The sequence below is a fragment of the Malaclemys terrapin genome, chromosome 4 (genome assembly GCF_027887155.1).
Source record: "Malaclemys terrapin pileata isolate rMalTer1 chromosome 4, rMalTer1.hap1, whole genome shotgun sequence".
In the NCBI taxonomy this organism is placed as follows: Eukaryota; Metazoa; Chordata; order Testudines; family Emydidae; genus Malaclemys; species Malaclemys terrapin.
The window spans coordinates 152,995,477-153,139,655 of record NC_071508.1 but is presented as its reverse complement, the minus strand read 5'-3'; positions in this window follow the sequence as shown (position 1 = coordinate 153,139,655).

The following is a 144,179-nucleotide window of genomic DNA, read 5'->3' as shown; positions in this document are numbered from 1 at the left end:
CCTTCTCTAACATGAGCAGGAAACCGGGGGTAGAGGGAGGAGCAGGGTAGGTTCGGAAAGGCGCTCCGGTCTACAAGGAAGGCTGCAGAGTTCTCCAAAGTTCTCTCCATGTGAGTGATGAGTCATGTCCCTCAAGCTTGAAAGAAGACTGTCCAGGAAACCCCATGCAATGAACATCGTGGAGCTCCTTGGCTCCGCTGTCCATGTCCTATGGGCCCTTCCCTGGAACACAATGTCCCATACTTAGATTCATGAGATGGTGAGATTGGAGGACATTGTTTGTTTTTTTATTTTTGGGGGTAGCTAGGGGAGGGTTAATTGTCTTTTTCACAGGCCTGCTTGGTTCTATGAGCTGCTTCCACATCTGTGCATTTTCACAAAGATGTTCCGGATGTTCCTTGCATTCCTTTTTACACTTTTCAATTCCAGTCTGGAGTATTTCCCCTTGCAGTACTGTTCACACAATTCAGCTGGAACCAGTGGAAAAGAAGAGTTGCTGTCATGGAAGTGCTAAAACTTATGAACATTCTTGCCAGGAGGCATATGACATGGAGGCCAGAAAGCAATCTTCTTTCTGAATATATATATATATATATACACACACACACACACATGAGTATGGACTTTTTTATGATCAAGTCACATAAATATGCAGAGGTAACCCAGGGCATGTTTTTTCGTGGAGAAAAATGTGCTTTGAATGATATTCTTGCTGATAACATTCTGGAACAGCAATAATTGGAACAGTAGCCAGGTGAAATATGTAAAACCTTATATGTGCTGCAGCAAAGGAAAAAACTCAAGTTAAAAAAAAATACTTGCCTGAAAATGGAACGCTTCCAAAGTCTGGCTTTGTTTGCAGTGGGTGGTAAAAGCACTGAGGGGTCTTCTCATTTATTTTTTTTAATGAGTACATTCTAGCTATTTCTGCGGCACTTACGACAGGGAACTGTTTTTGTGCAGCCTGTAAAATATAAGCTAGTCCAGGGGAATAAAGTCTCTACTCTCATTGCACCTACACAGTTTCTGTGCTGCTGAGTTTGGAGAAAGGTCCGTTAAATCATACCAGAAATCCCCTTTGAGGTACTGCCTGGAAATCATCTCTACCTCTGATAGAATATGCAGTTTGTTGTATGGAAAGCAAAGGTGTACACAATGAATGCAAAAGTAACACAACAAGACAGAAAACAACCATCAGTACTATAAAAGTGTCCTGTTTATTAGCTCATTACACAGTATATCATAGCTTTGGTTAAAATTTCTTCACTTTTGTTATATTATGGAATACCAGCCCTCTTTCTGTCACTGTGCAAATGAATCCAGAGTACTAGGACATACACTCTAAGGAGCAATTCTGCAAAAATATAAGAGGAGGTTGTGGTTTTGGTTTGGTTTTGGTTTTTATCGAGCACAGTTCTTATTTAGCTTTCATTTCTAAAATGCACAGTGCTTCTTTGCATTCTAGTAGCGCCTGGGGATCTCAAGTCTGTCAGAGAGCCATTGTTCTCAATTTCAGCTGTTATGCAGAAAAGATTAAAACAATTTCCATACATTGTAATGTGACACTTCCCAAGTTAGGGACCATGATATGATTTTTTTTCTTGGAGAATACCAACACCATAAAGAAGTTTCTCATGGTTCCAACCTAAATTAAATTAAATTAAATTAAATTAATGGAGATATCCCATCTCCTAGAACTGGAAGGGACCTTGAAAGGTCATCGAGTCCAGCCCCCTGCCTTCACTAGCAGGACCAAGTACTGATTTTGCCTAGAAGTACTTGCATTCAAAACAAGCACACCTGAATGTTTGAGGGGCAGGGCCGGCTCCAGCTTTTTTGCCGCCCCAAGGGCGAAGAGGGGAAAAAAAAAAGATAAAGCTGATCAGCGGCACTTCGGCGGCAGCTCAAGCGCGTCGCTTCGTTCTTCGGCGGCAATTCGGCGGCAGGTCCTTTGCTCCCTCTCTTCCTCTTCGGCACCACTTCGGCGGCAGCTCAAAGAGGAAGAGAGGGACTGAGCGACCCGCCGCTGAATTGCCAATGACAACCCGGACGTGCTGCCCCTTTCCATTGGCTGCCCCAAGCACCTGCTTCCTTCGCTGGTGCCTGGAGCTGGCCCTGTTGAGGGGGAACCTAGCTGTTAGGGGGCTTTCCCTTCACCTTCTCCCCTGGTTCTTGTCACGCAGACAGAGAGCAGAAGACCCAAAGTCCCAAGTGCCAGCAATGCAATGTTTACTGGGGTTAATTTCCAGCAAACGTGCGTCCCATAACTCTGATGCTGGAGAGCCTTGTTCCCCAGTGTCCTGTCCACCCCCCGGACTGGCAGGCACAATTATCCCTGCAATACAGGCCCTCAGTCCCACCCCTTGCAACTTATGGTCATGTTCTGTTTTTTTTTGGGGGGGTGAGTCTTCATCTCACCTCTTTTGTACCCCATGGGAGGGGTAAGGAGTGAGGTTGTGCTCCGGACAGGGGCAGGCATTTCTCTGGCCTTTTAGTGTTTAATACCTTCCTCCCCTAATCCCCCCTCACCCCTCCTGACCGGTTGCTTGACCTTGCCTTGAGATAGGAGCTGAGGCAGTCTTCAAGTGTGCGCTCATATGTTATACTTCCACAATGCCCAGTAACACTTTAGCTGCTCTTATCTGTTCCCATTATACTAACAAACCCATATGGCCAGGCAGAAGCAACACACCCAGTGTCTTTGTCCTTTGTTCACACATATTAGTTAAGAATATAAGTGTATGAAGAATCAAATGGGCAAACAAGACCTAAAATTCTATCTCGGGCAAAAATACAGGCCTGAATCCTACATTATTACTAGCACTCCTAACACTAGCAACAAGGATTTCTGTAATCTCTTCCTGCCAGAAGAATGGCTATTTCCAACTGATTTGATTTTGGTTATAGTTTTCTGTATTGCTTCCCCTTATTGTCTTGCATCCCAAAAGTCACCGGGGAGTTGGATATTGGAAATCTGAGATTTGTTTGCAAAGCCATTGTCCCACCATGTACATAACGGGAAAAATTAGAAATCAGACTCTTCTGAATGCTGTCCTCTCTCAGTTTACCAGCATCGCAGCTCTGCTCCTCCTGTATCTGGCTGCTCAGTGGCCATGTAAACCATGCTACACATTAACTTCAAAACTTGGTTCAAATGTTATTTTTTCTTTCATTATTGTTCTCACTCCATCACAGGTTTTTTTAGATCCCTTCGCTGGGTGAAAATACAAGTTTTATTTGATAGTCTAACGGGCCACAAAATTGCAGCCTCCAATGGCTCACCTGAAAAAATTGGGTGACAGCAGCAGGAGTTAGGGCAATAATTATCGGGAAGAGATCCTCACACCCTCGTGAATCCAGGAGCATCCAGGCTACTGTATCCTTACGTTGTCACTGGAGGAGTCTTGGGAGGTGCCCCAGCAGCTGTGAATTCAGACAACAGAGCCATCTCCACATGAACACTGTTTACGGAGAGATGATAATAAGGAAAGATCTATTATAAGGTCCATTTTCAGCTCGTGTGCCCACATTTTGTAAGAGGTGAGAGGAAGGGTGGCCCAGCGCCAGGAAACTGGCCTGAAACTTGGGTGACCTCAGTTCAAATCCCTGCCCGATATCCAGCTTCCTATGTGACACTTAAGCTCAGATTCTGAAAGGTCTGTGGGCCTAACTCCCATTGACTACTGCCAATGTATATATGACTACTGGTAATATCACTGCAACTTGAGACCATTGCTCCTTGTTCTGTCATCTGCCACCACCGAGAACAGCCAAGCTCCATCCTCTTTGGAACCCCCCTTCAGGTAGTTGAAGGCTGCTATCAAATCCCCCCTCACTCTTCTGCAAATTAAATAACCTCAGTTCCCTCAGCCTCTCCTCATAAGTCATGTGCGCCAGCCCCCTAATCATTTTCATTGCCCTCCACTGGACTCTCTCCAATTTGTCCACATCTTTTCTGTCATGGGGGGCCCAAAACTGGACACAATACTCCAGGTGTGGCCTCACCAATGCCGAATAGAGGGGAATAATCACTTCCCTTGATCTGCTGGCAATGCTCCTACTAATACAGCCCAGTATGCTGTTGGCCTTCTTGGCAACAAGGGCACACTGTTGACTCATATCCAGCTTCTCGTCCACTGTAACCCCTAAGTCCTTTTCTACAGAACTGCTGCCTAGCCACTCGGTCCCTAGTCTGTAGCAGTGCATGGGATTCTTCCATCCTAAGTGCAGGACTCTGCACTTGTCCTTGTTGAACCTCATCAGATTTCTTTTGGCCCAATCCTCCAATTTGTCTAGGTCCCTCTGTATCCTATTCCTACCCTCTAGTGTATCTACCTCTCCCCCCCAGCTTAGTGTCATCTGCAAACTTGCTGAGGGTGCAGTCCTTCCCATCATGCAGATCATTAGTAAAGATGTTGAAGAAAACTGGCTCCAGGACTGACCCCAGGACTGATATACCACTTGATACCTGCTGCCAACTAGACATCGAACCGTTGATCACTATCCGTTGAGCCCGACGATCCAACCAGCTTTCTATCCACCTTATAGTCAATTCATCCAGCCCATACTTCTTTAACTTGGTGGCAAGAATACTGAGGAAGACCTAGTTCAGTCTGGGCTGACCGCAGATGAGGAAAGATGCACGTTGCCAGCTCCAGCCGAGGAGCAGTTGGGATTCCAGACCACGGGAGTAGGAGACATCGAGGCCCAGCCAGGCACCCAAGTACCTGTGGATGCCCCAGGGAGATTGCAATCATCTCTCGCAGAGCCCAGAGACTATGAAGACACTCTGACTTCAACTGCAGGAGTTATGGTCGGAATTAGCCCAGGGAGGGACTAGAGAGTGTCCCAGCAGCAATCGGTGCATTGCAGGCAGATTCCCCACCGACTTAGTGGTGAACCCATTCTCCACTACCCGGCCCCTGGGCTGGGACCCAGTGGAGCAGGGAGGGCCCAGGTTCTCCTTCCTGGCTGCCCCCCCACCCTCCTGCTGACTCTGGCCCTTGGGCTGCACTTCCTTACAGCCAAGGGAAGTCCCATTGGCGCCGACCATTGGACCATGCAGAGGGCAGCCATATAGACACTCTGACTCCACCCCCATGGCGACGGGTGAACTTGCCCCAAGACAATTTACAAGAGAAAAGGACCTAACACGAATTATAGAGCACTTTAAAACTGAAAGTGAATGATTATTTAAAAACAAACTTAATCCAAACCTATCCATGTCCCTCTTAAAAGAGAAGATATGAGAGATATCGCTTAGTCTTTTATTTCACTGAACAACCCATCGTGGTCTTGGTTAGTTTTGTTGCTCAGCTCTGAGATGGGTAGGCCGGTCACTTTTCTTGCCTTTGACAAACAGACAGACTTGGAAGGGAGACAGACAACGAAAGCGAGGGAAATGTGGCATTTGTTGATGTTCTCAGGATTCTGGGCAGTAGGTCTGTCATAGACAGGTGCTCTCTGTTGGCAGTTTGACCACTTCACAGTCTGGGATGTCATCTAGCTGGCATGGTCCCTCTTCTTTAACCGGTCTCTTTCAGGATGGGCAGACTGGATAGAGCTGGATGGGCCGTCTCCTCTCTTTGTGCCGTCTGGCACAGTTGACCTTATGATCAGATGAAAAGCCAAGAAAGAAAGAGAAAGAGAAAGACAGGACAGGAGAAAATAGTGGGGCAGAAGGGAACAGAGAAGGGAAGGGGAAACAAGCAGGATCTCCCATGTCTCTTTCTGGAGACTTCATTGGCGAGGTGGCAATGACCAGATATCCTCGCTGAGGTCCGGGCTTCACAATGATTGATGACTCTCAGGATCTAGGGGCAAAAGACAAAGTCCCTGCAGCAGCAGCAGAGACCTGATGGCATCTCCCCTCCACCAGGAACCCCTCATTCAGCCCACTTATCCTTGTCCTCAGAGTGGCCCCCTCTCTTTTGTACCTTTTCCCATTCATATTTCTTGTTACAGGTTATTGTGATGTCTTATGAACTTTCATTCACTTTTAGGGTAAATGTGGAGGCCCAGTTATCACAACAGCCAGGTTTTTGGCCTGGCTGAGAAGAGACCACATAGACTCAGTTTTGTGCAGTGTAAGGCAAGTTACTGGCATTAATAATCATTGCAGACAGCTCTGTCAGTTGCAAAGTTTTTCGGACTTGGCTTTATCTCTATCTTGATCATAGAACATCAGTGTTTTCTCTCTCTCTCACGCCTCTCTGGCCCAGGCAGAACATAGGGCCTTCACCACTGCCTTCCATCTTTGCAAGTCTCCTGCTGCAGTCTTAGCTTCTTCCCGTGTCATTATGATAACGTTCAATTCTGCTTCTATTGTGACTTTCCATGTTACCTTTGCTCTATCTCATCACCTCTTGCCCTGCGGGTCCCAGTCCAATATCTGTCTTGTTATGTTATTCAGACCTTTCCTCCATGTATGTCCTAACCATCCCCACTTTTGTTCCATAATTTCCTGTCCTATCAGTTTTTGTTTTGTCCTTCTCCAGAGATCTTCATTTCTGATTTTTTTTCTGGCCATCTGATATTGAGGATTTGTCTCAGGCAGCTGTTTATGAAAACTTGGAGTTTAGCTATTAGGGTCTGTAGGGAGCCAGGGTGGCTTCCCTCCGAACCTGAGGGTAAAGGGCCGCTCTCTCAGCCTGAGTGGGCGGGGCCAGCCCAAGCTCGCTCCACCCCCCGGAAGGGGAGGGGTGGAACAGGAAGTATAAAGGGCGGGGCCCTTAGCTCAGTTGGGGCAGCACCAGGGATGGAGGCAGACACAGACCGCGGGCTGCTCCCTTCAGACCCTGCTGCCACACCAGGAGAGGCCCTGGACCCGTGGAAACCTCACCTGGAGGATGGACTGGGGCTGCCAGGACTGCCTGCTGCCAAGTACCCAGAGGAACTGGAGGAGCCGGAGGGGGAGCGGGAACTGCCAGCAGCCGAGTACCCAGAGGAGCTGGAGGAGCCTGAGCCTGAGGGGGAGCCGGAGCTGCCAGCAGCGGACTACCCCGACGCACTCACGGGACCAGAGGGATTCGGGCGAGCAATCGGGTAGGAAGTAGCTCAGGGACAGAGATGCACAGTGGTGAGTCTATGTAGCGGGATGACCCCGCTGACCCAGTGGTGGGACCCTCGTTCTGCCACTGTCAGGGCCCTGGGCTGGAGCGCAGTGGTGTAGGGTGGGCCTGCGCTCCCCTACCCGGCAGAGCCACGCCGGGACCTTAGCCGGCGCTCCCCTGCCTGAGGGGCGCGCTACTGACCTTTGCCGGCGCTCCCCTGCCTGAGGGGCGCGCTACTGACCTTTGCCGGCGCTCCCCTGCCTGAGGGGCGCGCTACTGACCTTTGCCGGCGCTCCCCTGCCTGAGGGGCGCGCCACTGACCTTAGCCGGCGCTCCCCTGCCTGAGGGGCGCGCCACTGACCTTAGCCGGCGCTCCCCTGCCTGAGGGGCGCGCCACTGACCTTAGCCGGCTCTCCCCTGCCTGAGGGGCGCGCCACTGACCTTAGCCGGCGCTCCCCTGCCTGAGGGGCGCGCCACTGACCTTAGCCGGCGCTCCCCTGCCTGAGGGGCGCGCCACTGACCTTTGCCGGCGCTCCCCTGCCTGAGGGGCGCGCTACTGACCTTAGCCGGCGCTCCCCTGCCTGAGGGGCGCGCTACTGACCTTTGCCGGCGCTCCCCTGCCTGAGGGGCGCGCTACTGACCTTAGCCAGCGCTCCCCTGCCTGAGGGGCGCGCTACTGACCTTAGCCGGCGCTCCCCTGCCTGAGGGGCGCGCTACGGACCTTTGCCGGCGCTCCCCTGCCTGAGGGGCGTGCCACTGACCTTAGCCGGCGCTCCCCTGCCTGAGGGGCGCGCCATTGACCTTTGCCGGCGCTCCCCTGCCTGAGGGGCGCGCTACCGACCTTTGCCGGCGCTCCCCTGCCTGAGGGGCGCGCCATTGACCTTTGCCGGCGCTCCCCTGCCTGAGGGGCGCGCCATTGACCTTAGCCGGCGCTCCCCTGCCTGAGGGGCGCGCCACTGACCTTTGCCGGCGCTCCCCTGCCTGAGGGGCGCGCCACTGACCTTTGCCGGCGCTCCCCTGCCTGAGGGGCGCGCCACTGACCTTTGCCGGCGCTCCCCTGCCTGAGGGGCGCGCCACTGACCTTTGCCGGCGCTCCCCTGCCTGAGGGGCGCGCCACTGACCTTTGCCGGCGCTCCCCTGCCTGAGGGGCGCGCTACTGACCTTTGCCGGCGCTCCCCTGCCTGAGGGGCGTGCCATTGACCTTTGCCGGCGCTCCCCTGCCTGAGGGGCACGCTACAGACTCTGGCTGGCGGCCGCCCCGCCGCTAATTCCCCGCTGACGGAGGCGTGACCCAGGCCGGCCAGTGACCTCGTAGCTCCCCACCGCCCCCTAGCGGGTAGGTGGGCCAACACCGATCACAGGGTCATATTAAGTTTTAAGCTCCATATAATAAGCCTGACTTTTCAATAGTGTTAAATATTTGAAGTTTAGTTTAGAGGGCAAGATTTCTGTTTCTCCAGGTCATTTTAGAGTTACAAAGGCACATCTGGCTTTTACTATTCTGGCTTTAATGTCTTCAGCTGTTCCATCTGTTGTACTTACAATGCTGCCAAGATATGTAAAATATTGGACTTCTTCTAAGTCAGTCCCAGAAAGCATTAGTGGTGTTTCTTGTTGTATGTTGATTCTCATGGTTTTAGTTTTCTCACAGCTGATTAATAGCAGTTACCATTTTACATTAATTTTACAGACTTCCAGAAAGGCTTTGAGACAGTGGAAAGAACAGTTTTATGGAAATTGCTATGCTACTCTGGAATCCCTTAGAAATTTGTGAACATCATTTAGAGCATCTATGAAAATATAACGTGCTAAGAAATACAGAACAATGAACTGCCTTAGCCATTTCAGGTTACTATGGCCATCAAAGAAGGATGTCTATGTCACCCATGACCTTTTTACTGGGAGTAAGACAAGGATGTACAAGGGACTTTCATACAGAAGTTAGGGGACTTTGACTTCGCAGATGACATCAACTTGCTATTCCATAACAACAGAGACATTCAAGCCAAAACAAAGGGTCCCCGGACCTTTGCTCAATACTCGCACAGCTCCCCTTTTATTCTCACATGCCAGTATTTCCTCTGGCCTACCCAGGCCCATTTACTCCATTTAAGGGGAGTACTAAGACTAAGCATTTGTAAAATTCTCCGCCCTGACTGCCTGCTGTTAGCAAAGCTTCTGCCTTTATCAGTGTTGATCCAGTTCAGAAATTTCACCCATTGCCTTGTTCATAGAAATGACACAGTCAGACTGGTGTCCAGGTTCCACTGGAATTCTGGTGCCTCACTCCCTTATGCTCCTTTGACCAAGCCAGCCCTACCATCCAGTGCCTACAGTGCACGCCTTCCCAAACTCTGCTTTGAAACTACCCACAGCTCTTCCATCTCCTGCATTTTTCCATTTGACTCACACGCTCACCTTAGCTTCTATGATGTGCAAGATTCACAAAATCAGAAACCAGGCATCGCGTTCATGGGAATACGTTTTATGTTTCATGCCTTAAATTCCATCCCAGCTCAGCAGTGTTTCCTTTAAAAAAGGATGAACATAATATGCTCAGACCTCTTTGGAGGAATTAACAAGCTCAACTGATTTTTTTTTCAGGGGAGGGTTATTTCTTTCTAATGGCTTCCTGTCCTTTCTGCCTAGTGAAATAGAAATATACAACCCCATTCCTTGTAATCTATTAACTGAGTTATCAAGGTTCCCTCCCCACTCTGAACTCTGGGGTACAGATGTGGGGACACGCATGAAAGACCCCATAAGCTTATTTCTACCAGCTTAGGTTAAAAACTCCCCAAGGCACAAATCCTTTCCTTGTACCTTAGATTAGGTAATGCTGCCACCACCAAGTGATTTAAACAAACATTTAGGGAGGGCCACGTGGAGCCCTACCTTCCCCAAATATCACCCCAAAACCCTACACACCTTTTCCTGGGGAGGCTTGAGAATATATTCTCACCAATTGGTACAGGTGAACACAGATCCAAACCCTTGGATCTTAAACCAATGAAAAAATCAATCAGGTTCTTAAAAGAGGGATTTTAATTACAGAAAAGGTAAAAGAATTACCTCTGTAAAATCAGGATGGTAAGTACTTTACACAATAACAAAAGACTCAAGAATGCAGAGGATCTCCCCTCTAAGCAAAACCTTAACGTTACAAAACCAGGCATAAACCTCCCTCTTACACAAAGGAAAACACAAGCCAAAACAAAAGTAAACTAACACATTTCCTTGCTAAATACTTACTAACTTTATAGGAGTTGGATTGCTTGCTTCCTTGATCTGACTCCGGCAAGCACACAGAACAGACAGAACAAAGCCTCCCCCACCCCAGATTTAAAAGTATCTTGTCCTCTTATTGGTCCTTTTGGTCAGGTACCATCTGGGTTACCTGAGCTTCTTAACCCTTTACAGGTAAGAGGATTGTGTGCCTCTGGCTAGGATGAACTCCATAGGACTGTATACAGAAAGGTGGTCACCCTTCCCTTTATATTCATGACATGAGTAAAATCTATTTCAGTTTCCAGGCACATCTGTAAGTTTGAAAAACTATGAAATTCCCTGACAAGGTTTTACATTAAATCTGGGTTATCACTTACCTTGCACTCGGTGCAAAAACACAACGGGAGGGGAATTTTGTTTGCATGTTGCTGGGCAGCTCAGGAACCTGGAGCCCCCAAACCGCCTGATAGTGTGACAGAGACTCCACTGGGGAACGAGGGGGTGGGGAAGAAGGGGGATTCTCATCCCACTCCAGCTCACTGGTTGAAGTTCAATCTGAGAAACACGGAATGTCTCACTTGGTTTAATGTATGCAAATGAGGCATAGCACAAAGCAGGAGCACACACATATGCACACGCCCAGGTACGAAAACACAAGCACAGCCCTCTCCCATTGCTGCCATCCTGCAGAGAGCAGTTTCACTGCAATGTCAAGACACAACTCCTCAGCTGGTGATCCTGCTGACTCTTTCTTTATCATTAAGAAAATATTTAAAGTGGGGAGTACCTGGTAAACACAATGTTCATCCTTCTGTCCCCTCCTCCTCCCTTTTCCTTATTCACCTCTTGCAATTTGTCCACAACTCTAGATCATGAGTTCTCTGAACAATACCTAGGACAATGATTTGAGTCCTAGTTGCTAACAGAGTAAATATTGACAGTATAAAGAAGAACAGGAGTACTTGTGGCACCTTAGAGACTAACAAATTTATTAGAGCATAAGCTTTCGTGGACTACAGCCCACTTCTTCGGATGCATATGCATATGGTGGGCTGTAGTCCACGAAAGCTTATGCTCTAATAAATTTGTTAGTCTCTAAGGTGCCACAAGTACTCCTGTTCTTCTTTTTGCGGATACAGACTAACACGGCTGCTACTCTGAAAAATTGACAGTACAGTGATGCCTCAAAGAGTCTGTTCCTCATAGGGCTATAACCTGCATGACACAAAGTGACATCGTTTGCTTGAAGCAATAGAAACAGATGGTTTGGGGGAAAACAGGAGGAACTGGCACTTCTCGGCCTCCCACATTCGCAACCTTTGGGGTCACTGTGTCAGTGTTCGATAGAAAGTTGTGTCGTCTTCTCTTTTCACAGTTCCTTTAGCACCAAGTCCCTTTGATTTTCTTCCCTTTATGGAATATTAAGGTCTGTGTCTGTTTCACAGGAACCTTAGTCTTATTTCAAATTTACATCCAGTTCAAAATCACTGAGGGAAAGAGAAAAGGAAGATTTATAGGAGAAGCAGTTTGTGAGAGTTTAGCAAGACACCTGGCAGCGTTATTTCAAAGGACTGATGACCAGCTAATAGTTCTTCCCCTGTAGCAGAACCAGCCTTCTCTCTTACTCTCCTTCTGACTAGACGCTTGAGCTGGATTCCATGAGTTTTCTCATTCCAGCCCCTTGACATCAGAGTCACTGAGAATATAGTTTGTATTTAATATATTTCCCCCCCTGAAACTGGGATGAAAGTACAAACGACCCCCTAAGTCTCACTTTTCAAACAGATTTTGGTTCTAAAGAAGGTTCAGAACGTAGGAATTTTGTCCTATATAGTTTGTGTAACCAAATCCCTCAGTCTGCGAAGCCATCCTCCCAGTTATCAATCTACTCTGCCTAGCTTTTTGTACCAGAACCCAGTGCTGAGTCACCTGCGCATTTCCTAGGAAGCTTTTGCACCCAGAGAGTCATTAAAAACTATTGAGACTCAAGAAGAAAGATGCAATTATATTGTATGGTCTATGTTATGATATGCTCCCTAGTAAGGGATTATCAGTTTATTCTAATACACGCCTGCATTGGTATCAGAATTGTCACATTCTTCTCAACTCGGGCTTATCTATGCCATAAATGGATTTTACATTTAGTCACTCTCTAGCATGTGGTGGAGAGGGCAACAGTGGTGTGTCATGACATTTTTAGTAAGCATACGACGACTTTTTTGCATGCAAGATGTGACCTGCAAAATGGCATCCTCCATGCGGCATGACCTTGCACGCACAGTGCGTGTGAGATCACGCGGTGTGGAGGATGCCATTTTGTTCTACGCGTGTGTTCAGGGGCCAGACAGCATCTTCCCGCGGATCCAGTCGGACAACACCCAGCTGGTTGGGCATGCAATGCACGCATTGCATAGATAGATGGCACACCACTGGGGGCACAGACTTATTTCCAATTAAGTTAATGAGGCAAGATCGTCACACTGTTGAACTTGCTGTTCTCGATAGGCTTAGTTTGTCTGCTATGTTCCAGTCTAAGAAATAAATCTTGCTGTGTGAGTTGCCATATGCTCAGAATTTCAGTAGAGGTGAGCACAGAAACACCAGCTGCTGCTTTCTCTAAATGATGATATCATGTACAGAGACATATACATAACTGTCTGGTACACTGCTATTATTGGGGCGGCATATCACATGGAAACCTGCTCTGGAGAAGAAATGAAGGTTCTTTTTAACTGAGAAACAGGTGATGACTGATTATTTTGGTCTTTTACTGTTGTTTATTGTCAGAAACCTCCAAGGACAATCCTGGCCAGAACTGACATCTTGGTTTAGAATGCTAAACCGGTCCATGCCAGAGGGCTGATCACTGAGCTTTGACCTATCTACTCTCTGACCTTTAGAAAAAATAATAAATAGGTAGATCGATTCCTGTGGTATTTTTGATTAAAGCCATTTCATGGCTCATAAACTCTGTGTTTATGACTCTGTTAAATATCACTTTGGAGATGCATTGAACAATAAAATAATACAAACTGGGTATAGAATTTACATCCAATTGTTTGGGTAACAACAATACCCTGTACTGACTCCTTACCACATCTGTATTTGTACAGGGAGGGTGAATTTATAAGGCACTGCTAATGCCAAAGCTAGGTAATAAGCCTAGGCAGGAGGCGAACCCAATTCCTTCGAGCATGCACTTTTGTAGCTTAACTTCATCTCAAACAAGCCAGTTTGCACCAAACACTGTCTTTGAAAGAGTGGTGCCAAAGGAGCCTTTGCCAAGGCTATTAATACATTACCTTGAAATGTTTTAAAACCCAGACAAAATTCTTAATTAGTCCAACAATTAGTTGTAGATGTAAGAAATATCAGCACTGGCGTGTGAAATGTCAACTGTAAGGAGCTTTGTGCATTCCTGTTTACTCACCTAACACCTGGCCTATTATTTTAAAAAGTTGTTACATCACTGATTACGAGAAAATCCTAGCAGAGTAGTAATTTATGTCTTCCAGAAAAATTCTTCAGTGTGCTTTTTATTTTTTCTTTCATTGTGTCAGTCTTTAATACAAATATTTTTTTTCCTTGTGAGAACTAGAAAAGTACTAACAAACAATATCCTCTCCCTCTCCTCCTTGTCCCACTAACCCACCAATCAGTATCATGTGTGTAATGCAGAGAATGGAACTTGAGAGCTGATCTACAAGTGACGGGTTAGGTCCTAGAGAGAGGGATCTGTTGGTATCCTGTTTTACAGAATGGTGAATGAATTGCACATACAGAAGGCTTTTGAGTATTCCTTAGAATCCATGGCACTTCCTGGGGGATCCCTGTAGGATTTACGGTTCTGTAGAAGGAAGAGGGACGGTCCCCGGAGGTATTTTATGTTTTACTGGATGACTCCAAGTAAATATTGAAAAACATGAGTTAATTATCCCTGAGCTGGTTAGGCAGAATACTGTCTGCTGCTCCTTGGACTGGGTGGAGTATTTTAGGACGTTATCTTCCAGAAGTGTGGCGATAACATGCTTGATTTTCTTAAAGGCAAGTCCTGCTTTTAATATCTTGGTACCCAGCTGCGTTTCTGCTCCTTTGAGGCAATAATTATTCTCCTCTGTCATCGGCCTAGAATGGGGCTTCTCTCCTGAACGTCTCTGCACAAGGACACAACTCCTTATTTCCGAACTGCTGGATTAATGGTTTGATCCTGTGAAGTGTAACCGTGGCAGCAATGGAGAGTCATTCAGAGATCAGGCACAACGAGACAGCTGCAGAACCAGCCCTGCTACCACCGTACTCTGCCAAATGGAACAAACAGCACCATTTCCCTGCAGTTACTTAGCAGGGGTTGCTGACTCATATTTTACAACACAGTCTCCTGCAATTCCTTTGCGGAAACAGGAAAGTGATCATGTCCGCATGGCGTACATACAGATATAAGTGCAAGGACTCAGACTTCAGTATCACAGCCACACTCTCCGATGGGGATCGGCCATCCAGTAGAATCAGATTTTCATGCCTGTTGGCATTTCAGTGAGGAAAAGATTTAAACTAGAGATTTCGAGGAGCTAACTCATCATGTCTAGTATCTCATTCCTATTATCTTACCCAGAAAGTAATTGGCTTTTAAAACCATCACTTTTCTGTGGTGGGATGACAGATGTACAGGACAGGACGTGCACAGGATAGACATGTTCCCTTCATTGGCATGATGCAAATTATTTAAAACTTCACGTTCACACTGCTGCAAATACGTCTGAGCAGAGCTTGCCAGCAGTAAATGTGCTCTGTGCAAGGGCCTGCCCCGTGACGCTCAGTGAGTGTACACGACAACCGTTCATTGACGCAAACTGGGATCTCCCAAATAGTGGTGCACATGCTACTCAGAGTGAGGATTAAAGTATAATGCGGAGCCTAACTTAGTGCACACTTGATGCTCTTCACACAGCTCTGCTAATCTCAGAACTGGGCCTACCTTCTCTCAGGAGGGAACTGTGTTAGGATCCACGTCCTGCACTCCTGAGACAACATCCCATGGACTTCTCTGGGAGCATTGCCTGCACGAGGACGGATAAAGTGGGCTCTGTAGGGCTGTTTTGTGATAATGACCAGTTGAAAATGTCCCAGAACACTGCACTGACCCAAGCCACAGTTGAAGCCGGCACTCGATTCTGAAATGCTACTGCCCTAGGCTTGGTCTACACTACAGACTTACATCAGTGTAACAACACTGCTCAGGGGGGTGGAAAACCCATGCCCCAGAGTGACACAATTCTACCAAGCTACCCCCTGGGGTAGACAGCGTTCTGTCGATGGGAGGGCTTCTCCTGTCAACATAGCTTCGCCCTCTCGGGGAGGTGGAGTCCATACGCCAATGGGACACGCCCTCCTGCCGGCATAGGTAGGTTCTTCACAAAGTGCTGCAGTGGTGCTGTACGTGTAGACAAGGCTCATCCCCACTCAAGCTGAGTCCATGCTGAGCTGTGGAGAATCAGGTAGCATTACACTGTTTGCTGCCTCACGCTTTAAACTAATACAAGGTGGCAAGAATAGACAGATGCTGAATTCAGAGATGGCACACACGTGCGCGTGCACACACACACACACACACTTACGAAGAGGTGAAAATGTTGATGCCACATTGTGCAAGCCCAGAAATTCACTGTGCACCAGCATCTTTCCGCTTTGTCAACAAAGGGAAGGCATTATGGGTGCATGGGATAGTCGTCATCATTGTCATCACCATGGTAAAGGCCTGCTCCGCCCCCCAGGGAATTCCCTTCCCCCCATCCTTGGCATAGACAGCCTGCACAATCCTCACACGATCCCCCACGCAGGGCATGCAGGGGCAGGGTCGGGGAGGAGGGGGTGTGGCCAGGACGGTCATCTGGCCTGGCTATTCGTGGCTGCAGCAGCAGCCCATGGGGCCAGGTCGCAAGCTAGGGGAGTCTCAGAATGGGGGAGTGCAAGGTGGCACAAAGCACCTGACCCAAGGATGGTTTGGCCTGGAGTCCTTGGCTGGCTGTTCTGCAATGGCTCCGGGAACTGGGGCGTGATGTGGGGGAGAGCAGAAAGGCCCCAGATGGCTGAGCTACATGGGGGATACTGCAGCAGGGGAAGGTGAAGCCAATATCCAAAAAGGCAAATGCGATCCTGGGATGCATAAGCAGGGGAATCTCGAGTCAGAGCAGAGAGGTGATTTTACTTTTGTATTTGGCACTGGTGCAACCACTGCTGGAATCCTGTGTCCAGTTCTGGTGTCCACAATTCAAGACAATGGGGGGGAGGGATAGCTCAGTGGTTTGAGCATTGGCCTGCTAAACCCAGGGTTGTGAGTTCAATCCTTGAGGGGGCCACTTGGGGATGTGGGGCAAAATCAGTACTTGGTCCTGCTAGTGAAGGCAGGGGGCTGGACTCAATGACCTTTCAAGGTCCCTTCCAGTTCTAGGAGATGGGATATCTCCATTATAAATTTTTTTAAAAAAGAAGGATGTTGGTAGATCAGAGAAGGGTCAGAACCCCCCCCCCCCAAGAATAAATGGATGTCTGGAAAATTTATCTTACAGTGAGAGGCTTAAGAAACTCACACTTTAGTCAAGAGAAGATTAAGTGGTGACTTGATTACAGGCTACAAGCACCTAAATGGGGGAGTGATATCTAGGAAGACATGGCACTTTAATCTAGCAGAGAAAGGCATAACAAGATCCAGTGTCTGAAACTAGACAAATCCAGTCTAGTGATAAGGCAGAAAATTTTAACAGTGAGGTTAATTAACCATTGGAACCATTGGGGTGTGGTAGATTTTCTGTCTCTTGCAATTTTTAAATGACAACAGAATGTTTGTGTAAAACTTCTGCTCTAATTCAAAGAGGAATTAATTCAGGGAAGTCCTATTGCTGTGGAATGAGGGGGATCAGATCCGATTATTACAAAGGTCTCTTCTGGCCTTAGAATGTATGAATCTATGAATAACTAAAGCACCCCCTTACAATATTGTGCATGTGTGTGTGTGTGTGGGGGGGGTACATACACAGGGCAGACATATACACACATAATTTGTTTTTAAATAAAGCTAGAAAGTAACTGAAAATTTAGAAATAGAACTTGGCAAAGGATAAAAGAAAAGTCTAGAAAGAAGCATAGGAAAAACTGAAAGGAAAAAAAAAGGTATGAACGTATCCCTCAGAAATCGGCATTAGACTATCCTATTGCATCATTTTATAATTCTTATCCTCATCCTGCCTTCTCCTCCACCTCCAACTGCCTTTCACCCACTAGTTGGGTCTTGTCTCACACTAGCTGGTGAGTGAACAGGATGTTGGGAACCATTACGAAAGGGATAGGCAATAAGACAGTAAATATCATAACGCCATTCTATAAATCCATGGTACAAACACAGCTTGATTGCTATGTGCAGTTCTGGTTGCCCCAGCTCAAAAAAGATATATTTAGAAGTGGAAAACTTACACAGAAAGGAACAAAAATGATTAGCTTCCATACAAGGAGAGATGAAAGAGTTTGGGACTAAGGGGGGATATGACAGAGATCTATAAAATCATGAATGATATGGGGAAATCGAATAAGGAAGTGTTATTTACTCCTTCACATATCACAAGAGCCAAAGATCACACAATGAAATTAATAGGCAGCAGGTTTAAAACAAACAAAAGGAAATACTGCTTCACACAACACACAGTCAATCTGTGGAACTCCTTGCCAGGGGACGTTGTGACAGCCAAAACTATAACTGGATTAAAAAAAGAATGAGATAAGTTCATGGAGGATAGGTTTATCAATGGCTATTGGCCCAGATGGCCAGGGATGCAACCCCATGCTCTGGGTGTTCCTAAACTTCTGACTGCTAGAAGCTGGGACTGGATAACAGGATGGATCACTCAGTGATTCTCTGTTCTGTTCATTCCCTCTGAAGCACCTGGCATTACTGTCAGAAGACAGGATGCTGGGCTAGATGGACCATGGGTCTGACCCAGTGTGGCCATTCTTATGTTCTTACATTCACACGAGCTCTTTGGGGCCTGGGCTGATTTGTTTGAAATGTTGCATAAACATTTCATGCATAATATTTATATAAGCCTGATCCTTCCTGAGCCTCTAGGTTCTAGTAGAATGTGAATAATAGATTATTATTATGTAAGTGCTGTGTAGACCTTGCCCTCCCATGTCTATGGGTGGTGGTGGGTAAGATGTTTGGTGAGTGTAATGTCTAAACTCACTGGATATATTTGTTTTCACTCTCACACAACCACCCAAAACAGTCTTTATTTGGTTGGAAAACTAGGAAACAATGGCTCTGGTTTCTATCTAAGCTGACATAATTTATTTTTTAAATGAATGGCCCCTCTCTGACACAGCAGGGCATGTAAAGCAGAACAAACAGCTATACAAACTAGCCACAGGCTGACATGTTCTCCAGCAATAGGGTGCTTAGAATTATCTTACTACATCTAGAGCCTAGGGCAGTAGTTTAATGTTCATCTAGTGGAAAGGCAGTGAGATTGCGTTCTGTGTATAGCTTCAATATGGTCACCTGTGAGAGCTGGCACAGCTTTGCTGGCATTGTGTAGCTCTGAGCAAGACGGGCAGAAGTCAGACAACATGGATTACGGCACAGGCCTGGAAAACTGGCTGTTCTCTGATGACTGAGGGGCACATTGCAGCTGGCTTCTGTGGATGTAATGCCACCGCCATTGTTGGTACTTTCACCTCCATATTAACGATAAAGCTCAGCAGAATTCCAAACAACAGTCAAGAGCATTGAATTTGTACGGCTAGCCTTCATTTCCCAAAGACGACTCCTGGAAACGATTGCCCCAAAGACAGTCACTGTATACGCTTGTGGATGTTTCTATGGGTCTCATTAACTAGGGGATAAAGAATTAGGCATATACTAAAGTATTCGGCTTTTTTTTTTAGAAAAAGGAGGGTTATAAAAATGCACAATAAAATGAACTATGTTAGAGGAAATATTTTGCCCTGTGGGTGGCCTGTGTCTGTGTTGGACACAGACCGAGCTAGAAGCAATTTACTATTACTGCTGGAAAACATCTTGGCTAATTTTTGAAAAGTTTTAGCTAAAACTGAGCTGAAGCAGATCCTGCTGCTAAGAGAGCGCTCATTGGCATTCAGTATCTGTCTGCTCCGTGCCGGACACCTGGAAAGGCTGGCTGTGAGCCTCAGTGCACAGCCCCTTTGATGAATTCATATCAGAATAATATTGGTTAGATCAGGCCTTCCTATTCCTGTGGCTGCAGATGTGAAGCGGTTTCTGTCGTTCCCAAATAAGCTAGCAAGCAATAGAAAGATTAACTGATTTGTTGTTTGTTTTTTAGAGTTTCATTTCTCCTAATGAAGTGATTACATGGAACTAGCCTCTGAGCCGAGTTTACCAGAATTTAGGAATTAGTTCTGTTATTGTGATGCCTAACTGAAGTGTTCTCCTTAGTGAATACATTTTCAGCGAAATTCCAGTGCTGCAATTCGTCATGAGATGCTGTCAGTGTTGGGTTGTCTTGTACATAAGCATTTCAATAAAGGGTACCCCAGGGCCGTGGCTTGCAGGATGTAGCATGCATTTAAAATTGATACACAGAAATGTCTTGAATTGGTTTTAAAATGCCTAAACAGAATTATGAGGACCACAGCACAACACATTTGTTTCCAGATAAGAGCATATGTAAAAGCAGTGCAGGTAGGCTGTCAATGTCAGGTTTCGGGCCTGTGTTAACTGCTTGGAGCAATGGGCTGGAACACATCAGGTGATGATAAACTTTAGTTAGCCCCAAAATAAATAGTCATTGCTGAGAGGAGAACTAATTGTGTCCCACAGGAAGTGAAAATAGAACTGCTTTAATACTAGCGCATATTACCTTTGCAATCAGGAGAAGCGGGAGGAGGGCTAGCTCAGTGGTTTGAGCATTGGCCTGTTAAACCCGGTGCTGTGAGTTCAATCCTTGAGAGAGACATTTAGGGAAGTGGGGTGTTAAAAAATGAACAAACAAAAACCTGTCTGGGGATTGGTCCTGCTTTGAGCAGGGGGTGGGACTAGATACCTCCTGAGGTCCCTTCCAACCCTGAGATTCTATGAAAGAGCATTTCTATTACCCACTGCTCAGTGTGTTACGTACTCCTCCCTGGGCCCATGAACCGAGGGTGGGAGTGTGTTTCACAGGCTGCTTCTTCAGCTCAAGCTGTGTCCAGCTTTCAGCTCTGGAGGGCCCCAGTTCTATATCGGGTGTCAGCCAAAATGCAGCTGTCGTGTTTAGTTTAAAAAATGGTTTTATTTGTCCAAATTCTGGGCCATTTCTCTTTCAGGTCAGATCCTGGGGCACTCTAGAGCAGAATGTGATGCCCTCCCCACCCCCTCTGATCCCAGGGCTAGCTCAGGGTTGGTGAAGCCAAGCTAGGTCTCAGGGCTGGTCTAGCTTGCACCAGGCGCACTCAGCATGCCCCTCGAATGCGCCACATCCTGGAGCGAGCACGGGGAGAGCGGGTGACCCAGAGCTGGCTATATGCTGCCCAAGCATTCTCTGCAGCTGGCCGCTAAGCCAGGACGCACCCCTCTGCCCTACGGGAGCAGCAGCTAGGGGCAGAGCCAGAACGGGGACTGATTCCAATGAGACCCTTGTCTCAGGAAGGTAAGGCAGCATGATTGGATTTGGCCCTTTGTCAGTAACGCTGATGGTATCCGTCTCCGTTAGATAACAGTTAAAGCCCCATTAATGAGCATGGCATGCTCTGACAGGCTTAAGAGCACCCCAAATGGTCCACAGGGCATAGAAGTGCAGCATGCTAGCCCATCTGGCATGGACTTGTATCCGGTACACACCAGGGAGAAATAACCAGGGGCATCCCAGGGAACTCTTACACCATCTGGGCATCTCCCTTCCCCTTCTCACATGCAGGGGCAGGGAAGAAAGATAAAGAATGAACGTGCAGAGCTGGTGCATGCTGCACAACTCTCACAGTCAGCAGAGACATTGCCATGGCAGGTAATGAACAGAAAAGAGCAATGTGAAATAAAAGAGAAAAAGTAAAAGCTTCTAAGGAGAACTCAGATCTCCTCTGGGGGTACTCAAGAAAAAACACCCAAGAAATTGTTCACTTAATTAAAGATGCCCCTCCCATGAAATATATCAGTCTCTACTAAAAAGTCAACCTTGGCTAAGGCAATAGCACGTCAGAGATGCAGTAGGATTTCCCTCTACCTACCGTAGGAAATATCTCTGGCATCTCAGACTCTGCTGAGTGAAAACGATTGATACAGGAATCCCTTTTGAATTATAATCACTGTATGAAAATGAGTCTTTTCAAGAGTCAAGTTAGTTGATTGGGCGGTCGGTTCTCTGTGGCTGCGTAGGGGATATTATTCCTGTGTATATACAAACGGGGAACGGCCTGGGTATAACATCTGCACTAGGCAATCCAGTAGTCAACTAAAATAGAGCAGATCCAAGGGGACTGTGAATCCTTACAAAATAAAAAAAGAGAGCGTGTCAGTGACACAGAAAATGACTCTGGCAGATTATTTCTACAGGGATGCTTGTTTAGAAGACAAAATAGCTTGCTCCCAGTAGTGTCATGTGTTAGACTGCTGGTCTGTCATGCTCAGAATCTATCCTCTGTAATTCATTGCTCCTACTGGAAAATCTAGCATGAGATAGGTCAACTCTATTTCATCTTAGGCAATTTCCTTATCACTGAATGAAGAAAAGACAATTCCGCAGAAAATATGCATGCAGGAATGATTGTGTCATCGTTTTTTTCACTTTATATTGCTCTGTAGTATGTGTCCGTGCCGTTTATTCTCACAAATCCACTTAACCTGAAAGTAAGCACATTTTACGTGGAAATTTTGCAAATATTTCACAGAACTCTAGCTATGAGCCAACCTTAAAATCATGAACGCTGAGTCCCGCGATTGTTAGAATAAATGAATCCAGAAAATCACAAATTATTCCACTGAAATTAGTCCAGATATTAAATTGGAATTTTAGATTTTGATATGATTCAATCCAGAATTCCAGATGCGGACGATGGGTCTAGATAGCCGTGCTACGTATGGGTTCCGTGCACAACCCCCTACTGATGCTGGTGAGTTATTCCTCGTAAATAATCCCATTGACTTCTGAAAGCTACTCATGCAAGTAACTACTCAGTACCGTTTATAAACCACATCCGTATTTCTCTCTTTTGGAATATGCATTGCAAATATAAATAAAATGAAAGAAATGTCCTTAGCAGTTATTACTTAGCTAATCTAAATGAATGGATACCAGTCTGAAATATCCAGGATGAATTTTGACCACATGGAAGTCAACAGAAAAATCCCCATCAAATCTGCATGCCCTACAAGTGCATCTGCCTAACGTGCTTTTAGGGCAGAGAACGACCAGGTGGAGCGTCCAGGACAGAGTCAGGACCATTGGCAAGATTCAGAGATTCCAAGGCCAGCAGGACCCTGGCGCTCACCTGCTGTACGGCACAGGCCATGATACGAAGAGTGAGCGGGGCTGCTGGAGGACCCGTCTGTCTCTGCCATGGCCTTGGCTAAGGATTATTAGTTGCTCTTATGAGCCGTCGCTCTTGCGACCGTGACCCAGGCGCAGGCCAATGCTCTGGGCACCCGAGTACTGAAAGGCCAACGCCTTGGCTGTCGCTGCTGCTCTGGCTTTGCGATTGTGCAAACGCCTTCTCCACTGAGCTCTGCCTGCGCTAGCTGGCTTTGCACCCCCCTCCTCCCTCATGCTGGGTGTTTATCACCCTTCCAGTTCGTGGGCTTGGAGAGTTGTATTGATAACAACTGACCTCCCCAAAGATGCCGTGGCTCAGTGGCCAAAAGGCAGCCTGTGGGTTGGAACGAGCTCTGGAGAGGCAAGACGGGGTCAGCAGCCTCACCCGCTGTGTCTCCCAGCGCCTGAGGCGCACGAAGGGAACAATTCTGGGACGGTGCCCAGCTCTTGCTGTTCAGCTTGCGGTTTTGTGAGAACGAAAGCTTGAGAGAAGTGAGATTTGAGCAGAACTAACCGCTGCGGCTAAAGGCCGAGGAGGAGCAACACTGCAGGGGTGAGAGATAGCCTAAAAGGAGACGGTGAATGTTTCCTGCGTGAAATGACACCCTAAACATCACCCCTGTCAGAAGTAACCATGCTTCCCTCAAAGCAAATCGCAGCCTGCCCTAGCCAGGCAGAGGGGCTGTTCTGTGCAGCAACCGACAGAGGCTGGAAACACAGCAATCTTTGTGGTGTCAGCTCGGTAGGATTTCAGGTTACTAAGACAGACTCTTAGTAGCAGAGCTGTCTTTTTGCAATGCCCACCAGCATGAACGCAGCTTCACTGACCTTGCTGGATTGGCATGTTCTTGGGGAGAATCTGAAACACCCCTTTACAGGGAGCTCCAGTCCTGCAGCTGCCTATGTCTGTGAAGTGCCATTACTTGTTTTACTCTTGCCCCAACGACTCTCTGATTGTATAGAGACAGTGGAACAGCTTCACAAGAGAGATTTCAAGATCCCCTCCTCCCACCACAGAAGGCTAAAAGAATTGGGTTTCTTTGGTTTGGAAAAGAGAAGACTGAGAGGGGACATGAGAGCAGTTTTCAGGTATATCTAAAAGAGTGTCATAAGGAGGAGGGAGAAAACTTGTTCACCTTAGCCTCTAAGGATAGAACAAGAAGGAATGGGCTTAAACTGCAGCAAGGGAGGTCTAGGTTGGACATTAGGAAAAAGTTCCTAACTGTCAGGGTGGTTAAACACTGGAATAAGTTACCTAGGGAGGGGTGGAATCTCCATCTCTGGAGATATATAAGAGTCTCTCTATATATCAGATAGATAAATGTCTATCAGGGATGGTCCTACCCTGAATGCAGGGGCACTCAATGACCTTACAAGGTCCCTTCCAGCCCTAGAATCTAGGGATCCCATCCCTTGTGGTTAGGGCAGGATTGTTTGGAGCATGCTGCTCCGTAACAGGCAGAGGGGAGAATTGAACCAGGCTCTCTCACAGGCAGGATGGGGGCGCTAACCCCTGAGCTAAAGCTCCATGGGGTACGACCTCCTCTTCCAGCTGCTTTGGGGGGTTTAGATGAGCTCAGAGCAGGCGCTGGAGGAAGCCAGGTGAGGCTGCTGCTGGGCGGTACCAGGACTGAGCCGGCTCAGCACATGCCAGTCACTGAAATGTAGGCACCTCGGGGACTTGAACGGTGGAAACGTAGGTGCCAAGGGACTTCAGGCACCTCCAGGGTGAGGCAGCCGCTGAGCGGGGGCTTTGGGGGGCCAGCAATGCCTGAATGCTGGGTGTAAAAGCACCTAACTGCCACGTTAGGCAAAGTCCCTCTTGCGCATCCTGCTGTGTGAACTCCTGAGCCCGTCCGTGAGGCCAAAAGCCTCTGAGAGCTAGTCAGTACCACTCTGCTGGGCCTTGGAGTCAGACAAGGTCAACAGGAGCCGTGGTCGGAGCGCAGCTCCGACACCTGTAGCTCTAAGCTCCAGACTGGGGCTCAGGAGAGGTGTGGTCAGGTCCCAGCTCTACCACAGCTCTCCAGTGCGCCTCTGGAAGTCACTCCATGTCTCTGTGCTTTAGGTCCCCATCTGCGAATGGACAGCACAGTACTTCCTTTCTCCCTCTAGGCTGCAAGCTTTGCAGGTGAGGGAACAACTCTTCCTCGGTGCATCTGTACAGCTCCTGGCACGATAGGGCCGAGAGGTTGTTGGGAGCCTTGGTTAGTATTGCTATAATATAAAAAATCATAACTCTCATCCTGCCTCTGCCTGTGGCCCGTTCTTTGATCTCCTCATGCCCCCCATGCAAAACTATGAATACTGATACTGCCCCCGTTTCTGCAAAATGATTGGAGAGCTTTATATGATGAATTACATAAACAGTAGCCAGTGTTGTTATGCATTATTAAATCTAATGCAAATTATTATTGGCTTTAGTTATGCTAAGAAGCAAATAAAAACCCATCTTAAATCCCCCCCAGAAGCTGCAGGTGTGTCAGAAGTGGCCGGTTGCTGTACAGTGTGTCCTGTGACAGATTCCTGAGTTTAACAGAGATGGAGGAGGGAGTTCACATTAGCCCTGAGCTTCCTGGCTCCATGGATATGAAATCAGAGCCTCCATATAGATGAGCAGCATGCTGTGGCTGTGAAATCGTCAGTGCAACAGGCAACAATGGCTGAGATGGGTACGTTCAGGAGTGTTATGGGTAGATCTATTTCAGCAGGGAGCTTTCCACTGAAATGCATGTGTTGGTCTATGAATGAGCTGCTTACACAACAAGATTTATGGTACTTGAATTAAAACACTTGCATTATTACATTGTGTTAATTATTTCAGGCTTGGGTCCATTAAACAATCATATATTTAACTGAGGTTGTCACCAAAATGCTGCAGTCATTTGATATCTTGCACGTCCTAAAAATAACAAGATTGCCATTTAAATATATGCGATTTCCAGCAATGAATTGCAGCACATTAAACTTGGCACTACTATAGAAAACCATCCACACTAAAACAAGCCAACCTAGTTTGCAAAGCTTTGGGTCTGAGTATGAATGACAATGTATCACCCGATGGCTCATGCAAAGCAGTCTTCTGAGGAAGTTTGCATGCATGAAATGGATCCATGAGTGCTGCAGGACTGAGTCCTGGCAAGTGAGTAATTCTTTTCACTCCTGCACGGCCTTTCATCAGAAGGTTGCACTGAGCCAGTACTATGGCCATTTTATAAGTGGGTAAACTGAGGTTAAATGACTTGCTCCAAGTCACCCAGTGAGTTACTAATGGCTCCAGTTCACTTCTGCCGGATGTCCTTGCCCAGAGAGCCTCATGACAAACGATGCTCAATGGAATAATTGTTTTCATTACAGACATGGCCAGGCTCAGACTGCCTGCTAATCACTCACATTAAGTGCCCAGGCACTAAGGAGCAGCACTACCTCCACGACAGTAGTGAGGGCTGGTTGGAAAATACAGTTCAGACGTCTTTAGTCAGCAAGGTGGGGCTGTGCCATGAGATCTCTTTATATCCCAGTCCCGGGGGTGGGCCCCAAGGAGCAGGAGAGAAGCTTTTCTGCACGACCTGGGGGCAGTGGAGGGATAGCGCCTCTCTCACCGTGTGATTGGCATGTTATCCTCCTCCTTCTGCCCCAGGTACCCAGGATGGGCAGTCGCCTGGTGTGAATGGGCAGCCCCAAGGCTCGGGCCAGCCTGTGCTGGTCTCACAAATCCTGTGCTAAAGAGTCACACACAGGGAGGAGAGATCTTTAAACGCACCAAACAACACAGCCCCATAAATCAACTCCTCCTGGGGCTCCCCTCGCCATGCAAAGCCCCACAAGGGACTGTCTCAGCAGAGAAAGCAGCCTGTGCCAACAATGCTGCCGAGGGCAAGGTCTGTTTGTCTCTGAGTGACAGGAGAGAGGCTTTAATGGTTGGCAGGTGAGCCCACAGGTGAGCTGAGCCCACCTCTCACTCCACCCAGTTACACCCACGCATGCCTCCTATAAAGTGGGCCCAGCTGTGCTCCCCCTTCCTCTAGCTATCACAGCTCTGCAGGTGAGAAAGGCCCCTTCTCATGCATTACTCTGATGCTCCCACATAACAGCCACCAAAGAGTCTCACCAGCGGGTCCTGCCTGGAGCCTGCTTCTGGGGGCTGAGCTAGACTTCCCTGGCAGGTCCCCGGGCCTAGGCCAGTGGCAGAGCCTGCTTCTCCCCTGAGCATTAGAGAGAAGAGCAGGCCGGGGCCTGAGAGGGAGCTGAGGCCTGGGAAAGTAGATGTGGCGGCGGGGGGGAATGTAGCTGAGCCGTGTCGTACGTGTTTTCCTCAGGGAAAATGTAAAATCATCACTGACACAGTTTGCAGATGATACTGTGACTTTGTGGGCTTCACCCAGGCCAGTCCCAGGTTCAGTCACCATCTGTTTGTAACCCTGGGGGTCTCGGGGCTGGGCAGCTTTTGATCCAGAGCTCTGAGCCCAGCCGCCTCACCCTGGCTTTGCCCAGCCTGGCTACCCCTGGCAGGCTGACCTCAGTACCCTTCCAGCCCTGAATTTGCCCCAAATCGTCCTCCCGCAGGGAGCAGTCCCTCTTGTATAGCAGGTGCTAGGTTAGCTGTCTTTTGAGAGACGCTCATGCTCTCACGTGCCAGCTTTCTAGACATGTTCTGTGAAGAAATTCTTCCTTTTGTTTGTTTTAAACATGCTGCCCATTAATGTCCTGGGGTGACCCCTGAGTCTTGTGTTATGTGAAGGGGTAAATACCACTTCCCTATTCACTTTCTCCACACCATTAATGATTGTAAAGACCTCTCTCCAATCCCCCCGTAGTCGTCTCTTTTCTAAACTGAACAATCCCAGTCTTTTTAATCTCTCCTCATACAGAAGCTGTTCCAGACCCCGCATCATTTTTGTTGCCCTTCCCTGTACTTTTTCCAGTTCTAACAAATCCTTTTGAGAGGGAGCAACCAGACATGCCCCCGCTATTCAGAGTATGGGCGTATCATGGATTTATATAGTGGCATTATGATATTTTCCATCTTTCTATCCTTCTCCTTATGGTTCCTAATAATATACCATTATGGTTTTTGACGGCTGCTGCACGTTGAGCAGATGTTTTCAGAAAACGATCCATGACGACTCCAAGATCTTTCTTGAGAGGTACCAGCTCATGTGGACCCCGTCATTTTGTACGCGTAGTTGGGATTGGGTTTTCCAGGGTGAATCACTTTGCACTTATCCAGATTGAATTTCCTCTGCTTTTTTTGCAGTCCAGCCACCAAGTTTTGCTTTGTAGCTCTTCTCAGTCAGCTTTGGACTTGAGCACCTGGAGTCATTTAGTATTGTGTGCAGACTTGACTACCTCATCGTTTGCCCCCTTTCCCAGACCATTTAGAAATATGTTGCACAGCACTGATCACCTCTCTCCATTGTGAGAACTGACCATTTATTCGTACCCTTTGTTTCCTGTCTTTTAACCAGTTACTCATCCATGAGAGAACCTTCCCTCTCATCATACAGCGGGAATTCATTATTTCCCATCTAACATGAGCACACACATTTTACAATTAAATGAATAACCAGCATGTTAGTAGCTTTCATACGATACCTTACACAATACCTTTGGGATAAATACTATGACAACAGAGTGTTGGGTGCAGTGAGTTGGTTGGGTCTGATGAGAGACAGTGTATTCTGTGCCAATGGGCATTAAAGGCTCTTAGGATCAAAGACAGAACAACTGGGGGAGTAGTAAATGCAGAAGAGGGACAGGTCACCGATTCAGAGCAATCTGGCTGAGGGGGGGGGTCCTGGTGGATAATCAGCTGAACACGAGCTCCCAGTGTGACGCTGTGGCCAAAAGGGCGAATGTGATCCTGAGATGCATAATCAGGGGAAGCTCGAGTAGGAGCAGAGGGATTATTTTACCTCTGGATTTGGCACCGGGGCGACCCCGGCTGTGTCCAGTTCTGGTGCCCACCATTTGAGAAAGATGTTGATAAACAGGGCTCAGAGAAGAGCCACTAGAATGATGAAATGATTGGAGAAGCTGCTTTATAGTGATAGACTCAAGGAGCAAAATCTCTTGAGCTTAACAAAGAGAAGGAGAAGGGGTGACAAGTACGGTCTGTAAGCATCTACGTGGGGAATAAATATTGAAGAATGGGCTCTGCAGTCCTGCACAGCTGGGTATACAGGGTTTATTTTTCTCTCTTTCAGACCCACTCCATGCTGCAATTTTTGTCTCTTCCCCGACTCATTTCCCACCCCACGCTGGGGTCTCCCTCTTCTTCCCCTTCCTCCCCCGTCCATCCCTGAGTCCGGCCAGCTGCGAAAGGGGGTCTTAAAACAACATTTCATTTTTAATATAAGGGGAAATATTTTGATGGGCGGTTGTTTAATTCATTGATTTGTCATGGAGCCGCTAACCCCTGGACCACAGGGCGTTTTTGAGTGACATTTATGCAATGCGCACATACGGCATCCAGGATACGTGGGTTCATGCAATGCATTTCTTCCACAGACACCCAGGACAGGGGTGTTTGCTGAAGTTCTGCGTAGGGCCATGCACCCTCCCCCACATGCGGGGAGGGGGTGAGAAATGAGGGGGAGAAGACACATTTTCTCTCTGAAAGGGCCAGAATTCTAGCTCTAGGCGTCTGCAGGCCGCAGCTCCGGCATCTGCAGCCCTGGGGGAGGATGTCCTGCTGGCAGCAGCCAGGGGTACACGCACGGTGTGTGTGGAAGTGTGCAAACGCTTTGGATGCTCAGTCAATACCACACGCCTGCCTCCGGCATCTCACCATGCTGCGCCGGTCCTCGTGTATCTCAGACTCGTTCCTTTCATGCTAAAGAGACCTCCCGCCCCTCCATCATCCTGGCTGGAGCTGAACACTTCCTCCTGCCAGCAGGAATCACCCTGCATCTCCAGGCAGGATTCCAGCCGCTGAGCTCAGGGGAGCTCAGCAGATGGGTCCTGCACTCCTAGGGCTGCTGGAAACAAACCACTTAGCCTCGCCAGTGTGCTGCTGAAAGAAGACGAAGGGTTGTGGCAGTGCCAGGCACCCGTGAGCCATTCTCTGGCTGCGGGGGGCCACTGCTGGCTAAGCGAGAGCCTGGCATGCAGGGGGCCAGCTGCCGGGGTAGCCGTATCTCAGCAGGAAATGGGCTGAGGCTGCCCCCACCACACTGAGCTCAATGAACTTCGACTGGCCAGGAGAAGGGGAGAAAGAAGGGTGGGACAAAAGAAAGATTAGCCCCATTTCACAGGTGGGGAACTCAGGGCTAAAGGGATTCAGGGGCTGATCCATCTCCCACTGAAATCAGCTTTTCTCCCAGTCTGAAATTGGGGCATAGGAGAGCTTGCTGAATGCTGAGCACCATGACGTTCTTGTAGTCTGATCTCTTGCATAACCCAGGACATCTAGGTTTACCCAGTAATTCCTGTAGGGGAGAGTTATTCTGTCCTGTTTCACATGTGAACACCCTGCAGTCCAATCACTAGTGGTGGTTTTAAAAAGTCATCTCTTCTCGATTTAAGGCCCACACGTGATACTGGTCTGCTCCAGAGGATTCATTGATCCTGTTCTAAGTGTTTTAGTCTCTTTTCAACTGAATTCTCAAAATCTTTGCCCACAGCCATGAAGAATTTTCCCCAGGAATGGGTGAAACCCAAGTCCTTTTTCAAAGGACGCCTCCTCCTTTGAAGGGGGAAACCCACCAGTGTAGGAGGGGACAGGAAGGGGCTCTTTGGTTCAGTGGTTGAATAGTCTCAATTTAGCAGAATATTCTATAGATGAAAAATTAATGGACTGTCCTGCATCTTACCCAACGAGTACAGGAGAGCCACAGCTCCGACTGAGAAAGCCGGGCTGCCTGGTTTGACAGTGAGGGTAGCTGGAATCAAGGGTGGTGGAGCATCATGTCTCTGAGAAGCCTTAGGAGTAAAACACTTGCCTAATTTGAAACTTTTCTCCAACTGCTTGAGAGTGAAACTAGTGACCAAACCAAGTGAGCAATAACAATCATGTCTGTGCAGAGTCAACTTCTGGAGAGACTCTGGGAAATCACCTTGGCAGCCCCAAGCTGTGACATCATATTGCATTTAAAAAAAAATTGCACAGAAATAATCATTAACATAATGTGAAATAAAAAGACATTCTGCTAGCAGCACTTCTAAGCCCAGGAGAATGATCTGGATGTGACCAAACCAAGGACCTCACAATTTAGGAACTTTTTTGACCTGGAAATTGCTGAAATTAACCAGCTAAAATGCACCTCTCTATTCAGCAGACCTGTTCTCTTTGGGTAGTCGGACTCAAGTCTAGCTGCATGGCAGAAATCAGTCTCACTACCTTTTACTCTTGCTAGCACAGCAGAACCAGTACAGCTAAGGGTGCGTGAACTTTATTCTAATCCTTATGCATCTTCAGTAGAGTTGTTTCCTATTGCATGTCCAATCAATTACATCCTTACAAAGGATTTGAAGGCATTTAGTTTGTACAGGTATCACTGAGGGCATGGTCTGAAGACAATGAGACTGCAGAGGTGGAAGTGAAGAATTACTTTAGTAGGTGAAGCTTTTATTGTTGGTGCTGATGCATGAGAAGAAAAGAACTCTGCTTGAATGTCAGACCCCAGGCTAAGTTTGCAGGGCTGTCAGCTAGAAAAAATAAACATCCTTTTATGGCCCTGTAATGTAGCAAAAAAAAAGGCATAACAAGATCCAGTGGCTGGAAGGGGAAGCTAGACAAATTCAGACTAGACAAAAGGCACATATTTGTAACATAGAGGGTAATTAACCATTGGAAAAACTTCCCTAGGGATACAATGGATTCTCTATCACTAAAGTCTTTAAATCAAGCCTGGATTTCTTTCTAAAATATGTGCTGCAGCCCAACCAGATGTCATGAGCATGATGCAGGAATTATGGGGTGAGGTTCTGGGACCTGAGCGAGACAGGAGCTCAGACTGGATGATCAGAATGGTCCCTTCTGGCCTTAGAATCGACTGATTGTCTCAGGGATCGCTGACAGGCAATCAACAAGGACACTGATCATGACTTTTTTTATCTCCTCAGTTGCACGGTGTAACAGCGATACAAGACCCAAGTCAGAGAACTGTCGAAACATTTTTACCCCTAAGGGAATTCTGCGCCACTGCGCATGTGCAAAATGTCTGTCTCCCACAGATTTCTTTGCTTCCCCATAGAAAAAGGACTTTCTGACGGGGAAGCAAAGGGAAGCCAGAAGAGCGGTCATGCGACTCTCCCCAGCAGTATGTTCCGGGGGCCCAGGGCAGCCCGCAGTGATGTAAATCACTGTGGGGCACAAGGCAGGACTGGGGAAGTCCCAACTGGTGGCTCCTACCCTGCGACAGGCTCAGCTGCTAGTCCAGGCTGGGATGGGGAGGACGGGACTTCCTCTTCCCCTGCATGGCAGCCGGGGCTGGGTCAGACCCATCCCCAGGTTTCTCCCCTGGCTGCAGGAAGGTCTGCAAACTCCTTCCACCCCAACCTCCTGCACCCATCGCTCCTCAGCTGCAGGGGGAGGGATCCCTGTAAAGGGAACTGCTCCCCCATCTGCCCAACTGCCGTGCCTCCAGACCCCCTCATGCCCAGACCCTCCCGCCCAAAACAGGAAAGATGCCTTTCCACTGAGGTTTGCCACAGTTTCCATCTGTGTACCATATGCTTCGACAGCTCTCGTTCATTGTCACTATCTCCCCTGTTACAGTCAAATGAATGCAAGTGCCCCCCCTCCATTGGATCTGACTTGGGCCAGGATCCTGAAACCACTTACACATATTTTTAATTTTGGTCACCTGACCTGTCCCACAGAAGCCAGTGGAGATGTTCCCATTTACACAGGCAAGAATCTGGATCGAAATGAGTGCGGCAGCCTTCAAAGCAAACTGTGCATAGTCGTTTTTGTATTAATAAATAGCCTGAGTGCCTAAAGTCAATTATTCAAGTCTAAGTACTGGTGACATGATAGCAGGATTTTTGGAAGCCTTCTCAATCCATCACTGACTCACTCAGCCTCTGACCGCCCAGTGATCTACAACACGCTCTCTATCCCTCCCCCCCACCCACGAGGACCTCCCATCATTCCTTCCAGGGTGACTTTCTTGAGCTTATTACCGTCGGTCCGCATACTGTGAGCAGAGTACACACTAGCTTCAAAAGGTTAATAAATGATTGCTAGACGTCAATAAATGATTAATTGATCCGTATAGAATCCAAAAAGTCAGTGGGTTGCTTGTAACCCTAATGTAAAGTGTAGCCCAGTGTGTGCTGCTATTTTCTCTAAAGCAAGTGGAGTAACACTGCCTCTCCCTTGTCGGTTCAGATTAGGCGCTCTTTGGTGCAGGAACTGTCTTTTACCAAGTCAGTGCCTAGCACAATGGAGTCCTGGTTGTAGCCACAATATAACCAACAGTTCACCATCTTTCAAGTCAGCAATATGATACTTGAATCGCAACCCCCCGAGAATCAGTCACTACTAGGAGCTAACTCAATATATGGGTTAGTTAGTTTTTCAGAGGCAAAGCCCCACGGCAGTCAATGCTCTCCAAATAGTACATTCAAGAGATCTTTAATTTTTCACAGGGTTTTTGCCTAGTACTAACCTTATTGTCAGGAAAGTTATTGCAGTGCAGCTGGGTTGCTGAAGAAGTAAAAGGTGAAATACTAAATATTCCAAATAATTAAAACAGCTCTGTTTATTAATAATTAATTACAGGGTTTTCCACCAGTGTGAGAGGATAATATCACAGTCGGCTGTGCTTGTAATACTGCATTGGAAACTGAAAACTGAGCTAATTCTTGGTGGCTCAATACTTCTGCTGGAGTATTCAGCTGTAACTGGGTTTTAACCTGGGAAGGGAGGAAAAAACTGGCCCATGCAGTTCATATTAGCCTTTAAACAGCAGAATTATTTTGGAGTCATGAGCGATTTGATTGCTGTAGCTCACCGACAGCAGGAAAGGATGCACTTGACCACCTCTGCTCTGAGTCAGTTTTACAGCCCTCCCGGGGAATTGTAGGAGAGGATTTCAGGGAGCACTACGTAGGAAAATAAATCTACATTGTTTTTTGTTTTTTTTTTTTAATTTCTCTCCTGTAAGTTCAGCAGCCAGAAGTATGTTTGCTTTCATCTAGTCTATTCTGTGATTATATGTGACATGGCAGATTGTTGGACAAGGGTATCCCCACAACCACACTTCAGCTGTAACTTTGCTGATATGAAGCAAGGCTCTATCAGCAGAGATGTGTGATAGAACCCTTGACCTGAATCGCTTGGTATTTCAGGAAGTTCTGGTTGGATCTGAATGCAAGGATCAAAACCTGACAATCCAGCTTTGGTTCCATGTCAGATGTAAAAGCAGCAGGGGTTTATATTTTCCAAGTCAGATTCAGATTCGGGCAAGCTGTCGTGGGAATAGAAGCAGCGATGAAAGTTGTGATCAGGGACGGAGGACCCATAGTTGGATCATGGAACCAGGTATCAGGCAATGTGCTTTGCATTCCCAGATGGGGGAACCTGGGCAAATCATTTAACCTCCGTGTCCCTTCGCCTGCTACCTCCGCTTTGCTGCCTCACTTCATGTCTCTGCAGCACCATTTTCCCCTCTAAGATGAAGGTGACAGAACTGACCTACATAATCAGCTGCCCTTGCACTATTTCCGTTATCTGAGGCCAAAATCTTCCGAGAACCACTCCTACTCCCAGAATCTGGGCACAGAGGAACCCCAAACCGTAGCCTAGCCCTACTGTTGAGTCTTTGCGCTCTGCACAGCATTATGAGCATGGTGTAACCACACTGACACGGATTTCAGATAACTGTGTTTATTAACTATGCACAAAGACACAAGACCCAGCTACCTAAGAGCACCGCTGTTCCGGTAAGGTTCTGATGGCTTCTGCAAGAGAAGACAGGGAGACTCACAAGAGGACTCCCAAACTATTTAAAGGGATATTACCCAACTCCTAAACATGACACGCTCCTCGCCCATTGGCATGAAAAGCCAAACCAAAAATGTTACAAGTGCATTGCTATTGCAGCTACTGTCATTAATACACAACAGGCTACAAATTCAGTCTGATTGGCAGTTAATGACTTCTCTCTCTGGATAACATCTTGTGGGCATCACAATAGCATACAGAACAGTGCCTGCACTTTTGGGTGTATCTGTATCAACATCTCCCTGCTCTGTAGTGCCAGAGTCACTTGTAGCAGCAGCAGTCTATGAGGTTCCCTGGTGCTATCCAAAGTCACGATCTAGCATTGTATTGTAGGCGAGCTGTTTCCCACGGGTGTCACTGGTATAGAACGCCTTGCCGAACTTGTGCTCAGAAGCTGGTGTCTGTGGATTCTCCAGGACGTGCTCACTGCTAGCTCTCTCCAGTCGGACAGCAGGACCTGTCTGTGATGCAATCACTCCAAATGTCCATAAATTATCTCTGGCATCTCTTACTGATTCTTTTGCCTCTCATGTGAAAACTGCACAGTTGGGTGTGACTATTTGTGGTTCTTTGATCCCACTGTTTCCTTTGAACATCCTTGTGTGGATCAGGCTTTACCAAATCCTGGAGAGACCTTAAATTATGTCCTATAAACAACATCACTGATATCTGATTTGTGGCAAAATGGGCAGCCTTCCTATAGGCCAACGGTTCTCAAACTGGGGGTCGGGACCCCCCAGGGGATCGTGAGGTTATTACATGGGGGGTCGTGAGCTGTCAGCCTCCACCCCAAACCCCGCTTGCCTCAAGCATTTATAATGGTGTTAAATATATTAAAAAGTGTGTTTAATTTATTGGGGGGTCACCCTCAGAGGCTTGCTGTGTGAAAGGGGTCACCAGTAAAAAAGTTTGAGACCGACTGCTATAGGCCAATCAAAAATCTGCAATCTTGTGTTGGAAAGTTCCTTGTCTCTGGTGTCATAGCATGGATCATTTGCTTGAGTGTCTGAATAAGTCTTTCCACTAATTCATTGTGTCAAGATGGTAAGGCGCTGATGTGACATGTCTGAAACCTTTTCTTTTGACAAATAGTTAGAACTCTTTGAATGTGAATTGAGTTCCACTCTAATTTACAGCCTGGTCAGGAACTTCAGCCCTTGCAAACAATAGCATTCACACTCCCACCATTCGCATGGGAGGGCTGAATTCACACAGGATATTTCAGGCCATTCAGAATGAGAATCTACTGCAGGGGCTGGCAACCTTTCAGAAGTGGTTTTCATTTAGTCACTCTCATTTAAGGTTTCGCGTGCCAGTAATACATTTTAACCTTTTTAGAAGGTCTCTTTCTATAAGTCTATAATATGTAACTAAACTATTGTTGTATGTAAAGTAAATAAGGTTTTTAAAATGTTTAAGAAGCTTCATTTAAAATTAAATTAAAATGCAGAGCCCCCTGGACTGGTGGCCAGGACCCTGGCAGTGTGAGTGCCACTGAAAATCAGCTCGCGTGCCGCCTTCGGCACCCGGGCCATACGTTGCCTACCCCGATCTACTGCAATCAAAAACATGCCCCACAAGTGGTCCAGTGTGGAATGATCTGTGTGGAATCACTGCCACTCCCACAGATACAACAGAGCATGTTTAGGCACCTTTTGCATTTGCTGAGCCATTATTTGCCATTTCTTCCATTTGTGTGTTAATCCCAGCACCCACACATAGCCCGTGGCCAGGACTTGCACGTTTTACAATTCCCAAATGGCCTCATGTAATTCTTGGCGTATGCGGGACCTAAGCTTATAGGAATAACCACTCTGCCACTCATTAGACAGCCTGGAGACATGCTGGACTGTTCCTTTTGAGCAAAGAAAGCTGGGCACAATTGCTTGCGTGCATGAGTTCATCCACGTATCACATCAGACATTTTAGCCAGCACTAGGTCATTGTTAGCTGTGCATTATACCATGATGTTTGGCATCCACCAGGGTTTAATTTGTGCCATATATAATATATGGACTGTCTCTTGGTCCATTTCAGTATCCGTACCTGCTTCTTCCAAAGGCAGGAGTGACAACTGAATATTGTAACCGTGAGAACTTGCCCCTCTCTGTAATCATGCTACAGGCATTGCTGGGACTCCTTCCTTTGGGTTAAAAACTGAAGCTAGAGGTTGATGATCTGGAACCACAGTAAATAATTTCCAAGACAGAGACTGTGAAATGTTTTTACTCCCCAGACTAAACTCAGAGCTTCTCCATCTATTTAAGCATAGTTACATTCTGCAAAGATAAGAGAACTAAAGCAAAGGCCTCAAAGAGTGTGCCCTTGTTGCCAAGAAGGCTAACGGCATTTTGGGCTGTATAAGTAGGGGCATTGCCAGCAGATCGAGGGATGTGATCATTCCCCTCTATTCGACATTGGTGAGGCCTCATCTGGAGTACTGTGTCCAGTTTTGTGCCCCACACTAGAAGCAGGATGTGGAAAAATTGGAAAGAGTCCAGCGGAGGGCAATGGAAATGATCAGGGGGCTGGAGCACATGACTTATGAGGAGAGGTTGAGGGAACTGGGATTATTTAGTCTGCAGAAGAGAAAAATGAGGGGGGATTTGATAGCAGCCTTCAGCTACCTGAAGGGGGGTTCCAAAGAGGATGGAGCTCGGCTGTTCTCAGTGGTGGCAGATGACAGAACAAGGAGCAATGGTCTCAAGTTGCAGTGGGGGAGGTCTAGGTTGGATGTTAGGAAACACTTTTTCACTAGGAGGGTGGTGAAACACTGGAATGGAATACTTATCCGCATGCAATACTGAGTTAATGGAAACCTTGAAATCACCACTGATATGGACAGCTCCGTTCTTTTTCATCACTGGCATTATATGTGTGCTCCATTCGCTCCAGTTAACCTTGAATATAATTCCAGAGTCCTGTAAGTGCTGAAGTTCTGCTTCCATGCTTGACTGTATTGCAAAATGTACTGGACAAGTTCTGAAACATTAGGTATTGCTCCCTTTTCAAGAGGAGTTTTGTTTTCATATGTTTTCAAGTTCTGATGCTGTTCTGAAAGACATCAGTTGCTGTGTCCAAAAGTTCAGCTAGTTCTTGTTTGGGTCCAGAGTTCATATCTTTTTAAAGCTTGCAGGCACTTTTATGCTTTGCCAGTCCAACTAAATCTCTCTTAGCTATTCTCTACCAAATAATGCGTGATCCCCACGCCCCTGGCTTCACTACACAGAGGTTTTACATATGCTGTTCAGTTATGTTACCTTCATCATAATAATGCCCAGGGGAGTTAGGATTTTCTTTGAAGATAATTTTAGAAAAAAAAAGGTTTTCTGCAACTTCATTTTACATGGTCTCTGATAATCCTGCTATGAAAGTAAAGAAACAGCAGATCCTGTATGAAGTTCTGTTTTATGTCTTAGACCTTCCATTTCTAAAGGAATTCTACTAATGCATTGTCTTCTAAATTAAACAGTTTTAGTGATGCTACCATATTGTCATTTGCAAACTGATGAATCTGCAGTTCTCTGATATTGCCCTTGTAAGGTGGAAGTTGTGCCTTTTGCACCGATGTGCATATTTTCTGTATGTGCTTCCCAATTTCTTGCAGTTTGCATAGGGTTTGTCCTTGAACCAACAATCTTTGCATTGTGAAAGCACAGTCGTAGAGTACTGTCCATGTTATGCTTCCTGCTCCACCCCCCAGTTTTTGTTGTGGATTCCATAGTGCTGTTGCATCTCCCTGTCATCTCTAGTAGCTGTCTCCACTGAAACGGCAATTTCTAGGTGCATGTTTTAGGGTCAAACCAGCCTCAGTCAATCTTTTTTGGATTGCTTAATTTTGCATGCCAGACACTGACAGGTTCCTTAATGCACAATTTAAACTGTCTCCAAACTGGCAATGATCTGTTAACTTCCTGAATCCAGTCTCATATGCAGGAACTGTTTCACTTTTCTTTCATTCCTCTGTAAAAGCAGAAATGCTGAGCGATCCCAGTGGCTTCCGGGCAAGGTGGTTTTGTAGCATTTCCACAATCTCAGTAAATGGTTTTATCGGCTGCTTTAACAGGCGCTGTTAGGCCTCACTGCAAGTTATATGTTATAAGGCCCATTCCACTCGGTACAGCTCCCGCCTATTTCTCCTCCCTGATATCAAGAGTTATTATATGCGCACGCCGTCTCTTGATGTAGGTAGCCCAGTCCTCTACTGAGCTAGCAAAACAATCCAGTTCCCCTAAACAGCCAGACTTTGTAACCCGGAGTCCCAGTTTTGGTTTCACTTTCCCTAGCCCTTCCTAGTCATCTTGTATTCCCTTGTGTTCCTGGGTTCGCGTCCCAGCCCCATTGCTGGTGGCTGAGGGCTTGCTCTCCACATGACGGTAAGAATAGGGGGAAACCCCACAGACACAGCTGCATTTACAATATGCATGTTTATGAACTATGTACAAACATACGTAGGGTTACCATTCGTCCGGATTTCCCCGGACATGTCCTCCTTTTTGTGCTAAAAATAGCGTCCGGGGGGGATTTGTAAAGCACTCACAATGTCTGGGATTTCCCCCCTCCCCCGGCAGAGCAGAGCGAGCGGCTGGGAGGGCTGCAGGAAAGTCCCGGGCTGGACTCCGGAGCAGCTGGAGAGGAGCCGGATCCGCCCTGCAGTCTGAGCAAGTGTCTCAGCACAAAGTGCAGCCCTCCCCTTTTGCAACTGGGAGCGGTTTCTGCCATGCAGCGTAGCAAAACGGGAGCGAGAGCACTTTGTGCTGATACAGGGGCAGCTCTCCCCTGCAGCCCGGTCCAGCAGCACTGTGCGGGGGCAGGGACCGGGTTGTGTGTTGCGCTGGGGAGCGCAGCCACGTGTCCGGCTCGGCTCGCACAGAGCCCAACACCCTGTTCTGAGCGGTGGGGTAAGGGGGCCAGGGGGCAGGAGAAGGGGCAGGGAGGTTCTGGAGGGGGCAGTCAAGAAACGGGGGGGGGCTTTTTGGGGGGAGTGGAGAAAGTTTTGGGCAGTCAGGGTACAGGTAGGGGGTAGGGTCCTGGGGGGCAGTTGGGGGGGGTCTCAGGAGGGGGCAGTTAGGGGACAAGGAGCGGGGGGGTGTTTGGGAGTTCTGGGGGGGGGCTGTCTGGGGGTTGGGGGTGTAAGGTTTTGGGCAGTCAGGGTACAGGTGGGGGGGGGTCTCAGGAGGGGGCAGTTAGGGGACAAGAAACAGGGAGGCTTAGGTAGGGGGTGAGGTTCTGGAGGGCAGTTAGGAGCAGGGGTCCCAGGAGGGGGCAGTCAGGGGACAGGGAACAGGGGGGGTCGGGAGTTCGGGGCGGGCTTTCTGGGGGAGGGTGGATAAGGTTTTGGGCAGTCAGGGTACAGGTAGGGGGTAGGGTCCTGGGGGGCAGTTGGGGGGGGTCTTAGGAAGGGGCAGTTAGGGGATAAGGAACAGGGAGTCTTAGGTATGTTAGAATAAAGGCCAAATACTTGCCTATTATCCCAGCTGTTTTTCCCATATATAAAGGTATAGCAAGACAATCAATCAAAGAGGCCCAACAGCAAGGAGGCCCAGCAGATGTATCCCATTGCCTTTCCAGGGTCCAGGGGTAGGGGTAATCAATCAAGGGGACCCAACAGATGTATCCTATATACCCCTAGAAAGGAATTTAAAAATTCCTTAGGTCAGCAGAAAGTATGCACGTTAAGTCATTTGTTACTGGGTATAAAAAGGCTTGCTCTACGCTTGTAAGGTGTGCTCCTCCCTCTGGCATGAGTCGAGGGGGACACCCGCTCAGCTGACTGATCAATAAAGAACTTGAAGCCGTCTTCTCGACTCCCGTGCCTCCTTGGGGTAATTGGGCAGCTCCAGGGGGAAACGAGCCCATTTGGCTAACAGGTAGGGGGTGGGGTTCTGGAGGGCAGTTAGGAGCAGGGGTCCCAGGAGGGGGCAGTCAGGGGACAAGGAGCGGGGGGTAGGGGGCTGAGAGTTCTGGGGGGGCTGTCAGGGGGCAGGGGTGGGGAGAGGGATCGGAGCAGTCAGGGGACAAGGAGCAGAGGGGTTTAGATGGGTTGGGAGTTCTCGGGGGGGCTGTCAGGGGGCAGGAGTGGGGAGAGGGATCGGAGCAGTCAGGGGACAGGGAGCAGAGGGGTTTAGATGGGTTGGGAGTTCTCGGGGGGGCTGTCAGGGGGCAGGAGTGGGGAGAGGGATTGGAGCAGTCAGGGGACAGGGAGCAGAGGGGTTTAGATGGGTTGGGAGTTCTGGGGGGGGCTGTCAGGGGGTGGGGAGTGGTTGGATGGGGCGTGGGAGTCCCAGGGGTCTCTCTGGGGGTGGGGGTGTGGATAAGGGTTGGGGCAGTCAGGGGACAAGAGGCAGGGAGGCTTAGATAGGGAGTGGAGTCCTGGGGGGCAGTTAGGGGCAGGGGTCCCAGGAGGGGGCAGTCAGGGGACAAGGAACGGGGGGAGGGTTGGGGGTTCTGGGGGGGCGGGAAGTGGGAGGGGCAGGGGCGGGGCTAGGGCGGGGCTCCTCCCGTCCTCTTTTTTGCTTGCTGAAATATGGTAACCCTATACAAGGGCCAGCACCTGCTGCTCTGGCAAGGTTCTCATGGCTTTTGCAGTAGAAAGAGGAGAGGGAGACCCACTAGAGGGCTCCCAAACTATGTAAGGGATACTACCCAATTCCTATAAAATACACCCACTCGACTCCAAGCACTGCCACTTGGCCCCCTATTACTAATCATTTTAACTCAAGATCCTTAGAGGGTTAGCAGTTACCAGCCAGCAATCGGATCTGCTGCATTACTTCATCTCCCATCTCACCGTCTTTCAGAGAAGCCCCAAGGGCACACAAGGAATGTGATGCTGTGAGCAGACACCACAGCTCCAGCTTCCACAAAGAAGGAACTGAGACCGGAGGGGAGGGGGAGATAGATTACTATGGACCTAGAAACAGAGTCACATAGACTGCACAATAGCGAGTGTACCAAAACAGCACATGCACATTCTCATAACTATGCCTTCAAATGTGACTCATTTCTGACTGTGCCTGTGATTCTGCAGGGTTGCGGTTGCCTTTCCTAAGGGATAGTGCAGGTTTTATCACCTGTGTACTTGCCAGATAAGTCACTCTGGGCTCCTTCTCTGTGTATTAGGCAGCTTTTGTACTGATGCAGAATAACAAATCTGAGTGAGTAACATTTTGGGCTTGTTCCAACCAGACACTCCCAGGAGGACAGATTTGCCATTAGCTGCTGTAGTTAAATCTGATTGTGAGAATCTCACTGTCTCTGTTGTGAGATACAAACGCTACTGCAGGTAGTCTGGCAGGGGTAACCTTGAGAGGAGGCTGTGTGCATTGTGCAGGATAGCATGTCTTCCTGCTTCTTTAAGACATTTTGGTTTTGGTTTGAGAGCCCCTCACTTCCATGTCAGCTCAACATTGAGTCTGTCCCCAATCATCCTCTGGTTTTTCTTTTCCTCTAGCTTTGAAGTTAATCAACTACTCTCTCTGGAGTGTAAAGGCATCTTCTACCTGGAATCACTATCTATATTAATCACAGTTCAAGGAACCCAACCAGTTCTGACTTTGCATGTTTGAGAAGTAAATATATTTCTTCATTTCAGATGCTGTTACAGTAAGTCTCAAGTTTATCAGGGTTCCTTGTATTCATTTTATTGCTTGAATAGAAAAAAACCCCTCTCATATCTTTGTGGCTGTGGTTTGGCAAAACATGAAGTCTTCATTTTCTGACAGTATTACACTTTAAACCTTCATGACCCAAATTCCAAGAAAATACCTCTGGCAATATTTTAATATTGATAGAGAAAACAGTGATTCCTGAATATCATACTGTTTAATTCATGAGCCAACAATTTCGGTGTAATGCAGGGAGAAGTTTAAAAGAGAATCAGTGGTAACTGAGTGTTCATTATGCAGGCATAGCACAAATTAATAATCTTATAAAGGATACAACCCTCCATGTATTGACACTTTAAAACATCCGTCCAGAACAGCGTAGAATCAAATGAAGTAAAAATCTTAAATGAACCAAACAGTACTATATTCCATGCTCTAGTAATAAGAATACAGCAGTAGGGGTACGTTGCCGACCACCTGACCAGAATGGTGCTAGTGACTGTGAAATGCTCAGGGAGATCAGAGAGGCAATTAAAATAAAAAACTCAATAATAATGGGGGATTTCAAATCTCCCCATATTGACTGGGGACATGTCCCCTCAGGACGGGGTGCAGAGAAAAAGTTGCTTGACACCTTAAATGACTGCTTCTTGGAGCAGCTAGTCCTGAACCCAAAAGAGGAGAGGTGATTCTTGATTTAGTCCTAAGTGGAGCACAGGATCTGGTCCAAGAGGTGAATAGAGCTGGACCGCGTGGTAACAGTGACCATAATATAATTAAATTTAACATTCCTGTGGCAGGGAAAACACCACAGCAGCCCAACACTGTAGCAGTTAATTTCAGAAAGGGAAACTACACAAAAACGAGGAGCTTAGTGAAACAGAAATTAAAAGGTCCAGCGCCAAAAGTGAAATCTCTGCAAGCTGCATGGAAACATTTTAAAGACACCATAATAGAGGCTCAACTTAAACATATCCCCCAAATTAAAAAACATAGTAAGAGAACCAAAACAAAGCCACCGTGGCTAAACAACAAAATAAGAGAAGCAGTGAGAGGCAAAAAGGCATCCTTTAAAAAGTGGAAGTTAAATCCTAGTGATGAAAATAGAAAGGAGCATAAACTCTGGCAAATGAAGTGTAAAAATATAATTAGGAAGGCAAAAAAATTTGAAGAACAGCTAGCCAAAGACTTAAAAAGTGGTAGCAATTTTTTTTAAGTACATCAGAAGCAGGAAGCCTGCGAAACAACCAGGGGCCACTGGACAATAGAGATGCTAAAGGAGCACTCAAGGATGATAAGGCCATTGTGGAGAAACTAAATGAATTATTTGCATTGGTCTTCATGGCTGAGGATGTGAGGGAGATTCTCAATCCTGAGCCATTCTTTTTAGGTGACAGATCTGAGGAACTGTCCCAGATTGAGGTGTCATTAGAGGAGGTTTTGGAAGAAATTGATCAATTAAACAGCAATAAGTCACCAGGACCAGATGGTATTCACCCAAGAGTTCTGAAGGAACTCAAATGTGAAATTGCAGGACTACTAACTGAAGTCTGTAACCTATCATTTAAATCAGCTTTTGTACCAGATGACTGGAGGATAGCTAATGTGATGCCAATTTTTAAAAAGGGCTCCAGAGGAGACCCCGACAATTACAGGCCGGTACGCCTGACCTCAGTACTGGGCAACTGGGTTGAAACTATAGTAAAGAACAAAATGGTCAGACACAGAGATGAACATAATTTGCTGGGGAAGAGTCAACATGGTTTTTTGTAAAGGGAAATCATGCCACACCAATCTACTAGAATTCTTTGAGAGTAGTCAACATGCATGCGGACAAGGGCGATCCAGTGGATATAGTGTACTTAGATTTTCAGAAATCCTTTGACAAGGTCCCTCACCAAAGGCTCTTAAGCAAAGTAAGCTGTCATGGGATAAGAGGGAAGGTCCTCTCATGGATCGGTAACTGGTTAAAAGTTAGGAAACAAAGGCTAGTAATAAATGGTCAGTTTTCAGAGTGGAAAGAGGTAAATAGTGGTATCCTCCAGGGGTCTATACTGGGCCCAGTCCTATTCAACATATTCATACATAATCTGGAAAAAGGGGTAAACAGTGAGGTGGCAAAATTTGCAGATGAGACAAAATTATTCAAGATAGTGAAGTCCCAGGCAGATTGTGAAGAGCTACAAAAAGGTCTCAGAAAACTGGGTGACTGGGCAACAAAATGGCAGATGAAATTCAATGTTGATAAATGCAAAGTAATGCACATTGGAAAATATAATCCCAAATATACATATAAAATGATGGGGTCTAAATTAGCTGTTACCACTCAGGAAAGAGATCTTGGAGTCATTGTGGATAGTTCTCTGAAATCATCCACTCAGTGTGCAGCAACAGTCAAAAAAGTGAACAGAATGTTGGGAATCATTAAGAAAGGGATAGATAATGAGACAGAAAATATCATATTGCCTCTATATAAATCCACGGTATGCCCATAGATATGGTCACCCCATCTCAAAAAAAGATCTATTGGAATTGGAAAAGTTTCAGAAAACGACAACAAAATGATTAGGGGGTCTGGAACAGCTGCCATATGAGGAGAGATTAATAAGACTGGGACTTTTCATCTTGGAAAAGAGATGACTAAGGGGGGATATGGAACTGCTTGCTTGACAAGTTTTCTTTAAGGGACATGTCATTCTATTACTAATGTATAAATAATGGGGGAAAGCTTGAGATGGGGGGACTCTTCGGGACTGGTCTCTCCCTCTGGATGCCTCGTGTGTTCCCCACTGGCAGACGGGCTGCCACTGTGACACTCGAGAGCTGCACTCAGCTTTGGTAATTATCGAGGGTTGGGGGTGTTTTACTAAACTTTTTGCGGACATGTGTAAGTGTTTGAGACTAAGTAAAGTTTAGCTTTAAGTGAAAGCACTCTTGTGTTGTCCTGTTTGTGTCAGCCATCTATCGGTCGGACGGACGGCCGTGTCTCCCCTGATTTATTTCCTGACACCTCCTCGCACAGAGTAAAAGTTACCAAGAGCTTTGGGTTGAAAGAACGCCGGGTAATACTGTGTGCTTACCGTTCGTTAAGAGCTGATGCAAAGAGGAAGCCATTTGCAACGCACAACAGCAACAAGTTCTATTGGTCCTAGAGCCCCCAGGAACTATGCTGAATATTCTTGGGCAGCATCTACTGACACCATCCTAATTAACTATTGACATCAGTACAGGTACGGCATCCCTGTAGCACGTTCCCCTCCTATCCGGCCAGAGCTAGTCCCTGTCCCTCTTCATGACAGTTCTAGATCCATTCCATTTCGCCCCCACTCCTCTTTGCAGGGCAGAAGGTCCCTAGCAGACATGGCTGACCAGGTTGGGGAAGGAGGGATGGAGGAAGATACACACTGAAATGTAGACGTTGCTCTGAATAGCAGCAATTGAATGATTTTGCAGCGGGCCCTGGATAAGCGCTGTCTGGCCACGATTATAAACGACTAGGTAATAGGCTACATCACAAATGTGCTCTCCATGCTAGGCAGAGCGAGAGAAGTGCCACTAGAGTTTCTGAGATGCAGCAGCGTATCAGTACCACAGACTGATGGGCGGCAAACCTCAGTGGCAGAGCTGGGTGAAAGGACAGGCTGAAGTGAAAGGTGAGCACGGCCTCTCCCCAAAGAGACAAACGGTTCAGTTTTGACTTTGCCAGGCTGCCGATGATTAACTTTTAATTTTTTTAGCAACATGACAATCCATTTAATAAAGCAAGTAAGAAAGTTTAAAACCTCACTCTGCTGTGAGGCTACCAGAGCTGACTGCTTTGAAATCAAAGCTTGTGTTCTGTGATAGACGGCAGCATTTGAGTCAGTGATCCAGGGGGCCAGTGTATTACAGTGCAGGAGATTCAGGATTAAATGTTATGTAATCCTGCAGTACTGGACCTTTTCCATTGGACGCTGGAATGCTCAGTCACATTGACGTGAAAGACAAAATAAGGGGGTCAATTCTTTGGGGCAGGGAGGGACTGTCCTTTACTATGCGTTTGCACAGCTCCCAGTGGAAAAGGAAAATGGATCAGGTGGGGGCTCCGATGTGCTACTACAATATACATGATAAATAATGTGTCATATTAGAACACAACTGATGGTTCCTCATTTGCTTGTTTGTTTCTTTCTTTTCTTTTTTTCTGTGAAACTAAACAAGCTAAAATAATCAGATAGAGCAATTCACTGGTGATAGTTAGAAGAATTTTTAAGGGCCCTGTTCAGGAAAGCACTTAACTAACTACATGCTTAGGTCTGACTTCAGTAGGACTTAAATACATGCTTAAAGTTAAACATTTGCTTAAGTGATTTCTTAAATAGGGATGTTTTCCTGAACTGGGGCCAAGTCATTGACACTGCTCAGCCTTGGTGGTTGAGGCATTGTTCTGGCTCAATTGTTCACTGCAAATAACTTATCTAATGGACTGCATCCTTTCTTATCTGCTAACTAACACATTCTTCATGCTCACAACCTGGTATTTACAATAATTCAACACATAGTTTGTGCAAACAAAATTTTTCCAATGTGTTCTTGAACGTTGCTATCTTTGTAATATGATTGGTTATCTAAGGGCAGGTCTTCAATACAGGGGGGCTTGATTTAAGATACGCAAATTCAGCTACGTGAATAGCGTAGCTGAATTCGACCTATCGGAGCCAACTTACCCCGCTGTGAGTACGGCGGCAAAATTGACCTCCGCGGCTCCCCGTCGATGGTGCTTACTCCCACCTCCGCTGGTGGAGTAAGAGCGTCGATTTGGGGATCGATTGTCGTGTCCCAACGAGACGCGATAATTCGATCCCAGAGAGATCGATTTCTACCCGCCGATTCAGGCGGGTAGTATAGACCTAGACTAAGTCATGGTTTTTTTCTGTTCTTTGATTGGGAACCAAAAGCTCCATAAACAATCCCCTTTTTTGTTCATGTATTGTTAAGCATTTGCAACTTTTGGAATCTCTTGCACAAATAATAAAAGAGGTTTTCAAAATGGCCAAGACTTCTTTCTGTGGGAGTACTCTTGAAAATATTCACATTAGTATTTGCAACATTTTTGCTTTCTACAAAATTTTTTGCAAATATAAACGCTGTCACCAAATATTTGCAAATAAGTGAATGCAAGGCTTCACAATGCCAGCAAAACCAATCAGTGGGATTTAAATGCAAGGATATTCATGAATAGTCTGCTTCATTCAGCAAATGGAAGTTGATTCATTAAGTCTTGTAATCATCATTATAAAGATGTGTGTTTATCCATACAGGTACTATGGGTGGGAACCAATTGCAGACTGTATGTGTAGCCGTGAGATGCAAATTCTGCTCCAAAATATACAGCGCTATCTGCAGTGAGCTGCTCTACCAGCATCCAGATCTATTTAGATTTCATATGTTTCAGTGGAAACCAGTGCCACAGACATCAAAGCATTTCAAACTGTTATGGAAAGTGTCTACAAAATCTGTTACCTACAGGCGATTTCAAACTGTTAATCATGTCATCTGCAATACACACAACTCAAACGTTTTATTGATTTATGCTAGCATTAGTCCAGGTCCTCTCCTGGCTGGGCACACAGCTGTCCAACATCCTTGTAACAGTCAGAAATAATGTCAGCACACATCTTTTACTGCATCAGGAGTAGCAAATTCCCTGGATCCTGATCCGAAGGAAGGGAAGTGCAGTCATAATCCAAATGGGTTTGTCTCTGGTTTTCAGCTCTAGCCAAGTACAAAGAGTATCTGATGTACAGCATTGGCATTGGAAGCCCGGCCTAGTAATGACTGAAGGAAGCTGAAAAAGAGTTACTCTAAGATTACTCATTAATATGATGTTTTAAGACGTTAAGGCATAATGCATCTGAAATACAGAATGCACCAGAATCCCCTCCCTCCTGTAATGCTAAGACTTTAAAACCAGGCCTAGCTAACATCATACAAAGATAACAATGCGCCTCAGCTATGCTCCTTCCGACAAAGCCTACAGCTTGTCATCGGGACCATGGATACTACCAGCCACAGATAACGCTCAAATAAACGGTACCTCTTTATCCTGTGATTAGCTGGGTGTGTGTGTGTGTGGGGGGTTATTGCCATTCAGTATCACGGGCGAGGAGTCTGTGCTCACAGCAATAGGACCCTGTTAGAGTTCAGGTCCCTCTATGGAGCCGTCCTAGCCAATGACATCCTCCCTCAAGCCCACTCCCCAGTAAGGGACGGCTTTACCTGGCAGGGCCCGGCTATGGCATCATGCTCATATCAGTAACCAGCATGGGGACGTATCCCCACTACCACAGGCTGGGCTTCGCAGTCCTGGCAGCTACTTTATAGCGGGGACAGGGAACGGACGCTTGTGTGGAGAGCTCTGTGCTTCTGTTCAACACTCAGAGACCTAGTGCAGAAAGGAGAAGACCTGCAGCTGCTCCAAAAAGCTTCAGTGGCCAGGTGAGGATCTTAAGCACTAAAGGCAGCTAAGTCCACTACTGGCTCTGTGTGTGATGGGTTCCCCTGCGATGCCCCTTGGAACTGGGGTACCACTGAGCTCACCTGACCCACCAGCCTGGGCTCCCTTTACACTGTACTGCTGGCACAGGCCCTCAAGCCCCCTCCAGCACACACAGGTCGGGACACACCCAGCTGCAGCTACACCCGGATTCTGAGATCAGCTCTGCATGGGAAGGTTCAAGTGCACCCTCCCCCAGAGGATAAACCCAAAATTGTACCATCTTACACTGCACAGAGAACTATACAGGGAAAACTCATGCAATTCACCCCCTCCCTCAGCATGGAAAGGGATATGCACAGCTTTCTGCCCCATGTTATAATTTCTAAACATACTGGTTTTAGACAAAACAAAACAAGTTTATTAACTACAAAAGATAGATGTTAAGTGATTATAAGGGATAGCAAACAGATCTAAGCAGATTACCCAGCAAATAAAACAAAAAATGCAAACTAAGCTTAAGATACTAAAGAAACTGGTTACAAGGAGTAAACACTCACCCTAAAAGTTGTTTTAGGCAGATTGCAGAGATTCTTGAAGGCCAGTTGCTCTGACCTGCAGCTTAAACCTTCAGATATTTCATTCACAGGCTAGACACCCTTCCAGCCTCGGCTCAGGCCTTCCCCCTCATTCAGTCTTTGTTTCTTAGATGTTTGCAGCAGTCATCTTGAGTGGGGATTCAGTGAAGAACGAACCACGATTATGTCATTCCCTTGCCTTGAATAGGTTTTACATATGGTGGGAACCCTTTGTCTTCCAGTGTGATCCCTCTCCCCACCCATCATCAGTGGTAAAAGTACTCGTATTATTCATGAAGTCCAGTATCAGGTGACTTGATCACATGACCCTGCAGCCATAACTCAAAGTCTGCTTGCAGCATCCACAGGAAGGCTTTCCTAAGAGCCCTCTCCTGGTGAGAGATTAGCATCTTCTAAAACCTATTGTTCTTCCTAATGGCCCTTCCCAGCCAGCAATCCAGACTGATTGCCTTCTGTCTAGTGGGCGTTCCCCAGGTGTAAATGCATTTGTAATAGGTGCATAGACAATATTCCTAACTTCAGAAACAAAAATGATCTGTGCATACTAGTATGATAATCATATTCAGTAAATCATAACCTTTCCAATGATAGCTCACATGACCCATCTTGTATAAAATACACTTTAGATATCATATCATATCATAACACTATCTCTACGAGGAATATTGGGTGTAGTGTCACTCTGTGCTCTGTACTCCCATATTCTGTGTGCCATGGAGGAGAGAAAAGCAGGAAGACGGAGACGAGGCCGTTGAAACATGCAGCTAGATGGATGGTGCATGGACTAAAATCCTCCCTGTCTCAAGGAGCAGGTGGCTGAGATTCCAGGAGTTTAATCTCTGGAGTTTCTCAAGAATTTTTATCCCTTTCACAAATTTCACTGGGGACCATATAGCCTTAAGCAAAGAAACAATTTGCCAATCAAATCCTTGTTGAAGTCTTGGCAAAGCACTCGTGTGCAGCCAGAGCTGATGAAGAAAGGTTTCTAGATATGCTAACACAAGGGTGTAAAACATCCATTGGTCTTAGCAACAAGCTAGCACAGATGTAGATTACACCCACAGAGCGGCAAGCACATCGGCTAGGAAGCCTGGGATTTGAGAGGAACACATTTACTGTAGCATCGAGAACCTGCTCAGCAAAAAGATATTATCAGAGCCCCCTGACTTGCAAGTGAGGGACCTACACTTTAGCTAGGTGAGATCTCTGAACCAGTGTGACAGGGTGCTGAGTAAAGAGGGCTTAATCATCCCCTGCCACTCCAGCCCCAATCAAGAGGAACAGATTGGGGCTTGTTGAACAGCCGTGTGCCTGCCTGGCAAGGAGAAACAGCTGCCAGACTAACTAGCCAGGGGCTATAAAGGCTCGGAGGAAGGAAGCCAAGGGAAGAGAAAAGCCAGACACAGAGGGGTGGGGCCCTCTCGTCTGCTGCTGGCAATTTTTTTCTGTGAAAAACCTGTCCATAGATAGTAGGTGGTGGTGGGAAACAGCTGTAAATAAAGAGCACTGGTGTTTGCATCAACCTGAGGCATCCCTGACTGATTTGCAAGAGAAGCAGGGGCAGAAACCAGAGGGGTCCAGCTTACGCCTTGCTACACATGGAGGATTGTCCAGGATCTGAAGCCAGCGCAGGAGTTTGGCGGCCCGGGGATGGACGGGACCATGCAGTGGGTAGCGAAGCAGCAGGAGGAAATGCAAAAGGCGCTGCAAGCCTTCCAGCTGTCCCACCAGCTAGAGAGGCAGGCCTTCCTCTCCTGCCAGGCGGAGCGACAGAAAACCCTGCAGGACTTCATAAGGGAGCAGGCCAACTGCAGCACCAGCTCCTACAGAGACTGGTGAGTCCCACGGTGGGTGATGGCACCTGAACGGCCGGATTGGGCCTGTGTAAGATGGGCCCTGCCAACGACCTGGATGCCTTCCTCTGCACCTTCGAGCGGATAGCCCTGGGTGCCGGATGGGATAGGGCAACCTGGGCCCTACCGCTGGCTCCCTATCTGGCCAGCGAGGCTCATATGGCTCTGAGTAACGACCAGCCCAAGGACTCTGAGGCAGTGAAGGTGGCCGTCCTAGACCGGGTGGGACTATCAGCAAAGAAATACTGGCAGAAGTTTTGGTCAGCCCGGTGGCCGGGGTTTGCAGGCCTGAGCCTTCGCCCAGAAGCTGACAGACTGGCCACGCATTGGTTGCGGCTGGATACCCGAACGATGGGGGAAATGATGAACCAGGTGATCCTTGAGCAGTTTTTACAGGGCCTCCCCAACAGTGTGCGAGTCTCGGTCAGGCGACACTAGTTGGGCACCGTGGAGGCCATCGTTAAGCTAACAAAAGAGTACATGGAGGCAGATTTCCCCTGAAAGGAGGGTCGGAGCTGCCAGGACCTGGAGTGGGGGAAAAGACCCCACAACCCTCCCCCCCACCCAGGAAGGGCCCAAGAGGAAGAAGAAGGAGACATGGGGAGCCCCAAGTCGTCCCGGACAGCTCGTGTGCTGACAGTGCAGGCAGCCAGGAGATGGAATGTGGCCTAGCCGAGTTTTGCGGCTGGGCTAATGTTGGAGGGCAGGGGAAGGGGCGAGGACTAACCACCATTCCCAGTGCGAGTGGGAATGAAGCCCCAGAGGGGCCTGGTGGGCATGGCCTCGGACTGCTTGCGCATCCAGAGGGGGCTTGTCAAGCCATATTAGCTTATCCCCGGTGCGAGGAATGGGATTGGAAGCATTGCCCCATGGCCTAGGTGCCCCTGGAATCCGGGGGCAGATTTTGTGGAAAGGGGTTGGGGTAGTGGAGGGGTTACTGTATGCAGTGGTACTGGGGACAGACTGGGACCCCTTCCCAAAAGGGAAAGGAGGCAGTGGGAGGAGACCCACACTAAACTGGGAGGAGAGGTAGATACGCTGGAGGGAGGGATAGGGTCCAGAGTGACTTAGACAAATTGGAGGATTGGGCCAAAAGAAATCTGATGAGGTTCAACAAGGACAAGTGCAGAGTCCTGCACTTAGGACGGAAGAATCCCAGGCACTGCTACAGACTAGGGATCAAATGTCTAAGCAGGGGTTACAGTGGATGAGAAGCTGGATACGAGTCAACAGTGTGCTGAGGGAACTGGGCTTGTTTAGTCTGCAGAAGAGTGAGGGGAGATTTGATATCAGCCTTCAACTACCTGAAGGGGGGTTCCAAAGAGGATGGAGCTTGGCTGTTCTCAGTAGTGGCAGATGACAGAACAAGGAGCAATGGTCTCAAGTTGCAGTGGGGGAGGTCTAGGTTGGATATTAGGAAACACTATTTCACTAGGAGGGTGGTGAAGCACTGGAATGGGTTACCTAGGGAGGTGGTGGAATCTCCATCCTTAGAGGTTTTGAAGGCCCGGCTTGACAAAGCCCTGGCTGGGATATTTTGAGCAGGGGGTTGGACTAGATGACCTCCTGAGATTCTTCCAACCCTGGTCTTCTATGATTCTATGAAGGAAAAGGGGAGGGACCCCGAACAATGGAGGGGAGCCCCCTACACTAGCGGACCCCAGTGAGGGGGAAGACCAAGGTCCCCGGGGAAAACCAGAAGAAAACCCTAGACAACAGAGCCCAAATGGGTAAAACAAAGGAGTAGAGGGGGAGGGGCCATGGAGTGCCCCAAAATAGAGCCCCCAGGCAAGGAGACCTGGACCCCACTGGACAGGGTAGGAGAATCCGAGGCGCTGGGAGTCCTGGGGGAAGTCGGGACTGATCCCGATCCCCTGCCAGAGGGAAAGGGGAAGCAACTGAGAGGACAAACCCGGGGGTACAACTGTTGTGAAGATCTGTTGGTGCCAGCAGAGTTGTGGGGCCATCCACCCCCTTCCCAGTGTACGTTCTGCGGGTGCAGGATAAATGAGCCCCACAAGGACGATCCCGGGGATCACCTGCTGCAAGGAGAGACACTCCCCCAGAGTAACCCCACCAGTAGAGGGAGAAGAGGATGGGGAAGGACAAACCTAGCGGTTACCTAAGGGGGGAGATGTGTGACAGGGTCCTTAATCAGCCCCTACCACTCCAGCCTCAATCAAGGGGAATAGATTGGGGCTGGTTGAACAGCCCTGTGCCTGCCTGGCAAGGAGAATCAGCTGCCAGACTAATTAGCCAGGGGCTATAAAGGCTGGTCGGAAGGAAGCCGGGAAGAGTAGGGAAGAGAAAAGCCCGGCACGGAGAGGGTTGGGGCCCTCTAGTCTACTGCTGGCAAAGTTTGGCTGTGAAAAACCTGTCCATAGATAATAGGTGGTGATGGGAAACAGCTGCAAATAAAGAGCACTGGTGTTTGCGGCGTCCCTGACGGATTTGCAAGGGAAGCAGGGGCGGAAACCAGAGGGGCCCAGCTTACGCCTCGCTACAATACTCTTCCTGAATTCAGCAGGAGGAGTACAGGTACCAGCACGTCACTGTCTGTGTGCAACAAGCCCCTGAAAGACTTTGACTAGAAATGAAATGCCACATACTGAGTATTCGCACGTTGTATCGTTTCAGAGGGAAACTTCAGTACAACCTGCGGAATCAGAGAGGGGAACGAAGAGGCGCAGCATAGAGGATTGCTCTGATTATCGCCCTCAATCCGGCTGATTGCTCCTCACCATGGTTTTGCTGACAAATCCCTAAAGAGCAATCAAGATATTTCCTACCTGGAGCACATGAAATCAAGTCAGTTTATGGCTACGCCCAATAGTCCCCTTCCAGCATTGGTGAGAACAGGGACAGAGATGTAGAGTGGTTTCTTGTTCTGCTTCTTGGCTGTAGGAGAAGCTTCTGTATGTGAACTCATGACACGAGGGTTTCTTCTGCGTCCTGTTCCTGATGGTTATTCAACAGTTATTAGACCTGGTCCAAAGTTTACATCCAAGATGATGGTTCAACCAAAAATGACTTTTCCTTTCATCAAAAGGAACCTCTCTTCAGCAAAAAGTCCATTGTTACTACATTTTTCAGCAAAAAGAAGAACAGGAGTACTTGTGGCACCTTAGAGACTAACAAATTTATTAGAGCATAAGCTTTCATGGACTACAGCCCACTTCTTCGGATGCATATAGAATGGAACATATATTGAGGAGATATATATACACACATACAGAGAGCATAAACAGGTGGGAGTTGTCTTACCAACTCTGAGAGGCCAATTAATTAGGTTGGGGGGTTGTCTGTAAGCGAGGACAGGTCTGTCTCCCAAGATCTGTGAGAGTAAAGGATCATCTTTCAGGATAGGTTGTAGATCTCTGATGATGCGCTGGAGAGGTTTTAGTTGGGGGCTGAAGGTGACAGCTAGTGGTGTTCTGTTATTTTCTTTGTTGGGCCTGTCTTGTAGGAGGTGACTTCTGGGTACTCGTCTGGCTCTGTCAATCTGTTTTTTCACTTCAGCAGGTGGGTATTGTAGTTTTAAGAATGCTTGATAGAGATCTTGTAGGTGCTTGTCTCTATCCGAGGGATTGGAGCAAATGCGGTTATATCTTAGAGCTTGGCTGTAGACAATGGATCGTGTGCTGTGTCCTGGATGGAAGCTGGAGGCATGTAGGTAAGTGTAGCGGTCAGTAGGTTTCTGGTATAGGGTGGTATTTATGTGACCATCGCTTATTAGCACAGTAGTGTCCAGGAAATGGACCGCTTGTGTGGATTGATCTAGGCTGAGGTTGATGGTGGGATGGAAATTATTGAAATCATGGTGAAATTCCTCAAGGGCTTCTTTTCCATGGGTCCAGATGATGAAGATGTCATCAATGTAGCGCAAGCAAATACTCACCAGCAACCACACATCACTGAACAAAACCACTAACCCAGGACCCCCCAACCTAAAGCAAATACTCACCAGCAACCACACATCACTGAACAAAACCACTAACCCAGGACCCCCGCAACCGAAAGCAAATACTCACCAGCAACCACACATCACTGAACAAAACCACTAACCCAGGAACCTATCCTTGTAACAAACCCCGATGCCAACTCTGTCCACATATCTATTCAAGTGACATCATCATAGGACCTAATCACATCAGCCATACCATCAGGGGCTCGTTCACCTGCACATCTACCAATGTGATATATGCCATCATGTGCCAGCAATGCCCCTCTGCCATGTACATTGGCCAAACCGGACAGTCTCTACGCAAAAGAATTAATGGACACAAATCTGACATCAGGAATCAAAATACTCAAAAACCAGTGGGAGAACACTTTAACCTGTCTGGTCATTCAGTGACAGACCTGCGGGTGGCTATATTACAACAGAAAAACTTCAAAAACAGACTCCAACGAGAGACTGCTGAGCTAGAATTGATATGCAAACTAGACACAATCAACTCCGGTTTGAATAAGGACTGGGAATGGCTGAGCCATTACAAACATTGAATCTATCTCCCCTTGTAAGTATTCTCACACTTCTTATCAAACTGTCTGTACTGGGCTAGCTTGATTATCACTTCAAAAGTTTTTTTTCTCTAAATTAATTGGCCTCTCAGAGTTGATAAGACAACTCCCACCTGTTTATGCTCTCTGTATGTGTGTATATATATCTCCTCAATATATGTTTCACTCTATATGCATCCGAAGAAGTGGGCTGTAGTCCACGAAAGCTTATGCTCTAATAAATTTGTTAGTCTCTAAGGTGCCACAAGTACTCCTGTTCTTCTTTTTGCGGATACAGACTAACACGGCTGCTACTCTGAAACCTACATTTTTCAGGTATTAATTGAAAAACAGAAAAACAATGCATGTTTGGTTTTTGGCAACAGAATGCTGAAACATTTCAGACTCATGCTGAGTTATTTTTGGTTTTCAGCTGATTCTTTATTGTTTTTTATGAAAATCCCAACACTTTTGATGAACACAACCAGCTCTAATAGTCAGAGTGAACAGCAGAGATCTGATCATAGAATGATAGAATATCAGGGTTGGAAGAGACCTCAGGAGGTATCTAGTCCAATGCCCCGCTCAAAGCAGGACCAATCCCCAACTAAATCATCTAAGTACAGATCCTCTTTCCTTTGTGAAAACAGACCATTTATTCCTTCGCTATGTTTCCTGTCTTTTACTAATTATCACACACACTGGACCCGAGAGGGGAAAGCACTCCGAGTATCTGAAAAATGAGATGCATAGTTCCTCACGTCATCAGGTTTGAAACCCCCCATCTAATGCGGAACATGTCCATCCAGAAACCTGTCATCAATCTCAGCATGCACTTGGGACTGCATGTGTCAGATAGGAAGAGAACCATATGGGCAGAGGACATCCTTCAGTCTAGCTCCCTCAGGACATCGCGCTGACTGCGTTGTACGTCACCTATTGCAGAGAAAGCCTGGGGATGCGTCAGAGAGCATAGCAAGAATACTGAGGGAACACCGCTAGTTGCCTGTCGAGGTGCTCCTGGCCCTTACCATCAGACCAGCTGAGCTCCTCACAATCCCTAATATGTTTTGTCACCATAACCCCCCTATGAAGTACTATTCCTGTTTCACAGATGGGAGCTGAGGTACAGTGAGATTAAGCCACTTGTCTAAGGTTACCCAGGAAGTGTGTTGCAGAGCCAGCCATCAAGCCCCAGTCTCCCAAGTTCCGTTCCAAAGACATAACCGCTAGACCGTTGCTCTCCTGGTTGAGTTGGCATTCAGCTTGCCATTGTTTGTATGGCACTAGCAGTGTGCCAGGAACGTTATGTACAGGCAATCCCTGGTCCTACCTGCTTACACGCTACACCTACAATTGTGCTGTGAGGTCAGCACGGAACTTCCAGTGGCTGCGAATTGGCAAAGCAGATTAATCTGTCTGATTTTCCATCTGCTGACTTGCTTGTGGGAATCCATGGGAGGGCCAAAGAGGATGTGGTTTTCATGGTTCAGCAGTGGGTGGGAATCAACATCAATACAAATAGCTCATCTCTCCTTTAAAACAGAGTTGAGTCAATGTGTGAAGTTGGGCTGCCAAATCTTCGGCACTGAGCATTGGGTGCCCAGTGCATCTCAGATGGAAGGGGGCAGAAAAGTGGCTGTGAGGCAGCTTTGTGGGTCCCTGATCCTTGGCCTGTCAGACAAGGGAGCATTCCCAGGGAGCAACTTAGAGCAGTTCCAGGGCTGTTCTAATTGCACGGACTGCATTTGTGGCCGCCAGATGCCACTGGACTGTGAGCAGTGCTCTGGCCCATTCCCGAGCCACACCCCTGTGTTGTGATTTGCAGAGACACTAAGAACCGAACCCTGCCTCTCTTGAGCTGCTACAAAGTGCTGTTAGTTTTTTTGTTTTCTTACTAACCACTTCTGGTGCTTGGGTTCTCCCAGAAGGCTAGGCAGAGATCAGAATCAATGTCGGAGCTCTTCCCCTGTTAAAGCAATACTCCTTTCCCATTCCAGTTACAGCTCCTGCTTGGCCATCACTTTAACACTGCAATCGGTTTTGATGGAAGGTGACCATTTCCACTGGACCAGACTGTGGCTTACTCAGGACACAATTATAAATACAAAGCTTCCCCTGCCCTCCAGCTAGTAACTTATGCTGATGGGCTGGGTCCCCTGTGGCACTTCCACATACAGACACCGTGGGGTTAGTCTGATGTCACTGGGCAGAAATGGTTGATTGCAAGCATGTACACATTGCCAGCGGTTGCACAGACCCCATCAGGCCGTTGCGGGGCAGCAGCTCGGGACGTGAAGCCTGTCTGCTAATGGTGAAGGTTAAACCAAACCACCTGATGTCAAGGCTCCCCGGATCTGCCTCGACTCGAATGCAGCTGCCTGTCCTACATCAAGTGACTAACAGCTGCTCTAAGGCGCACATCTGACCTAGACAGTGTTTAACAAAACACCTATCCCCAGGGATGCAACAGAGGCCTCTTGTTTGTTAGAGGTTTGGTAGAGGTTACCCGAGAGGTAACACATAGGGCCTGATACACTGCTCTAATGCACTAGGCATCAAGGTCCGCGGCTCCACTGGGTTACGATCCACCAGGTTTATGCCGCTGTAACTCCACTGACCTCCGTGGGATTCCCCATGGAAAGTGGCCTTTGCAGAATAGTGAATCGGTCCCCTTGGGACCAAGATACGAGAGAAATATTAGCCTGTTGGCTAAGCCTGTTCTCTTTGCACGAGTTGCTTTTATTATTGAATTTAATAAATGCTTCTGTTTTACAGTGTAAGAACTGCACACATGGGACTTAGTGTCTCTGCAGAACAACAAGCTCAATCTAAAACTGGATTATTAAGTAAAACCAACAGCGTGTTTCTGCCCCACCTTCTCCTGTAATCACACACAAACCAAAACGAAACTGGTGGCATCCATTCTGTGGTGACAGGAATGCGGGCAGCAATTATACCCTGCAAAGGCAATCGCCCAGAACCCACGGTAAACAATCAAACCTCAATGACTTACCTCCTAGTTGTAATTCTCAAAATCACTGCTCAGCCTGCGCATAATGAAAACGTACAACTCTAGAAAACACAAGGAAATGACAGGCCTGAATGTGTCTCTGAGAAGAATAATTCTGTCATATATAATTACAAAAATGAATATGTAAAGCCTTGCTTTCTTTTCTAAGGACAGCTTTACGGCCCCTCAGTACAGCATCTGGTTTCTATGAACTTAATTTTCTACGATGCATTTCATGTTAACATAAGAATGGCCAGACTGGGTCAGACCAAAGGTCCATCTAGCCCAGTGTCCTGTCTACCGACAGTGGCCAGTGCCAGGTGCCCCAGAGGGAATGAACAGAACAGGGCAGTTATCAAGTGATCCATCCCCTGTCGCCCATTCCCAGGTTCTGGCAAACAGAGGCTAGGGACACCATCCCTGCCAATCCTGGCTAATAGCCATTGATGGACCTATCCTCCATGAATGTATCTAGTGCTTTCTTGAACCCTGTTATAGTCTTGGCCTTCACAACATCCTCTGGCCGGAGTTCCACAAGTTGACTGTGCGTTGTGTGAAGAAATACTTCCTTTTGGTTGTTTTAAACCTGCTGCCTATTAAATTAATTTGGTGACCCCTAGTTTGTGTGTTATGAGGAGTAAATAACACTTCCTTATTTCCTTTCTCCACACCAGTCATGACTTTATAGACCTCAATCATATCCCCCCTTAGTCGTCTCTTTTCCAAGCTGAAAAGTCCCAGTCTTATTAATCTCTCCTCATACAGAAGCTGTTCCATACCCCTAATAATTTTTGTTGCCCTTTTCTGAGCCTTTTCCAAATCCAATATATACTTTTTGAGATGGGGCAACCACATCTGCACACAGTATTCAAGATGTAGGCGTACCATGGATATATATAGGGGCAATATGACATTTTCTGTATTATTATCTATCCCTTTCTTAATGATTCCCAACATTCTGTTCACTTTTTTGACTGCTGCTGCACATTGAGAGGATGATTTCAGAGAACTAACCACAGTGACTCCAAGATCTCTTTCTTCAGTGGCAACAGCTCAATAAGACCCCCTCATTTTATATGTATAGTTGGGATTATATTTTCCAATGTGCATTACTTTGCATTTATCAACATTGAATTTCATCTGCCATTTTGTTGCCCAGTCACCCAGTTTTCTGAGACCCTTTTGTAGCTCTTCACAATCTGCCTGGGACTTCACTAGCTTGAATAATTTTGTATCATCTGCAAATTTTGCCACCTCATTGTTTACCCCTTTTCCCAGATCATTTAGGAATATGTTGAATACGACTGGTCTCAGTACAGATCCCTGGAGGACACCACTATTTACCTCTCTCCACTCTGAAAACTGACCATTTATTCCTAGCCTTTGTTTCCTAACTTTTAACTAGTTACCAATCCATGAGAGGACCTTCCCTCTTATCCCATGACAGCTTACTTTGCTTAAGAGCCTTTGGTGAGGGACCTTGTCAAAGGCTTTCTGAAAATCTAAGTACACTATATCCACTGGATCGCCCTTGTCCGCATGCTTGTTGACCCCCTCAAAAAATTCTAGTAGATTAGATGAGGCATGATTTCCCTTTCCAAATCCATGTTGAAGATTCCCCAACAAATTATGTTCTAGCTGTCTGGCAATTTTTTTCTTTACAGTTTCATAGACTCATAGACTCATAGACTTTAAGGTCAGAAGGGACCATTATGATCATCTGGTCTGACCCCCTGCATGATGCAGGCCGCAAGACCCTTCCCTGGACTCTGCCGTTGAAGTCCCCAATCCTGTGTTTTAGTGACTTCAATCGGCTGAGACCCTCCTGCTAGTGATCCCTGCCCCATGCTGCGGAGGAAGGCGAAAAACCTCCAGAGGCTCAGCCAATCTACCCTGGAGGAAAATTCCTTCCCGACCCCAAATATGGCGATCAGTAATACCCCGAGCATATAGGCAAGAGTCTCTAGCCTGACCCTTGTTGGCCATTATGCTATTCATGTACCATTGCTTGGTCTTCCTTGACTACTATGTTTTACCATTAAACCATTCCCTCCATAAACTTATCCAACTTAATCTTAAAACCAGACAGGTCCGTCGCCCAGTTTCAACCCAGTTGCCCAGTAATGAAGTCAGGCGTACCGACCTGTAATTGCCGGGGTCACCTCTGGAGCCCTTTTTAAAACTTGGCATCACATTAGCTATCCTCCAATCACTTAGTACAGAAGCTGATTTAAATGATAGGTTACAGACTACAGTTAGTAGTTCTGCAATTTCACATTTGCCTTCCTTCAGAACTCTTGGGTGAATACCATCTGGCCCTGGTGACTTATTGCTGTTTAATTTATCAATTTGTTCCAACATTGTTCACAAGGGAGCGTGTGTGTGACACTGATGTTTTGTGTAATATCCATCGGTACAGTCTTTATTAACAGCCTCTGGGCCAAATTTGCTGTTTTCCATGGCTGAAGTGATGCATGGCAATAATAACATCCATGGAAAGACTCCCATTGTTGTTACTGGACAATGCATGGAGCACTAAATGATTATTATTAGTAGTAGCAAATAATAAGTTTGTTCAGTAAGTTTGAATGACTGAGCACAGAACATTTCTCACTAAAAACTCCTACAAAAATGAAAAAAGAAATCACCTTCCCTTCTCTGGAAAATGTGCTGCAAGGAACAATTTCTGAGAAGTGTCTGTGTCTGCTCAGAAATGTCTAACTCTGCATTTCCTGCAGTTTTACAGCTGATCACAAATTCTGAAGGCATCAATTGCTTCCATCCCTTACTGTTCCTTCACTGTCATTAAACTTCACATTGTGAAGGTTGTTGCTTAAAGTGCTTCTCCTCTACCACGGCTCCAAGTAAGACCAGATGGGTTTATATCTGTCATATTGGGAGAGGAAACATCTGAGAGAAAATATTTCCATTAGCTAAACCTGATGGAGAGGCAAGGGCAGAAGAAATGTTAAAAATAATTGCATTTCCTGTTTGTACAAAAGTTTGCTCTGACTTTCTTTTTCAATCCTAGACCCAGTAAAACCATCTGTTGCCCCAGAGAAGTGCCTCATCGGTTTGAACATCCATCAGTGATCATCTAGACATGTGACTAGATTCTGAGCGCAGATGCAGAGCATGGGTTTTCAAATCCTACAAAATCCTTTCCTAGGCCTGCTCATGAAAATGCTGTGACAAATAATGCATGTTGTGCATTGTTTAACACTGCAAGCAAGGAACAGAATCTGGGCAAGCAACGTGCATGTAGCTTCTTGGACTTTGTTTGCTTAGCCTGCCACACCCTTACAGATTTTGTCCCTCTCACTCCGAATAACAACCTGTCTGTATTTGTCATGTATTTTGATGTTTCCCAGGAAAGCTGCTAATAAACAAAAATGTGCTGTTACTGGTGTCAGCTGGGGATATATCACTCTGTGTGTGCCAAGTAGGGAGATAGCTTTTTACGAGATCTATTGGGGGTGCTAGGCATGAGTTGTCCACTGTGGCTAGGCAGATGCACAATGAACACTTCCAACTCAGAAGTTTCTGGAATTGGGTGTGGTAGTTTGGGGCATGCTCACTAGGTTCCCTGTAGCTGGACTCAGACACAATGAGGGTAAGCGGTCAGGGCAGCTGCTTTGCAAAAGGCCAAGTGCGCTGTGTGAGTTGGGAGAAGCTGAGTCCCCGAGCAGAAACAGGCTGTTTCCCGTAACCTGGAAGCATTTTGCAGCCGGTTAGTGATATTGTTTCGCCCTCGAACAGGGAAGCTTGGCAGTGTTAATTATAGCAAGGGGAAATTGGGAGAGAAAACTAATCTTAATTGTATGGTTGAAATGCTGCTTGATTTTTGCCAAACTGTTTTAGTTAAATTGTCTCAACTAGTGCGATTCACCGGCTTTTCTTTAAATGTGATAATGGGGAAAGAGTCATTTATTTTGCTATTCTCAATGTTGTATTTTTCTTGTAACAGGTTCTTTTAAAAAAATCAATCTACATATCGGAGTGGTTGATTGATCGGTGAGCTGACTGGCTAACAGGGATTTCAGCAGAGGGAGAGTCTTCATGATTTCCAGATGAAGATTCCTCCAAGCTAGTGGAGGGCAGATATTGTTGCAGTACTTTTGACTCACCAGACTGTATAGATTTGATGATCAAAGACTGTCACTGAGACTCAGGTGAACTCAACCTCAGCTTCTGGGAACTCTGAGTTTCTTCTCACTGTTTCTGTGGGGACTGAGCTGTTAGATTGAATTTTATTTCTTTACCTCCATAGTTCAGCATAAACATAAATAATGTATGTGGATTATAAAATAACCAGGTTATGTTGTAAAAATTAAGTTATTATTATTATGTTTCTTTATCATAAGATTTTCAAAGTTTAATTAAGTTCATTCCTTTTGTTTTTTTTGCAACTTGAATGTGGGGAGGTTGACCCTGTGCAATCCTTGCTGAAAATCTTTAGACTGAATTCTGGTCTCCAGCTGCTTGTCTAGGGGATCTGGGGATTGTAGGCACTGGAGAAGGGCAGTGAAGTGAACTCTAGCCCACCCAAAGGTTCCATGGGGTCTCCCCCTGGCCAGGCCTCTGAGTCACCAAAAAGGCAGAAGTGAGCTCTTCGGGGCTATGTTGTAGCGGGGCTGCCAGGAGGCTTATCACTTGCTAGCCAGGAAATGGATTACTGCCCCCCGGATAGTGGCCAAAAGAGTCACTTTACAACAATGGAAATCTGGCATTCCCCCCACATGTAGGGTGGCCAAGCATCCGGTTTTTGACCGGAACGCCTGGTCGAAAAGGGACCCTGGCGGCTCTGGTCAGCACTGCTGACCGGGCTGTTAAAAGTCTGGTCGGCAGCACAATAGGGTTAAGGCAGGCTCCCTACCCGGCTCCGTGCAGCTCCCGAAACTGGCCGACGTGTCCCTCTGGCTCCTAGGTGGAGGTGCGGCCACGGGGGTTTCGCATGCTGCCCCTGCCCATAGCGCGGTGCGGGCATCACACATAGCTGCCTGGCCACTCCATCTAGGAGCCGGACATGGCGGCCACTTCCAGGAGCTGCGCAGAGCCAGGGCAGGCAGGGAACATTAGCCCTGTTGTGCCGCTGACCGGGAGCCACCTGAGGTAAGCGACACTCGGCCGGAGCCCGCACCCCAAGCCCCCTTCTGCACTCCAACCCCCTGCTCCAGGTCGGAATCCGCTCCCGCACCCCAACTCCCTCCCAGAGCCCGCACCTCAACTCTAGCCCTGAATCTCCTCGTGCACCCCAAACCTCTCATTCCTGCCCCCACCCCAGAGCCCACACTCCCAGTCAGAGTATTCCACTTAGGAAGGAACAATCAGTTGCACATATACAAAACGGGAAGTGACTGCCTAGAAAGGAGTACGGCAGAAAGGGATCTGGGGGTCATAGTGGATCACAAGCTAAATGTGAGTCAACAGTGTAACGCTGTTGCAAAAAACCCAAACATCATTTTAGGAGGTATTAGCAGGCGTGTTGTAAGCAAGACCCAAGAAGTAATTCTTCCGCACTACTCTGCGCTGATTAGGCCTCAACTGGAGTATTGTATCCAGTTCTGGGTGCCACATTTCAGGAAGTATGTGGACAAATTGGAGAAAGTCCAGAGAAGAGCAATAAAAATGATTAAAGGTCTAGAAAGCATGACCTATGAGGGAAGATTGAAAAAAATGGGTTTGTTTAGTCTGGAAAAGAGAAGACTGAGAGAGGACATGATAACAGTTTTCAAGTATGTAAAAGGTTGTTACAAGGAGGAGGAAGAAAAAATGTTTTCCTTAATCGCTGAGGATAGGACAAGAAGCAATAGGCTTAAATTGCAGCAAGGGAGGTTTCAGTTGGACATTACGAAAAACTTCCTAACTGTCAGGGTGGTTAAGCACTGGAATAAATTGCCTAGGGAGACTGTGGAATCTCCATCATTGGGGATTTTTAAAAGCAGGTTGGACAAACACCTGTCAGGGATGGTCTCGATAATACTTAGTCCTGCTGGGAGTGCAGGGGACTGGACTAGATGACCTCTTGAGGACCCTTCCAGTTCCATGATTCAAATAACAAATGGGTGCACAACTGGCCTGGTGTTCAGAGTGACACTCTGAGAAAATAAGAGCAGCACAAGTAAGTGAGCTATACATATTCTTTAGTGGTTTTTTTGGGTCACCTCCTTGACCACCCTCCTCTGCTCAGCCTTTCCTGTCAGGATGTCAGGGAAATGTGCTGACAGCGATTGGGTGGGGAACATTCAGAATATTATCATTAAATCAGCTCGAGCTCTGTTGCATTGTGGAGACTGGAGCTTAGGAGGAAGAAATGGCAATTCTGGTTTGTAACAAACTTGGCAAAACTGCCGTGGGGAGAAATCAATGCTTTGGTTTTAGTGTTATTAGATTTTTAGCTGTAGGTGTGAATCTTTTCCACACTCACTTGCTTTTCCATGTACACGTGTGTGTCCAATAACAGAACATGTGAAACAGGGGAAATGGAGGACAGAGAAGAGGGAAAACATTGTCTAACCCTCAGCCAGCACTCTTGGGAAAGTATTTGAATGCCAGAAAAGTAGATCAGACCACAGTGGGTTAAACTCTGCAAACAGAAGCATTAAGTGCTTGTTTTGCAGAAAGCAGCAGGGAGGCTGAGGGAAGGACTGGGGAGCCTGGGCTGAGCCAAGAAAATGTTTACAATCCTCCTGCCTCAAATGAATCAATAGTGGTGGTTTGATTTCTCTGAGTCACAAGGGCTGAAATTTGCTGATCCCTACAATCCATGGGCATGGCTTGGGATTGATCCCGATGACCTCTTTCCATTATTTCTCAGGCCAAACTCTCATTAACTCAAGGATTAGTCCCTTAAATCCCTCTCTGTCTGCTCCAGTGAAGTTAATTCAGATCACCCGGCTGCACCACTGAGGGTGCTCTTCCCATGGCCAGTTAGGCTGGGGACAACGGGATTTTTGTCTGGTTTGCGATATTTTGCACCAAGTCGATTTTTCTCTCTGATTCTATTGGATATTTATTATGTTTTAAGTAGCCTCGTGAAATGAATGAGCTGCTTATGGTACCATTTGCCAGATCTGTCCAAATCAATGTAAATGTTTGTCTTGTATATTTTCTTCCTTAGCCCACTGGTTTTGTGTTCTCAGCAAATTGAACCACATCAGAGCCTTTGTTTATAGAAAGCAACAGAGAGTCCTGTGGCACCTTTAAGACTAACAGATAGAGTAAACAGCAGTGGTCTTGCTGCTGACCTTCAGAGCACTTCACAGCTTCGCTCCCGGCCTGGTAAGCTGTTCCGTCTTCCTGTGCTCACTCCATTCCTAGTCACTGCTTTCGGGACTGAGAGGCCCTTCCCTATTTCTGGGTGTGTAGATCAGTGTCCTGTAGGGACCTAGGAAGTGTTGTACCACATCAGACAGCTTGTGCTTCCTCCCATGATGCCCCTCATGCTTCCCACAAATCCCGACAATGCCCAGTCCCTGTCCGTCTTCAAACTCCTCCCAAAAACTGTACCAGCCATTCTTACCCGGCTGCTCCACCTGGGATCAGTACCTGTGGTTCTTCCCTTCAGGAGATTCTCACTGTGGATTACAGTGACCCAAAACAGCCTCCTGAAAACCAAAGTATGGTTTGTTTAACTAGAGGAACAAAGCACACAGGAAAATTTACTTTAAAACAAGACATGGAACCCCCCTTTCTCCCTGGGTTACTCAGGAACAGGCGACACTCACCTGTGTGCCTGGGCACCTGATGCTGTTAACACTATCCAAGTATCCCAGGGTGACGGTGGATAGGTGGGAGCCCTTTATCCACCCTGCTGCAGTCTTTGCACTTACAAATTAAATTAATTGTGGAGGTGCCTCCACTGGGCAGGGCCCTGCACACAGTCCCTGGCCTGCCTTGGGAGCCTCCAGGAATACACCTGAGCTGATCTATGCAATGGGTATAACCCAGAAGTACCAGTTATAAATAGTAAACACCCAATACACTCAGATTGGAGTTAACACTCCTTCATTTAACAACTTAAGGAAACAGGATATAACAGACTGAGGTTAAATGTCAGCACTAATTTCAAACCAGCAGGGGGCTGTTCGATAAATCAAATAACAAAGGAAGTTTACAGCAGTAAATGAAACTTATCTAACTTGCATTTACACAGCCCCCATTTGCCCCACCCCTAAGTGTGCCCCCCTCTGAATGTCAGCGCTCTAGACACTTGCATGGGCGCGCGTGAAGATCTTGATGCCGGGGACAGCGCTCCGTGGGTCCAGCCAAGGTAACAAGGGGAAAAGCAATTCTAACTTGGGATCATCCCAAGCATCACAGCCCTCTGGATGTCAGCAACCCTGGGTTCTGGTTAGACGACGAGACCACACTGTCTCTTCTCAGACTCAGACGACCCCTTACAGTCTCTTCGCTGCCCCCCACTCTGTACAAGTGTTAGGCTCTGATAGAGGCCTCCCTATGGGATGGGGGAGCAGGCAGATACTGGACACAGTGTTGGTATATAACACTCTAAATATTGTTATTGATTACAATATAAACCCCACTCACTCCACAGTCACACAACTTCCATACCACACCAGAGCCTGAAGATCAGAAGGAAATCCCGATGGCCAGTCAAAAATCAGTCCAATCACAAGGCGTGGTGACCCCCTTATTACACACCTCTTCTTTTTCAGGGCTTTGGGTGGGTGTCTGACTCCAATGTCAGTTATATCAGGCAATGTTTTTATAGACAAGCGTGTCACATCACCAGCTCTTTGTCTGTTTACTAAGCCTTTCGTCCCTAACTCCAGGAGAGCAGTTCCAGACAGGTCACCATAATCCAAGACATTCCATTTCCTCTTATGGACATGGCGAAGTTTGTTTTGCACAGACAATTCTTGACTATTTATAACCTTAAATCCTTGCTTCAGTTGCCAACACGCAACTCACGTACTCATGTCAAGTATACAGCATTTATACTAGGCCCACATGGCTTGCAGCGTAGTACAACATATAGTACTATATATCCCAACACAAGCACTTTCCCAAACAAACAGGGGTGGTGGTTACTCATAGTCCTTCACTGCAGGCCCAGATCTGTCACCTCTGGGCGCAGCAACAGTCTCTGCGCTGGCGCCGGTGAAGCCACCAACAGTCTCTGAGGAGGCCTGCTTGGTTAGAGCCTCTGGCTTCCAGGCAGCAGCTCCTGGCTTGGCCTAGCTCCCCAAAGCGCTCTCTGCTCCCCTGACCAGGATCTTAGCTTGTCTTCAACATGGAGCCCACCCCTTGCTCTCTCTGCATTCCCTGGCATCATGGGACTTGTTGTCTCCAAGGCTGGATCACAGCACTTGGGATCCCTCCAACCCCCAGTTAAGTCCAACAGCCCCTCTAGTAAAGGGGGCCCCCACACAAGATGTTTTAAAACATTTTGCCTAGATTTTCACCATCCTCCTGACGGGGACCCTGGTAGGTCTAACTTCCACCAGACCGCCCATCCAGCAACCCCCGGAGGCTCCACAGCTCACAGACCTGTCTCTCCTCTTGAAGGAGGGTGTCTCTTCTCAACCTCGCCTCTCCCCCTATTTTGATTCCCCCCTTCACAGAGACCAAGTTACCCCTGGGGAAATCTGTCTGGCAGGCCCAGCAGGTGGGCCAAGCCAGGGTGTCAAAGGGATGGCTCTTTCATGGTCTCAGGTGTTTGTATCGCAGGATCCATTCCCCTGTCCTCTCCCTTCCTGGGCACATTTCCCAGCAAGCCAGCTCTTGAATTAAATCAATATATGCATACAGGGAACAACACCACAACCTAGTCAAGACCCAATATTCATAAATGATTACATGCAGCTCAAACTCCATCATAGGGAGCACCTAGTTTACCTTCTCTTTGCAATTCAGTATATTCTGTACCTCTCTCATGCCCTGTTGTATTCATCTCCTCACTCACTGGTCCCAAGACTTGCCGACACTCTTCTCCTCAGAGAAAAGTCTCTCCAGGCCCCGTCGTTCTCCCTGCCAGTTCTGAGCCTGCTTTGTTTCTGCTATAACCTTTGTAGATAGGGTGACCAGAACCGAACACAGGTTCGTGTCTCTCTGATGGTTGGAAAAAAATATTTTTTTGTGAAAAATTGATAAAACTCAGCAAAAAACTGAAAATGTTTAGCTGAAAACTGAAAACTTCCAGCTTCAGGGTGAAAAGGTTTTGACAAAAAACCTCATAATTGTCCATGGCTAGCAGACATTTTTTATGAAAAATACTGTTTTGTCTATCAAAACATTTTCAATGGAAAATTTTCCACCAGCCCTCCCACTGATCTGTACAAATATGCAATGGGTGGTTCTGGCTTCTTTTCTGGTTGTGCTGTCAGTGTTTGTGTGTGAACAGTCTGCACTGTTGATTTAACAATGTTTGTTGTGTTTGGTGGTATATAACATGAGCGAGAGGGTGAGAAGTCTGTCACCAGGGTAATACAAGTTCCTCCAGTTTGAACAGTGTGTGCAAGTGTTTGTTTTAATTAGTAGTATCTGCTACAGGATACTGTCTGGACTCTTTTAATTCCGTTATTGTCTAGCTTAGTTTAGGGATTGCAGTCTGGAGAGTGCATTTATTCCAAAAGAAATTGCACAGTGTTTGTGCTGAGTAAAATCAGAGGGTTCGGTTTCTCAGCAAAACGACTTTGTGCCTTTGTCAATTGGTGTGGTGCTGCTGAACCCTGGACAAGGAACACGGAAACGGGGCCGTGCATACAGGGTAACCGTGAGTGTTGCTTTCAAGTGGAGGGAGAGTCCTGTGCATGCCGTAATAACGTCATCGCTGAGACGTTCAATATGGTGACTGGAAACAATTTTAAAAGTCATAGGCAGAAATGCATAATGAACTCCAAGGACTGGAAGCTGCAGCTAAAGAAATTACAAATGTAAATGAGGGTCTAATTTAACAGTGAGGCAACTAACCACTGGAACAACTCACCAAGGGACATTGGTGGATTCTCCATCACTCGAAGTCTTTACATCAAGCCGGGACGTCTGTCTACCAGATATGCTCCGGCTCAGTGGGAAACGTGGGCGTGAGACAGGAATCAGCGGGTGAAGCTCACTGCAAGGATCACGCTGGGGAGGGAGTTTAGTTTGTTAGTGCCTGTGGCATGGTGGAGGGGGAAGAAGAGGACGGCTGGCTCTGAGGTGCTAGGACGCTGATGGGTACCCTATCAGTGCTCCTCCAGACATACTGCGGACGATGGGGGCAGGGTAAGCACTGACACTGCACAGCAGTGTGCCTGGATGCTTTGTGTAGGGATAGAGCAGAAGAAGTGAAGGGGAGGAGCCGTTATTAATTTAGCCCTGAAACTGCAAGCAACACTTCTAAGTGGTATGGCTTATCCAAAGCCTCAGAGGAAAGAGGATTTTCGAAAGGTGGCTTTCTGATTTTGTTCCCCTCAAATAAGGATCTGAGACTAAAATGAGAAGAAATATGTGAGCCTGACTGTATGTTCAGACTCTTCTTTCAGCCGCTGTTCAGCTGTTCTCCTAACTTGATGTTTCATGGATACAGTTGCTGTGATGTGCTCACTGCATCTGTGCCACGAGGAGCCACAAGCCCTGGTTAACTGTCTGGTTAAGTTGAGTGAAAGCTATTGGGCGTCACCAGGGTGGCACAAAGCAGCCAGACTCCACCCGTGCATCTGATTCTAAGTATAAATTTCAGTGAAGGTTTCATAATTGGATCTTTTCTTTGCAAATCATCTTTAACTTGTTGTCAATTTCACTTGTTTACCTGTCCAGTTACCCATGCTCAATCGTTGCTAGTAGGATAACAAAATGGGCTGTGATCACTGTATTTCTTAAATATGGGGGGCAGACACACCTCACTCCTCCGGACACTGTAGATGTCATCAGTCAGCTTCTACGGTTGTTATTCTGAGCGTTCTGTCCCCTTGGTGGGTTGGCTGTTCACCTCCATGCCTCCCTCACAGCCTTTCTAGCCTCGCTCCAAATGTCCTCCACCCTCCTCAGCATCCCCCCTCTCTACCCTTCTTTCTCTTTTTCCTTTACTCCCCTCCTCCCTTTAATGCTCCTTGCCCTTTCTTTGTTTTTCCTGTTAACCAATTCCTTCCCGCCTCTCCTGAATAGCTAGCCCTGCCTAGGACACCCTCAGTATGAATAGGAAAGGAAAGGAAAACAAACAAAACCCATTCAGAGGGGTGTGTGTGTGTGTGTGTGTGTGTGTGTGTGTGTGTGTGTGTGTAAAAACTCCCTGCAACCAACAGCAAAACCAAACAATCCTGGAACTCAGATGACATTAGCAAACCATCCATCTACTTGTATGTTACATTGTTGGCCCATCTTTTGTCTGTCTGGCTTATTTAGGGGAGATTTCTGAAGGCACACATGGGAGCTGGGCGCTGCCCTGCAGACTGTGCCTTTGAAAACTCACCACGAGGATGTGTAACCTGCCGAGGACTGGGACAGTCTCAACTACTGGTTTATTCAGTGCCTAGGAAATGGAGCCCTGTTCTTAGTTGGGCATCCAGGTGCCACTAGAATTCAAATAATAATAATAATTAATAATCAATTAATAATACCAATAAATAAAATGCTGGTTTTACAGAACCATAACACCATTGGTTTCACTGAACTTATACCAGTGCCAAACCCAAGTAAATGTGAGGAAAATCCAGACTCTGTGTTTTGATAAATAACTAATTATAATTTCCAGATTTAATTCTCATCAACAAACTATTAAATACCCACTGTAGACAAACAAAGCTCTGTGCATTCCTTGTGTTTGATGTTCTAAACATAAATATTCAGTTCAGTCTCTCAAGAAAACATAAGATCTTACACAAGAACAACTATCCCAGATAAACAGAATTTTTAACTCTAAAATGGTCTGGTTTCATAATTTGCAAAAGCTTTAACCTTTCGTGCATTTCCAAATCTATTTAAGATGCTGGAGTAGTGATGCACAGGCATTAACATAAAACCTTTTTATGTCTCCAGAGTATTTCCTTACAATCCTGAGCAAAGTTTATCATTGTCTTTCATCATTTTCTAATATTCCAATGGCACATATACACACATTATGTATATATGTATTATGTTTTCCTTTGTGGAAGCATACTTAAAATACTTAAAAACTTAACACAGAGCAAAGCTTTAGATAAAACTTAAGGTGAAATAATTTAACAAGACTATATCAGTGCAGGAAAACTCTGCCATGGCAGAAGTTTGTGATTTAAAAAAACAAAAAACCACGAGGCATCTTTGATGTTGCATTTTACATTTCTTTGAAGGTCACCTGAGTTTCCAGGTTCCTCCTATTGGCTTTCAGTCTTCCACAGGTTCTGCTAATATTTGGAAAAACAAGATTTTGTTTAAAAGAGAGGCCTCACATCATCTCTCAGCAGCCTGGAACCACATGCGCTAATTCTAGAACAAGCAAAACTCACAAAATTCGGCAAGCTAAAGCAGCAGCAGTGACGCAACATGGCTTCCGGCAGCACTGAGGGGCATGCACTACTGGCTGCTGTGAAAGTCATCTGCTCCTGATTCCAATGGCAGACACATGTGCAGGCCACGGTCACCCTATGGGCCTGTTTTATGCACATAAAACCAAGTCACATTTGGGACACAAGACAAACAAACGTACCTTCCCATAGACTGGCCATTTACCAGCCCTGACCTTCATGTTAAAATCTATTGCAGGCCTTCTTCGTTCATTAACACAGGCCCAGATCCGGCCCTGGTTGTGCTTGGTGACCATAAATCCACTGGGCCCTGAGCTGCCACTGTGATGGGGAAATGCGTCAGGATTGCCCCTGCTTCTGAATCCGATTGTCCTCCAAAGAGTGTGGGTGTTGTCGGGGGAGAGAAACAGATAAGCAAATAAAAAATATCTGCTGATTCTATCACCTTTGTCAGGCTTGGCCTCATCTGTCCCTCCACGAACGCCAGTCGACGCCACACCATTCCATTTTGTTGCAAGCACGTTCTTTCCATTTCTGTCCAAAGGGTTGTGTCATGGGATCGGCCCAGCGTGTTTTTGGTCTGCCCAGCAGTCGCGTTTGGTCTGTGGGGATCCAGTCACTGATGCAGTTTGTCCACTTACTGATGACCGGCCCATCTCCGCTTTGTATCGTACATTACCTGTACTACATCAGTCACCTCTGTATGCCTTCTGATCTCCTCATTCGGTATATGGCATGAATAAATACAGATTTACAGATCTAGCATGCAAATTTATCATCTTATATGACAGGGATAAATCATGCATGCAAACCATACATCAAAGTCATGAAATGGGCTACGAATGCAATAAAAATAAAGTTTTCAAAAGTTTAACAAATGGAGAGGGAATGTCAAAGATGTTCCTTGCTTGGGGCACCATTTGGTGTAGGACCAGCCCTGCCAGTCAGCATTGCCCATGTGCAGAGAGGGCAGGTTAGGAGGTGAAGGGGATGAAGATACATTCGTGTGTGTGGTGGGGAAGGGCAGATAATCAGTGGAATGACAGGAGATGTGGCCCCAAATCTCACACATGAGTTGAACTCTATGGGGAAATCTCTCTACACAGAGGGGCTCTGTGTTCTTGGCAGTACTATGACCATCAGTTTCCACTCTGTGATGTACCAGGGGGACAGGAATCACTTCCACTTCCAACAATGAGAGCAATATCTGACCTGCTTTCTGCCTTTGAATAGTGCTGCCCTAGTCCTTCCCTCCTCTGTGCTTCCTGTCGAAGAGATAAGGACAGAACACGAGAAACAGATTTGATACAGCAGGGCACATTTCCCGTTTCACCAGAGTTCGCTTTTGTCACATAGCAAGGAAAAGAAACTTTTTTAAAAGTCCTCATTAAATGAAGTGATTCCTTTTCCTGTAGACTACAACATAGCCAGCTGTGGGCACCAGTTTCTTTAGCTCGCAGCCAGTGGATACCTTCATACTGCCCCTACCCTTCTAGCGGCATGTAACCCTGCAGCATCTCTTGCTACACAAAAGATGTTCACCTGAATGGGACAGATGGTCAGCAGGTAAAAATCCTGTGACAGGTCTGGCGATTTCCAGAACAAACCTTATGGAATTAAGTTCAAGTATCCCAGGAGTTCATTGTATTAAAAATGAAAACGTTTATATATTATTATGGAATTGAATGTAACATCCCTCAGGAGGAGACCGGACTAATGCAGATCTTGGGATGTATTGTGAACTTCAAAGCTTGCTTTGATACAATGGGCTAGACAGGGGTCGGCAACTTTTCAGAAGCGGTGTCTTCAGAAGTCTTCATTTAATCACTCTAATTTAAGGTTTCGCGTGCCAGTAATACATTTTAACATTTTTAGAAGGTCTCTTTCTCTAAGTCTATAATATAGAACTAAACTATTGTTGTAAGTAAAGTAAATAAGGTTTTTAAAATGTTTAAGAAGCTTCATTTAAAATTAAATTAAAATGCAGAGCCCCCCGGACCGGTGGCCAGGACCCGGGCAGTGTGAGTGCCACTGAAAATCAGCTCGTGTGCCGCCTTTGGCACACGTGCCATAGATTGCCTACCCCTGGGCTAGATGAACAAACTTAAGTAGGATACTTGGGGGGGGGGGGGGGGCGCGGAGGCAGAGTCTCTCCTCTGGACCCATCCTTTTGAACTGCGTCCTGAGGAGAAAGCCTTTGTCTGCTGATCACCTGTTACATACAGGCAGCCCAGAGGCCCAAATTGGATAAAAGTAACACATAGATTCTTGGGGGCACTTTTGCTGAGCTAATGGCTGTTATGAACTTGTGACTACAGAAAAAAAAACCTCTTGATGTGGTTGGAAAGACTTCTCGTGACTGGTCAGAGTCCTTGTTGGAATTGGGGTGAGGTCTGTTTATTGGCCTAGGTGTATGTTCTTTATTGTCCCTGCTTCTTGTGTGTCTGCCCATGCCCTTTTCTCCCAAGCAGGAAACAACACCTCTGAAGTCAAAGCTTCCCAACTGCTCTGAAGCAGTTACCGTCTGCAGAATTTCAGCTCCACTCCTCGGAAAAGAACTCTTCCTTCCATGCTGCAAAACACACAAGAAGGGTCCAAGCCCTCAGCTCAGTGCCTGGTGAAGCTTAGCAGCATGCTCCGAGGGGAAGCAAAGGCTGTGTTTTGCAATATTGTGGACCTGAGCCACAAAGGAAAGAAATCCATATGCTACCTGGTGCCATGCTCATAGTGGGTCTGGCCCTACACGGGCTGGGAACTGTCACTGAGAGCACGCCTCGGGGGGCAGGACTGGGATTTTCATGGCTTGCCCTAACTTCATGGCCATGTTGTGTTGGGTGTGCTGAGCGCACTAGGCTGTTTCCGTACTCCTTTCGTTGGCCCAGCAGAACAGGGAGTGAGGGGTTTGAGATGCACATGAGGGGACGAATGGAGAAGGGATGTTTTCTACACTGACAGCTGGCGCAGGCTCAGCCAAGACCTGGGAGAAGCTCAGTTCTGGTCCTGTTTGACCGGAATCACTTTGAACTCCCCTCCCCAGGAGCACCCAGGCCTATTTTTAGCAAGATGATGATAGTGACCGAAAGCGTCTCTCCCCCTGCCTCTCAGTGAAACTCACCTAGCAGCCACTCTCTCTCGGCACACGTTAGCCACACTTTCTCCTCCTTAGACTGGCTCCTTAAATCCACAAGGCTGTTGCCCCTGGTGACTGTGGGCTTGCCTGGCCTGTGGTTAGAGTGCGATTAGTGAGGCAGGGCAGCAGGCATCATATGACAACTTTGCACTGAGATGCTTTGAAATGTCTTCTCAAGCAGTGTCCCAGGAAGTTGCTGTCCCTCTCGCTATTCAAGGAGCTACGTTAGCCTGGGGACCGGGCCAGAATTATTTATTTATTTGTGTTGATTTATTCACTCCTGCCCCAAAGAGATCGCCCTACGTGCTCTATGGCACTTTAAAACACTGTTCTAAAATAGCCTGCTCCGATCGCCCCGCCTTACCCAATAATTAATGCCCAGCCTAGCAGCTGGAATCATCTCCCACCAGAGCCCTGCTGGTATCTCAGCTCAGGGATAACAAATGGGCCTTGGAACAATCGTTGACGGTCTATAAAGCAGGACACCTTTGGACTGGGGGAGCTGTCTCCAGAGCAGAGTGATTTATTGCTAATTCACTAGTTCCAGCACCGCCCGTCTGACACCTCCATCTATGGCCATGCCTCGTGTGTATTATCTGAAAAGAACAGGGTTGGATTAGGTGTTTTACCAGCGTCCCCTGTAAGTATAGACTGAGGCAGAGAAATAATAAATTAGCTTATCTGGAATGTGTTTATCCCCCTCATTTGCAGCCTGGTGGCCCAGTGTAGCCACTGATTCTCTCTCGCAGGCTACCTCCATCTGCTGACATACGTAGCTCTTCTGTGCTCAATTCCTCCTCGGTGGTGTAAACTGGAACTGTTCCCTTGATGCTCCAGCTTACAGGTGGATCAGGGAGATGCACCCAGCTCCCCGCTAGCCCTCCTCTCACTGTGGAGTTTGGACAAACTTGAGACTTTGTCCCACAGTCTTACACTAATTACCCCACTTCCGTGATAGCCAGGTTCCCCCAAAATCACTTGCTTGCCACATAGCCCTAACGAGCCCCAAAGAGGCGGACTCTCAGGACGAAATTAATACCTTCCCTGTTCAGAATTTGGTACTGTGACGGGGTGTGAAGACGCTTGGTGGAGGCTCCTGGCCAGGAGTTGCTACAGCCACAGATTGCGGGAACCAGAGAACCCAGGGACCAGACTGGTGAACTGTTATCTCCAACGGACTGCCAGGAGTTGGATTCCCAGGGAGATACCCCCACCAGGAACCTGGAGACCCCGACGCTATATGGACTGCTTCCTCAGGAAATGTGGTAGGAAGTGGCTCAGGGAGGCAGAAGGAGTGGTATCTACCACCTAAGCAAGGTCAGTGTGTTGCGGTAGGATTCCTTGCTGATTGGGTGATGGCCACTCCTGTCACCAACAGGGTCCTGGGCTGGGACCCAGTGGAGAGGGAGGGCCCGGGTCCCCCTACCCGGTCCCCAGCCCCCTTAGGTTGTAGCCCACTTTCCTGACTCTGGCTACTAGGCCACGCAACCCTGACTCCAAGGGCAGGTGTACAGACTCTGGCCACTAGGCCGCACAGCCCTGTACTTGAGGGCCGCCATATTGACTCTGGCCTCTGGGCCGTGCTGCTCTCAGCCTAAGGACTGTCTGATTGACTGTAACCACGGTGGTGTCACTACCCCGACCCACCCAAAGGAGGACAGAGTGTGCATACCACGCAACGGTACAGTTGAGTTTATTTTCTCTTATTACGTTACTTTTCCATAAAAGAAAATATCATTTTTTTCAAGCCTGCTCATTCCATCTTTCCCGGGGTACAGATGGCCAAACTCAGTGCTAATTTGTCTCCAACAAGTGTTATATTTAATATATTGCTGTAGTCCCTTGAATTGCTGGAAGAATCAAAACAGCTGGCCTACAAGAGTTTTTGATGCTGGGCATATATATCTTGCTAGCGAGAACAGCTTAGTGCTTTGCATAGAGCGGAAACTCAAGACAACTGATGCATGTGCTGCTGAGGAAGCAGTAGGATCATCAGGTGAAGTAAAGTTGTCATGAGGCCAAGGAATTCAGTTGTCAGAGTCTCTGAAAGGTCAGCTGTGGCTGACAGAATAATTATTAATTAACCTGTTCCAGATAAAACACCATCCCTCTAACCCTGGGATAACACGTTTTACTGCTTTCTACCCTTAAGCGTCTCTCTACTAATAAACTGCAATTTACCAGCTGAAAAAATGGTACAATATCGCATAGAATAACATGTATGTTCTGGTTGTTTATTCTGGGTTTTTGCCTGAAAGGTGTTTTGTGTTTACAAACATGTATCAATTTCTCTGCAAGGTTCAACTCCACTTGAGAAGTGTAATAAATGAATTATCCACAGCTTTTAAAGTGTTCTCTGCTTTCTGGGGATCCGCACTCCCTTAAATCCATCTTCCAGTTGGATAACTTCAGATACCCTCCTGCACCTGCAGACATGGATGCCTGGGGGTTCCTTTACTCATGGCAGTGTTCCCAGGGGGCTGCATTAGCGGATCTGAGAGTTGGACTGTAGTTAAAAAGGACCCGTCCCACACGTGGCACAGAGCAGTACACAGGCCAGGCACTATGCACATGAATAAAATTACCCACATGCTGAAGTGTTTGTAGGATTGGGCTCTCACTGAATTCAAGGAGGGCACCGTGAGTCAGAAGGATGGTGAAAGAACTCTAAAGAAGGGCTACACCACATAGCACAGAGCAGAGCTGTTATAATCATTCTCTCTCTACTTTGACATCTGTGCTGCCCTGGTACATGTGCATAACTCATTAGGCAGAGTTACATTTATGCAGCAATGGGAGAACAGACCCCCATGGGTCAGTATTGCCCCTACAGTAAGGCTGCAGATACACAATTACAAAGCACTTTGCTGAATCAACAACTAGTACTGTATAAAAAAGTCCCCAGTCAGTCTGTCCTGACAGTAGACATATATATTATCAGACACCCAGAAAAGAAAGAGAAATGAAAAATCTAGGCATACGACAAAGAGGCATTGGCATAGCTAGGTACAAGTAGAATAAAACACCCTAAATACTGCAATAAACAAAATGTCCCAAATTAAAATGTCTCTAGGGGGACGTGCAACACAATCACAATTGGTTTGGGTCCAATAGATAATATGAAAGATAGAATGTAAATGCTTTTGTGTTTGCAGAAGCTTTCCTGACAATGGAAGGTGACACTAGAAAATGGTACCTTACAGTCTGTTATCCAGGATATTCTGGCTATGGGGTTATACATATGTATATGTATTTACATGTATAATAATCGTGTATATATCCACATGTAATCTTAGATGTGTTGTATACATGCATACAGGAAAACGGGGAAAACAGGTTCAATTACAACCTTAGAGGAGAATCTGGTAGAATTCTCTTCTTTCGCTGGCGACCGAAGTGATCCAGTACTACAGATACTAGGGAAAGGATGAGAGGGCACATTTCACAGGATAACGACTGTGATACCAGACTAGGGCCAAGGGAGAGAAGATAACCCTACACCGTGACTATAGTGTTTATTTGAAGCACTGCTTCAAGTTCAGAGGCTAACCCAGAGGATGAGCAGCCACGGGATCTGAGTGTGAAATTTGTGAATAACAAAGGTATTTCAAAGGCCTGTCCATGATATCCTACAGCACTGTCACTGTGGCACGTCTGATCAGCCACTTTCACCGTCTGAGCAGAACACTTGGAAACGAAAGCCTTGTCAGTTAGATTATCAGGGAATCCAGTTTTGCTGCAAGTGAAGTAATTACATTTTCTTTTCTCTGGGGCTGCATTAGAAGGAAATTCTGATGATGACAGTACAGCAACAACTGTAGTTAAGATTCAGATGGCGCACGTTTGTAAAACAGGATTAATTAATTTTCTGCCAGAACCATGCTGAAGTGAGCTGTCCATCTTCTAAGAGGTACTGCAGTTAAATCTGGACATTGTTTGCAATAAAATCCCCATTTGCAAAGGGCAGGTTCTTAAGCTATTCCCTATAGGAACATCCACACAAATGTACATGTGAGCACCTCGCGTACGTGCCCTCTCCAATCTGCACATGCAAATCAGGGGTTAAGCGTGCACACGGCACGGTGTGTGCAAAAGTGTGACCAAGCTTCACCATATGCACTTTTGGCCATTGCTGTCAAATAACCTGCCAACCCCAGCAAGAGCACCTCTGCAAGCCATGATTCAAGGGTTACGACAGTTAGCCCTGGCCTGGACATTTTGGAAAATGTGATTAATTTCAAATAAGTACCCACTAAACTCCAAATAACCAAGATCCTAGGTTTAAATGTAGATTCATAGGTTCCAAGTCCAGGAGGGACCACTGTGACCAGGTGCATAACACAGCCCAGAGAACTGGTGTCCTAGACAATTTCCCTGGCTGAAGATTCTCTTCCTGTAGGACCCCAAAACGCCGCTGGAGCAGAGACCCTCAGAGCCACGTTCCATAGAACTGAAGATCCAGACCACCTATTTTTCCAAGGCTTTTGGATATTCCCCCTCCACCCACCCCAAACATTGCAGAGTCTGGAGCCTCATGCACATCTGCACGTCCACGGCAGAGTGAACCCGGGACAGCAGAGGCAAAAATGAAAAACACGGGGAGAAACACTCAGGAAACATTCTGACAGGTCAGCAGGGATCGTTTTGGGCTTGGTTCCTGGTTTGTGTGAAGCTGTTCTTCAGCATCAGTTCCCTCATTCCTTGCCGCACTTCCCAGTGCTGTGCCACCGTTCCTGAAAACGTTCACCCAACGGCTCTAGCATAGCACAGCTCTCTGCTTGGTGTGGGGGCGGAGAGGCTCCCCCCAGCCAGACTGGCTGCGTCATCATCGGGGCCAGTCTGAGCCAGTCCTGCCAAGAGCTACAGCAGCTGAGGGGCTGCTTTAACCTGCATCCCTGGTGCAGGTTCTTAAAGGACCTAACACCTATGGAGGCAAGACACAGTGTAGTGGAGCTGCCGGCCCTTGGCACACCACCTTCCTCTCCCCTCAAGCCCCCTCTGCCAAGGGACGGGAGAGAGCCATCTCTGCCAGCTTTATATCAGCACAGAAGGAAGCTCTCCTAAGCCAGGGGAATCCCGTGATGGCCATTTGCAGCCAGAGCTGGGCCCCTCTGGCTGCCACCAAATAAGAAATTGGGATTAGTGACCAAGTTAGTGTAGCTTGATGCTGTTCCTACAGCTCCGCTCCCGAGCACTGTCATAAATCTCAGAAGTACGTGCTACTAAGACAGATATTACATGAAAAAAATTAAGCAAGAAGGAGCTGAAGCCCAGTTAAAACTTGGACAGCAGGCTATCGTCTTGAGTGTCCGCCTCTTTGGGGCTCATTAGAGCTATGTGGCAAGCAAGTTTCAGCCGTGAGGAGTTATACATTCCACACCTTAGATCTTGTTAAAAGTTCTTAAAGTGTCATTGAAAGAGTTTTTCCCCTCTGTATGTTCAGGCTGCCCATTGCAACAGTGAATCCACCCACAGTCTTCCAGAAATTAAAAAAAAAAAAAAAGTTTCCAAAAGGCCCAGACCTTAGTTTCGGTGCTTAGAGCTGATTAGCAGGCGCCTTGATTGCACCTGCAGAAATCCATCCCCCTCTGAAGAGAGGCGCTTATACTGTTTGGAGCAGAGAGCGCTCATGTGGTCGGGATGAGCCTTCTTACACCGAGCGATGCAAACCAAAAAGTCACCTGCACCTTGTTGTCAGAAGAGCTGCTCTGCTCTAAACGGCAGGTTCTGCAGTGTCTTACAGGAGTCAGAACACAATGGCAGGATCCCAGCTGATCCAAGGAAAATAAAAACTATTGGCTTGTATCCACTTCCTGGCCAGGCAGAATTCAATCTGTGCCCCCTGTTACCATAGGAACTCAGCATCTCCTAATCTTTAACACATTGACTGGCACAACCCCTGGGAGGCCGGGCAGGGCTCTTATCCCCAGGCTACAGGGTCACACAGGAAGTGTGTGGTCGAGCAGGGAGTGGAGCCCACGCTCACACCCTGAGCAGCCAGCACTCGTCCCTCTCAGAATAAAACCAGCCCCTTCAAACCATCGTTCCGTGCTAACGAGCGTGCACCAATGTCTCTAGCACAGAGCCTTGTGTTCCGAGCGGCGCATTCCTGCGCACCGGGCCTCCCCTTCTGCTTCTCAGGAACAGCACGTCACAGAGATTCGTACCCCTCCTTTCCACGTTGGCTTGGGACTCTGTTGGTTTTGTAGAAATGGTTATTGCAAAGCTCTGCCACCTGGGCTTGGTCAGGTCAGGGGCAGCTGGGTCTAAAAGTCTCCCCCCAGAGGCACCGGGGGTTTCCCATTGACTTTAGTGGGGGCAGAGGCAAGCCAGCCCTCACTGCTTTTCAACATTCCTGCCCTGCTGTTTTATTGTTATCCCACCCTCCTTCCCCACATCCAGCCAGACAGACTGGTGTGTCCTGCCTGGCATCTAGGCCGTAGCTCTCGGGGCACGTCTTTGTAAGTATGGCTGACGTTCTTCGTTCCTCGATGGAGACAGCTACAGTTAGCCATATTAAAACACATTTTCTTTGGTTGCACCCAGCTTTCCAAGTGATCCAGATCGCTCTGTGTCCGTGAACTGTCTTCTTCATTACATACCACTCCTCCAAGTTTTGTGTCATCCGCAAACTTTATCAGTCATGATTTTGTTTTCTTTTAGGTCATTAACAAAAATGTTCTATTGCGTAGCAACCAATCCCTGTGGGATCCTGCTAGAGACCCACCCATCTGCTGATGAGCATCTGCAGATTTGGGTCTGTGCACATGCATAATTTGCTGGATAGCTTTGTTACCAAGATCATGGTGCTTCTAGTGGACACCTTGTGTCTTGGCTTTTACTTCACGGTGAGCAGACGGGGTCCAATGGGGGTCTACTTCCAGTTGCAGCTTTGAAAACAGCCCCATATGCTGGTTAAATTGTTTCAGTTGTCCATGGGCTAACTCTTTTGTTTCTTGTTTCTGATACTTCACCCTGATCACATTCATGGCATATCTGGCTGTATTCCCTAGGAGAGGTCTCCGGTGCTTACTACCCGTCACCACAACTTCAGTTGGTACAGTCCGTTATTTTCGGTGTTACTTACTGGGAGGTCACATTTTCCAGTAGGCTGCATTATGCTCTCATTGTCCACGATTAGATTGTGACTGCTGTTTGCAATGGATTTGCTCAGGTCCTGTTCGCCCCGAGGAATCGCAGGACAGGAGGTCCTGCTATCCAGCTGAAATTGCAAAGGATACTTTCCTGTTAACATTGTTGCATGCATGGATGTCCCTCATTGCTCTACCAACGGCCTGAACATGAGATACTCTCGGACTCAAGGGGAGCTTCATAGAATCATAGAAATGTAGGGCCTGAAGGGACTCGAGAAGTCATCCAGTCCAGCCCCCAACAGTCATGATGTCACCGCTGTCTGATGTGCCCTCCCCTCATGTAGAAGCCTAACCGAACCTTTCTGAGACCGTCCTCTGCTCTTCCATACACCGCTAACAGGGTTCAACCTGCCACATTCCTTGCAATACTGTCCTAGTGCTGGTCTCTCTATGGGTACAGGACCCTGGACACCTGCTCTCCTTTGCTCTTGTCCCACTGCGTGTGCATTGTGGGGTGTTGTACCTCTTAGGGCTTTCATCTTTTCTCTTGAGGATTTTGCTGCATGTCCCATGTCTAGAGCATCTGTCTAAAGTAAGATCACCTTCTCGGAGCAGCTGCTTCCGCAGGTGGGGATCCCAAATCCCGCAGGCTAGCCTGTCCCGAATCAGGGAGGCTCTAGTGAAAGACCTGTGCCACTCCAGGTTTCGTTGTGCTTCAGGAGCACTAGGTCCCCAGGGCTCCCAGGACCGCAGTGAGGCTTGAGGCTGGGGTGAGCTGCAGAGTGGTGGAGATCTCGCTACCTTGTTCCCCAAAATGGACAAATCATAGTTTTCCTTCCCTGCTGCATGTCCAGGTGCGAGTACAGCTCGAACTCCTCTTTGCCCCGGGTCTATCACTGGGCTAGCTTTGTGTCTGCCAAACCCGGGCTCCAGGGGGCTCCAGACCCAGTTCCACGGCTCATGCTGCCAGCTCCTGCACTGCAGAGAACGCTCTGCCCCCGTGTTTCATTAGCAAAGCCGGAAGCTGAAGGCAGGTCACGATGAACAAGCGGAACTTTGTTGACACCGCTGGGCACAGCTCTGTCCAGGTGGCTGCATTGCTTCCAACCCAACCCTTCACATCCCTGTTTTCCTGCTGTCTCGTCAGTAACAGTCCCTCCAGGGAACATGGCCCCTCTCACTGCAGCCCATCTGATCATGATGCAGGCATGCGAGGACCAAGGGTTGAGGGAGAAAAGGGCTCTGTGTTTAACCAAAGGCAGAAGTTCTAGCCCTCAGGCTGATCTCAGGGTCTTATTCCTCCGAGTGTCCTGCTCCTGCCTCACTTGCTTCCTACCTGTTGTGTTCGTAACTCACTTGTTGCCTTTCCTTTTGGGACTTGTCCTCTCCCATGACTGTATCCATCTCCTACCCCCTGCAGCTCTGATCCTGTAGGGGGCTTTTGGAGACTCTCACAGCAATCCTGGCAACTACAGGCCAGTGAGCAGAACGTCAGTACCAGGAAAACGGGCTGAAACCATAGTACAGAACAGAATTATCAGACACAGAGAGGAACATGATTGGTTGGGGATCAGCCAAAAGGAAAATCATGCCTCCCCAATCTATTAGAATTCTTTGAGGGTGTTAACAAGTATGTGGACAAGGGGGATCCAGTGGATACAGTGTACTTGGACTTTCAGAAAGCCTTTGACAAGGTCCCTCACCAAAGGTTCTTACGGAAAGTAAGCTGTCATGGGATAAGAGGAAAGGTCTCTCATGGATCCGTAACTGGTTAAAAGATAGGAAACAAAGCGTAGGAATAAATGGTCAGTTTTCAGAAGGGGGGAGGTAAATAGCAGGGTCACCAAGGGGTCTGTAAAGGGACCAGTGCTGTTCAACATATTCATAAATGATCTGGAAAAAGGGATATGCAATGAGGTAGCAAAGTTTGCAGATGGTACAATGTTACTCAAGATAGTTAAGTCCAAGGCTAAATGAAAGAGCTACAAAAGGATCTCACAAAACTGGGTGATTGGCCAACAAAATGGCAGATGAAATTCAATGCTGAGAAATGCAAAGTAATGCAGATGGGAAAACATAATCCCAACTATACATACAAAATGATGGGGTCTAAATTAGCTGTTACCACTCAAGAAAGAGATCCTGGAGTCATTGTGGACAGTTCTCTGAAAACATCCACTCAAGATGCCGCGGCAATCAAAAAAGCAAACAGAATGTTGGGAATCATTAGGAAAGGGATAGATAAAAGGACAGAAATATCATGATGCACTATATAAATCCATGATACACCCACATGCCATCTCAAAAAATATATATTAGAATTGGAAAAAGTACAGAGAAGGACAACAGAAATGATTAAGGGAATGGAACAGATTAAGAGATCAAAACAACAAAGATTTTTCAACTTGGAAAAGAGATGGGGGGGATATGATAGAGGTCTAAAAAAATTGTGACTGTTGTGGAAAAAGTGAATGAGGAAGTGTTATTTCCTCCTTCTCATAACACAAGAACCAAGAGTCACCCAATGAAATTAATGGGCAGCAGGTTTAAAACAAACATAAGGAAGTCCTTCTTCACACAACGCACAGTCAACCTGTGGAACTCTTTGCCAGAGGATGTTGTGAAGGCTGAAACTATAACAGGCTTAAAAAAAGAACTAGATAGGTTTGTGGAGGATTGGTCCACAATATCCTTTAATCCCCATCCACACTTTTCCAAAGGCCAAATGTATTTGTACTTTTCAAAGACAATCCCAGAGGAGAAAATGCAGGTTCTAACAGTGTGGTCATGGGGGAATGTGAAATAAAACTTTTAAAATGTGCACAGACTCTTTAGAAATCCCGCTGCCACTTGCCTTTCTAAAGACAATTAGAGGGGACAAAATCACTGGCTTTCCAAGGGGATCCTATTGCAGGTGCCTGACCGCTGCTGCCTCATTTAGAACTGACTTCTCAGGTACACGTACTCAATGGAGAGGTTGCAGCTGCTGGTACAGTCAGCGCAGATGGGGATGCATGCTAGAGAGAAGATGAAGGTGTCCCGAGGCTCCCTGCCTGCTGTCTGGGTTAATTCGATGCTCAGCCAGTTGCAGCAGAATGCAGATGTGCTGTGCAGCCTCTGACAAGCAGTTTTATACACAGTGACCTGTTTGAGTTATTTTTGGTCCTATTTAAGGATGAGGAGAGCTGGGGATATCACTGGAAACTTGTGTCACAAATTCTATAGTAAAAATGTTCTCTCTCTCTCTCTCTCTCTCTCTGCAGCTATGTGGAAATTAAAAGGACACCTTCTCAAGCTATTGCCTTCTCTTATCTACCCGCCAGTAGCAGGAACTCACATTTTCCCAGTGGGGCAGAACTGCTACTGCCTGAGATCAGTGTGTGGTGACACGAATACCTGTAGGGCTGTATCCTGAGAGGGGGGTCGGCTGTGCGGCTGATGGCCTAGCCCAGGGGTAGGCAACCTATGGCCCGGGTGCCGAAGGCGGCACGCGAGCTGATTTTCAGTAGCACTCATGCTGCCCAGGTCCTGGCCACCAGTCCGGGGGGCTCTGCATTTTAATTTCATTTTAAATGAAGCTTCTTAAACATTTTAAAAACCTTATTTACTTTACATAGAACAATAGTTTAGTTATATATTATAGACTTATAGAAAGAGACCTTTTAAAAAAGTTAAAATGTATTACTGGCACACGGAACCTTAAATGAGAGTGACTAAATGAAGACTTGGCACACCACTTCTGAAAGGCTGCCGACCCCGGCCTAGACACTGCTGCTGAGGTGAGATGTAATGCAGAGACAACTGCAGCCCACTGAGCTTTTGAATTTTAAAGTTAGGTGAATCTGGGAACTCTGTTCTCATCAGCACCTCAGTTACCCATCCTGCCTTCTGAAAATTGCATCTGTCTACTTATCATTCGCAGTTTCTTCTCCAGGTCAAGGGGAAAAATAGCCAAATCTCCAAGCGCAGCCTCTGCAGACCTCCACTGGTGGGGCACTGGAGATTCATGCCCCAAACACACACGCTCATAAGCCGTATTCTTTGACCCATCTGGAAGAGTGGAGCCCACTGGGCTCCTAGAAGCTGACCAGTGTGGCAGTGAACATTCAGACCCAGCTCACAAACCAACCTGTGACTTAACCACTCTGGGTTCCTTCCTTGCTGTGCTTGGCAAATTGTTGCTGTCAGGGCCCTTCCCTCCTCAGGCTGAACGTAGGGTTTGTGCAGGTTAAGTAGTGTTGGTCCTGTCCTTTTTCTTCTTTGTAGGTTTTTGTAGGGCGCACACCCCCTGGGTATCTGAGTGCCCCAGAACTCAGAACCTGTGCATGTTCATCTACATTTTCTGTCTCTCTCTCTCTCTTCCTTCCCATCAACAGGAACTCTGCTAGCTTGGTAGGGGGTATGTCTGGTTGTTATATTTGTTTTTTTACCTCTGTTTTTAACTACTTGTTAGGTTTGCCTTCAGAAGCACAGATCTATGTAGTCCTGCAAACATCTACTGTTCTTTTGCAAGGTCAAATCTAATTCTCGCAAGAACCTTGCCTTTACCACTTACATCACAAATAATTCAGTCTCTAAATAGGCCATTAACGGTTCAGATTAATTGTCTTGGCTTCATTACACAAGTCTATAACATAAAGGTCAAGGGTCTCAGCTGGCAACGAGTTCCCTCTTAAGAAAATATGCCTTTCCCAAGCCACACGCTGTGTGTGTGTCACAGTATTGGTGGAATGATTTGTCTAGCATGTGTAGGGCTCATCATGCACCCCCAGGATGTAGCGCCGCTCAGGGCTGCTCGACTCGACTGCACAGAAACAGGAATAATCACGCAACAGCACGAGCAATTCCTCGACAGTGTCCATGTGGAGACAGCTGAGGTACCTGTCCCAGTACACAGGACTGCTGATACACCACTGGTGGAGGAGGAGATGGCTCAGGGTGGACACTGGCAGCTGGTTACTTCTGGCAGCAGGCAGTGCTCCACCCCTGCTCCGAACCCTCCTGCCGTGGTTATAGGTAACCGTTATGCTCTTCTTGATACAGGAAAGAAGGAATCACTCCCTACAGTAAAGGAGGAGAAGCCTCGTACCCCTAAGGCTGGAGAGTCTGCTGCCACCACTGCGAATAGGAAACGTAGGGTAGTGGTGGTCGGAGACTCTCTGCTAAGGGGGACGGAGGCGCCCATCTGTCGCCCTGACATTTCATCTCGGGAGGTATGCTGCCTGCCGGGGGCCCGTATCCGAGACGTTACGGAGGCATTGTCGAGGATTATCCAGCCCTCTGACTACTACCCCATGCTACTCATCCATGTGGGCACAAATGATACTGCGCGGTGTGACACTGAGCGGATCAAGAGTGACTACAGGGCTCTGGGAGCACGGGTGAAGGAGTTTGGAGCGCAGGTGGTATTCTCTTCAATTCTTCCTGTCAAAGGTAGGGGCCCGGGCAGAGACAGATGCATCATGGAGATGAATGCCTGGCTGCGAAGATGGTGTCGCCAGGAGGGCTTTGGCTTCCTAGACCACGGGATGCTATTTGAGGAAGGACTGCTAGGCAGAGATGGCGTTCACCTTTCGAGGAGAGGAAAGACCCTATTCGGACACAGACTGGCTAACCTAGTGAGGAGGGCTTTAAACTAGGTTCGACGGGGACAGGTGAGCAAAGCCCACAGGTAAGTGGGGAACACGGAGACCCGGGAGATGGGTCGGAAACAAGAGGGAGTGTGGGCTATACTGGCAGAGAGAAAGGAGAGTCAGGACAAAACTGGGAGGAAAGATCAAACCAGTATCTTAGATGCCTATATACAAATGCGAGAAGTATGGGGAATAAGCAGGAAGAACTGGAAGTGCTAATAAATAAATACAACTATGACATTGTTGGCATCACGGAAACTTGGTGGGATAATACACATGATTGGAATGTTGGTGTGGATGGGTACAGCTTGCTCAGGAAGGATAGACAGGGGAAAAAGGGAGGAGGTGTTGCCTTATATATTAAAAATGTACACACTTGGACTGAGGTAGAGATGGACATAGGAGACGGAAGTGTTGAGAGTCTCTGGGTTAGGCTTAAAGGGACAAAAAACAAGGGAGATGTCATGCTAGGCGTCTACTACAGGCCACCTAACCAGGTGGAAGAGGTGGATGAGGCTTTTTTCAAGCAACTAACAAAATCATCCAAAGCCCAAGATTTGGTGGTGATGGGGGACTTCAACTATCCGGATATATGTTGGGAAAATAACACAGCGGGGAACAGACTATCCAACAAATTCTTGGACTGCATTGGAGACAACTTTTTATTTCAGAAGGTTGAAAAAGCTACTAGGGGGGAAGCTGTTCTAGACTTGATTTTAACAAATAGGGAGGAACTCGTTGAGAATGTGAAAGTAGAAGGCAGCCTGGGTGAAAGTGATCATGAAATCATAGACTTTGCAATTCTAAGGAAGGGTAGAAGGGAGAACAGCAAAATAGAGACAATGGATTTCAGGAAGGCAGATTTTGGGAAGCTCAGAGAGCTGATAGGTAAGGTCCCATGGGAATCAAGACTGAGGGGAAAAACAACGGAGGAGAGTTGGCAGTTTTTCAAAGGGACTCTATTAAGGGCCCAAAAGCAAGCTATTCCACTGGTTAGGAAAGATAGAAAATGTGGCAAAAGACCACCTTGGCTTAACCATGAGATCTTGCACGATCTAAAAAATAAAAAGGAGTCATATAAAAAATGGAAACTAGGACAGATTACAAAGGATGAATATAGGCAAACAACACAGGAATGCAGGGGCAAGATTAGAAAGGCAAAGGCACAAAATGAGCTCAAACTAGCTACGGGAATAAAAGGAAACAAGAAGACTTTTTATCAATACATTAGAAGCAAGAGGAAGACCAAAGACAGGGTAGGCCCACTGCTTAGTGAAGAGGGAGAAACAGTAACAGGAAACTTGGAAATGGCAGAGATGCTTAATGACTTCTTTGTTTCGGTCTTCACCGAGAAGTCTGAAGGAATGCCTAACATAGTGAATACTAATGGGAAGGGGGTAGGTTTAGTGGATAAAATAAAAAAAGAACAAGTTAAAAATCACTTAGAAAAGTTAGATGCCTGCAAGTCACCCGGGCCTGATGAAATGCATCCTAGAATACTCAAGGAGCTAATAGAGGAGGTATCTGAGCCTCTAGCTATTATCTTTGGAAAGTCATGGGAGACGGGAGAGATTCCAGAAGACTGGAAAAGGGCAAATATAGTGCCTATCTATAAAAAGGGAAATAAAAACAACCCAGGTAACTACAGACCAGTTAGTTTAACTTCTGTGCCAGGGAAGATAATGGAGCAAGTAATTAAGGAAATCATCTGCCAACACTTGGAAGGTGGTAAGGTGATAGGGAACAGCCAGCATGGATTTGTGAAGAACAAATCATGTCAAACCAATCTGATAGCTTTCTTTGATAGGATAACGAGCCTTGTGGATAAGGGTGAAGCGGTGGATGTGGTATACCTAGACTTTAGTAAGGCATTTGATACGGTCTCGCATGATATTCTTATCGATAAACTAGGCAAATACAAATTAGATGGGGCTGCTATAAGGTGGGTGCATAACTGGCTGGATAACCGTACTCAGAGAGTTGTTATTAATGGTTCCCAATCCTGCTGGAAAGGCGTAACGAGTGGGGTTCCGCAGGGGTCTGTTTTGGGACCGGCTCTGTTCAATATCTTCATCAACGACTTAGATATTGGCATAGAAAGTACGCTTATTAAGTTTGCGGATGATACCAAACTGGGAGGGATTGCAACTACTTTGGACGACAGGGTCATAATTCAAAATGATCTGGACAAATTGGAGAAATGGTCTGAGTTAAACAGGATGAAGTTTAACAAAGACAAATGCAAAGTGCTCCACTTAGGAAGGAAAAATCAATTTCACACATACAGAATGGGAAAAGACTGTCTAGGAAGGAGTACGGCAGAAAGGGATCTAGGGGTTATAGTGGACCACAAGCTAAATATGAGTCAACAGTGTGATGCTGTTGCAAAAAAAGCAAACATGATTCTGGGATGCATTAACTGGTGTGTTGTGAGCAAGACACGAGAAGTCATTCTTCCGCTCTACTCTGCTCTGGTTAGGCCTCAGCTGGAGTATTGTGTCCAGTTCTGGGCGCCGCATTTTAAAAAAGATGTGGAGAAATTGGAAAGGGTCCAAAGAAGAGCAACAAGAATGATTAAAGGTCTTGAGAACATGACCTATGAAGGAAGGCTGAAAGAACTGGGTTTGTTTAGTTTGGAAAAGAGAAGACTGAGAGGGGACATGATAGCAGTTTTCAGGTATCTAAAAGGGTGTCATAAGGAGGAGGGAGAGAACTTGTTCACCTTAGCCTCTAAGGATAGAACCAGAAACAATGGGTTTAAACTGCAGCAAGGGAGGTCTAGGTTGGACATTAGGAAAAAGTTCCTAACTGTCAGGGTGGTTAAACACTGGAACAAATTGCCTAGGGAGGTTGTGGAATCTCCGTCTCTGGAGATATTTAAGAGTAGGTTAGATAAATGTCTATTAGGGATGGTCTAGGCAGTATTTGGTCCTGCCATGCGGGCAGGGGACTGGACTCGATGACCTCTCGAGGTCCCTTCCAGTCCTATAATCTATGAATCTATGAATCTATAAAAACAGCAGTTTTAGCAGGTGCAGAATTTTCTGATGGAAAAATAACTGTCAGACCTTTAAGGATGCACCCAAGCCTCTCTCACTGCCCACTTCTGCAAAGGTACCATGATGCAGACAGTAATTATACTTCTCAAATGCTAAAAAAACCAGCCTGATATAGGGTATTAGCTGGGAAGGTGTGGAATAGTATCGAAATATTGAAGCCAGCACCATAATTCACATGCACAGGGGGGTGGGGGGGGCAGCATCAGGTGGTGTATGTAACCTAACTTTGACATTTTCTGCCTTCTGAGTGCTTAACTGGGCATCCTTAACATTTGCTTAACATTATGGTTTTGGAGAGAATGTATTTGAATTTTGGAGGAGTTAATTGCTTTTCATGCTTTTGCTCCTATCTCTCTCCTTGACCAAAGAGAAAATTAAACTTAATTAGGCTTGTACAAGGAGGGTAGTTGGACACCATTACCTAAAAGGTCTTTTCCATCTCTATTGTCTATGATTTAATGAACTTCACACGTGACTGTCTTTTAAATGTGTGCATTACAAGAAGCCCCAATACAATGCCTTTTTCTACCTGGCAGAACATCAGCAAATGAAGGTTTTACATACTGGCAAATGGTACCTGTATTTTGGACATTTCATATTGTCAGCTAAAGATTAAAAATCTTTCATTCGATTAGTGAAGATTGTTTGCTGTGTGAGGTTTAATTTTGCTCTGTATCACTCCGCTTTGAAGAGATGCTGGTGTCAGTTCTGTCTCAGTATCCACTTGGAGTCAACTTCACCCTTCAAGAAATCATAGGAATTTGAGTGAATAAGCAGAGCTTTGATTTATACATAATATTCAAACTCGTTAGTAGGTGCATTTACTTATCTACATTTGTCCAGCATTAGTTAGAAACGAAATGTCTTTTGAAAATTGCAATAGCAGGTCAATCAGTACAGCTCTAGCTCCTATCCCCCCAATTTTGAGATTAGTATTTATATTAAGAATATTATTTATATTCCAGTAGCACAAGCCTGGGATTTGTTGATATGTTGATCTAATTCTAGGCACAGCTGTCTGAATACACAGATGTGCTCTCTCCCCAGGTATTAGATGTACACATGTGGCATGAGGAGGTTAGAAAATTTAGCCCATAATGTTCAGCTGAAATCCCAACACAGCCTAACGAGCATGATGAATTATTCAGAATGAGAGAGATGGAGGGTTACACAACATCTTGTCACTTCTTAATGCAACACAGGGAGGCAGAAGACTCCTGGAGTTTCCCATGGTTGCTAATTGAAACCCAGAGGATTTCAAAAAGAGAAATATTGCCGGGAACAGAAAAGATAAAAGGGGGACCCAAATGAAGTTCTCCAGAATGGAGTAAAACTCTTTATAATGGAAATTTAAATAACAAAAGTGCCTGTAAATAGCTTTTATGCTGAACTATTCCTAAGGTGAAAGAATATATGCTAATTGGTTGCCACTTTCAACTGAAAACATCGACACCAGTTACAATTCTTACCTGCTTTGAAAGGATCAGGGCAGGAAATATACTGAGTCCCCAAAGGAAAAAGATCTGTAGTGCTGGCATCTTCTTATTCAGAGTCCTCAGAGAGACTTTCCATCTCATTGTTACCAAAAGCAGCAATCATCAAGGGGATGAATCTGTGGGGGTTTTTTTAATGCAGAGTAAAAGGTGGCATTAAATGTGATTTGATTTTCATCCATCTATGGGGAAGATAATGTTTAAAATAGAAGTAATTTCTTTCAGGATGTGGGTGTGTAGAAGATGTGTAGCAAAAACCCTGGGAGAGCTGTGCTGATTTTACAGTAATTACGGCACATAATCCATTCTGTTCGTGGTCACAATTGTAAAGAGTGGGCCGTGTGTATTTTTTCTCATGAAAATGTCTATTGTCTCGAAAAGAATGTGGGGTTTTTCCTCCCAAGATCAGTGGTTACTCTAGATGGATGGGAAAAAAAACTACAGGTAACATACCCTGAAATGATGGTTCACAACAAACCTTGGGAATTGAGAACTTTTCTTCTCTGGATCGCTCTCAAGTATTTTATTCCCTTGAGATCAGGCAGCAATTTCCCTCTCTCCTCAATAAGTTATATATATTAACCTCTTCATGTCTGTCAGTTCGGTACTTAGAATTTTGAAATCTATAAAACGATCCCTGCTGAAGGCCTGGCTCAGTAGAACTGATGTCTCTGTTTTCCTAATGGGCTGGGAGAGCAAAGGAGCAGCTGGATAGCTGGTGATCACCAGGCAGAGTACCAACGGGCCATGCTAAATCCACTCCAGGCTGTCCTGGTTCTGATGCCATGCGCATTGCTGAGGTGTCCGAGTGCCTGACAGTGTTTTGCAGTTATAGAGCTGGGCACATAGTCACGGGACAGTTCAAACCCAGCCTGACCTCCTCAGTGGTCCTGTGAGGTCGGCTAAACGAGCATCACCCCAGTGCAGTTATCCAGTCTGCACACACAGGCGCCCAATATGCAGACACGGCTGCAGCTTGAACACTTCCCCCTTTCTATTATTCAGGGGCCGTCCGAGGTACTCACACAGACCAGAACTTTATCACGGGTGTTTCTGGTGTTGTACGCTGAACATTAAAGAGACAAACAGCTGCTCTTTGCGACTCCTGCCAGCCAGCCAAGCAACATCTAGTGAGTGTTTCCCGGGCGTGGGAAAGCCATTGAGAGCCTCTCCCTGAGCCGTAGGTGTGGGTGGTTAGCGATTGTCTCTCCTCTCTCCGCTGCCTTTCCCTCTGAGAACATGTGTTTTCACTGGAAACTAACCTTTATAACAACCCTACCCTGCCATCACTGTCCCATCCCCCGCTGTCCGCTTTAGCCCAAAGAAAACTGAACCAAACTTTGATCATCCCAGAACACTGGATGTTCTACAGCATCAGCTGGCAGCAGGGCAGGCCCAGCTCCTCTTCATTTGGACCTCCCCAGTTGTGTTCCCCGGAGTACACTAACTAGCACATGCTAGACAACCAGAACTCTGTGTGCACGCATTTCACGGGACAGTGAGAAGTGTGATCCTTTGCTGCTTACTGTAACTGTTCCCTGTGCTTTTCAAATGTACCTAACAAAAAATTCATATCCATTACTCTTTAGCAATTGAACAAAATATAACACAGAAATGTAAAGTGGGATTTCGAGCTACCAGGTGTGAGCTCTTTCTGCTTATTTTGAATTCTTAAAATAGAAGAAAACAAGAACTCAAGTCTCATTTCAGAATCTTATATGACAATTCATTCAGCACTTGTTCAGTTCAAGGAAATAAGAATTAGGGGCAATGTAAAGCTGCTTATGAAATCCATTATAAAATGAATGTGATAGTGATATTCCACTTGCAACATTATTATGGGGATTTCTGGAATAAATTCCTTGTAAATACACAATAATGGACGACACTGTACATCAAACTGTTATTGATTAAACTGTGGTATATGTATATGGAGCTGTCCAGTGGCATCAATAGAACATAAGAACATTAGAACGGCCGTACTGGGTCAGACCAATGGTCCATCCAGCCCAGTGTCCTGTCTTCCGACAGTGGCCAATGCCAGGTGCCCCAGAGGGAATGAACAGAACAGGGAATCATCAAGTGATCCATCCCCTGTCACCTATTCCCAGCTTCTGGCAAACAGAGGCTAGGGACACCTTCCCTGCCCGTCCTGGCTAATAGCCACTAGATAAATATTCGTCAAACATTCTATAGCTTTCTTTGTAATGTATATAAATTGCTGTTGTTAAATATAATGTATCGGTTCTTTGCTGTAAATTCTCTCATCCCCTTCCCCATGCTATAGTCTCTGTTTGTTGTAGCCATCTTTCCAAATGCAGCTCCTCGGATAATTTAGTGTACAATGGCCTCCTTTGATATACTTCTTCCTCTCAGACTCTAGCACCTAAGGAAGAGGAATTAAACAGTATGTTTGCTTTCTGCAGTCAGTCTGAACCAGGCTGCCTTGTATTTTTCAGCCCTCATTACATGAGTGCCCAGCTGAAAAGATAAACAACCTATTGACTAGGCAATGTAAATGCTTGGAAGTGCTCCAGACAACATCAGGGAGATGGTTGGGTTCTAGGATGTGTTGTTTACAATGTTTTCCTCCTTATTTCCCGCCCTTTGCAGCACCTGCCACCCTGCTTTCTCCTTTGAGAACACAAAACATTCTTTCCCTGACTTCTGACACTGACAGTGCTGCTAACCTTCCCCATCTTGGTAAACTCCTCGAGAAAGTAGCCCTCACCTTTCCCACATTGATATCCCAGCCCCATTTGTATAGCCGGGCTCTGGCCTGGACATTGCATGGAACCACTCTCCTTTTTATAGTTCACACAAATTGCTTCTTTCTGCCCAAGATGGTCACTTCTCTTACCTCATTCTCCTCAACCACAGTGTGACCTCCAGCACTATCCCATCCTGCTGGACCATCTGCATAGTTAATAAATGCAGGCAACTCAGCTTCTTCCTGGAGAGGGTTCTGCTCCTGTATATGTCAACAACCATCTCTGTGCCAAGATCACTCATGTAAAGTATGGCAAAATGTTCTCTATCTGCCTTCTCCCTGCTAGCCTCTGCTTTAATGCTGAAAACACCCAACTGCACATGTTTTTCTGTACCTTCTTCATGACCACTCCCCACCCACCCTGTCTGCATATCCTGCCGGAGTAAGTTTATCTTAGTGTTTTGTGCTGCCTCCCATCACCATAGTACCTGAGCATGAGTTTGAGGCATCACAAGCTCATTCATCCAAAGGTACCAATGACAGACTTGTTTCATTTGTCCAGAAGGTGCATTCTCTGATTCACCCTGTAGCGGGGTGGTCACCCCGCTCCATCCCTGAACGGGTTAAACAACCCTGGAGAGGGCTGTGGCTGGGAAAAGCTGGGCTGATTGGGGGAAGCAGCCACAGCTGGCCCTATAAGAGGTCTGAGGGCCAGGAGCTGGAGGAGTCTCACTGTAGCCCTGGAGTGGGAAGGGCCTGGCTCCCTGGGAACACAGGGTACCAGAAGTGGAGCAGTGCTAGGGAAGGGTAAAGGGAGCTGGGGAGCTCCAGCCTGGTAAACTCCCAGGCTGCAGGCCTTGGTAAAGGTCCAGAAAGGCACTGGGGCTGCAGAGCGGTAGCCTGGGAATGGGCAGAGGCATCTAGTTCTACCCCTTGCCAACGATGAGTGGTTTACAGACTGCAGTTTGTCCCAGTGAGCGGGGGCTAGACGGTGACTGGCAGTAGCCACTGAGGCAAGGTGGGGATAGAGGGTTGGGGGTTCCCCTGGGAGGGGAGACCCAGACTGTGGGTTACAGCTGGGGGCAGAACCCAGAGTAAAAGGGGCACCGGGGTCCGGGAGGAACATGGGGGCCCTAAGGCAAGTGAGACACCGGCCCGCAGAGGGTGCTCCGGGCTGGACAAGAGCTAATTCCCAGTATATCCAGCAGGGGGCGCCACACTGGTGAGTCTCACCTGGCTACACCCCCCCATTCTTTTCTGGACTCAGATGTCCCGTTATCTCCACCGTATGTGACTTTGGTACCATCCTGGATTTTAAAATTTGTTCTCTGACATCTGCCAGCCCCCTCCACAATGTTCCCCACATGCACCCGCCACAGCTTCACCAGAACTGAAATCCTCACCCACATGTTTATTGCACCTTGTTTTGCTTCTTGCAACATTTATTGTCTCCACCTTCCAGCTCCCCACCAGCCTGTGCACAAACAACACTGACCACACCACACTCAAGCAACTCCAATGGCTCCAGGTTTACCTAAACATCTAATTCAAAACTGCCTTTGCTTGGACATAGAATCATAGAATCATAGAATCATAGAATATCAGAGTTGGAAGGGACCACAAGAGGTCATCTAGTCCAACCCCCTGCTCAAAGCAGGACCAATTCCCAGCTAAATCATCCCAGCCAGGGCTTTGTCAAGCCGGGCCTTAAAAACCTCCAAGGAAGGAGACTCCACCACCTCCCTAGGTAACGCATTCCAGTGTTTCACCACCCTCCTAGTGAAATAGTTTTTCCTGATATCCAACCTGGACCTCCCCCACTGCAGCTTGAGACCATTGCTCCTTGTTCTGTCATCTGCCACCACTGAGAACAGCCGAGCTCCATCCTCTTTGGAACCCCCCTTCAGGTAGTTGAAGGCTGCTATCAAATCCCCCCTCATTCTTCTCTTCTGGAGACTAAACAATCCCAGTTCTCTCAGCCTCTCCTCATAAGTCATGTGCTCCAGACCCCTAATCATTTTTGTTGCCCTCCGCTGGACTCTTTCCAATTTTTCCACATCCTTCTTGTAGTGTGGGGACCAAAACTGGACACAGTATTCCAGATGAGGCCTCACCAATGTCGAATAAAGGGGAACGATCACGTTCCTCGATCTGCTGGCAATGCCCCTACTTATACAGCCCAAAATGCCGTTAGCCTTCTTGGCAACAAGAGCACACTGTTGACTCATATCCAGCTTCTCGTCCACTGTGACCCCTAGGTCCTTTTCAGCAGAACTGCTACCTAGCCATTCGGTCCCTAGTCTGTAGCAGTGCATGGGATTCTTCCGTCCTAAGTGCAGGACTCTGCACTTGTCCTTGTTGAACCTCATCAGGTTTTTTTCTGCCCAATCCTCTAATTTGTCTAGGTCCCTCTGTATCCGATCCCTACCCTCTAGTGTATCTACCACGCCTCCTAGTTTAGTGTCATCTGCAAACTTGCTGAGAGTGCAGTCCACACCATCCTCCAGATCATTAATAAAGATATTAAACAAAACCGGCCCCAGGACCGACCCTTGGGGCACTCCACTTGAAACCGGCTGCCAACTAGACATGGAGCCATTGATCACTACCCATTGAGCCCGACGATCTAGCCAGCTTTCTATCCACCTTACAGTCCATTCATCCAGCCCATACTTCTTTAACTTGGTGGCAAGAATACTGTGGGAGACAGTATCAAAAGCTTTGCTAAAGTCAAGAAATAACACATCCACTGCTTTCCCCTCATCCACAGAGCCAGTTATCTCATCATAGAAGGCAATTAGGTTAGTCAGGCACGACTTCCCCTTCGTGAATCCATGCTGACTGTTCCTGATCACTTTCCTCTCCTCTAAATGTTTCATAATTGATTCCTTGAGGACCTGCTCCATGATTTTTCCAGGGACTGAGGTGAGGCTGACTGGCCTGTAGTTCCCCGGATCCTCCTTCTTCCCTTTTTTAAAGATGGGCACTACATTAGCCTTTTTCCAGTCATCTGGGACCTCCCCCGATCGCCATGAGTTTTCAAAAATAATGGCTAATGGCTCTGCAATCTCACCCGCCAACTCCTTTAGCACCCTCGGATGCAGCGCATCCGGCCCCATGGACTTGTGCACGTCCAGTTTTTCTAAATAGTCCCGAACCACTTCTTTCTCCACAGAGGGTTGGCCACCTTCTCCCCATGCTGTACTGCCCAGTGCAGCAATCTGGGAGCTGACCTTGTGCGTGAAGACAGAGGCAAAAAAATCATTGAGTACATTAGCTTTTTCCACATCCTCGGTCACTAGGTTGCCTCCCTCATTCAGTAAGGGGCCCACACTTTCCTTGATTTTCTTCTTGTTGCTAACATACCTGAAGAAACCCTTCTTGTTACTCTTAACATCTCTTGCTAACTGCAACTCCAAGTGTGATTTGGCCTTCCTGATTTCACTCCTGCACGCCTGAGCAATATTTTTATACTCCTCCCTGGTCATTTGTCCAATCTTCCACTCCTTATAAGCCTCTTTTTTGCGTTTAAGATCAGCAAGGATTACACTGTTTAGCCAAGCTGGTCGCCTGCCATATTTACTATTCTTTCTACACATCGGGATGGTTTGTTCCTGCAACCTCAATAAGGATTCTTTAAAATACAGCCAGCTCTCCTGGACCCCTTTGCCCTTCATGTTATTCTCCCAGGGGATCCTGCCCATCTGTTCCCTGAGGGAGTCAAAGTCTGCTTTTCTGAAGTCCAGGGTCCGTATTCTGCTGCTCTCCTTTCTTCCTTGTGTCAGGATCCTGAACTCGACCATCTCATGGTCACTGCCTCCCAGGTTCCCATCCACTTTTGCTTCCCCTACTAGTTCTTCCCTGTTTGTGAGCAGCAGGTCAAGAAAAGCTTTGCCCCTAGTTGGTTCCTCCAGCACTTGCACCAGGAAATTGTCCCCTACACTTTCCAAAAATTTCCTGGATTGCCTGTGCACCGCTGTATTGCTCTCCCAGCAGATATCAGGGTGATTAAAGTCTCCCATGAGAACCAGGGCCTGTGATCTAGCAACTTCTGCTAGTTGCCAGAAGAAAGCCTCGTCCACCTCGTCCCCCTGGTCTGGTGGTCTATAGCAGACTCCAACCACGACATCACCCTTGTTGCTCACACTTCTCAACTTTATCCAGAGACTCTCAGGTTTTTCTGCAGTATCATACCGGAGCTCTGAGCAGTCATACTCCTCTCTTACATACAACGCAACTCCCCCACCTTTTCTGCCCTGCCTGTCCTTCCTGAACAGTTTATATCCATCCATGACAGTACTCCAGTCATGTGAGTTATCCCACCAAGTCTCTGTTATTCCAATCACATCATAGTTCCCTGACTGTGCCAGGACTTCCAGTTCTCCCTGCTTGTTTCCCAGGCTTCTTGCATTTGTGTATAGGCACTTAAGATAACTCAACGATCGTCCCTCTTTCTCAGCATGAGACAGGAGTCCTCCCCTGTTGCGCTCTCCTGCTTGTGCTTCCTCCCAGGATCCCATTTCCCCACTTACCTCAGGGCTTTGGTCTCCTTCCCCCGGTGAACCTAGTTTAAAGCCCTCCTCACTAGGTTAGCCAGCCTGCTGGCGAAGATGCTCTTCCCTCTCTTCGTTAGGTGGAGCCCGTCTCTGCCTAGCACTCCTTCTTGGAAGACCATCCCATGGTCGAAGAATCCAAAGCCTTCTCTCCGACACCACCTGCGTAGCCATTCGTTGACTTCCACGATTCGACGGTCTCTACCCCGGCCTTTTCCTTGCACAGGGAGGATGGACGAGAACACCACTTGCGCCTCAAACTCCTTTATCCTTCTTCCCAGAGCCACGTAGTCTGCAGTGATCCGCTCAAGGTCATTCTTGGCAGTATCATTGGTGCCCACGTGGAGAAGCAGGAAGGGGTAGCGATCCGAGGGCTTGATGAGTCTCGGCAGTCTCCAGCACAGCTCCCCCCCCCCCTTTCTCTCTCACTTACCCCACTACACCTGATCATCACCCTTTTCCCTCCCATGCTCCTCCCTGGAGTTACGTAGGACATTTCTCCTCTGCAGCCTCTGCTGGGTGGAGAAGTCTTCCCGTATCTATTTACCTCACTATCCTATTTCAAATGCCAGTGAAAATTACATTTTCCCCTTGCAAAGGCTTCTTGCTTTCTCACTTTGCTCCTGAGACTTATTTAATCTGTGCTTGTGTAATTTAACTGTGTAAAGTGTCTTGGGAGACCGTTTGTTTGGAAGAAGCCATTCAAAAATAGAGGTAGATTGTGCTGGATACATTTTCCTTCAGCTATGGACAAAAACGTACTCAGGCACTTAAGGAAAGAAGTGCTGAAGCGTATGAGATTTTCAATGACACAAGTTCCACAGTGCTACTACATTTACAAGCCGTGCAGTGTGGTCCTGCAGGAGATCACACTGGCTTCAAGGACTATAAATAGCAATGACCCAAAACTCCCCCCAAATACAAGCAAGGCCATTTTTCAGCTCCAAAAAGAGGTTGGATAACTCTCTTTCTCTCTCTCTCTCTCTCTCTCTCTCTCTCCCCTCCAGTTCTGGGTAGGCTTGGAAGAGGAAATATTAGACTAAAGATGTATTTCCCAGTAGAACCAGTCCAAGGACAATCAGGAAACACTGTCGTTCCCATGGCAGAGCTCCTCCTCAGGAGACTTCCGGTATAAACCTCCAAGGATTACTGCATCCACACTTCTGGAAGCTCCTCCCAATTAAAGGGGAGGGATAACTCAGTGTTTTGAGCATTGGCTTGCTAAACCCAGGGTTGTGAGTTCAATCCTTGAGGGGGCCACTTTGGGATCTGGGGCAAAATCAGTACTTGGTCCCGCTAGTGAAGGCAGGGGGTTGGACTCGATGATCTTTCAGGGTCCCTTCCAGTTCTAGGAGATAGGATATCTCCGTATATTATTATTTCCTGAAGTTTGCTCAGCCCTGACTGGTGATCTGTGAGTGGTGGCAGGCAGCCAGGGCCTGGGCTCTGCTTTTACTACCAATTTTGCCAGGGGTGGCGGGTAAAATAGCATTATTCTGATACGATTTCTCCATAAAAACTTTCCACAGCTTTTGTAAGTTCCTGTGTTTTGTCCACAGCCCCCAGACTGTGTGTGGGGTGGGAGTCTGCCAGCCTGGGGCAGAGTGGAGCAGGAGCTGTGCAGTCTCACTACTGACAAACAAATACAACACAGCATCGTGTCACTAGCATTTCCAACAGATTCTCCTTCCATGACTCAGAGCTGCTGGGCTCCTTGGGGAGCACTTTGGAGGGCTTTTATTAAAAAGATGTGTTTGATTCATTGTAGAGCCAGAGTCCTACAAAGCAACTGGGGAGCAGAACAGACTGCCAAGGAATGTGGCTGAAGCACTATCTCCATGGTTATTATACAGACTTGATGAGATGTTAGTGGGAAATTATACACTCTGGCAAGCCCTGAAGCCGTGCAATGGCACCAGGGGTCAGACCAGGTCATCCACGTGGACTCTTCTGGCAATGATCTCTAGCAATCTAAGTTCTAGAACCTCTGGGCCTGAGTCTCCGTTGCCTTTGTGCTCCCTAACACCTGTGCAAAGTGGATGTAAAATACTCCCCCATTGTGAGGAAGGGGAGAATTCAGAATTGGTGCAATTCTACACACACTGGTCAGTCGCATAAATGACCACATGAGTTACAAGGCAGCAGAGAATCAGACCCTCTATTTTTCACTGCTTCTTGGTACTGTAGCATTTCCTCGTCTGAAGATTCTTTGTTTTATTCCATCTGATGAGCATGATCCAAGAAATAAGTCTTCCTGCAGTTCAAATTTATGACTTAGTTATTTGTGCATTTCTGGACAAATTCACTTTGCATTTAAATGATGTATTTTAAACTATGAATTAATGTTCTGTTATACAGATGTAATCTGAAAAGGATATAGAATACTCATTGTGACAAGAGTTCTCAGACGAATGATTGGCTCCCCAAGATGAGGTGCACATGCTGAGATTTCTTGCAGAATTAATTTTCATATAAGAAAAATATGGGTATATACAACTTATTAAGTATGTGATTATCCATGTTAGACTTTCTAGGCATGATTTTTTTTACACTGTGTGTATGCATAATTGCATGCTTAACTGGAGTGTTCAATTACCACATGAACAAAATGGGTAATTTCACATGAGCTTAACGTGTAAAAGCACATGCAGTGAGGAACTAAAGATGGTCCAACCCCGAAGTTTCCTGTACACAATGGATGAGTTGAAAACCTAGGAAGAACACAACAAGCCACTCATATACAAGATCAAGGTGACAATGAATTAGTGCAACAGTACAATCACATGATGTCCATTACCATCAACACCTTGGTCTCAAGATGCCCGCTTCCTCCATAACAACCAACAAGATCCCCATGGTTCACGGATGAGCTATGGCAAATGAAGCATGCATGGAGAAGGTTGGAATTCCAGTGGTGCGAAAACATGCTGAATCCACCTGCTAGCAACACACACAATAGTTGCATGGCTGTGCCACTTCAGTAATGGATACAAAACAAGCATTCTGCTCCTCTGCAGTCACCACAACACAATCACGGCCATCGGAGCTACTCCACAGGAACCCAACTACCCAACCAGACTGCACAGTCCAGAGACCAGACCCAAGCAATGATGACCATGAAGAGCTGTCAGATACTTCACCAGTAAGATTGAAATAGTACGTGTGAAGCCAACTGGGACAGAAAATTCCACCCCGGCCAGATCATATTATCCACTCCTCCATCCTGGCATTTGAAATAGATGGTGAGGTAGAGAGATACAAGAAGACTTCTCTACCCAGAAGAAGCTGCAGAGGAGAAATGTCCTACATAACTCCAGGGAGGAGCATAGGAGGGAAAAGGGAATGGCTCTCTGCCCGATGATCAGGTGTAGTGGAGTGAGAGAGAGTTTTCTGAAAATTGGAGTCATTGTGGATAGTTCTCTGAAAACATCCACTCAATGTGCAGCGGCAGTCAAAAAAGCAAACAGAATGTTGGGAATCATTAAGAAAGGGATAGATAATAAGACAGAAAATATCATATTGCCTCAATATAAATCCATGATATGCCCACATCTTGAATACTGCATGTAGATGTGGTCACCCCATCTCAAAAAAAGATATATTGGAATTGGGAAATGTTCAGAAAAGGGCAACAACAATGATTAGTGATATGGAATGGCTTCCAGATGTGGAGAAATTAATAAGACTGGGACTTTTCAGCTTGGAAAAGAGACGACTAAGGGGGGATATGATTGAGGTCTATAAAATAATGACTGGTGTGAAGAAAGTAAATAAGGAAGTGTTATTTACTGCTTCTCATAATACAAGAACTAGGGGTCACCAAATGAAATTAATAGGCAGTAGGTTTAAAACAAACAAAAGGAAGTATTTTTTCCATGCAACACACAGTCAACCTGTGGAACTCCTTTCCAGAGGATGTTGTGAAGGCCAAGACTATAACAGGGTTCAAAAAAGAACTACGTAAATTCATGGGGGATAGGTCCATTGATGAGTATTAGCCAGGATGGGCGGGGATGGTGTCCCTAGGCTCTGTTAGTCAGAAGCTGGGAATGGGCTTCAGGGGATGATTCCCTGTTCTGTTTATTCCATCTGGGGCACCTGGTATTGGCCACTGTCAGAAGGCAGGATACTAGGATAGCTGGACCATTGGTCTGACCCACTCTGGCCGTTCTTATGAAATCTATGACTCTGTGGATCTATGGTACTATCACAACAGCAGGCAGTGAGGAAGTATTTCTGAAAATGATTGATTTAAAAATTAGTGGCAAAGTGTTTATGAACAGGTTAAAATAACTGTGACAATTATGGCAGTATTACTGTGTGTGAGGATAAAGGAGAATAGGGAATAAAGTATTTTAAACAGCATGAACAGTAGTGAAATTACAAATTTTTATTTGATTGCTTTTTTGGTATAAAACAGGAATAAGAAACAAGTAATTGTTTAATTATTACAAGAAATGTTATATTTAGCATGAAGTAAAATCATATTAATAACGTGCCATGGAAAAATCAGACCTTTTTAAATGTTAACCATCCAATCAGAAAGAGAAATAATAAATTTCTTGCAATTAATCATAGGAAACTAAGGTACTTGACTCCAGCAGAACGGTTCTCAGCCGTGGATCGCAATCAAAGATGGGCACTGGACTCCATGAAAGAGGCGGGACTGAGGACACGCCCCTTCTAATTGGCATTTTAATTAGCTAGCTTAGGTGGCTCCCTGCCTAGCTTATCAGCCTTTGTGAGTTCTACTGTTAAGCACCTGTCTCTCCGCAGTCACTGTACAGGGAGCCCGAGCGCCTCATTCAGGCTTTGTGAATTCTCATGATTTTTAAGCCACCTAAAAGTTCAGTGTTGCAACGCCTCATTCCCTATGTGGATCCAGGCCCCAGGAGCCAAGGAGACGTAGGCTCCAAATTCCTAGGTCAGTTTTGAAAATGTAATTTAAGGTCCTAGGTCACATAGGTATGAGTGAAAACTTTACTCCATGTGCAAAGCATGGAAGTTTGTGATGCAAATTAAGAAGCTTTCAAACTCAAGGTAGTAGCCAGCAGCTCTCAGAACAGCAGATTCCTAAAGACAGCTTTCCCTTGATTCCAGGAGATTTTTACCATAAATTAAAAGCTTTATGGTCTGTTTTCTGTAGTCAATCAGCGAGGGCATCATGATTGGCACTGACAAAATTGCAGTCTTGTTTGATGAATTTTCTAATGACTAAGGAACTGACTAAGTTTGAGAAAATAAAAAATTGAATGGCACTTTGCTATGGTAGGAGACTGCTTGTCTGTAGAACCACATTACTAGACTAGAGTGGTTTTCCAGCTCTCCCGAGGTAACTGCCAATACATATGCATGGAGAGCATGTAGTGTTTCAGTGGGGTGACATTAACTGTCCTAGAAGAGTTCAACCGCTCCTCTGTTTATCACAGGTGATCCCAATGGCCTGTAATTTACGTGGTGTATCTGTCTCCTTTGCTACAGGGAAGGTTGGGACTAGACTCGTGACAGCCAACACCTGACCGTGGGTGGTTTGTGAGCTGTCTAGGAGCAGCTCCAGGTGGCCTAATACCAAAGAGACCTCCCTCTTAGGCACAATCCTTCCTGGGTTTTGGGGGGTAGCAACTTGCTGCTCTGCCGTATCAGGAGCTTTACAAACCTGCCCATTGTCTAGGAGTAGAAACCAACGGCCTGGCCATTTCCTGCCCCCAGGCTAGAGGTGGATAACCCGCTTACCCCATGCGTCCAGAACCAACGTCCAGGTATCCTGGGTAGGAATAAGCAGTGTGTGCAGGCACAGTCTGAGTCAGAATTAATCCTTTAAATAACATGGTATTAAAAAGAATATAAGAACATGAGAATGGCCTTACAGGGTCAGAGCAATGGTCCATCTAGCCCAGTAACCAGTTACTGACCCATGAGCAGACCGTTCCTCTTATCCCATGCCAACTTACTTTGCTTAAGCGCCTTTGGTGAGGAACCTTGTCAAAGGCTTCCAGAAAGTCCAAGAACACTATATCCGATTGATACCAATCTTGGGGAACCAGGGCACAGTATCCATCCTGCCTGACTCATGAAAGACACCTCCTCCCCCCAGCCTCTGCTTGAACCAAAACCGATCAGAGAAAAGACTTGCAGAGAGCAGTGAAGGGTGGTGGGAGACACACCTAGACCCCTCCTGACACGGGTGACTCCCCTAGCCTCATCTGCATCAAAGATGGGACAGGGAGGCATCTCCATTAGCCTACAGAATGGAGACCAGAGATTCCAAGGCAAGAACCGCACTGAACTCTGGGACCAGAGAAGCAGGGAAGCACAGCATCATGGGGGATCTCTGCTCCAGATGTTAATGGGCCCACGCCAGCACACACCCAGCTCAGTAGTTATCAGACCAATTATAGTAATGAATCCTTGATTGAGATCCAAAATACTGAAGCAGCCTAGTTGCATTGTGAGCTCCCTGGAAGGAACATCACCCACAGCCAAGAGTGATCAGCTCCTATTGTCTAGCCTAAAGAAAACCCTTGAGGCACCAGTTTACCCATAAACAAATCTAGTGATCTGATGGCTGGATCCAAACTCTGCATCAGTTCCACTGGGATTTCAGCTTCTCCTGACTGATTGTGCTGGGGGCTCTGCCTGTCTCCTGCCCTCAGAACCCTGAGCTATCACCATCACCTGGGAACCCCGATCAGTTCAAGCCTCATGGAAGTCGTGAGATCCCAGCTCTCTCTCTCTGTTTTCTTTTCTACCTCAGGTTTTCTATATATGCCTTTTGTAACCTTTAATAATGTAACTGTGATGTTGGTTTAGCCGGCTCCTTGTGTAGTTATCACTATTATTCAATAAATAACTTTTATAGTTAAGCTGGTTGCTTCTCCCCCTCTCTCTCTGAACTTTACTCTTTTGTGTTTTTAGCTTCCCCATTTGCTCTGCAGCAACGGTCCTCTTACCTAAGCTAAAGATCCCTGTAGTGCCCAAAAATACTGTGGGGTTTGCTCATCACGTGGGTTACTACCAGAACAAGTGTGACGTGAAAGTGGGGACAGGGACGTGCTGAACCTGGGACATATGAGGATGGCAGCTTGGGAGTGCTGCTCAACCCAGACTACTGAGTCCAGGGACAGATCAGGGGTCAGCTTGAGAATGATGATTGACCCGGTCCACCCAGTGTGTGTGTGTGTGTGTGTGTGTGTGTGTGTGTTCATCCGGTTCTGGAGCTGGAGGAACCCAGCCCGAGGGAACCTAAGTCCTGCAGGAGAGCTCCATTGGGAGGGGACTTGCAGCAGGGAGAAGTAGAGCTCCGTATGAGAACACAAGTGACACAAGCAGTACATTGATAGAATTACACACCCCAGAAGAGTAACCCTAATAAATGAGCGTACCCAAAAGTAATGGGCAAATCTGGTAACACAATGGATCACCCTTATGCACATGTTTGTTGAATTCTAATAGATGGGTATGGCATGATTTCCCTTTCCAAAAGCCGTGTTCACCGTTTCCTAACATATTGTGTTCATCTTAATGTCTGATAATTCTCTTCTTTAATATACTTTCAGCCAATTTGCCTGGTGCTGAAGTTAAGGTTACCGGTCTGCAATTTCCAGGATCGCCTCTGAAGCCTTTTTTTTAAATCAGCATTACAGCAACTAACCTTCTGTGACTGGTACAGAGCCTGATTTAAGCAATAGCTTACATACCATGGTGAGCAGTTCTGCAATTTCATATCTGAGCTCTTTCAGAATTCTTGGTGATACCATCTGATCCTGGTGACTTACTGCTGTTTAATTGATCAATTTATTCCAGAACCTCCTCTATTGAAGCCTCAGTCTGGGACAATGCTTCAGATTTGTCACCTAAAAGAATGGCTCAGGTGTGGGAATCTCCCTCACATCCTCCGCAGTGAACACCCAGGCAAAGAATTCATTTACCTTCTCCACAATGGCCTTGTCTTCCTTGAGTGCTCTCTTAGCAACTCCATTGTCCAGTGGCCCCACGGATTGTTTGGCAGCTTCCTGCTTCTGATGTATGTAAATATATTTTTTTTCTGTTCGTTTTTGTGTCTTTTGCTAGTTGCTCTTCCGATTCTTTTTTGGCTGCCTAATTATATCTTCACTCTTGGCAGTGTTTATGCTCCTTTTTATTTTCCTCACTAGGGTTTTACTTCGATTGTTAAAGGGTGCCTTTTTTCCCTCTACCCCCGTCTTTACTCTCTTGTTTAGCCCTGATGGCATTTTTTGGTCCTTTGACTGTTCTTTTTTTAGGGTCTATGTTTAATTTGAGCTGCTATTGTGGCATTTTTAAAAACTGTTTTTAAAAACTGTCCTTGAGGCTTGCAGGCATTTCACTCTTGTGACTGTTCTTTTTAATTTCCATTTAACTAGCCTCCTCATTTCTGTGTAATTAATTTGTGCAGTGCTGGTGGGTTTCTTTGGTAGTTCCCCTCCCTCTACGAGGATGTTAATTTGAATGACATTATGTTTGTTATTACTGAGCGGTTCAGCTATAGCACCTCTCGGACAAGATCCTGCGCCCCACTTAGGGCTAAAGCCAGAGTTGCCTCTTCCCTTGTGGGTTCCAGGACTAGCTGCTTCCAGACGGTGTCATTAATGGTGTCTAGAAATTTTATTGCTGCATCCGATCCTGAGGTGACATGTACCCAGTCAAGATGGGGATAGCTGAAATCCCCTCACTATTGTTGAGTTTTCTGTTTTTCAGCCACTCTAATTGCCCTGAGCATTTCATAGTCACTGTTGCTATCTCGGTCACGTGGCTGGCAGTAAGTCATGGAACTTCTATCCACAGAGATTCTCTGGCACAGTTTGATTCATTTAAGATGTTTACTGTATTTGATTCTATGCTTTCTGTCACATACAGTGCCCCTCCCCCACTGGTACGATCTACTCTGTCATTCCTTTATATTGTGTGCCCGGGTATTACCGTGCCCCATTGATTATCGTCGTCCCACTACGTTTCTGTGATGCCTGTTCTATCAATAGCCTCATTTAATACTAGACACTCAAATTCATCCATCTAGTATTTAGACTTCTAGCATTTATACACAAGCACTTATAAAATTTGTCAATATGGATGTAATTGAATAAGACACTTGTTCGTTTGAATGTTCTTTTCAGTTCCTTCCTCCACTTTATCAACTTCTATCTCCCCTTTTTACTAGGATATGGCGTATCCCCTTAATAAATCCTCCCCTAGGAGCGGTTTCTTTCCGAACCGTGTGCTCCTCCGCACCTGTTGGCTTTCCCCCAGCCCTTTAATTTAAAAACTCCCCCACGACCTCTTCAAATTTACATGCCAGCAATCTGGTTCCATTTTGATTTATGTGGTTTTATTTCTTTTTTTTAAACTAAAAGTTAACATATATCCCTGCTTTCAGCCTCTCCTAGGGAAGCTTTCAAAATCCCCAGGGTCTATTGAGTTTTAAAGCAGAACCCAGCAGAAGTTAATTTCCGTAGATTATTCAGGAGATCAGATTTGTATTATATACAGAAGTTTCCAGTCATGACTTCATGCAGTTACATTAAACACTTAACTCATGGCGCCTGGGAGGGAACAGCAGGGAAACTTTTTGAGGCCTTCAGCTGTGACCTGGAGAGAGTGTGAACCTGGGCTAGTTTCCAACAACTTCTTTATTTGTCTCCTTAAAATAGCCGGGATATTAAACGCAAAACACTCACTCAAACCAAACAATTGCCGACTGATTCGTGCAATGATTAGGGGGAAATATGGAGCACTCCAAAATCAAGCAATTTCATTTCATTCTGCTTTGTTGTATCTGTGGAGTGCTTTCTAGTCCTCTTTTCTTTGTTCAATGTAAGCCACAGTGTTGCCACAGAACATACAAGATAGAGCTCCACCATTGCTGAGTAATGTTGTGGGAGCAACTGTAAACTAATCCCCCAAGAAGTTCTGTTCTCAGCCCAGATGACAGTCATGTTGAAGAGGTCTCTATAATACCTTGGAGGGCCTCTAAAGCTTTCTTTACCTACCCCACAGGGGGAAAAAACCCAAAGTAGCTGGACAATTATTCTTTTACCTGTATTGTCAGTGTTGTACAATCACTTGAGAGCCTGGACCTATGAAGACAGATTGTGACTGAACACTTGGGTGGTATGTTAGAAGCTACATTGCAGTGTTCTGAGATATTTGGATAAAGTCAATCTATGCTAACTTTTGATACGTTCTTTTCTTTTACATAATAAGAAACAGGGTGTAAAATTCTTGAGTCACAGCCAATGTGATACATTCTATTTATTGGAATGCATAGGCAGTAGATCTTGGACAAATGCTTATTGTCATCTGTGATTCACTTATTTTCTAGATGTAAACTTATCAGTAAAACTTGTTCTCAGTCTGAATCCCTCTAAGAAATTTTCTTAGCTGTAGCCACCTTTCAGACTCTCGGAGTCTTCACAGAAGAAATATAATTCTCCAACCATTGCTTCATCTAGATGAATGAAAATCGACAGAGTTGGTGAACCATGAATTAACATATGGTCCTTTATTAAACAGTGATGCCTGGACAGTACATTCTCCTGCACTTAATGTCCTACAGACATTGAGACCCATCCAAACCAGGGCAGCAATGCTGTCACTTGGGCAACTCTTCTGTTAGATGCCCGTCTTTAAGCCGAATATTAGCACATATGATGATAGTGGTACCTTGGGATCAACCTGAGATCAGACCCCCTTGTAGAACTACCCAGGCAAAGAACGGGGCAGAACACACCAGCCCAGGGATGATGTGAAAAGGGTGGGGTAGTACCACACTTTTGGGGTGGTGTTTTAGTTTTGTGGGTGGAGACTCTGGAGAGAGGGACATGGATGGTAGAGGGGGCGTTACGGGGGGCGATTGGAGAAAGGGGAAGCAGGGAGAGTGGAGGGGAGGGAGTAGGTGGGAGGGACTGACTCATCAATGTGGGGGTGAGACTGTCCAGAATAAACGCTGTGTACCAGGCTGCTCACGACAACATTATCGCTGTGCACAGGTCCCTGTGGCAGCTGCCTGGCTCAGCTTGGCGTGTGTGTGTGTGTGTGGGGTGCAGGGCTCCATCCCAGCAGTTTCTTTTCTTCCCTAACACGTGGCTGGGGCGGGGGGGTGCATGTGTTCTGCACCCCAGGAGGGGCGTTTCTCCTGCATAGTTCTGGGTCGGGTCTCGGCGCTCCTCGTGGACACTTACTGGCTGGGCCGGAGACTGCTGGGTTTAGACTGTGGGATGTTGCATGCAGAACTGCTCCCCATCCCCCCCTTGCCCCCCCCAACGTCCCCTCCCTAGTCTCGGGCAGCTGCTTAGCAGGTTCAGTAACAACCCACCCGCCGTCTGCTGGCTTCTCTGGGGCAGGCAGATGTGCTCCTTGTCTGGCTCTCTGGCATGTACCGAAGTTCAGGGAACGCGGCAGACGGCCCCTCGCCCTTCCCACTGGGCTCCAGCCCATTACGAAAGACAAAGAATATGATGAAAGTTGATCTGGTTTTGTTTGGCATCCCCATGGGCTCCACACTATCCACAGTCAGAGCCCATGTGAAAGCCAGGCCTTAATGCTGAGCCTCTATCACTGTGCATTGTGCTAAGTGGCAGAGCACCGAATACCAGGCCAGGGAGCTTTCAACGAGCGAAGCATTTGTGCTTTGGCCTCTGACCCTCGTAGCAGAGCTGGCTATCAGGGCTTGCTTTCTGAGAAAGTGCCGGTCGGCGGCTTTACATTTCGATGTCCGATGTGGCCCTATTTTGTTTTGGAGGTGGCTGCTACAACACTGGCTATTTGGCAGTACGAGGAAAAATGTGCCAAGCTCTTTGTAAGCAGAGAGCAAGTGACAGATTGTGTCAGGTTCCTGCTGCTGCAGAAATGCCCGGGGTTTCTGGGCACTTCAAAGCGGCTATTGCAGTAAATAGCCCAGCTCACCCACGCTCTGGGCATTTGGACTGGGTGGAAAATGCACCGAGGCCTGGTCCAGACGTAAAATCGTTCCTCAGAAGCCCAAGTCTGGTTTGTACCTTGCATGTTGTACCAGCCTTCGACCCTTGGTGAGTAACGGGGGGGGGGGGGGGGGGGTGGCGGGGGGGCTCTCGTGTCCTCTCAGCTGATGAGTGACGGGGACAAGAGTTGTGTTGACAGTGACTCGTTAGAACATGTGTGACGGAGCCAGTGGTGCTGCACACTCCTGATATTCTTGTGGCAGGCGCGTCTACGCAGCAGCTGGGAGGGCAGGCAGGAGAGAGACTCGGGCTAGCTCTTCTCGGGAAGCGTGTCTGGCGCAGTGCAGGTTGACCTCCCGAGCACATCCCCAGGTGACTGGGCAGGATTGTAATTGGGCAGCTACAACAACCATCGGGGCCCACTCCATGAGCCAGAGAGTGCATGCTGTGGCCATAGCCCTGCGAGTTCTCAGCACGCCTTCACCATTGCAGGGATGTCTTTATAACACTTGGAGAGTCCCCTCTGCTGTTTAAGCTATTTCTCCATCCCCTCTGCATTGCTCAAACAAAGAGGGTGGAGTGGGATCAAAGATCTGGCCCTGCCTGCCTGAAGTTGGCCAGAAGTGTCTGCCGAGGTCCCCCATTATGTCTACAGGGAGCAGGAGGAGCGGGTTTATCCACTGTCGTTTAAGCATTTGTCAGATTAGAAGGAAGTTGCTGAGCTCTTCGAAGGTGGAGAAAACCCAGCAGGGGTGTCAGGATACAAGCTCACAATTCCTGAGCCTCCAAGATTCTATTCTAGGTTGTAACGGGAAGAAGGCCCACTTGACATCATGATGAATCTCAACCTGGAGCAGTTACGACACGTCACTAGAAACGGTCTCATTTTGTTTTACAAAGAGAAATACAAGTTGATATGAGATGAGGAGAAACAGCCTTTCAAAAGAGAAAAGAAAAAAAGCAAAGCTGCAGCTCTGAGTCTTGAGTGAACGTAATCTGCAAACGACTAATAAAAGACAGGCGGCAGCATTCCCAGACAGATAATGGCTTTCCTGCAGCGAGCGTAGCTTCCTGCAGTGTGCAAAGGAGCTGTGTGGTCAGGCCTTCAGACAAGGAGATTGATTTTGTAATTCACAATCAGAGCTACGGGCGGTTACCGTGATTGTACTTGTTCCTCGCAGAAGCATTAGCAAGCCAATTATTGACTATATCACAGCTGTATACAAAGGTTTGGGTGCTGCCTCTGTCCCAAAGGGCCAGGATGTGTTTATTTTTTAAATACACCAACTATCTGTCTCTTTCAGGCAGAGAAGCCAGATAGCAGCTGGGGGGAAAAAAAAAAAATTTCAACGGCACTTTGGGAAATAAAGTGTGTTGATTTAAAAAACAAAAATAATGCTTGCAGTCAGTCCATTAACCAGAGCTTAGAGCAAACAGCTCTGATGATTTCCGTAGTGAAAAGAAACACACCCATTCACACAGACTTGCAGGGTTCTGGCAGCAGCTGACCTAGTCACGTGCAACTGACTATTGTCGGGAAGTTTCTGAATTTGAGAATTTCAAAATTGAGAAGCCAGAGCTTAATTCCTTACTGGTCATGCCAGTAAACTGGGGGGCTGCATGAGCCTGACAAAGATCATCTGCTCAGGTTGCTCACTCACACCTCCTGGACGCTAACACCACCATTGTGGCGTTAGAAGTTATGGACGGAGATGCTTCTACAGGGAAGCGGGTTACAAGCAGGTGTGAAGAGCACGATGCCACAGAAAGTTAGGCGTGAGAAAAACGTAACATGTACAAATCACATTGAAGTATGGTCAGCCCACAAGCTTTCTACGTGAAGGGCAAAATCCTGAGTGACTCGGACGGGCAGTGGGGAAAGGGTGAGCCCAGCCCCTCCGCTAGGCCAGAGAGCAGCCGAGGAGCTGCTCACCAGCTGCTAGTGCAGACCAATAGCGCCATTGTCTCCAGCCATCTCTGGGAAGGAGCAGAGGAGCCATCCAATGCCAGATTCTCCTGGGCGGTTGGGTAAGGAAGGAGGTTCTAAGCCCAGGGAGTGGCACAGAATCGGTGGCAGGAAAGGCAGGAGAACAGGGGATTTTGGTACCTGCTTTTGTGCTTTCTTAAAATCCTGCCTTTGGCTCCCCAAATTTCATAGCACTGTAATAGCATTTTCCTAAATGATTTTGTGTCAAGTGAATGAGAAAATAGTATTGTCTCCAGAAGTCAGTGCTACCTTACATGCCAACCATAGCATTTTCTTTTTTTTTTTGGTACAGTGCTGCATTTAATTTCAGACAAAATACAGCACATTCTTCTGTTTGAATCACTGTCCTTGTTAAAAAAGATCTAAGTGAAAAGTCATCCTTGGAAATGTCTAACATTATTCAGGATAATAATTGTTTTGAAAAACTAGACAGTAAGATCTTCAAGGGACTATTAAAGTTAGCAATTATTTGAAAGATCAAGTAAAAGAGTGTGTGTGTGTGTGTATGTGTGTGTGTGTATGTGTATGTGTATGTGTGTGTGTGTGTGCGCGCACCTGCACATATAGTATTCTGCAGCAACCCACACAGTTTCTTCTAGTTCCGCTGTAAGGAACAGCTTCCTGTAGTAATCATCATTCTCATCCAAAATTAAAACTGCTCTGAACTCCCTAGGACAAAAGGAGGCCAGGGCCCGGCCGCAGGCTGTTATCATGTGTGCATGCATGTCTGACATACCTCTAATGACCCGTGTCATGTGATAATAATTTTGCGCCACTAGAGACATGTCTTTTAATCGTGGTGACTCCCAACTGGACACCAACAGGAGAGGGGAGGAGAGGTGTATTCTGGGTATAGGACAGAGAAGAAGGATGTTGGCAGCAGGAAATTCTGCAGGATGCAACTTGTGCTGTTTCCTTGGAGTCATTCTGTTTCAGGGAGGGAGAATTTCCAGAGACTTCATGCCCCGAAGCCGTCTGATCTCTTACCCCAGGCCTGGGATACCTGTGGAGTCCAGGGCGATGACCAGCCAGCCCAGGCCGCACCACACAACTCACTCTGGGATCAGTCCCGGCAACTCAGATCCAGCCCAGGCCTGGTGTTTGGGTTCTAGGGAGAGCCACGGGCCATCTGGGAAGGATACAGCATGTGAGCACTGATCTGACAGCATTCCTCCCTAGCCACAGTCGCCCCCTCCTTCACCCCCTGCAATCCATACAGGCTTCCCCATGCAGATTGCTGGCACTCGGCAGCTCCTCCCTGCCATCCCATGAGGAATCAGGTCCTATATTCACGCAGGTCATGTGCTTATAGGGGATTGTGTGGCACGATCCCTGCGGTGCAAGCTGGAAATGGGGTACTGCTGTGCCCCCTTAACTCTCCAGCCTGGGCTGTCTCTCACAATGCTTTGCTAGTGACAAGCAGCAAACCCCTCCAGGTGCTGTGATCACTCAGCACAACCATATGTGGCACCCCACACCCAGCTAGATGACATGACTGCTCCCAGAGCCACTCATGAATCACACAGAGAAAGGCACCAGACAATTCCCCCCAGCCTTGCACCCCAGGAGGAGAAAGGCAAAGTCAGGCTGCCAGTGTCCCCTATTTTATATCCTCAGTCCATGTGCCAAGAAGACATGTCCTGGTGGGCTTCGCTGAGTCACTGGGTTGAGCAAACCACCTGCTGGTCTTGTGCAAATGAGTCCTAGAGCTGAGCAGTCCCCAGTGTGTGGTGCTTGGGCAGCCCTCGTTGAATTGAAAATCCCTTCATTACAGCTCCCCCGCTGATTAATGGTCCTTGAGCACCCTCCTGGGCGGGGGTCCTTTGTATGTCACTAGCAAACTTACAGCATATTTCAGTAAAATACAGCAACATCTCCTATCTTCATACCCACTAATGATATACATATTTGGAGAGAACAACGGGTTTCAGCAGATTATGACCTTTCCTATGATATCTTACATGGCTTTGTATGAAATATCACAACCATAGATGGATGATGAATAGGGGGGTTACAGGGTTACAGCTATTTTGAGGTACATTGTGTCACAGACTGTCATATCTATATATGGGTTTCCCCTCCCCCAAGCTCACTAGTTTATAATATTATAGAATCAAATCATAGAATCGTAGAACTGGAAGGGACCTCGAAAGGTCTCGTCCAGTCTCCTGTACTCAAGGCAGGACTTTACAAAGATTAAACAATTAGAAGATAAAAAGCAGCATCCTCTGCTTATGCTATGATTGAAGAAGCCAATCCTTTATCTATAGCAGTAGCTTAATTTGGGTTCACTGTGAAATACAATGGAGGACATAGCAAGTCATTCCAGCTTTCCACCTGTGCTGTTGACAAAAAACATAGACACGCTTTGATTTATTGGTCCAGTGTGGACTTCTTAAAGTAATTTATAGTGTTTACAGTTATTGCCTCATCTACAATGGAAACCCCCCAGCAAATGCACGATGCCTGCAGCTGTGCAGATTTATTGCTCTGACTTTCTGAAATATGCCTCCATTAATTTCTTTTTTATTTGTTTACAAGGGTGCCTGCTCCAGGTTGAGAGAGTCTGTGATACTTTGATTCAATAGGAGCTGTAGAACATCCTCACTTCTGGGCAGATTAGAAAGCGTACATTTACATGGGGATTTCAGTCACTGCAAACCAAGCAGTGATAATGCAGGTATTGGAATGCACACCGACACTTCAGAGTTATTGCTCTTCACTCAAACTACAATGCCGTCAGTGCTTTGCTACACTGGGCCAGAGGATGTTTCCATCTTTGGTAAGAGTTCTCACCAGGGCGATTTTTGAGTGCACATTTTATGGGATAGGGAACCTCATCTTTCCTTGTCCTTGGAGGTGCCTATTTGGGGGCATTTGAAATAGTAACAGTGAGAACTGATGAAAGGTACAGTAAAACCTCACAGTTACAAACCCCTCGGGGATGGAGGTTGTTCGTAATGCTGAACAAAACGTTATGACGGTTCTTTCAAAAATTTACAACTGAACATTAACTTAATACAGCTGCGAAACTTTACTCTGCAGGAGAAGAATGCTGCTTTCCAATGCTGCTTTCCCTTTTTTTTTTTTTTTTCGTAGTTTGTTTAACACAGTACTGTGCTGTGTTTGCTTTTTTTTCTTGTTTCGCTGCTGCTGCCTGATTGTGTACTTCCAGTTCCAAATGAGGTGTATGGTTGACTTGTCAGTTCATGTCTCTGGTGTTCATAACTCTGAGGTTCAACTGTACATTCACATTGTTACATAGGACCAAAAGGAGACAATATCTGTGATAAAATTCCTATATATAAAAACCTTTGATCTTGTTAAAACTTTTTTTTTAGCTGTGTGTGTGAAGGGAAAACAAACAAACAAACACTCCTCTCTAAGCAAACAGAACCCAAAGAAATAACGTGCTCAGTTGAGGGATGGAGAGCATGATAATTGAGAAGCTATTTCTTCACTCCGATAATAGACGTTCAGCCGTTCTCCTCCACAAAACCGATCCCTGTCAAGGTCTGGAAAACCCGACCTACTGCAAAACTCATCAGGAGCTCAGTCTCCCTAGTTTACTACCAACAGAAGGTGACTTCATCAAAGACTACAAGTACCCGCACAGGAAAGTATTTTGGCTGGAGGAGGACTCTCTAGTCTAAGAACCAATGGCATAACACGCTCCAGTGGCTGGAAGTCGAAGCGAGACAAACTCAAACGGGAAATGAGGCTCACATTTTAACAGGGAGGCTGATTTATCTAGGGATGTGGGGTACAGCTTTCAAAGTGACTATATGGTTTTAGGTTTCAGAGGGGTCGCCGTGTTAGTCTGTATCAGCAAAAACAACAAGGAATCCTTTTAGCCCACGAAAGCTTATGCCCAAATAAATGTGTTAGTCTCTAAGGTACCACAAGGACTCCTCGTTGTTTTTATATGGTTTAGTGACTTAGACACTCAGGAGCCTATGTAGCATTAATAAGACTTAGGGTCCTAAGAGCCTACGTCCTGCTTGAAAATGGGACATTCACTTCTAAGTCAGGCGCTTGTCAAAATATTACCCTCGCAATCTGTGTAGGAGAGAGGAGTAGCTTGACTCGCGGTGACTGGGCTTGACACAAAGATATTTCTGGGTGACAGTCTATGGCCTGCATTATGCAGGTCTAACTAGATGACTATTATGGTTCCTTCTGGCCTCAAAATCTATGAATTAATCCTGTGAAATGCCATTGTCACCTAATTGTTATTGGCTCCACCAGCACAGTTGGAATCATTCAGCCTGTTCACCCTGAAATTCTTCACATATAGACCCTCTCGTAACTCACATCTGTGGCTTCTACCTCTGTTCTACCTAATGACCTCAAACACATCAAACTTACTGTTCTATAGTAACCTTTAGTGGCTTTAAATATTTCAGTCCTGCCATCTCTTCCACTAGTGCGATTTTACGGAGTTTTCTGTTGCTTCTAATGATGGTGTATTTATTTCATTTGGAGAAGTGTCTGATGCACAGTTTTGTCTGCATCTGTATTTTGCAAAACTTTAAAAACCAAGTGCTTAATTGATACTTGGCAAAATGCGTTAGATAAATTATGAACAAACCCCCAGCCAAGCTTAAACTCAAGGAGAACTTCAATGGCATCTCAAGTATCAATAAATAAAAATATCATTAGTGAACCTCTGCATTTCTGCTTCTGGCCCACCCAGAGGTGTGAATTTCTGAGAATCTCATGAGAGCCTGTTCTGGAGCGATTGCCAGCCCAATTTTGCAGATTTATATTGCAGTAAAGGGTACATTCAATAAAGGTTAGACAAGCAGCTCGTTTTGGGTACAGAGGCAAACCATATTTACAGCTTTGGAGTCTTGCCCATCTCTAAGTTCTCCCATATTTTCTTTTACCCCCTAGGTAAACGTACCTCAGCACATTCAGAATGAGTGATGTGTTCAGTGTCTGATTGAGTCAGGATCGGAGTCTAAGGCAGAGAAGTCGTTTCTCTTCCTTCTACACCATGTCGTATACAATGCCAGTGACACTGCATGCTGCTGCTTAACTTGCATGTCACCCTCTCTCTGTTTGGCATCAGTGGGGGTATCCATATGCGCCAAAGAAAGACAAGGCTTATTCATTCATACTACGGGACCAGTTTTGTTCTTGTGCGTTTGGGACTATGCCATGTGCAATATGGAAATAAACATCGCGGTCTGTAACCCCCAAGGAGCTAACCTTGGTCCCTGGGTGTCTCTGTGCAGGTAGCCCAGTGAAAGCCATGCTGCCCTGGGAATGCAGGGGGCCAAGCGTAAGCTCAGAGCCTGCTAGGCAACCCCAGAGGGAGAGAAGAAAGACACCCAGAGTCAAATGATGGACAAATCAAAGCCCGGGAAGAAGAGCTAGCCTGACCAATAGGAAGTCTCTCAAGGAGACGCCTTCCCCGGAGAGCACTGTGAGACGGGAGAAGGGACTTGTTGTGTGGTGAGCTCATGAGTCTCTCTCATGGTGCAGTCAGGGTCACCTGAGAACTGGCCTTTGGGTACAACATCCCTCCGCTTGGCCCTTTGCCTGTTCAAAGTGATGCCCAGTGGATGGAGCTCTGTTGGGAAAACTCTCCCCACCCCCCAGGCAGGTGGAGTTAGCCCCCCCCCCGCTCCTAGGGATAATCAGTTATCACCTGGCCAGCACTGTTCTGGCTACTCGTCCAGGGCTGCCTGCCTGCTGGGAGCGTGTCCGGGCGCTGAGGTAGGAGATTGGAGTTAGAGGTTCAGTAGAGTTATTAGGACAGTTATTGTGCTCTGCACCTGACCCCTGCACCGCCTGCGGTGAGGGAAATGTTGGGCACAGAAGCAGCCTGACTCCTGCATGGAGAGGACGCCTGCCAGCAGCGATTATCACCCGCTCTGCAGAGGCCGAGGAGTCCGGCGCCATCTCTGAACCTGAGGATCCTTCGTGGAGTTGTGAGTCTCCATCCTTCAGTTAGTTAGTCAGGGAAATGGTTTGGGAGTCTCCCTGGCTCCCCAAACTGTGCCCTCAAGCCAGGGGGTGAGGGTTTGGGGATTTCATTACCTGCTCCCTATTAAACCTGTGGAGGGACTGTCCATCTTAGCCCATGTGAGTCTTTTGGGCTGTACTGAGGCAAGTTGCTTTGCTGCTACAGAAGATGTTGTCAAAGGTCATCGAGGGCCCCTACAGAGTAGGGGCTCTCTGACGGGACACTGACGGGACCCTCAGTTTTACTCTTGCTCTATCAGGTCACCCGAATGGGAAAGTCACAGGTATTATAAGCGTGGGCAACGGTGACCCTGGCATTAGTGATTTACCCTGTTAGGTTATATTTGCTTTCTGTGTAATATAATTCCTCTGTTGAATACATTGCCTGGGTTTATGTTGTTTCTTGGGAGTCTCCAACTATCCGGCCAGTGGGAGTTATGCTGGGATTAGAATTTTCCCTCCAAGCTGCCCTGGTGACCCTGCCAGGAAAAGTAAGGTGTGTGTGGGGGGGGGGAAGAGGGAGTTATATGGGAAGAAAATCATTACACCCTGCTGAGAGCAAGACATGATCCAGATGAACCCCGGCCTGTCCATCAAAACCGGTAAGGATATTGGTGCTGAAGGAGATAACCGGGTGAATAGGGGCAATAGAGAAGTATATGAGAAAATAGAAACGTCCTTTTTGAATACTTCTATGCATTTCACATTCATACAGGGCCTGATTATTAAAGAGGGGAGCTTACGTAACTTCCATAGACAAACACAATGCATGTGTAGAGCGGATAACTGATTACAAAAATGGCAAGTTAGGTGCAGGGCCGGCTCCAGGCACCAGTTTACCAAGCAGGTGCTTGGGGCGGCCACTTCAGAGAGGGGCGGCATGTCCAGCTGTTCGGCGGCAATTGGGCGGACGGTCCCTCACTCCTGCTCGGAGCGAAGGACCTCCCGCCGAATTGTCGCCACAGATCGCGATTGCGGCTTTTTTTATTTGTTTGTTTGGCTGCTTGGGGTGGCCAAAACCCTGGAGCCGGCCCTGGTTAAGTGAATACCTTGCCATGTGCACACACAAATAACTGCTATGCAAAGGCATCTTTGAAAATCAGACGTGTAATATCTATGTAGTGTTTCCGCAAGCTAAGGAAAGATTAGCAGAATAAACTGACATTTCCTGGATGGGTTTTTTTGTAAAAACACCACAAACAGGAAGATGAAAACCACAGAAAACACATTAGAAATTCCACATTGAAAATAAATGCCACTCAACACCCACAATATTTAATACTTTAATTAAGTGCCCTTAATATGATTAATCATGCAGCTAATTTAGATTTAATAAGGTAAGTCACTTTGGTAAATAAACAGCATTTCTTCCAAATGTTTTATAGAATTTAGTGAGTGATTTCCAGAGATATCAACTATCAGGGGGTCGCCATATTAGTCTGTATCCACAAAAACAACAAGGAGTCCGGTGGCACCTTAAAGACTAACAGATTTATTTGGGCATTTATTTGCCACCGGACTCCTTGTTGTTTTTTTCAGAGGTATGAATGGCAGTGAGGTGTCTACGTGCCAGTGATGCCTTTGAAATCCCCCCTTTCATACTGTACAGTTTAACAGGCGGTTACACCACTAAAACTGGTTTTAAAAATGGGTGCAGTATAGAATGGACTTGAAAGATGTGTCTGGCTAAACGCCTGTGTAAATTAAAGTTAAAAGGGCCTATGGGGAGAGTCTCTGGCTATTTTAGTTAAACTCCAAAAAGACAATTGCCCTGCTAAAAACCAGATGTTTCTCTTAACACAAAAAAGTCTGTTTTTTATGCGTGTTTTCTCATTCAGCTTTGATAACAGCACGTCTAATTCCATTGAAGAGGGCATTTAGTAAAGCAAGATTGTGATCAGGATTTCGTGCTACATCTGCTGTAACTGGTCGTAACGTCTTGCCCATGCAACAAATCTGGCTGATGCTTCCTTTTCTGAGGGTCGGAGAAGGGAATAAATGTCACTTCCTGCCAGCCCACTCTGGCAATTTTTCATCCTAGGCAAAAAGTAGCTCACCCCTCATAACTCATTGGCCCTTTTCTCAAATCGAACTCGAGCCTCGCTCTGGGGTGTGCAGGGCAGACGAGGCAATCAGGAGGGGTGGAAGGACCAGGGTCTCATTCTGTGCCACGCTTTCACAGGCTGAATCCCTGAGCAACACTCAGGTTTGCAATAGGGAGGGTGCCGGCTTTTATTTTTAGCCATCAAGTCAGAGGAACAGGATGTTTGGAAAGGACTAGAAGTATGTCCGACTCCAACAAGACCAGAAAGGTGGAAAGATTAAAGGAGTCAACACTGAGATCAAGTGTACCAAGAACTCAGATAGCCACCTCTCCGCCTGTTTATTCTGCTGACCACAGACAGTGGGGAGACAGAAAACCCCACCTGTTACAGAAAACAGGATTTCTCTTCCCATGAACCAACCCCCAATCGACATTTTTGAGTTATTAACATGTATAAGAAAAACATCAAGATTTTTTTCTTATATTTTTCACTAAAAGTTTTTGCTGTTCTTTAGCCAGGTCTAACGAAAACCCTCACTAACCTGCTGCATTTGGGTCCAATCCTGAAATCTTTCAAGAATCTGAAGACCACTATCATGTCCTCCCTTAATATCCTCTTTTCTAAACTAAACATACCCAGTTCTTCCAGCCTTTGCTTCTATGGCTGCATTCCATCCCTTTGCTCATCTTTGCCATTCACCTCTGGATCCTGTCCACTTTCCCTACACCCTTTCTATACATTGGTGACCAATGTTGGACACAGTACTCCAGCTGAGGCCTAACCAGCGCCGAGTAGAGCGGTGCTATTACCTCCCATGACTTGCACACTATCCCTCTGTTAATGCAACCTGAAATTGCTTTCGGGTTTTTTTTGCAACAGCATCGCATTGCTGACTCTGGTTGAGGTTGTGATCCACCACCACTCCCAGATCCTTCTCAGCAGTGCTGCTGCCAAGCCAGTTACCCCCCATCCTGTATTTGTGCAATTGGTTTTTCTTCCCTTAGCGTAGCACCTTGCATGTGTCTTTATTGAATTTCATTTTGTTGTCTATAACCCAGTTCTCCAGTTTAGCAAGATTCCCTCTGAAGTGCTCAATGCCTGTTGTGTTTCAGTTTTCACCAAAAAGGTTAGTAGTAATCAGACATGTAGCATAGTAAATACCAGTGAAAATGAGGTAGGCTTTGAGTCTAAAGTAGGGAAAGAACAAGTTGAAAATGACTTAGACAAGTTAGAGATCTTCAAGTCACCAGGGCCTGATGAAATCCATCCTAGAATGCTCAAGAAGTTGCCTGAGGAGATGTCTGAGCCATTAGCAATTGTTTTCAAAAACTCATGAAACACGGGAGAGATTCCAGAGGACTGGGAGAGGACAAATATGGTGCCCATCTATAAAAAGGGGAATAAGGATAATCTGGGGAATTACAGACCTGTCATCTTAGCTTCTGTACCTGGAAAGATAATGGAGAAAATCGTTAAGTAATCAATTTGAAAACCCCTAGAAGACAATAAGATGATAAGTAACAGACAGCATGGATTTGTCAAGAACAAATCATGTCAAATGAAGCTAATAACTTTATTTGACAGGGTAACAAGCCTTGTGGATGGGGGGAAGCAGTAGACGAGGTATATCTTGACTTTAGCAAGGATTTTGATACTGTCTCTCATAACCGTCTCAAAAACTAACTAGGGAAATATAGCCTAGATGGAGCTACTATAAGGTTGGTGCATAACTGGTCGGAAAACCGTTCCCAGAGAGTAGTTATCAGTGGTTCACAGTAAAGCTGGAAGGGCATAACGAGTGGTTCCTGCAGGGATCGGTTCTGGGTCCAGTTCTGTTCCATAATTCCATCAATGATTTAAATAATGGCCTAGTGAGTACACTTATAATGTTTGTGCACAATACCAAGCTGGGAGGGGCTGCAAGTGCTCTGGAGGATAGAATTAAAATTCAAAATGATCTGGACAAACTGGAGAAATGGTCTGAAGTAAAGAGGATGAAATTCAATAAGGACAAGTGCAAAGTACTGCACTTAGGAAGGCACAATCGATTGCACACATACAGAGTGGGAAATGACTGCCTCGGAAGGAGCACTGCGGAAAGGGATCTGCGTGCTGAGAGATGCCTGATCACATCACTGAGGAAGCGCTTTCTACCCTTGAAAGGCTAATTACAATTATTGTTGTTACTGTCCAATATGCTAATTCTGGGTACAATGCTGCATCCGGCTGAGACTGCTCAGTGGGTTGGAGAACATACAAGAAAGGCTAAGAAAATGGTTGGCTCGGCACAGTCCCTCATGCACCAGGAAGGGTTTCAGAGTCACTGTGCAGCCAGTATAAAGTATATCTCAGCACTGCCTGGCACTAGAGACCCAGGGAAGATGTGAAATATTAATGTTATTTATTTTGTTTTTGGCTTAGTTAAAAGAATGATGTTGAGAATCAAGGATCTTAGTGTCCTTTCTGAACACAGATAAAACATTGGCTAAAAATACACATACTCATAACCTGTAATGCTTAATCCAAACAAGATCTATGGCTGCCCTACATCTACCAGCAGCATGTTGTCTCATAGCAGTTAGCACCAATCTCAGGCTGTGTAAAAGAAATAGTGTTCTGGGATGTTATTTTCTTGTTGGACAAAGAGTTGGTGTAAATATTTCCTACTGCAGTTTCTGGTGCCAGAAGAGAGAATAGTTTATAGTGCAAAATACTGGCTCAGAGGCAGGTGAATCTACACCTGTTTGTCCAGAGGCAAAGCTCTTTGCCCTGATTCTCCAATCTGTTGAGTTCTGCCTCCCTGGGCAAGGGAAGCGCTTTCCAGTGTAAACTGGAATAGAGTATTTTAGCTAAATATAGATTGCCCTTAATAGCGCCTGACAGCCTGGGGAGAGAGTGTCTGAGCCACCTCCTGTCCCCTCATTCCACCGCCGCCTGCCTGCTCAGCTCTGGTTTGGCTCACAGGGAGGGCTGGCTAATGGCAAAAGCTACTCCCGGGGGTGGGGAGAGCCCATCAGTTAAGGAGGTGGATGTGCCAAGCCCCCTTCTCTCTGGTGACAGTAACTTGTTGATAGAGCTCAGGGAGAGCATTGCTCAAAATCAGATGTTCCCACACCAAGGCAGTATATTGATTCGCCAAGGAAAATCTAAACCAAGCGCACTCTTCTCGGGGTCATTAGTCTGGACTCCATTCTGCAGGCTCTCAGGCACGAATCCTCTTGTCATCGTGCTCAAAGTCCCACAGGATGGGACCCTGTTGGTTGTGAGTCCAGGAGCTCATTTTTCTCCCCCCAAGATTACTTTAACCTGCCACTCAGATGGCTCGTGAAGCCCTGGAGAGCCCAGTAGGCTGGCAGCTAGCCAATCACTGCATAGCTCTCTCCTGAAAGCATCCCTGAAGCAGTCATTTTCTTCTTCTCTTTGCTAGCTACTTTAAGGCATCTCTGGAAACCCAGGAGCCACTAGGCCTCCTGCCATTGTAATTAGGCTTTCTGAAAACTTGGGGCCACTCCATAATTTGACTGTATAGAAAAACGTATGTTCTACCTTAATCTGCCATAACAAACTGTTAGGAGGGGCCGAAGAGCAACAGGGCTTGTTGTATCGCGGCTGTCCTGTCCCTCCACTCTACACTAGCCCCACTCCTTGTCACATAGCCCCAGGCTGGAGCGAGGGCTCACAACTCACCACGTCGTTGTTCTTTCGGTAAAATAGAAAAAAGGACCCCTTTCTATAAACACGTTTTATTATTCACTATTGAAATGTCAATATCGGCCAAGAAAAATGACATCAACTAATATTTTAATGGCAATCTCTCTAGATTTCAGAGACTTTCACTTGCATTAGCCTATATCAAAGACAAGTTAAGAAAACACCAACTAATGAGCCCAGATCATGTATGTAAATAACTACTTCTCATGCTTCCATGTTTAACTGCACCAATAACTCAAAAACTGAATAACCAACTCTGCTAAAATAGCACAGACCTGTACCTGTCCTGGGCATTCTGTAATAAACATAATGGACAAGAGTCTCAAATGCACCAGTTTACTGAGTGCAGGAAGCAGGCACCACCAGGTATGGCTCCCTGATTCTTAAAATGCCCTGGCCCCAGCCCTAAGGGATGGAGTTAGAGCAGCCCAGGGACTGCTCTAATATATGACAGCTAGCTATGATCTCAAACCAATCATACACCAGCCAAGAACTGCTGAAAAGGAGATTCTTCTCTGTGCCAGATTGACAGGAAATGAAAATTCCCTTCTTCTGGGGAGTTCTCAGGCTGTGGCCAGAGTATGCCCCCTTTTCTCTACTCAGACAACAGAAAGGGGGCAGAGCTGGTGTTGAGAGATGGCCTGATATCTTGTCATTTTGTTTTGAACATCCACTCAGGGTCAGACCAAAGCCCAGTATCCTGTCTTCCGACAGTGGGCAATGAACAGAACAGGTAATCATCAAGTGACGCATCCCCTGTTGCACACTCCCAGCTTCTGGCAAACATGAAATATGAGCTTACAGGATATTTGCAAGAGGAGAAAGCTTTGTTTTTCTAAAACCAGGCAAGGTGAGAGGTTACGGTGTACCTGCCCTGCAGACTATAAACTGATTGGGGCAGGGAGCATTTTCTTTGTTACATGTCTGTCCTGTGCCTAGTAGGATGGGGCCCTCATCCTTTACTGGGACCCGTAGGTGCTACTGCAAGATAATAGCCAATAATAATAGCAATAACAGCTCTGGAGTTAGGCGGAGGCGGAAGTTTGCTGTTTCTAGTTTCTGGTCAGGGATACTTCCTTTTCTTTGCACCACAAGTAGGGTGTGCCATCAGGCAGAAGGTGGAGTGAAAGACTCAAGTGTTGTGTCATCACTCTACTTAGATTCCATGGAGATTCTGCAACAATGTCCCTGATCTAGTCTCTTCTTTGCCAGTTAGGGTGAGCCATGAGTGACGCTGTGATAGAGAAATCTCAAATAGAGATTAGGATGAGACTGTAACCAAAGAAAGATTTAAAGCCAGGCCCCAGAGGTGGCATACTAGTGCACAGATCCATTACGACCTGAGATGCTACATGCAGCTTCTATTTATACTTTCATTAAATCATAAAGTAAGGCCAGAAGGGACCATTATGCTCATCTAGTCCTACATCCTGTGTAGCACAACCGGAGGCACTCAAACTATAATTACTGAATCAAGCCCCAAATGGGGGGTTGAATTAGAGCATATATTTTCGAAAGAGATATTTGGTCTTGACTGAAAGACTCCAACTGATGAAGAATTCACCACAATGGTTGGTAAATTGTTCCAATGATTAAAAATCATCACTGTTAAAAATGTTCACCTTAATTCTAGTTTGAATTGGTCTAGCTTCAGCCTCCAGCCATGGGATTCTATTATTCCTTTATGTGCTAGTATCCTCTACCATCATACTGTAGATTCTCCCAACTAGGTGTTTATAGTGCATGATCAAGTCACCTCTCAACCTTTCTAAAGAGTTCACTGAGAAGCTCACTGCACCGCTGATGTTGATTTTCAGTAAGTTTTGGAACACGGTAGATGTTCCAGAAGACTGGAAGAAAGCTAATGTTGTGACAATATTGAAAAAGAGTACACAGGATGATCTTGGTAATTATGGGCCTATCAGTCTAACTCAATCCACGGCAAGAAAATGGGGTGGCTGATATGGGACCCGATTAATAAATAATTAAAGAGGATAATGTAATTAATGCCTATCAAAATAGGTTTATGGGAAATAAAATAAAAAGGAGTCATATAAAAAATGGAAACTAGGACAGATTACAAAGGATGAATATAGGCAAACAACACAGGAATGCAGGGGCAAGATTAGAAAGGCAAAGGCACAAAATGAGCTCAAACTAGCTACGGGAATAAAAGGAAACAAGAAGACTTTTTATCAATACATTAGAAGCAAGAGGAAGACCAAAGACAGGGTAGGCCCACTGCTTAGTGAAGAGGGAGAAACAGTAACAGGAAACTTGGAAATGGCAGAGATGCTTAATGACTTCTTTGTTTCGGTCTTCACCGAGAAGTCTGAAGGAATGCCTAACATAGTGAATGCTAATGGGAAGGGGGTAGGTTTAGCGGATAAAATAAAAAAAGAACAAGTTAAAAATCACTTAGAAAAGTTAGATGCCTGCAAGTCACCCGGGCCTGATGAAATGCATCCTAGAATACTCAAGGAGCTAATAGAGGAGGTATCTGAGCCTCTAGCTATTATCTTTGGAAAGTCATGGGAGACGGGAGAGATTCCAGAAGACTGGAAAAGGGCAAATATAGTGCCCATCTATAAAAAGGGAACTAAAAACAACCCAGGTAACTACAGACCAGTTAGTTTAACTTCTGTGCCAGGGAAGATAATGGAGCAAGTAATTAAGGAAATCATCTGCCAACACTTGGAAGGTGGTAAGGTGATAGGGAATAGCCAGCATGGATTTGTGAAGAACAAATCATGTCAAACCAATCTGATAGCTTTCTTTGATAGGATAACGAGCCTTGTGGATAAGGGTGAAGCGGTGGATGTGGTATACCTAGACTTTAGTAAGGCATTTGATACGGTCTCGCATGATATTCTTATCGATAAACTAGGCAAATACAAATTAGATGGGGCTACTATAAGGTGGGTGCATAACTGGCTGGATAATCGTACTCAGAGAGTTGTTATTAATGGTTCCCAATCCTGCTGGAAAGGCGTAACGAGTGGGGTACCGCAGGGGTCTGTTTTGGGACCGGCTCTGTTCAATATCTTCATCAACGACTTAGATATTGGCATAGAAAGTACGCTTATTAAGTTTGCGGATGATACCAAACTGGGAGGGATTGCAACTACTTTGGAGGACAGGGTCATAATTCAAAATGATCTGGACAAATTGGAGAAATGGTCTGAGTTAAACAGGATGAAGTTTAACAAAGACAAATGCAAAGTGCTCCACTTAGGAAGGAAAAATCAATTTCACACATACAGAATGGGAAAAGACTGTCTAGGAAGGAGTACGGCAGAAAGGGATCTAGGGGTTATAGTGGACCACAAGCTAAATATGAGTCAACAGTGTGATGCTGTTGCAAACAAAGCAAACATGATTCTGGGATGCATTAACAGGTGTGTTGTGAGCAAGACACGAGAAGTCATTCTTCCGCTCTACTCTGCTCTGGTTAGGCCTCAGCTGGAGTATTGTGTCCAGTTCTGGGCGCCGCATTTTAAAAAAGATGTGGAGAAACTGGAAAGGGTCCAAAGAAGAGCAACAAGAATGATTAAAGGTCTTGAGAACATGACCTATGAAGGAAGGCTGAAAGAATTGGGTTTGTTTAGTTTGGAAAAGAGAAGACTGAGAGGGGACATGATAGCAGTTTTCAGGTATATAAAAGGGTGTCATAAGGAGGAGGGAGAGAACTTGTTCACCTTAGCCTCTAAGGATAGAACCAGAAACAATGGGTTTAAACTGCAGCAAGGGAGGTCTAGATTGGACATTAGGAAAAAGTTCCTAACTGTCAGGGTGGTTAAACACTGGAACAAATTGCCTAGGGAGGTTGTGGAATCTCCGTCTCTGGAGATATTTAAGGGTAGGTTAGATAAATGTCTACTAGGGATGGTCTAGGCAGTATTTGGTCCTGCCATGCGGGCAGGGGACTGGACTCGATGACCTCTCGAGGTCCCTTCCAGTCCTAGAATCTATGAATCTATGAATCTATGAAATGAATCCTGTCAAGCTAACTCCATAGCTCTTTTTGATGAGATTTCACATTTGGCTGATAAAGGTAACAGTGTTGATTTAATATACTTCTGTAAGGCATTTCAAATTAGTACTGAATGACATTTTGGTTAAAAATCTAGAAAGATATAAAATTAACAAGGCACATGGTAAATGGATTAAAAACTGGCTAGCTGATAGGTCTCAAAATGTAATTGTAAATGGGGAATAATCATCTGGCAGACATGTTTGCATAGGGTCCTGCAAGGATCTGTTCTTGGCCCTATGTTGTTTAACATTTTTATCAATGACCTGGAAGAAAACATAAAGTCACCACTGATAAAGTGCTTGGCGAGCTGGGTGGAAGCAACCAATATGTGTTTTAATATGGCTAAATGTTAATGTATGCATCTGGAGCCAAGGAATGTAGGCTATAGTTACATGATGGGGGACTCTATCGTGAAAAGCAAGGACTGAAAGGTTTGGAGGTTGTGGTGGATAATCCACTGAGCTCCTAGCGTGATGCTGTGGCCAAAAGGGCTAATGCAACCCTTGGATGCATAAACTGCAGAATCGTGAATAAGAGTAGAAAGGATATTTTACCTCTATATTTGGCACTGGTGCAACCACTGCTATGGATATCAGGATTGGAGGGTTCAGAGAGGAGCCACAAGATGCAAGGAGCTCAATCTATTTAGCTTAACAAAGAGAAGGTTAAAGGGTAACTTGATCACAGTCTATAATTGCCTATATGGGAAACAAATATTTGGTAATGGGCTTTTCAATCTAGCAGAGAAAAAATAACACAATTCAATGGCTGAAAGTTGAAGCTAGACTCAGTCAGAGTGGACATAACACACAATTTTTTTTACCATTGAGAGTAATTAACCATTGGAACAATTTATCAAGGGTGGTGGGGGTTTCTCCATCTCTGACAATTTTTAAATCAAGATTGGATGTTTTTCTCAAAGATCTGCTTTAGGAATTATTTTGAAGAAGGTCTATAGGTCAGACTAGATCATTCCAATGGTCCCTTCTGGCTTTTGAATCTATGAAACTGTGAATCTTTTCTTTGTTAAGCTAAGTAGATTGTCCTTCTTGAACTTCTCATTGGAAGACACGTTTTCCAGGCCTCAAATCAGTCTTGTAGCTTTTTTTCTGAATCTTTTCCAATTTTTCAGCACCAGAACTGAACGCAGTATTCCAGTAAAGGTCTCAGTAATGCTATATACTGTGGTAGTAACGCCACTCTACAAATATTCAGTATTCTTCTGCTTGTATACGCAAAGATTATATGCCCTTTCTTGGCCACCACATTGCACTGAGATATCATGTTCAGTTGGTTATCCACTGTGACCTTAAGTCCTTTTCTGAGTCATGACTTTCCAAACTACTGTTCCCATCCTACAAGTTTGAGCTACATTGTTGTTTCTTCTGAGTACGACCTTGCAGTTAGCTTTATTAAAAATCATGTTGTTCAAATGAGCCCATCTTTTTTATGTCATCTGCCAATTTTGCCAGCAATGATTTTAAATTTTCTTCTTGATTATTGATAAAGATATGGAATAGCATTGGGCCAAGAAAAGACAATTGCAGGGCACTACTTGAAACATCTCCATTAGATGACAATTTTACAATTACTATTGAGATCTATCAATTAACCAATTTGTAAATCATTTAATGCATGCTGCATTGATTTTGTACAGTGTTGTTGTTTTTTATCAGAATTCCCGGTAGTACTATATCAAATGTCTTACACAAGACTATTACATCAACACAGTTATCTTTGTCAACCAAACTAGTCATTTAATGAAAAATATATCAACATATCATAGTGATAATTTTTATAAGAACTGATAATTTACAAAGATGCCAAGATATATTGTATCAGAAACTCTTGCTTGCAAGCAATTGAAAAAAATCTGTAGTGCTAGGCATGGTAGCTGAGTGCTTTTATAAAAGGACATAGAATCTTCATATCAGGTTAAAGGATTTCTTAGGTAGAATTTAAATTAACATTTAAAATCAAGGGAAATGGGAAATGCCTAAAATATGTGAAAGTGTCTACATTTAATCATTGCTTCTTCTACAAAAGAAGATTGAATAGCAACCTCCTCAAATACATTGCTATGTTTTGTAGTGTTTCTGTCAAGCAGTGACCTCAAAGAAAGTTCTGTACATTTTTTTCTAAGAATCTTACAACTGCTTCATGTAGCTACAGCTGAGAATTAGCATATTGCATTCAGATCTAACTCTGATTTGCATAAGAGGTTCAGAGATAATTTAATAAATGCCATCACAGCCTCAGCAAATCTTGTTGAGATTTAATTGGATTGTAAAGTAATGTTATCTAGTATTCACTTTTTTAAACATTTCTAGCATTTTTTTTTAATTTTTTTTTAATTGAAGGAATTAATTTTGTAATCATTAGTGTTCATTTTTCCTGGAATCAGCCTTCTCAGAATACATTACCTCAGTCATCTATGTCCTGTGACACTATTGTATGAATTGTGTTGCCAAGCAGTTTGCTTGTATTGCCCCCAGTGGGTTTGTGCCTGACAATCTGCTAGAGACCAACACTTCAGGAAAAGGGCTAATTCTCATGTTTATTCTTGTATGCCTGGGATGCGTAGGAAGTTTTCCTGGTACAAACAATAAAATGCTGACTGCATCAGTGCTAAAGCAACTGTATCGTTCCAAATGCCCTTGGTTTATGAGTGACCTGACTCAATGTTCTTAGTTCCGCCTTCGCTGGAATGACATGCATTTCAGAACTGAGTTATAACGTGATGGCATGCCTGTGCCTTTAACGCCTGTTCATAGTCAAGAATAATAACAGTGCTTGGCTTATTATATGCACTGTGATGTGCAAGTAGAATCTAGTGGATAGCCCAAGACGCCAGGGTGTCACTATACCCAATCCAGCTATTACCCCCAGTTCATTATGAGTGAGGAATGAGACAGGGAAGTTTGTTAGGGACTTTTCCAAAGCCCATAGCCAGTGATGGGAAGAACCAGAAGTAGGACACGAGAGTTGCATCTCACAGCCCTATGTCCAGGCCTTTGAACTATGGAGTCTGAGTGTGGGGACCTAGGGTGGATCACAAAGGGGATGTAAGTGTCTAAGTCCAACATTTTAATGCCACTGGCATTCAGAAAAACCCTGCTCATCTGCTGCCTAACCCTTTCGGTGCCTAAAGTCCCTAGGCACCCGTGTTTCTGCTGATAGTCAATGAAGCACTTGAATTTCAGTGGCTGGGCGTGTGCACAGGTGCTTCAGTCTTAATATCACCCAGGTACTCAGCACCTGAGCCCCAGCGGGATTGACATGCTAGATGTTTATCTGCTCTCTTGCCTTTGGGGTGTGCTCTGAGCAGAACTAAACCTGCACAGATGTTGCCAGAGGAGGAGGAGGAGATAGTGGTGGGGGTGGACCTTGTGATTCCCAGCGTCAGACACCATCCTAATGGGTATGGTATAAGTATGTAACTGGATAGGGTAGAATAGAATAGAATAGCTAACATGAAAAAGGCGACCCCTACCGATGCTGGTAGTGTGTGTGTGTGTGTGCGCGCACACGCATGTGTATAGAGTGGTCAGGAATAGGAAATAAGGACAGTCACAGTGTGACATGCGCTGGCAAGTAGTGACTTTCAAATGTTTACCATGCTATGGACCCTGTGGATAAGAAACCCAGTTTAGGACGCTGAGTGATCTCAGCTGAGGGAGTGATTATGGCCTCACCAAGGGGAATGGGAACTGAAGCAGTAATTGCCTCAAATAGGCAGAAGGAGAAATTTCAAACCTTCCATCCATCCAAGGACCACAGAAGATGGCGAGTTCCCAGATGGGAGGAGCACGGGGGCCCCAGACCTGTCAACAGCCAAAGGAGCAATGCTCAAAGCTGAGGATAAAAGGTGTTAGAGCAGCCTAGAGGTGGTGTATTGTGCCACCACAGATGGGTCTAAGGTCAGATCCTTCACATGCTCAGTCTCTCACTTTCCAAAACATCTGGGGCTGGGAGCTCCACAGAGGCAGCTCACTCTGGCCTCAAAGGAGAAAGTACCGAGCACGCTTATCAAAGGATAATCTTTGTCCAGCACTCAGAGCTCATTGGTAAGCTCCGGTGTGGATCCAGCCAGAGGAGAGTGTCCGCAAGGTGGGACAATACCGACAGAGGACCAGAGTGCTGTGAAGATGGTTTGGGGTAGAAAATGGAGAAGAAAAGTGCTGGTGTCTAGAAGGATTATTCTCCCCCATGTCCATGAGAAGGCTGAGATATTGGAACATGTTAAATGAATTTGTCTCAGCCCCGTAGAGGGGTTTGGCACCCACTTTTGAAAATCTCACCTGCAATGTTGTGACAATATTATCTGAAAAGCTTTGCAATAGACCAGAGAACTGTTACGGATGAAGCTGCTACTCTTCACCCCGCTGGAGATGGAGTAGTGAGCTTCAGGTAACATTCCCTTTGGGCTACTCTACAGGGACCAGAGAGATGAGGATGGGATAATTTATAATCTTACAGTGATGTTGCAAACATTTCAGTGTACTGCTGCAGTGGTAACCAATAACCAAACCTTTAATGGGTTTGTTCATGTGCTGAGATGCTTGTTCAGGCTTCAGTACAGATACATGAGGTTATGAGAGCTGATTCAAAGGGTACATCTTCACTACCTGCCGTATCGGCGGGGAGCAATCGATTTATCCGGGATCGATATATTGCGTCTCGTTAAGATGCGATATATCGATCCCTGAACGTGCTCACCGTCGACTCCGGAACTCCACCAGAGCGAGCGGCGGTAGCGCAGTTGATGGGGGAGCCGCGGCCGTCGATCCCGTGCCGTCTGGACCCCGGTAATTTGATCCAAGATACTTCGACTTCAGCTATGCTATTCGTGTAGCTGAAGTTGAGTATCTTGGATCGATACCTCCCCCCCAGTGTAGACCAGCCCAAAGATGCTAAATGATCAGGCTTTGGGGATTTACAAATCCCATGGACAGAGAGATCCTGAGATATTGTATGGAAGATACTCACTATTCTGCAACCTGATAAAGTCTGAAGCTCTTTGATAGGCATAAGACGATAAGAACAGGCATACTGGGTCAGATCAATGGTCCATCTAGCCCAGTATCCTGTCTCCAACAGCGGTCAATGCCAGGTGCTCCAGAGAGAATGAACAGAACAGGGATTAAGCAAATGATCCATCCCCTGTCTCCCATTCCCAGCTTCCACAAAGGCCTGTGTCAAGAGTGTGCCACAAAATGGTTCTCCTGTTATATTGCAAAACTGTTTGCGGTACCATGTTGGATGAAAGCCTGCCCGGATATTGACATCTAGCCACTGAGGTGCCTATCTGCAGCCCAGCAGACCAAGCGTTCACTCGAAGTAACTCACTGAGAGAGTTGGGACATTCACATACCCTGTCTAAACAGCATCTGCAGACTGGTGAGCTGTCTTCAGTTCAGTCAAAAGATTCACCCGCGGTGTTCATTTATACCATGGGACTTCAAACAAACCTGCTGCACTTTCCAGCTCCTCTGCACGGCTGGTCGTGCTCTGTCTTGCTCACTGGTAAGCACTTGTCCTGCTTTCAGGTCCCTCCTGCAGGTCTGACAGGGCTGGAGAGTCATAGGTTGCACGGCCAGAGGGGACCATTGTGATCTAGTCTGACCTCCTGCAAAACACATGCCATAGACCTGCCCCACAATAATTCCTAGAGCAGAGCTGTTAGAAAAACATCCAGGCTTGATTTAAACATTGTCAGTGATGGAGAATCCACCATGACTCTTGGGAAGTTGCTCCAATGATTAATTACTCTCACCGTTCAAAAATAATGCCTGATTTCCAGTCTGAATTTGTCTAAATGCAGAGTGTTTCTTGGTGCCCAGGTCGATAGATTAGACTGTGCGCTTTCACCTCGGCATTTTTGTGGGATCATTGATTGCACCATGGCATTTGGAACATAACATAGAATCACAGAACTGGAAGGGACCTCGAGAGGTCATCTAGTCCAGCCCTCTGCATGCGTGACAGGACTAACTATTCTCTAGACCATCCCTGACAGGCGTTTGTCCAACCTGCTTTTAAAAATCTCCAAGGATGGAGATTCCACAACCTCCCTGGGCAGTTTATTCCAGTGCTTCACCACCCTGACAGTTAGGAAGTTTTTCCTAATGTCCAACCTAAACCTCCCTTTCTGCAATTTAAGCCCATTGCTTCCTGTCTTATCCTCAGAGGTTAAGAAGAACAATTTTTCTCCCTCCTCCTTGTAACAACCTTTTACGTACTTGAAAACTGTTATCATGTCCCCTCTCAGTCTTCTCTTTTCCAGACTAAACAAACCCAGTTTTTTCTATCTTCCCTCATAGTTCATGTTTTCTAGACCTTTAATTATTTTTGTTGCACTTCTCTGGACTTTCTCCAATTTGTCCACATCTTTCCTGAAATGTGGCACCTTATTTGTTAAGGGGCTTTGTTTGAGCAATGAGCAGCCGGACAAAATGAACCCAAAGTTGACTAGAACACACTGCCAAGCCCACCGACTGGAAAAGCCTTCCCGCCACAGCCAAGCTGTTTAACCAAACCAAAGCACCTTCCTAGGAGATGGGAAGGAAGAAGAGCAGGACCCCTGCGGATGTTCATTTGGGACATTTCCCTGGAGGTCTAAAGCACCCACGCTGGCCATGGGCACTATGCAAAAACCATCGGTAGTAAATACTCAAAAAATGTTCCCTGGGATGTTGTTAGGCTTCGTCCGTTCATGCCCAATGGCGGTATTTAGCCACTGTCCGGGGGCAGATGCAAAGCTGCACCACCCTGCAGACAGCATAGGGAAGGTCTGTGCCCCACTAAGGTCTTCCCAATGGGCCGCTCTACCAGGGATGGCGCTGGATGCCCTCACCTCTAGGCGGTGAGCTGGTCCCTGCACTCTCCTGAGCACAGAGGTGGCACCGGGGGGAGGAGTGTATGTGTACAAGGATTGGGGAACACTATGTAAACATGAAATAATGCTGGGAGTTAACTGCGGCCTCCATGCACTGCAGAGCTACCCAGGCTCCTTTCTCGCCTGATCCTGGAGGTGCATAAACCACTGGAGATTCCCAGATGTCAAAGGCTGTTTATAAATGCAAAGCGTTACCCTCATTCCCTTAAACCTCAGGGGCAAGGGCAGGGTCTGGTCCACAGGAGTCTCCTCCTCTCTTAACCTTTCCAGTGGCTCCTGACCCTCTCCCGCAACCAAACCGTCTCCTCAGAGATGCTGTCTCCATTTCATGGTGGCAGTCAGTATCTCAGCGCAGAGACGTGCCTTTCCTTCCTTTAGTGCAGATTGCTTCCTACTCACTTGGTGGGTTTTCAAGGTTAAAATATTATATCAGTTTATTTTATTTTCTTGTGCTAGGAAATTTGAAAATAATTGGCCAGCAAGAGGATAAAACCCATCGCAGTGGAATGGAAGCACTATTTAGCCAAGGTATATAATACCAATTCCTAAATGAGATGAGGTTTGCAATACAAGAGTGGATACATTATTTAATGCTTTTCCTTCCTCCTATGTTAATCTGGAAACAAAATGCTATCTAAATATAAACCTCCGGTTTACACACTGCTTAAAGTTAACTGCAGTTGTATGTGAGGTTGCCATGTGCAGTTCAGACAGGAAGCTGTGGCCGTGCCCTGACCATGAATGAGAAATTCTCTGCTACAAACACTGGTAACTTTCCAAGATCCTTTACAGTCGGGAGTATTTGCGTGAGCTCTGGTTTACAGTTTTCCAATTCTCGTAAAGCCCGGCGGGATGGGATGCCTTGAGGAGTAGAGAGCTCAGCAACGATATCTGGGAAATGTTTTCTCAGTTGGCTTCCTTGGTGTTTTGAGTATTCTGATTCATTAGGATAAAATTAGTCTCATTTGTTTTAGAAGGAAGGATTGTCTGATGGTTTAGTCATGCACTGGGAATCAAAAGAGCTGCGTTCTCTATTTGCAATCTGCCACAGGTTTCCCTGGGTACTTTAGACAAGTCACTAGCTATCTGTGTGCCTCAGTTCCCTATCTGTAACATAGGAATAATAATCCTAGGAAGCCATCAGCCTTGGTCTGTCTTATCCACTTATGCTGTAAACTCCGGGGGAGGGGCTGAAATGGGGATTAATGCAAACAACATTAGGCCAAAGGTTTCTTTTCATTTGCTCTTGCTTGGTACTAAAGATTTTGAAAACATACAGTCCCCAGCAAGCACCCCTTACTCACTGATCGGTGGGATTTACTGACACGAGTCATCACATTGCAGCAGCGAGGGGCTCCTGGCGTGAGGAAATGTTCACCAGGCTGAATAAGATTTGCACAATCAAGACCAGAGATAGGGACGTTCTTCACAACCAGGAGACAGAGAGAAATATTGGTGCAACTGTTCACATGGATCTTTCACTAGGCCTGACTCGGGGACCTTCACCTAGAACAAAACACCACCAGCCAGCGTGGTTCACACCTGCATCTTTGATCAAACAAGTCCGAATGGTTACTCTGAGAACCCTCCTAGCACATCACCTTCCATATCTCAGAAAGCAGCCCACGGAGCAGCAACGGTGTTTACTGGACTTTAAATGGCTGTTTACAAAGTGGAAAAAGGAGCCATACCAGACAATCCACACAATATGTTTTCTTTATTGTGTGTGCCCTGGAACAATAACTATAGAAGCAGAACAACACATCAGTCTATTAGAGTATCCTATAAATTCAGCCTGCAACATCCCAGCTGGGCTCTATAAGTGACATTACTTCTACTGGTGGGGAAACACAGCCTCTTCTGGGAGCATTAGGAATGTGTCCTCTGAAGGAAGGTCTTTTCTGTTCTTTCTTGCATTTCTTTTCCAAGAGAGCAAACATTCACATTACCTTTATAAAGCATTCTCACCCTAAGTACCAGTGTTGCAATATAATGCTTTACACCGTCACTGTAGGCTGTTACTTTTCCCTTTCGTCAAGGGAAGTCATACGTTTCTTGAGAAATATATTGATATCACTATATTTTCCTTTTTTTCTCCTGTTATAGAAAATATGCAGCTCCTAATACTCAGCTAATAAAAATGTATTTTAATCTCGAAAACTTAGTATACTGCAGGTATTTGCCATATATAAAAATATAGAAAGCATATTAGGGGTATGATTATTACTATTCTAGCTGGTCAAATTTTGGGGTAGTATGTGTGAATAATATTCTCCAAAAATGAACAGTTTTAATTTCATTCGAATTTTTTAATGATTTTTTTTTCTTTAAAAAAAGTTGTTACCTTCCCACCTCTTGTTTCCATTAAAGTAAAAAAGGCAAAGCGAGTGTGAACAAATCAAGTGTGAAAAAACTGAAGGAACAGAAATGGATACCGTGTAGAGTCAAGCACAGGAGTTTATTACACACAGCACTGGCAGAGTGTCTCTTTGCTTATTAGGCTCAGAGACACTGCCCAACAATGAATTACAATAGATTATCTAGAGTGCTCATTGGGTGGAGAGAAGTGACGGCGTGGGAGGTCCCAATCTCCTGGATAGGTTCTAGCAGCAAGACAAGATACGCACAATAAACCAATGATCTAAAAGATTACATAATGGTTCGGCCCATGGCTCAAATTAACATATTGCTGACACACAGGTAATTACCCCCAAACTATGTCTATTAAAGTGTATAGGTTAAATCCTAATTTTGGGGTCCAAGGGAATGAGGTAGCAGATCTCCCGGTTGACCAACAGGTACATTCCTGAAGATTTAAAGCAAAGAAGTAGTAATAGTAATTAGTATTCAACAATAACAATTGTTTATAGTTTTACTCTTGCATTTCTGTGAACTGGGATTGGCATACATCTGTGAGGGGAGGGTGTCATTACTCACATCAATCATGTTAGGCCTCTCCCTGAACTCTGTTCTGGCATCTGTAGGAGGGAGTTAACTTTGAGGCCCTTCCCAGCGCTTCTTGTATCTATAACTTGCCATAAGGACACCCAATTACAGTTCACCATCTGGAGTCATGCTGACTCCGCTCATCGACTTGAAACACACAAGGTTGTTTGTCTACCCCAGCTTTCTCTTAGCCATGTATTGTTCTCTGTTAGCCAGCCCTCATGCCCCCGACCAAGCTGTGGACTCCGGGTCTATATGAAAAGTTCTTAGCAGAAACCATAGTTAAGATCTTACATCCACAACAAATGGATTTTGGCCCTTCAAAATGCTTTCTCTCTTTTTTCCCTAGATTTTTCTAGTTAGAAAAAAAGAGGAAAAGTAAAAAAGGGAAACAATGGATTTTTCTCCTCACAATTTCAAATGAATTTTTTAGAAAATTTCAAATCACTTCGAGGGTTTTTTCAAAAAGTATTTTGAAATTTCCTGTGTTGTTCTTGTCAAAACATCTTTTCACTGACAGAATTTTGAGCAGCTCTAATTGTTCCACCGCTGAACACGAACTCCCAGTGTGACGTTGAGCTAGGAGAGCTCAAGTGAACCATGGCTGTACCAAGAGGAGAAGACCAAGTGACTTCCCTGGTTTATACCAACTGAGGATCCAGCCTGCAAGCTCGTAATTAAACACATTAATAATCAGATTTGTGCCTGCAATTCAAACTGTTTTCTTTGGAAAATTTACCTGCCTTAATTCTATCCTGTGGTGGGAAATAACTATGTGTAATACCCATGTTGGATCCGGTAATTTTCTATGAAGATAATGTGGTTCTACTGAGGCTGCAAATCTTTGTGTCTGCCTTGGGTCACTTGCCAATTTGAAACGTGCTAACACCACAGCATGTGATACTCTGAAATGCAATTTCCTGGTCTTTTTGCTTGTCTTTCTTTCTTCTAAACCTCATATGAGAGTGGATTTCTTTCTTGTGCAGGTTAACACTTACTGGAGTGGAGACTCAACTCCCCCACTCAACAAGATAACACATAAACCCAGCCAGGGAGAGTGCCCACTTCCACAGACACTGCCTAGCCCAGGGTCCATGATCCTGGCCTGGAAGTGCCATCTTTTGGGAGAAGGAAGTAATGTAGTCCTTGATATCCCCTCTGTAGTAGGCACCAGTGGTGCCAATGAGTGGGTTTTGTGATATGGAATTCAACAAACCAGAAAAAAAATAACTGAAGATAATCCAACATCCATTCAAGAAGGATGGTGATAAACTGGAGAGGGTTTAGAGAAGAGCCACAAGAATGATCAAAGTGTTCGAAAACCTGAGGAGTTCAATCTGTGTAGATTAACAAAGGGAAGGTTAAGGGGTGACTTGATCGCAGCCTAGAAGTATCTACCTGGAGAACAAATATTTGATAACAGGTTCTTCAGTCCAGCAGAGAAAGGTATAACATGATCCAGTGGCTGGAAGTTGAAGCTAGATAAATTCAGATTGGAAATAAACTGTACATTTTTAATGGTGAGAGTAATTAGACACTGGAACAACAATTTACCATGGGTTACAGTGAGCTCTCTGCCACTGATGAGTTTTACATCAAGATTGGATGTTGTTCTAAAAGATCTGCTCATTTGGGGAAGTTCTTGGCCTGTGTTATACAGGAGGTCAGCCTAGGGGATCGCAATGGTCCCTTCTGGCCTTTGGAATCTATGAATCTATGTGACTGAAGAAACACAGATCAGTAAATAATGGGACTGGGTACACAACTCCTTTCATGCAGGTCACTGAAAGCTATCTCCAAGGCGTGCAGACCTCATTGCCTAACCTTTCACTTTTGTTTGTTTCTCTTATTCACATTAGCCATCTCTTTTTATATGGAGCTATTTGTCTCAGCATTACATTTTAGTTGCTTCTCTCTGGGGCAAAAGGCTGAGAAAAGCAGGAAACAGAAAGAATATAAATGCATAGGTAGACACATAGTTGCCAAATAGCCTAGAGAAGCAGAATACGTGAGACTGAATACTAATATGTTATGTTAATAAATCAATTGTCATATTAGAATGGAAAGTGCTTTAATATTTCATGCTGAATGTACTTCCATTGCGTAAATGCTTATATTGTTTACTGCAGACATTGGTAGGGAGGTTATTATAATGTTGCTGGTCAGGCGACTAGTTTCATTTCTTTCAGTGTTGCCTTTTAAAAATATACTCCTCTTTCCGGGGTTAAATTAGCTGCCTTCCTCAAACTTGTTATGCAAAGTCACAAGCCTGAGAAAACATTTTGCCACTTTTGAAAATAAAACATTCAGTCCACCCATTGTAACAGTGTAAGGGTTTTCATGGCCCCACATTTCATGTTTTCTGTCAGGAAATAGCAGTTTTCCCAAAAGAAAATGAAAAAATAAATAAGTAAGTGTGGAATAAACTACTTTTCCTCATTTTGGCTTGTTGAAAAACTGTCTCAGTGCATGAAGAGTGTACTGTTCCCTACACTTTCCTCACTGGCTGACTCTTCTCCCAAAGGAAAAAAAGAAGTCCAAGTGTTATTTTATGTTCCATTCACTCAGTTAATGAAAACGAATGTATTTACTAGATTCAAGATTATGACGTGCTCACAGAGGTTCGGTCTCTAGCTCTCACCTGCTCTGGCCGGGGCGTTACTGGATGCACAGCTCCCAAGGAATGCCGTTGCCTTGGAGGGTTATGGATTGAGAGGTGGTGCCTGCTATATCTGGGTGCTGACTCAGCACATCCGCACCAGGACCTTGAAGGGCATCAGGAGCAAACAGGGGAACAACGGAAGGTGGCGTACACCGGCCAGGTGCTCTCAATGGCCAACCAGTGAGAAAGCTGCCTGCCATGTTTCTGTGCTGCTGCTGCCCTCAATCCCAAATGCTACGTTATGCAGGTGACCAATGTATTAAGCACTGTGCTCAGACACTCCTCCCCAGGGAAGGGGCAAAGACTCTCAGCAAGATGCAGGTGGCGTTTCTTGTTGGTTGTCCAGGATTAATGAGTTCGACACCAGGATGGTTAATCTCTCTGAAGGCACTTGTTATAACTGTGTATTGAGTCAGCCAGGAAGATGCAAACTCCATGCTTCTCTGGATAGCTAGGGAGCGAACTGTTTGTGGTCCTGCTGAATTGGACAGTGAGCTATCTAGGTTGAGCAGGCAATTAGCTGTGGAAGAGAGAATCTAAGTATAGCTGTGTGGGCAGGGATCATGAGCCAATAACAAGCTCAGTACAATCCACAGAGACACAAGATAACATTTAGGAATGATAATGTGGGGCTCATGAATATTTGCAATACATGCAGCAGGGTTTGCCGTATCCAGGGTTTGCAGTTTGAGGTTGGCTGTCTGAAAATTATAACCTTTTGTGAAGCCATCCAAAGATTGCATTTTAACAAGCTGTCACATGGCTTTGTGCACGCTCTGTCCTCTTAGCTCCTTGCCTTTCAGTCTCTTGGGGCTCTTGGCAAACGCCGTTAGGAAAAAGGCACACAGAAGTGATGTCCTGAGCCTAAGGCACACACTGCCCATGTCCCTGACACAGTCATCGGTCCAGCCTGAGGCTCGTGACGTACCCCTCTCCAAATTCAGAGAGAGGAACTGCATTCCCAATGAAATCCTGATGTTGTGATCACTTTATTCTGAACATTAGGACATTGCTGCCCCCCACGACAGCTTCATTTGCTCTTGTTTGTGGGAAAAACCTGTCTCTCTCTCAGGCTCCTGGACATGATTTTTCATGGCTTCATTCTGTGGCTCACTTTCTACTGCCAGGCTAATAAACACACTCCAGCTTGTAAAGAGGGGCCTATGGACCAGGCAAATGGTCAATCCCTGAGCATGTGTGATGAAGGCGCAGTCCCCTAATAATTTGAGTCAGGCAATGGGAGGACAAAGTCTAGCATGTGTAAAATGGCACCCATGGACCAAACCCTTCTTGGCTATCGAAGAGCCATGCTGCAGGTACTCTGATATCAATCAGAACCAGATCTCACCCATCATACTGCAAGGATCCAATCCTGCCACGTATTGCTATGCCTGTCCCACTGACTCCAAGGGGAATTCTACCCAGGGAATGAGGATCATGGTATAACGACCTAGAGAGAATAGAATGTGGTGAAACATGGGAATCCAACTTAGAATATTCATTGAATTGTTATTCTAACATTGAAACTGCAACAACTAATAAAATAAACATTAGAAAAAAGAAATTGTATTGAGAGGAATTAGAGCACCCCCTTTCACGGGAAGACCTGGCCCTTTTGGCTGTGTTTGGAGTGTACTTTGAACTCAGTTCTGGTGATCCAATTGATTGAGGACCAGACTTGCTCTGACATCTCGTCCACCCAAGTCTTCTGGTCAAAGGCTCTATTTTCTCATCATGGCAAATGGCCCTACCATTTCTGCACTGGAAAGAGCAATGTGTAAAAGAACCAACATGGATACTTCCTACTTCCATGGCATGCTGCATTACTTCTAGTTCAAGCCGAACTCGTGTAGCAGCAAAGGGAGAGACGTTGTCAAAATGCCTCAAAACCGACAAGTGTAATCAGCTGAACTGCAGTTTCAGTCTTTAGAAATCTATGCGTATATCCTGTACATGTATCAGCTGCCACACACTTCCTTGTAGACGTATGAGCTAAGTCTCCTTGTTTACCGGCTTTCAATTTAAAATCCTGAAAAGGGTCCAGTATGTCAAAAC